Source organism: Wolffia australiana, chromosome 10 (assembly GCF_029677425.1).
Source record: "Wolffia australiana isolate 7733 chromosome 10, ASM2967742v1".
NCBI classification, from domain to species: domain Eukaryota; kingdom Viridiplantae; phylum Streptophyta; class Magnoliopsida; order Alismatales; family Araceae; genus Wolffia; species Wolffia australiana.
The window spans coordinates 2,232,337-2,364,734 of record NC_135844.1 but is presented as its reverse complement, the minus strand read 5'-3'; the positions used below and the strand labels follow the sequence as shown (position 1 = coordinate 2,364,734).

At 39.3% G+C, this 132,398-nt stretch overlaps 6 protein-coding genes and 1 long non-coding RNA gene across 23 annotated transcripts; 2 read left to right on the top strand and 5 right to left on the bottom strand.

Annotated features, from left to right (window-relative positions):
- Nucleotides 1-29,499: 29,499 nt before the first annotated feature.
- Nucleotides 29,500-36,894, bottom strand: LOC144708889 (Protein kinase superfamily protein). Of its 5 annotated transcripts, none has more exons than XM_078582338.1 (20): nucleotides 36,164-36,894; nucleotides 35,407-35,661; nucleotides 34,729-34,853; nucleotides 34,599-34,643; nucleotides 34,442-34,523; nucleotides 34,307-34,375; nucleotides 34,041-34,211; nucleotides 33,900-33,965; nucleotides 33,736-33,804; nucleotides 33,527-33,661; nucleotides 33,156-33,226; nucleotides 32,255-32,398; nucleotides 32,059-32,171; nucleotides 31,885-31,988; nucleotides 31,359-31,400; nucleotides 31,205-31,291; nucleotides 31,072-31,120; nucleotides 30,925-30,971; nucleotides 29,748-29,809; nucleotides 29,500-29,672 (listed from the first exon to the last, which is right to left on the bottom strand). In XM_078582338.1, the coding sequence occupies exons 1-20, from the start codon at nucleotides 36,320-36,322 to the stop codon at nucleotides 29,618-29,620; spliced, it is 1,950 nt and encodes a 649-aa protein (XP_078438464.1). In that variant the 5' UTR covers nucleotides 36,323-36,894; the 3' UTR covers nucleotides 29,500-29,617. The 5 variants fall into 5 exon arrangements, with proteins under 5 accessions (XP_078438464.1, XP_078438465.1, XP_078438466.1 ...); XM_078582339.1 differs by having other exon boundaries at nucleotides 31,918-31,988; XM_078582340.1 differs by lacking the exon at nucleotides 31,359-31,400.
- A 3,309-nt stretch (nucleotides 36,895-40,203) lies between these two features.
- LOC144708731 (putative clathrin assembly protein At5g35200) lies at nucleotides 40,204-45,956 on the bottom strand. 10 transcript variants are annotated; one of them, XM_078582160.1, is made up of 19 exons: nucleotides 45,023-45,956; nucleotides 44,812-44,916; nucleotides 44,358-44,490; nucleotides 44,068-44,149; nucleotides 43,862-43,993; nucleotides 43,690-43,759; nucleotides 43,494-43,591; nucleotides 42,870-43,011; nucleotides 42,702-42,802; nucleotides 42,364-42,450; nucleotides 41,925-41,975; nucleotides 41,786-41,851; nucleotides 41,649-41,714; nucleotides 41,488-41,568; nucleotides 41,321-41,398; nucleotides 41,117-41,221; nucleotides 40,979-41,054; nucleotides 40,783-40,874; nucleotides 40,204-40,686 (listed from the first exon to the last, which is right to left on the bottom strand). In XM_078582160.1, the coding sequence occupies exons 5-19, from the start codon at nucleotides 43,964-43,966 to the stop codon at nucleotides 40,450-40,452; spliced, it is 1,455 nt and encodes a 484-aa protein (XP_078438286.1). In that variant the 5' UTR covers nucleotides 43,967-43,993; nucleotides 44,068-44,149; nucleotides 44,358-44,490; nucleotides 44,812-44,916; nucleotides 45,023-45,956; the 3' UTR covers nucleotides 40,204-40,449. The 10 variants fall into 10 exon arrangements, with proteins under 10 accessions (XP_078438286.1, XP_078438290.1, XP_078438287.1 ...); XM_078582164.1 differs by having other exon boundaries at nucleotides 43,862-43,981; XM_078582161.1 differs by lacking the exon at nucleotides 44,068-44,149 and having other exon boundaries at nucleotides 43,862-43,981.
- Nucleotides 45,957-55,074: 9,118 nt separating this feature from the next.
- On the top strand, nucleotides 55,075-57,703 carry LOC144708812 (cytochrome c oxidase subunit 6b-2). The gene is made up of 4 exons (XM_078582250.1): nucleotides 55,075-55,168; nucleotides 56,080-56,168; nucleotides 56,263-56,344; nucleotides 57,516-57,703. The coding sequence occupies exons 1-4, from the start codon at nucleotides 55,160-55,162 to the stop codon at nucleotides 57,567-57,569; spliced, it is 234 nt and encodes a 77-aa protein (XP_078438376.1). The 5' UTR covers nucleotides 55,075-55,159; the 3' UTR covers nucleotides 57,570-57,703.
- A 1,714-nt stretch (nucleotides 57,704-59,417) lies between these two features.
- LOC144708202 (WAT1-related protein At4g30420-like) lies at nucleotides 59,418-67,572 on the bottom strand. 2 transcript variants are annotated; one of them, XM_078581414.1, is made up of 8 exons: nucleotides 67,433-67,572; nucleotides 67,290-67,340; nucleotides 65,327-65,391; nucleotides 65,144-65,260; nucleotides 61,453-61,660; nucleotides 60,610-60,768; nucleotides 59,782-59,933; nucleotides 59,418-59,681 (listed from the first exon to the last, which is right to left on the bottom strand). In XM_078581414.1, the coding sequence occupies exons 1-8, from the start codon at nucleotides 67,481-67,483 to the stop codon at nucleotides 59,477-59,479; spliced, it is 1,008 nt and encodes a 335-aa protein (XP_078437540.1). In that variant the 5' UTR covers nucleotides 67,484-67,572; the 3' UTR covers nucleotides 59,418-59,476. The 2 variants fall into 2 exon arrangements, with proteins under 2 accessions (XP_078437540.1, XP_078437539.1); XM_078581413.1 differs by having other exon boundaries at nucleotides 65,327-65,386; nucleotides 67,290-67,483.
- Nucleotides 67,573-74,410: 6,838 nt separating this feature from the next.
- On the bottom strand, nucleotides 74,411-76,305 carry LOC144708923 (uncharacterized). 2 transcript variants are annotated; one of them, XR_013582899.1, is made up of 2 exons: nucleotides 74,919-76,305; nucleotides 74,411-74,615 (listed from the first exon to the last, which is right to left on the bottom strand). It is a non-coding gene; the product is annotated as an uncharacterized LOC144708923 (long non-coding RNA). The 2 variants fall into 2 exon arrangements; XR_013582898.1 differs by having other exon boundaries at nucleotides 74,411-74,602.
- Nucleotides 76,306-78,023: 1,718 nt separating this feature from the next.
- On the top strand, nucleotides 78,024-85,546 carry PGR7 (proton gradient regulation 7). Of its 2 annotated transcripts, XR_013582766.1 has the most exons (6): nucleotides 78,024-78,532; nucleotides 81,407-81,487; nucleotides 82,302-82,406; nucleotides 82,808-82,957; nucleotides 84,784-85,068; nucleotides 85,330-85,546. XR_013582766.1 is itself a non-coding variant. In XM_078581568.1 (5 exons), the coding sequence occupies exons 1-5, from the start codon at nucleotides 78,164-78,166 to the stop codon at nucleotides 85,015-85,017; spliced, it is 939 nt and encodes a 312-aa protein (XP_078437694.1). In that variant the 5' UTR covers nucleotides 78,025-78,163; the 3' UTR covers nucleotides 85,018-85,251. The 2 variants fall into 2 exon arrangements, 1 of the variants encoding a protein (XP_078437694.1); XM_078581568.1 differs by lacking the exon at nucleotides 85,330-85,546 and having other exon boundaries at nucleotides 78,025-78,532; nucleotides 84,784-85,251.
- A 278-nt stretch (nucleotides 85,547-85,824) lies between these two features.
- LOC144708777 (RING-H2 finger protein ATL56-like) lies at nucleotides 85,825-86,315 on the bottom strand. The gene is made up of 2 exons (XM_078582213.1): nucleotides 86,051-86,315; nucleotides 85,825-85,937 (listed from the first exon to the last, which is right to left on the bottom strand). Exons 1-2 carry the CDS (start codon nucleotides 86,313-86,315, stop codon nucleotides 85,825-85,827), a joined length of 378 nt encoding a protein of 125 aa, XP_078438339.1.
- Nucleotides 86,316-132,398: the final 46,083 nt, after the last annotated feature.

The following is a 132,398-nucleotide window of genomic DNA, read 5'->3' as shown; positions in this document are numbered from 1 at the left end:
TCTATCTATATAAATCCATACATCTACCTATCTATATGTATGTCTATGTGTATGTATCTCTCTCTATATATGTATCTATCTATATCAATCCATACATCTACCTATCTATATGTATGTCTATGTGTATGTATCTCTCTCTATATATGTATCTATCTATATCAATCCATACATCTACCTATCTATATGTATGTCTATGTGTATGTATCTCTCTCTATATGTATCTATCTATATAAATCCAAACACCACCTATCTCTATGTACGTCTGTGTATGTATCTCTCTCTCTCTCTTGCTCTCTTGCTATCTATGTATCTATATATACAAATCCATACATCTACATATCTATATGTACGTCTATGTGTACGCATCTCTCTCTCTCTCTCGTTATCTATATATCTATCTATATAAATCCATACATCTACCTATCTATATGTATGTCTTTGTGTACATATCTCTCTCTATATCTATGTATCTACCTATATAAATCCATACATCTACCTATCTATGTGTATGTCTATGTGTACGCATATCTCTCTCTATTTATGTATCTATCTATATAAATCCATACATCTATCAATCATGTATATATATATCCATCTATCAGGTCTATACATGTCTATGTTTCTACACGTTTATATGTCTACCTTTATGTCTGTTTATCTATATATTCATCTATCCATATATCAATCTATATGTATGTATGTCTACGTTTCTGTCTATCCATATATCCATCTATCGACCAATATGTCTTATGCCTACATTTTGTCTATCTCTGTTTCTATTTATATATCTATCCATATGTTTTGCTTTCTACTTATCAATTTTTCTACTTATTCCGTAATCAGCTATAAGACTGCTAACGAAACAATTCAAAATGGATTGACTATATGGACAAAATATTATAGAAAAAACAAAATGATCTTGTCGATAAGATAACCACAATCAGAAGAAATACAAAAATCATAAAAGACAATAAAAAAAAGCCATTTGTTCCTATATTAGTGTTAGCCCTAGTGAGATAAATTCAGTCTACACATTGACAATTTCATAATCATATTTGATCAATAATCAAAATAAAGTTCATGATTAATGTGAAAAAACTATTGTTTTGTCATAGACTTAATTAGATATATATCCCACGCCTAATCAAGATAGGATATTTATACATGAATCATATATTTGTTCATTTCAACCTATACAACTATAAGTCCTTGCGGATATAAGACAACTACATGCACGCCTATCATTAGGTGTCTAGTTTGTGTTATTTTCCCAGGCCTCTCAGATTCTTTATCCAACCAACATATTATTACATTAATTAAAAAGACTCTTGTGACATACACTGTAGCAGAGCAAAAAGAGAATATTTAAAGTCACTAATGAACTATATCATCTACATAGAATATAATTGAAATAAAATGGTAGTATGGAATGTGAAATAATTTTAAAGGATTTTGTGAATATCCATGAAAGCTGAGCTCCTATAGGTGAAAGGTAAGTTTATAGTAGTAAATGCCACTTGTCTTCCAACCATCCCCAAGGCTTGAAAATGTGGAATCAAAATTAAAACATTAAGGGTTTTTAAAACCGGGTGGTTTATGCATAAATATTGATTGAGTTAGGCCATCATAAATATTGTCATTACATAAATACATTTTCTGAAGTGTCTAATTATAAAAAATACAAGAGATAAAATAAAATGAATGGTATCGTTTTTAATTACAGATTGAAGATATCATGAAAGTCAGTGCGTGGAGTTCAACTATGGCCTTGGGCAACAAGGAAAACATTTAGTGGTATAATAGGCTTCTCATTTTCCTTGGTCCAATACACCCATTTTGAGCTGAACACATTCTGCGATAGGGATTGAGGGGCGAGTTTATGTGTCAACTTGCTGAAATCCACATTATCATTTTTGATTGCTTTGATAATATGCAGGTGACAGAAATAACATGATAAAATATGACACAAGAAGATAAAGCTAATATCATGATAATTGCGTTAATGATTACATAAACTTTATATAAATTTAAGTATCAAAGTATTGAATTTATTATGTTATTATAGAATACTTGAAATATTTCTGAATTTTATTTAAACATGTTTTTATGCATATTTTGGGCAATCGAATGTGCATGTCAACTCAAATGAGCTGCTTAGGACTTGGGGGGAGAGAGAAGAGGAGTCAAACAATTGGGATTTGCCCATTTTTATGTTTGATATCTTGAGATCCAACCATTCAAATGACCTAGAATTTTCTAGGTAATATTGCCTTTTCATCCTCTTTCCATCCATAGAGTTGGACTGAAAAAGAGAGGTCAAGAAAAAAGGGGGGACTTCAAACTTGCCGTAACATTTTTCTAACATTTTTTGGAGTGATATGGTGAGTTTTTTCTTCCATTTTTCTCTTCTTTTCTGTTTCCAAAATGCCAGGCATGGGCAGAATATTCCTGCTCAAGGAGAGAGAATCGAGGGAGAGCATCATTGCAGTATTAGAGTGCACATAAAAAAAAAATTAGGGTAGCTACTCAAGCCCAATATATTAGCGTCCCATTGGCTGTTCATGTTCATTTTTCACCCTTGATAATCTTGACACCAAGTGAGGGGAAAGATCAAGAAGGCCTAGAACTTCCCCCCCCCCCCTCTTTGTCTCTTTTGAAGATTAAGCTTTAAGGGTATTTTAGTAAAATACGTTAATATGTGTTTTGATGAATGTTCAAAGTAGGGAAGGTCATGCGGTGCAGTGCAAAAATATGTACCGAGTGAGCAAATTTTTGCACGCTCAAAATGGCCTGTGCGGCGTGCGGTGCGCTTTTGTGCAGAAAAGCACACCGCACAGTGCACTAAATCGCACATAGCGCAGTTTTTTTTAGATTTTTTTAATTTTTTAAAATTGTAGTATTTTATTACTTAATTTTTGAAATTCATTTGTAATTTTTAAAAGAAAAAACATTAAACGTTTCTTAATATAAGTGTTAAAATTCATTAAAAATGTAGTAAATTCTTGTTTTTTCCTGAAGATCGTGTGAGACAAAAAAATGGTACCCGTTAAATTCATAATATAATCATGTAAAATCATTTAAAGTGTAGGAAATTCTTGTTGTTTTCTTGAAGATCATTTCTAATTTCTGAAACAATAAAACAGTACCCTTTAAATTCATAATATAATTGTGAAAAATTGTTAATAATGTAGTAAATTCTTAGATTTTTTAGACATCATTTTTTAATTAATTTTGAGAATCATTTCTAAGGCAAAAAATAATAAAACATGAACCGTTAAAATCATAACATAATAGGCCGTAGCCGTCTAATTATAAGAAAGTTTTTATCTTCATCATCATCATCTAATTGTAAGAAAGTTTTTATCTTCTTCTTCTTCTTATTCTTCTTATTCTTCTTATTCTTCTTCTTCTTCTTCTTCTGGTTCTTCTTCTTCTTCTTCTTCTTCTTCTTCTTCTTCTTCTTCTTCTTCCTCTTCTTCTTCTTCTCCTCCTGCTTCATTTCTAAGACAAAGAATAATGTAAATTAACGGTTTAATTCACGATAGCGGTTGTTAAATTTCTTGAAAAATGGCTCTCAAAATATTGCTCTCAAACCCAAAATCATCCACAGTTAAGCAAAGACCCAAAATCAGGATTGCCATGTTCATCAGGGACTTGAGAAAAGACGACATTAAAAGCCTTCTATTGCTGCAGCAATGGCACTTCTTCGCGCTGCTGCATTTCCCATCCGTAATATAGCATCATAAAGACATTATGTCATTTCTAACACGACCATGACCTCTCTGTTTTCAACGACTGGAAGGTGCCTAAATTTACCTGAAACCAAAGAGTTCTAAGAATAAAAGAGTGAAGATGGAGGCGATGAAGATGAAGAGATGGTTACCAAATAGATCAAGAGTTGAAGATGGAGAAATGGAAAACGAGAGTATGGATACATAAAAAGCTGTAGAGAGATGGATAACTAAAGAGATCAAGAGATGAAAATGAAGAGAGAGAGATGAGGCAATGAAAAAATCGGAGTATGGATACATATAAAGCTGCAGAGAGAAAGGTAACCAGATAGATAAGGTGATGAAGATGAAGAGATGGTTACCAAATAGATCAAGAGTTGAAGATGGAGAGATGGAAAACCAGAGTATGGATACATAAAAAGCCGTAGAAAGATGGATAACTAAAGAGATCAAGAGATGAAAATGAAGAGAGAGAGATAAGGGTGATGGAAAACTTGGGTAGGATACGTAGAAAGCTGTAGAGAGATAGATAACCAAAGAGATAATGGCGATCGAAAACCAGGGTACGATACATAGAAAGCTGTAGAGAGATAGATAACCAAAGAGATAAGGGAGATGAAAAACTGGGGTAGGATACATGGTAAGCCCTAGAGAGATAGATAACAGATAAGGGAGATGAAAGATTGGGGTATGATGCATAAAGCTGTACATATATTTTTGTTTTTGAAGAAACAAAAGCTGTAAAGATATATATAACCAAAGAGATGAGGGCGATGAAATGAATGCCATAAGAAGATATTGAGTCAACGTGGATGTGATTGTTCGGTTTGCTTTGTCCAAATTTTGTTCTCAGCCGTAGGTGATATTCTGAGAAAAACTGATTTCAGGGACGTCGTCTGGTCGACACCGAATATGATGGTTCGGTGCCGATAAGGGATGATGGTATGGAACGTCCGACGGGTAACCCTAACAGGTCGATGTAACTAAGATGCGCAAAATAAGTGCCCTACATGCCGTATGTGCAGGCTCTGACTTGAGGGGAAGCGTCGAGCTCCAAGCTTGGATGGGGTCACCGAGTGACAGCAACGGTGGCCTCTCGAACCTCATCAGAGCGACGAAGGCGTCTACGATTGAACAGATTCTATCTATAGAGCTCGCACGTAATGGACGTACTCGTCCGTACCGGTAAGACACTCAAATGTTGTAGTTTTCTCTCAAAACCACTCTCACCTACCTAGCCCGAACGTGGTGGAGTCAAGACAAAAATTTACTGCAAGCGATAATTAAACGACCGATGGGAGAGGACGACGTACCTTGTCGGCGTGGCTTGTGGTGTAGAATTCGTTGACAGTCTCTAGCGGTTGGAGTGGGTGTGGCGGAGAGGAGCCGGAGAGCTTATGGCGGCTCACTTGGCGATGAGTTGTTGGAGCACTGATAAAGGCCGGAGGGGGGAGATCGAGATGCAAGGATTTGCTGGATGCGCGGCCATCCCCAAGTGGACAAGTCCTCGAGGGGAGGGGCCAGCTGGATAGGTTCCGAGTAGGGACTGCAATGTCGATAGACGCCCCTAGACAGGGGGGGCGTGGTGCGAGTACTCCCACACAAAGCGGTTATGCTCCCACGACTCAACGGATAGTCGGTTGTTCCTCAAGGTGGTATCTCAAGGGCGCTTGTTGAGGCCTCAATTCCATGAGATCCCGATTCGTCCTGTAAGGTGGATTGACGGCGATGGCACCGGAGTTCACGCCTGTAGGAGACGCTGAAATATTGGGTGTCCTCAAAGAGGCGGAGGTTGTCCAGCCAACCTGCAACGCCGTTGACCCCGTCAGGGGAGTGTAGGCCTCTCTTGTTCAGGCAGAAGTGGTGAGGGCGGCGCTCATCCAAAGCCACTAGCAAGGGCGAAGTAACCCACGTTAGATGCTGGGCGGCCAACCCAAAACACCCGAATTGGAGTGGGCGGGACCGAACGGCGGTGGAGCCTTCTCTCGGGGAATTACCGCGCCTGGATTTGAGAGAATTGAGAGTTGAAAATTTGCCCAAGGGTTAGGACTGATGGCGTAGGGGAAAAAGGAACCCCAAACGCTGCTCAATTTAGGTGCAGGTGGCGCCAACACGACGGAACCAACCAAGAATGGCAAACCCCACAGAAATCGTCGCCGATCGCATGCGATGGCAAACGGATTTGGAGCGTGCTTTCCTGTGGCGATGGTGGAGATTCTGGGGTGAGTCATGTTTTTGGGAGGGAAATTTACTTTCCTTCCTAGTGCGTTCTCTCTCTCGACGATCCACGATCACTTCTGCAATCTCGTCTCCCCCTTCTGCCTTGTTCGATTTCCTCAAAGGGGGCGAGACCAAGAAACTCACGACACACATTCTTCCTTAAAATTTCCTGGTCTCCATAGTCTAGGGCGCCCTCTCTTCCCTTATAAAGGGGAGAGGTCAATGGGCCCCCAAATTGGGGGGGAAGAAAAGGGTCCATTAAGGGGGCCCTTATATCATGGGCCCCCTCATTACAAGGTAAAAGGGGATAAAATAAAACAAAATAAAACAAGAAAAAAAAAATGACAAGACAAGGGGCAATGAAGGGAATCCAAAAGACTAAGGATCCCTTCACTTTGACGGTGAAAACACGAACACGGCGCACATTGCCATGCTAAGAAAATGGGACAAACGCGAAGAAAACATGAGACTCGACTAGGAAAACAACGAAAATCAAATGGGATAATCGAGCATTTCTTTCACCCAGTCCTCGACAACGATGGCGGGTGGCTTGGACGACGTCGTTGACGATCCTTGATGGCGTGCGCCATCATAAACTGTTAAAGGAATATAAAAAAATTAAGGAGAATAAGAAGAAGAAGAAGAAGAGGAAGAAGAGGAGAAAGAAGAAGAAGATGATGATGATGATGAGGATGATGATGAAGATAAAGAGGAAAAAGAAGTAGAAAACGAACATGAAAAGGATGAAAATGAGTTAGACTACTGGCCATTACAATAATAATGTATTCACCTCTGTACCTCTTGCCCAAGTCGCTCGAACCCAAAGTCAAGAGCCTGAAAGATTATAACGGTAACACAAAAAAAACAATTCATCGTTATGATGGGGAAAAAAAACAAAAATCAAGTACCTGAAAGATTATAACAGTAACACAAAAAAAATCAATTCATCATTATGATGGGAAACAAAAAAATCAAAAGTCGACCAGGTTCATTAAGAACTATGATTAACCGGCTTCTCGGTTGAAAATATTAACCTATTTCCAATTAACAAAAAAAATAAAAAAAGAATTATTCCAAAATAAAAAAATTTCCAAGCATTCATCTCCGTTGAATGCTTAATTGCTAACGCTGCAAAAGAGTGAAAGATAACAATAGAATTTTGAACGAGTTAATGCGAGAAGTCCATCACTCTTCACGTTAAAGACGAAAGACTCTCATATTCAATGAATTCAAATTGATACACGACATTCGAATCGAACTTATCAATGTTGCTTTGAATAAGAAGAAGACAAATAAAAACCTAAAGGGTGACCAATAAGGATGAACATGATAAATAAAAACATTCTTTCTTGTTATCAGTACTCATCTAGATGGAGAACAACAAGAATAAGAAGATAAATAATAAGGGATATGATAATATGAACAAAATAATTTTCTGTGATCATGATGCTATCCGTGATGAAGAAAACTATGATACTAACGGGGAAGCAGCAGAGAGGAGAGGACTCAGAGGAACGGGGCAGCAATGGGCAGATGGCTCAAAACTCAGAAGGGGGAGTGCGGGCTTGCAACAGAGTTAGAAGGGGGCAGCAGCAGAGAGGAGAGGACTTAGAGGAGTGGGGCAGCAGGCATATGACTCAGAACTTAGAAGGGGGAGTGTGGGCTTGCGGCGGGTTGGGGGGGGGGGGGGGGGACCTAAGAAAAATCCCACAATCGCACAGAATCGCACCGCATCAACTCGTGCGCGGTGTGCAGTGCAGTGTGTGAATATTGTGTGCGGTGTGATGTGAAAAATTCACACCGCACCGCACCAGGTAGGAAAGACTTAGTGTAGGGTGGGATAAATCAGACCACAATGCACACGATCAAATTCAAAGATTTAAGTCCGGTGTAAATATTGATGGTAGAGCCCCTTTCCTTGTTCGAGTGCGGGAGTACTGTCTTACAACCACCGTGGTAAAAACAAAGCAACAATTTCAATAAATCGAATGGTCAGTTGTTAGAAGATTCAAAGGCCTAATCAAGTAATTTCTAGAAGATTCAAAAGCCAAATCAGATAATCTGACGGCGGTGGAAAAATAATCGAGGAACACTGGATGAAGAACACCGACACCAAAGTGGATAGAATTTACCTCGGCACTAGAGCAGTGCGTCGTGGCGGTGCGGATAATTCTCGACGTGTCGCGGATCCAACTATAGGTCAGTTGGCAGGGGGTCAAGGGGGGAGTCGCCCCTTTGGGGGGTTCGGGGCAGCGCCCCAAAACCTAAATGTTAAACGAGGCATGATGTTGCAGGACGTAGGATCTGAAGCCTTGGATGATGAATTCAGGGGCCGCGTAGGCGGGCGACTGCGCGTCGGGACCGCGTGGTTGGGTTGTTCTGCGCGGTGACTGCGTGGGCAGGCAGCTGCATGTGGCAGCCACGTCGGTGGGTGGTTGCGCGCGGCGGATGTGTGGGCGGGCGACCACGTGGACAGGCCGCTCTGCGTGCGGCCGGCACGGGCTGGCAGTTGTGCGCGCAGCCAGCGCGGGGTGCACGTGAGCGCGGCAGGCATGGGCACTTGATAGTGCACACAAGCGTAGGAGGACAGATGGCCTTCTCTCGATGGCGATGGCGACAACAAGAGACAGCGGTGGCGACTCAGACGAGAGACGGCTAGGGCAACTTCCTTTTAGAAGAAGAAACTTAAATTCCAAAAGAAATTCACCAAGTTTTCCTTACAACATTGGCCTATGTATAGGCCTTGGAGGAAAGAGAAAATAAGATAACTGTTAATTAAAAATTCTAATAATATATGATGTTGGCCACGTAGCAACGTGTCATGCCAACAGACGGTTCTGAAGTTGGCATTGGCAACGTGTCATGACACTGGACGTCTCTTGTGAAAATGGAGGCATATCCTGTACTGGTGCATTGTCGCGGTCGCCATCAAAACTGAACCGCTCGCACGATTGTGATCTTCCCTAGTTCAAAAGTAATACACGCCTTATTAAGGGTTATGATCAAACACAATAGGTCCTATATTAACTAGTTGACTGATTGTAAGTGAAGACCAAATAGTGCCCTAGTTATATCAAAATGCAACTTATTTTGACAATATTGTGGACAAGTCAAATCATGGATTTCAGACGTATTTTCTATGGCATGAAGATAGAAATATTCTCTAAGACTGTTCAAGTATTTGTTGAATTTAATCTTATTTGATTCGTTTAATAACTTTGTCCAATTCCTAATTATTACCTTTTGGGAATTTAAGGCTGTATTTCTCGCTTATCTATAAATATTAGTTACATGAATATATTACTATCCAATCATTATATCTCGAGTAATATGACGTTGTAAACATACCTGAAATTTCCAGATTATTTTAAAGCTAAAATCATTGGCATAATGGCATGTTTTTACTCTTAACACTTGAAAGGTATTTTGAACCTATCACAAAATAGTAAATATAAAAATTAAGCTAAAAGGATTACTCTTTCATATTTTACTCACAATCAATAATCGATACATATGACTGTTGGAGTCTTGATAAATTACCAGAATGCTCTTTCATATTTCTAAGTCCATATATACAGTTCTGAGCCCTAATTCCAAACTCTCGTTCCACTTGCTCTCTAAAAATTGGAATCCAAAAGCTTGAGATATTTTTCACATCGTAAAGTAATTTTAAAATAATTTTTGCTATTTATTCAAGAGGATATTTATTGATAACATCAATCCGAGTCCATATAACTTGGAATCATGCTTTTTGGGGCTGATTGATTCAAGATTGAAAGGAATGAAAGCTGGCCCTCAAAATTTTGCATGTCCTCAACTTTGTGATAAGTTTGACATCTTTAACATTGGTTTTACATTGATTTTGATATTTTACTCATGAATAGTTAGCATTTATAAAAATCCATAGAACTTGGAATTTCATCGTTTAGTTATGGGGATTTGTATTTGGATGTAGAGGAATCATATGGTTGACTTAGAATGTAGAAATATTGATCTCTAGAGATTTATCCGATCAATTTTGAATATTGTTTCTGAGGGAATTTTTTTTTTTAATCATGTTAATAAACCATTAAACTTAGAGTTGTCTCATTTGGTTCAGGAATGAATAAGATATTTTAGTTTTAAGGATCAAAGGTCAAACACAAGTCAATGAATTTCATCCAAACATAATATATGGAGGGGAGAAGGACTTGCAGAAAGAACGACTACAAACAGGGATGTATTGATATAGGGAAGTTATAATTATATTTGTAATTTTTTATCTATGAACTAATAAATTTCTGATCTAAAAAATTTTCATGTTGAAATACATGAAACTAGGCCTTGTCTTGAATTCCAAAGGAGTTATTACACACCATTCTGTCTTAAAGAGAAGTAAATATTTTTCAGAAAAATATTTTTCTTGCTAGATCTCTGTAGTCAGTGAGGATAATGCTTTGGGAGACATAGAAAAAAGTCTTTGGGTGTCAATTTGAAGTAGGTCAAGAAATGTCATTCGGTGGAAGACTTTGGAAGTTGAGGATGATAGAGCATAATCAAATTTTTCCTTTTAATTTTTATCCTTGTTCAATCCTATTTCTAAGTGATTTTTTTGGGGGGCACTCACTCAAACACGGTTAGGGCACATCATCACCTTGAGAAAGATGCCCCTGAACAGCATTAAGGATAAGCATGAGCTATCTAAAAAAAAAATTGTGTCTCCCATTTACTCTGCCTCATTTCCTAGATAGAAAAATCCTAGGTCACTTAAGATGAAAAATATAATATAGTTTGACAACCTAATTCACCCCCCGCCCCCAAGATTATTCCTTAGCAACTAAAACTAACAGTGCGTTTGCTGAAGATTAATTCATCAATTTTTATACGTCTGCTATATATCCTATGTGCCGAATTACATTTATGTAAATTTAAGCGTGAAATTTTTCATTGTATTACATGTTTATGTCAAAGGATTGATTATCAGAGCTAATTTGGCTAAAATTATATCAAATTGGATTGATATAGAAGTCAGAAAAGATTAAATTATAATAAAAATCATGAGGACCTTTAAATAGTTTAGTTTAAGTGGCTAAGGTATGACCTGAGTGGGGTTGAATTCAATTCTTTCAATTTTATCCATTCTTATCTAGTCTATTAAGTGAAATATAGTGTACATATATAAGGCATGAGATAGAGGATAGTGTGGACTAAAATTATTTTTACACAGCATAGGCTGGTCCTTAATGTTGTTTGGGGATACCAAGAAAATAAAATTGTTGGTAAAGCCCTACTGCCCTGGACACCTAAAGTCTCCCTCAAAGAGACAATGTTTGACCTCCTTTAACTAGGCCCTCAAAGCCTTGTCTTCTTAAGCACCCCAGGTCTTCGTCTTTTTCATCCCCATTTCCTACTAGTATCCAATTATATTATGTGTACAGAGTTAATCAAACACTCACCTAAATGCATATAAATTATATGTATTTAGTCATATTTACAGCATTGTCATTCACTTTATACATCATGACTTAGAAAACCAATAATTGCATTTCCTCCATGAATTTAACAGAAAAAATTTCCTTAAGTTTATGGGATATCTGAAATAATTATCTTCAAAATATTTGAAATATTAAGTTTATTCAGCTAAATTTAAGCTTTTATGAAATAATCTATTAATTTAGAGAAAAATATATAAAGCAGGCGGGTAAGTCTATGTTAACCATTATGTTTTACTGGCCAAATGGTGTATGATTAACATAAATAATTGACTAGTGACGTGAGACTTGGTTACTAACTTTTCATAAATATATTGGGGGTCAACTTTATGATTTGTCTTGCCGACCAGATGATCAAATATAACATGTATGCATGCACATGAAAGTAGTCATCAAATGCATGTGTGAGTTACAAAGTTCGAAACATATGAATCTGGTTATCTTTATATGCATAATTCTGGATATCAATAAACATGTGTGAACAAATGTAAATCCATTGGTTGAGGTTTGACTTGTCATAATCCACTTTGAAAATATTTCAAAACACATACTTAGGCATTTTACTAAAATACACTAAACATTGATCCTCAAAATAAATGCACAAACATAAATTATTACTAAGGCAGTTAATTAATTAAATGTGATGTGAATATTACCTTTAAAAATACCAAAAAACAAAAAATTAAAATAATATTCTAAAAATATAAATAATTTTATGTCCTAGCATGGACATAATCATTATACTGATAAGAAACATAGAATTTATTATAATACACAGAATGTTATTTATGATTATACCAATGCTCCACATCATATTTAAAAAGAAAGGTATAGGTCAAATATGGCATCTTTGATATATAAACGCAATTTTGAGAATGCAGTAGCAAAAAGTTTGAGAGCACAATCATTTGATTTTGGCTAATGCATCACCTCCAAGGATTGGATGAGAAGGAAAAAAATTTACATTCTAGGTGTGGATGACAAAGAAAACCTTCATCAACTGAAAGAAAGGAAGGAATATAATTTTTAAGATATGTAATAGTGAGGAAATAATCTCCCCAAAGATAATGAGAAACACCCATATTTTCAGATATTACATTCTAAAAGAATGCTTTTTGACTCAAATATGAATTTTCACATATTTTTGACAATATTCATGAATATATACTTTCCCAATAAAATATATTTATTTATACTACTTAATCTTTATTTATAATTTTATATGAAGATATTTACACACTAATTTATATGGTTAATGAGTATATTAAATTAGTTATCTAAGCGTTATTGAGCCTAAAAATGACTAATTATATTTTGGAATAATGTTATGAAAATTTTGGTTTTTAAGTATTTTTGGGGTTTTTCTGATATATATTATAAAGGAACATATGTTTGAGTCAAATACAATTTTTGATGTATTATTGACATTATATTCATTGATAAATTTGAAGTCACAAAATATATTTCTTTATATTTATTGGCCTTAATGTTAATATTATATTATGATATTTACATGCTTACTATGATGACATTAAGTAATTATATATGAATGTTATAAAGTTAAAAAAGATTGAATATATTTTTAAAATAAGGTTTTGCATTTTTAAGATTGTATGATTTTTTTGGGGATTCTTATGTATTTTTTGCGTTACATTCATGAATATAAAGTTTTCTAAGCCATAAAATATTTAATTAAATTTTTGGCCTTATATTAATTTTATATGACTTTATTAGTGCATTTTTGGGTTAATCATTGATCCCGCCATGTGGCACAATCTCAAGAGTCACAAATGGTGAATCATTATTTTACACAATGACTGACTCACTAATCATTGCTAAAAGTGCAATTAAGGCATCTCAAATCGGGATGCAATCATGACGAATGATTGGTAATTATTTTCCTTAAGAAAAGTCAACAACGACGATGCTCCCACATGTCCTGGGAAGCGTGGCCCTTTGCGTACACATTGCACACACGTGTATGTCCCACACATGTGTACGCGTGGTGGGCTTGTGTACGCATGGGGGGCTTGTGTACGCGTCTGCCTATGTGACCAATATTTATTGGTGCTTGATGAAAAATGTGTGGACATAGCACGCGCTGACACATTGTCGTGTTCCACACACATTTTCATCATTATTATAATTTATAATGTACTATTAGGCTTGTCTTTTCTCTTTTTCATATTGGAGCAAAATGACACTTGTAGCCATTCATCAATAGAGGATGACATGAGATGATTGTATCCAGTCATTGCATTTGATGTCAAATTAATGACAAAACCCTACAAGTGACATGGTGGTGATGATGAGGACGAAGATAGATAAATCTTTAGTTTAAATCAACAACTAGGAATCCTCCAACTGCATGACTTAACGTCTGACAATCCAAAAGGCCAATCAATTTGAAATTTTGAGGCAGCTTTGTCTTTATCTCTTCTGTCCATTTACATGCTTCAATCTATAAAGTGATCACTAGGTCTTTATAACATATTTGAACTCGCTTCTTCCTAAAAAGGATGATTGGAAGAGAGTGAGGTTTTTGAAGGTCCATCAAGGCTTCTTGGCGTCTTGAATGTTTGAAAAACATCAATAGAGAAGTGGGGAGACTGATCTGCATTATAAAATGATGGAAATATATATGGGCGGCAAGCCAATCACACATTCCACATCTCATTCCATGTTCATTAATACAACATGCACTAAAATGAATATGTTCAAGATGGGATCGTCCAACCTCAGTATAAGAGGTGACAGCTCAAGGAAGACGATGTGATGAAGTCCTTGGCCAAGGTAGTGAAATATTGGAGAAAAGTTCTCCGATGATTTCTAAATGCATTAGTACTAACTCAGATGATCGATTAAGGTTTGACAGCTGACCATGCACTAAGTTGCCCAAGGAGTATTAAGTGGATCAGGGATTATACATGCACAATTTTTGATGACGCATAGGTTCCATCAGTGACTTGATACACGCTCCTTTGTATCTTCTAGAGCACGAGGTGTACCTTGGCATCGTCATGAATTTCTTGATGTACCTGAACTAAGACCATTTAGAATCTCATGATTAGATACTCGTTGGCCATAGTCAAAGTACAACCGTCGGTACACAAGACGTCTTTGGTGTCCTAGGTCTAAGGACCACTTATACAACTGTGACGTGAATCGACCTGATTGACAGTTCGATATAATACCATTCAGGGATTCATATGGATCAATTCAGTGAACTCTTTCCGCTAAAGAGCACCCACTATCTATTCTTAGTGTCTCCACACTAATGGCTACGGAACCGGCCATACTCATCATATGAGTGAGGCTAGATAGTGTTATTCTATCCCGATACTTCGATGTCCCTCTCATGTATCCTTTGAATAGGAATGTTTAGAACATATGCTTAAAGACTAGTGTTCTCTATATTACGATCTCATCATAATTCACTAAGTTCGATCGTGTATTCATGGACTTCATTATAAGCATCACACATGCACTATAATGAATATGTTGTATTAATGATCATTCATGACATTGGCCTTGTATAAAGGGACGCGGTTGCCCATCTTAGGTACTTAGTGACAAGCTTCTGAGCATCGACACAACGACGACAACAATATGTAAAGTCATGAAGAGACATGCAAAAGAATCACAACCAACTCCCATTAGACTACCAACGAAGTGGAACAATACACATGACATGTTGCATGCCGCGTTGGAGAAGCAAGAAGTCATCAATTTTATGGCATTACAGATCTTCTTGATAGCAGATAAGGACATGAAACTCTCATGTGAAGAGGGGGAAATGTTGGCAGACTTCCGTGACATTCTAGGGCCATTTTATAGGATGACAAACTATGTTAGTGGCTCAATGATAGTGAGAGTCGTGGAGTCATTCGCATCTTGAAGGCATGATGTGACATATCGATACAATCTTGCTCAAGTTTGATATCTCTGCAATATTTATAATGTGAAGAAAGATGACCATTGCTCAAGTTCAGTCTATCCATAAAGCTTGTGAGAGCATGAAGCATAAGATGTTGAAATATGAAAAGATTATTTTGAAGAATCGTGTGACAACAACATCAGCCATTCTTGACCCTTTCAACAAGGGAGCATCACTTGATCCTAGTGGCATTCTGGATGCATTGGCATTTGTCCGCTGACTTATGCCCTACATGGTGATCAAGACATAACTGGTAACGACCCCGAGGATGATGACTGGCTCACAGAACTCATCGACGGTGTAGCGCCATCTAGGGAGAAGGAACGATGAGTACCAACTCCAACTGAGAAATCGCAGACGTATCTCCAATCAACGGAGAGGAAGGACACGCAGACAACAGTGGGATGGTGGGCCAGTAGTTAGACGCACGAACCTACCAGCGAATTTCTGCCCTTGTGCAAGAGTTTCTCTCAGTATGCGCTACTAGTGGCCCAGTAGAATGTTTATTCTCCGTAGGACGTGGAATTGTCACTTTCAAGCGGGCACATCTAACTACTGAAAGCATCGAGCTCCTGGTCACAGTCAAGTCTTGGTTAGATGCCGAGAATGATCAACTGTGTGATGGAGATAGTGTGAATGACTCTTCTGATGATGAAGACTAGTGTAAGTTATTATTCTTCATTTACTTCTTTCGGTCCAATCTTCTAAGGTGATTGTATTGGACATTTTTTTTGCAACTGTGGTAATCGTCATCAAAGAAGCTGTTAGTTCCATTCTTCTAGCCTGATCGATGTCTTTTGTCCAGATTCAAGAACATGTACCTTTTTTTTTAGAACTAAGTCACAATCCTCTTTGAGTACTGGACCGGCATATTGATATTAATTGTTTACGTTAATGTTTCAATATCTGGGTTCCACTCCCCATAACGGGCCACAAGTCAGAGATATTTAATTTCTGCTGTTTTGTAATTTTCTATTCATGCTTTCTCTCCTTTTACTCAATGTTTCTGTGACTTTTGGTAAGGGTTGATGAATGTGATAATATCAAATAAGGTTTCAATATGTTGGTGAACTAAGATTTTTCTCATGTTGGCACGTGTTTGAAAACATATGAGGAGTCAGCGGGTCTGCCCAACACCTTGTTTTCATTGTTACAAGTCAGACAAATTTAATTTCTGATGTTTTATAAGTTTCTATTCAATCTTTCTCTCTTTTTATTGAATGTTCATGTGACTTTTTGGTCCCTAGCTTCATTGCCCTTTGCTGCCGGTGCCTTATGGAAGAGTACTTCTAGGCGTACATGTGTCGGGTGCATGATATTCAGATTGGTTTATCTCTGTATAATTGGATTTCAAAGTAGATGCCATTGGAGGGGCCAAAACATTTTATGGGATATGTCACGTGTGTCCGAATCATTTAAAAAACCTTTTGCAAAAAACGTCACATATAAAAGTTGTTCATGATTCTTAGGTCGCTTTATCTACTTTCAAATCGTGAAATGCGTACTCGGCTAAACGTATTCTTTTATGCACTTGGAAATTAGTCACTCTCACCGTGTGTATATAACTTCATAATAAATATTTCAAACCATATATGTCTACACATACATATTTGTTCTCATATATTATTATGTACAAAATGTGATTGAAGTTAAGCGGCTAACAAAATAGTTTCTCAACAAATGGTAAGTTAGTCAGTCATACAATAATCGTAACTAAACAATGGCTTTAAGGCACTTGTATGTTAATAGAAAAATAGTTGGAGTAGGGTTTTGATAAAAAGAACAAACACTAATAATTGATTATGAAAAAGAGATATTGAAAGTTTGAGTCAGGAGAATAACACTTTAAGAAATCACAACAATAAAAATTATAGCAAACCTCCGACAGCAAATTAATTACATCCACAAAATTTAGTCAATAAATTAATTATTGAAATGTATTAAAACAAACATTACTAAATCCTTACTTTTTCGTTTAGAAATTAATAATTAAATTAATTTTATTCATAATTTTCCGTCAATAAACTATTTTGTAAAATGTATTTTAAATAACATCCTTAATTTTTCCGTTAAGAAAGTAATTATTAAACTAATTATATTCATAATTTTTTGATAATAAACTAATTATTAAATTGCATTAAAAACTACGTCACTAAATCCTTAATTCCTCCGTCAAGAAATTAATTATATTCACAATTTTATGTCAATAAATTAATTACTATAATGTATTTTAAAAATGTCACTAAAATCCTTAATTTTTTTGTCAAGAAATTAATTATTATATTCATAATTTTACGTTCAATAAAATAATTATTAAATTGTTAAAGTAAAATCTTACTAAATCCTTAATTTTACGTCAAGAAATTAATTATTTAATTAATTATATTCAAAATTTTATGTCACTAAATTAATTATAATCAATTATTAAAAACAGTCACTAAATCCATAATTTTTCCACCAATAATTTATTTATTAAATTAGTTATATTCAGAATTCTCTGCCAATAAATATATTATTAAAATGTATTAAATAAATGTCATGGCCATCATCCATGACGGCTGTTTAATCACGTCACCTGTCCAGGGCACCCCATCACCCGTCACCGTCACCAACCTTGAAAACGGTCACCGTTACCGTCACATCATCCATCACGTTTTCGTCACGGTGACATGTGATGTGACTGATGACAAGTGTTGGTCCCAAGACTCAACCCGTTGATTAGGTTAAGTTGATCCAACGTTAATTAATCTATACGATGATATAGTTAATTAATGTGGAAGGCTAATAAATATTATTGGGCCACTAGAGTGGTTAACTAGACTGATACATGGGCCTAGAGGGTCACACACAAATGGTCTTTTGGATCTCAGAAGATATACTTAAGTTTTGGGGGTTTTTATGGAAAATACCCACTTTGTATAAATAGGGAAAGGCCCTGAACGAAATTCACCCAAGCCAAGATCGTTCATGGATCTTTCCCCTTCTTCTCCCTTCTTCCCACACCCCCTCTCCGTCCTTGATCACATGCCGAGGAGATTCAACGGGGCTCATTAAGAGAAGGAGGAAATCCGACATGCCGAGGACGGCGTAGATACGTCTAGAGGTTGCACACTTGAGCAGCTCGACTCGTCTCACATTGAGATCCAAGAAATCTGGATGCAATCCGTGCACAGGTTCTTCAATTCAATGTTTTTATGATGTCATTCGATTTCACTAAAGTCTTCCGTTGTGAATCATTTTCAAATTTTCATCCAGATCTACGCCTCTAGAACCCAACAGAAAATTGCCTTGATTTTAATGGGGCACAAGTATCTAAGGTTATTCTTCAACTCATTGCTTTGGTCGATCCATATGAACACATTCTTTCATATCATTCCAATATCATCACCCATACTCTCCCATCATCTCCATTCCATCATCTTCTAAACGAATCCAATAAATTATTAAACCCAAAAAATCCACTCCATCATCTTCTCCTCCACATCATTTATTGGTATATACTATCTCTTCCTACTATCACCTTATCCCCCCACATCATCCTTACGCCCTTTTCTCCATTACTCTCATTTGCTTTATCTACATCTTCCCTCTTATTCTCCCTCATTACATCCTAGTTAAATGCTTAGTACCTCTCCTCTCATCTTGACATTTCCATCACATTACTACCTCCTACCCTATACATATCCCTTCTCATCCTACCCAAATCACTATCTAGAGATTGTTAAATCTCAAAGATTTGTTCCTTGTGGAAACAACCCGTCCTCATCCAGTAGCTAGGAATTATGATGCGTGCATTGGTTTATAATTTGTATTGACTAGAGTCAAAATCAACACTGAAATAATTTTTAACATAAATTTCTAAAGATAGGACGTGTAACTAACATGGTTAAGGTCAATAAGAAAAGTGGGTAAAGAGGAATCATGTACCTGACATAATGATAATCACATTACATATTGATTTCATTACATATATTGCATGTCACATTTTTTCTTCTACATTGATTTCATGTATTTTAGGTATTTTCGAAAGAAGTTCTATTTTTGTAAATTTTATGGTTTTTGAACATAACTTTATTACACTAATTTAGGTTTAACTTTACATTAAAGTAGCATAGGGTTTTATTATATATTTGGATTATATTTTTCCCTTTTCTATATTTTTGTTGATTTTTTTGACATTATATCCTTAAATAAAATAATTTTATAATTTAGAGCATTTTTTGAATTTATTTATTTTTTAAAAGAATTTTTGACTTCCTAAAATTTTATGCCACCTTAGAAGTCCACCAAAAGGGTCAAGGAAGAGAGAGAGAAAATTTGACATTTGAGAATGATTCAACTCAAAATCTCGATATCTAACGATCTTGAAGGAATTTTCAGCTGAAATTCTCCGTGTAGCTGTCTCTATCCCCTCTATCCATACATATCATGGTGGCGTGGACGCCAGCGCATCGACACCGGACATGCCGCCACCATCAACCAAAGTCAACGTCTCCGCTACAGACACACCACCACAGTCAACCGAAGTCAACACCCCCACCATGGACATGCCGCAACCGTCATTGGACAAATTCAACATACCGGCGTTACGCACGTCTCCATGCACGCCCGCTCCTTCGCGCATCATGACACGTCGCCAACGGCAGATCAACAACTGCCCCTTGGCGTGACATGAAGCACGCCCTCGTCTTTAATTTTTTGTCATTAAGTTCTGTTTTCTTTTTCCTCCAAGGCCTATATGTATAGGCCATTGTTTGAAGAAACAGGGAGGCAGTGATTATTCAAGAATCGAGTTTTTGTTTAACTCTTCTTGGAGGACTGCCCAGCCTCCTTGTCCCTCCTTCAACCCTAGCACCGCCCTCCCCGTCGTTGTCGCCGCCGCATTGCGACGCCGACCTTCCCCCTCTCTTCCCCTCCCACTCTCTCTCTCTCTATCTCTCTCTCTCTCTCTCTCTCTCTCTTCCTCGTCCTCCCAGGGCTGCCGCCCAGGCCACCTAGGGAGGCCGCCCAAGACCGCCCAAGGCAGCTGCCCTAGGCTGCCCAGGGTGACCCGCCCTAGGCCGCCCAAGGCCGCTACCCAGGCCACCTAGGGCAGCCCGCCCTAGGCTGCCTAAGGCGCCACCCCAGGTCGCCCAGGGCAGCCCGCCCTAGGCCGCCCAAGGCCGCCACCCAGGGCCACCCAAGGAAGCCACCCTAGGCCGCCCAGGGATGCCGCTCAAGGCCGCCCAAGGCAGCCACCCCGTACAATGCCCAGAATGCCCAGTCTTCTCGTCCAGTGGGCCGCTCAACGCCCGGATTTGCCTAGACTTGTCTCAATCAGAATTCCCCGCAGCCTCGTCATGCACTACGGTGCCAAGGTACGCCTGAACTCTTTGGTGTCGAAGTGTTCTCCCTCTAGTATCCCACGAGAAGTCTCCACCGCCATCAGATTTGTTTTGATTGGGATTTTCCTACAATTCTCTTCGAGAGTTTCTATCGTGACGTGAATTCGGGGATTGATTTTGGTGCTTCGGCATCGTCGCGGTGGATGAAGACAGTACTCCCGCCCTCGACGAGGATCGGAGCTGCACCACCAGTATTTCATCGGTTTTAAACTCCGAATTCGACCATGTGGATTTCTGTGGTCTCTTTTATCCTTCGTTCACCCAATCCATCCATTGTCTTCCATCTGTCCTTATCATTTCTCCATCCCTCCAGTCATCCATTTCCTAGTCGTCCTAGGAATTTTCAGCTGAAATTCTCCACGTAGCTGTCTCTATCCCCTCTATCCATACATATCATCTGATATGCAAATACATTTTCTGAAAATGGCACCTTAGATTTGTTCCTACTTACGACTAAAAGGCTGATTTGCTACTTTAAAATCTTGTTTGGGTCTGTTCTTGCATTTTGAGAGCCCATGATTGAAGAGTGATGTCTTGATCAACACTCGTGAATAAAAAGTGCCTCAGCATGTTGGGCACATGGCGAGGTTAGCATGATCTTTTTGTTTTTAAAGTCATGTCTTCATCCTTTCTTGGGTATTTTTTGCAGATTGAATAGGTCTTTACCATCACTTACACCACCATAAACTCCGCCCCTCATCAAATGTGTATCCATCTCCATCTCTGTTGCCACCCCTGATGATAAATGATCCATTGCTTGTTGTTGGGTACCACCACCATCTCTTCCAATATACCGGAAGGTCAAACTCATCCACCTTCACCATAAACCATAGCACAGTGCTGCCAAATCTCTGACTAAGGAATTTTACTAGACTTAATTAGGACTATCTCTAGAAATTCCTGAAAATTCCCAAAATTATTTTATATTTCTTTATAAATTTTGTTAATTAGGATAAATAGAATTCTTTCCTCCAAGAAATTTTTTGAATTAACTTTCATTAGTTTTGTTTCATTAAATTAGATTTTATTTCTATAATAAATATATATAAAAAATCTATGTTAAAGTTCACCAATTCAAGACTTTCTCCATGTGGATTCAAAAATTACTTGCTTGGTGCTTTTAAGAATCATTATAAATATTTTGTATTATTTATGAGCCTTAAAAAAATATTTAACACCAATTTCTAGTTCATCACACATAGGTGGAACCCTCCAATGTATGATTAAAACTAAGGCAAGAAGTTAGCAACACAGATACCTAAGGGTGAATTTGAGTCTAGAACCATCGAGTTTGATAATGATGTATCGTTCTCAAAATATTGCCTCCTAACATAATTTCCACATTAAATCATAATTGCAAGCAATTAATATGAATGTTTAAGGTTAGTAGTATTTCACATGGGGATTGAGTATGAATACCGATACCCGCAATCCAATCACACATTCCACATCTTGTTGAATACTCATCAAGTAAATCATATTTATTATAATTTACATGAGATGCTTATATTCAGGTTAAAGGATATGTGCAATGATATCTTATTGATGATTGTATAATACTACATTGATTACACATCTTTGGACACACATCTGAAACATTCCTTATCATAACATTTTGGAGAAGTAAATTGAGATATCCAGGTAGAAAGAATATCACTATCTGATCCCACTCATATAATGGGTGTAATTGATCCCCTAACTATAAGGATGTAAATGCCAGAGGAGAGATAACAAGACTCATTAAGAAAAGACTCACCAAAATGTATATGTAAGAAATCATGTAAAGTTTTATATATAACTATCAATCACACAAAATTTTCATAGTTTTAAATGTGGTCCTTTTTGACTTGAATCACGAAAGACAAATTGTTGATGAAAATTTGTCTTTTGAATATGAAATACGATATGCTAATAATGAGATTCTAAGTATTCTCATCTTCATCCATTGACTTTCGTCATGTTTTCAAAATACTAGTGGGAGTGCTATTATTTTCATACTCCTTTATTCTATTCATTGAGAATGATGTAGGAATGTTATCCTCTATTAAAGGAATAATTCTCAAGACCTAGATAAAGAACTTTGGGAATACAATATAGACATAGATAGAGTATGTTAAAACTTTCCAAATCCATGTACATATACATCATCATCAAAAGGGTTTGGGATGAATAACTTCAAGAGAGTTATTAATTTAATGAAACTTGGAGTTCAGATTTAAGATGATCATTCATCAAATCTTCCGAACAAGAGAGAAATGATGGAAAAAATAAATATACCTTGGCTATCATATCCATCATATACATAATGCTATTTACAATGCCTGATGTGGCATTTTTTCTAATTGTTATAAGCATAGTTCAGAATAGCCTAGGAACAAAACACTATATAGCCACAAAATGCATCCTTAAGTAGCTAAGAATGAGAAATGATTTATTTCTAATTTATGGAGAAGAGAAAATAAAGATTAAGGGTTACACTAAATCAAATCTTAAATCAGACCATGGCGGTAGTAAATATACATTTAAATTTCTGCTCGATTGAAAACAATACTATTTTCTTGGAAGGTTCCACTACATGATTAAAAAATCTGCGCAAACTACTAAAATTGATGCCACTACGTATATAATAGGAAGGAATAAATTCATCATTTACATTGGCATTATTCCTTTGATCTCAGAACATATTTCATTGTTGTTGACAATAATGGTGCCATTGTGCATGTAAAAGAGTTGTGGTATCATCAGAAGGTAAATAAACTTTTAAGACACTCGATTAGAGAGACTATATGATGCAAGAGTCCCATTGACTAACTATATAGCAGATCCATAGCTGAAGCCCTTGGCTTAGCCCATATGAGCATCGCTAAAAAGCAAGAGGCTAATTCATGTGCAATGTTTATAGTTGAAGTCCATGAATACATGCAATAAATTGGTGACTTATGATGTTATCAGAATTCAAAGATCAATAGTCCTTGAACATGTGTTAAGTTTTCCTATTCAAGGGTAATTTATAATGATAGAAAAAATCTAGAAAGAATGACATTCTCTATTCAGGCTCATATGATTAGTATAACTGATCCCATAAACATTAGTGTAGACACATTTAAGGATAGACAATGGGTACTCTATGAAGAAAGATTTTATTGAATATATCCATATAAATTCCTGAATGGTATTCTACATTGTGTCAATCAGGTCAATTCGTATCGTGGTTGTGTAAGTGGTCCTTAGAATTGAGACACCAAACCTATCTTTGTGGATGTGTGGTTGTCTTTTGTCAATGACCTAGAGTTTCTAACAATGATGTTAGTTTAAGTGGCTAAGGAGTAACCTAACGGGGGGGGATGAATTAGGTTTTAACTATATTTCTTTTTCTTCTTAATTTTTCTATCTAGGAAATGAGGTACAGGTAATGGGAGAAAAAATTATTTTTTTAAAGAAACTTAGACTAATCCTTAATGCTGTTTGAGGGTCTAGGACAAGGTGATGATGTTCCCTAACCATGTTTGTGTGATTAATTTGCTAACTCATTGATAATAATTAGTAAACGTAATTATGACTTCCTCACAATCAATACCTCTTTGTTTGTGGCGACTGTTTCCTCTAGTCCTCTTCTCCTCGACATTCCTCTTTGGATATGAATTGTTGATCTACATTTGACCTTTGGTGCTTAAAACTAAGATATATTTTTAATTCCTCCACTCAATGGTATGATTCAAACTCAAATGAATTTGTAACTTGATTAGAAACAACTTTTATCTCATACACAATGTTTAAAATCAAATTGCATTGATCTCTAGAGGTTAATCTTTCCATTTTTTTAGTCAGCCATCAATTTCTTGGCATCCAATTTCAAAACCCTTTAACGTTTTCAAAATTCAACCCACAGATGAGACCCAAAGTTATATAAATTTTTATGAATGTTAATAACTAGTTATAAGTTGAAAAAAAAATCTCAAAATCAACCATAAACATACATAAAATATATCAAACTTATCACAAGTGTAGATCACGTGCAAAATTCAGAGGCTAGATCAATTTTCCTTGAATTTTGAATCACCTTGCACCAAAAAACATGATTCCAAATCCTTTGAACTTGGATGGATGCTAGAAACAAATATCCTCTTGAAGAATGCAGAAGAAGCGAGTGAAAGACTTCTCTAGTTTTTGGATGGAAACTTTTAAAGAGCAAGAGAAAGGAGAGTTTGAAATTAGGGCTCAGAATTTTATATATGTACTTAGAAGTCTGAAAGAGCATACTGTTAATTTGTCTAGATTCCAACAGTCATATGTATTGATTATTGATTGTGAGTACAATATGAAAGAGTAACCCTCTTAATGTTAAACTTTTATATTTATTATTTTTCCACAAGTTCAAAACAACTCTCAAGTGTTAAGAGTAAAACCTAGTTTTAGTGCCAACAACTCATCAATAAAAAATCTGGAAAATTCAGCTATGTTTACTACATCATTTTGGTCAAGATATCACCATTGGATAGAAATATCTTCTTGTCTTTACTCTTCATTAAATCATCAATAATTTCAGCATTAAATACCCAAAAGTAATGATCAGGGATTTGAAGAAGTCATTAAAACAACCAAATGAGGTCAAATCCACACAAATACTTGAATAGTGTTTTATAATATGTTTACCTTCATGTTATATAAATTTCAAGTCCTAAATCAATGATTTGGCTTGTTCACCATATGGTCAAACTTAATAGTTTTTTAATATAACTAAGGATACTATTTGGTCTTTAGTTACAGCAAGTCAACTATTTGATTGAGGACCTATTGTGCTTAATTAAAACTTCTATTAAGTAATTCATTACTATGAACATTCATCAAGACACACATTAAAACATTTTATTAAAATGCTCTTTAGGCTTAATGTTCACATGAGATTGCAAACCACCTACCTCGCTTGCAACAAAAAGTCTTATTGATAAGGTGAATCATTGATTAATTAAAATATATGTTATTGAATTAATTGGTAAGCTTGTGAAATATAAGTAATCCGACCATTGATGCTATTTAATAGACTGAGTGATAGCACTACAATGTCACATGAATAAGATTTGTGAATGTTGGTGGATATAATCTATGTTTGGGAAATTTAATTACATAATGCCAGTGACAGATGATTTTATGAAATTTCCCAGAGAATCCAAATAGCGGGGCCACCATGCAATGATACCCATGCCAACATTTTGAATGTCTTTCTCTTTCTCATCTTGCACTTCCCAAATGTTTCATTTTGTGAGGCTACATAGAGAGGGAATCGTATTTCTAACAATAAATTTCAGGGAAATAAGAGGATCCAGTATCCTGAAAATTAAATGGATATGTATAGATGTCAAGCAATTGAATGGCTAGAATACTTTTATCCTAGAAATCAATAAAATCACAAATTCTGTACGTGTAAAGGTGATGAGTTCATTTCTATCAATGCTTTGGTTTTCATATGCGCATTAAATTTTATACTCTGATGCTCAATTGATTTTGTATTGAGTGAAGAAAAGCCAAAAAATCCCATCAGTCCAAAGGGTCCTCTGACCGTGGGTACTTTTCATGATTTTGAAGAAATTATTTCATGTTCTAGACCCAAGACAATCAACTCTAGAAAAGGAGAAGTTAGTGTAGGTCATCCACACTAAATATAAAAATGGAAAATAAATGGCTAACATAAGGAAATATTTTTATTTCTAAGTATTTTCTGTTAATTTTAAAATTCTTTCTAATGTTTTTTCATTATAAGATATTTAGATTTTAAAATTTTTATATAATATTTAAATTTATTTATTCGTTTCTAGTCAATTAATTTTAATATATAAATTTACCGTAAAATGGAAATTTGTAATTAGATTTAATTTAAAATTTAATGAGAGCATTATTAAGATAAGTTGCCATAAATATTATTATATAGATCAAATTAATAATTCAAATTTAAAATTTTTATTTTATATCTTATTTCTGTATATAATAATAATAAACTCAAAATATTGTGGATAAAATTATTGTAATTATTTGGTGAAATTAAATAGTAAATGGATAATACAAAGAAGATAAATATGTACAAAGTTATAACTATAATTTAAAAGTTAGTAAGATGTTTAGATGTATATCTAAGAAAGAAGGGTAAAATAATTTATAACTATAATTTTAAAATAATTATCAATAGTTAACTAAGATAATAGGTACTATACTGGGTTCTAAAAAGTTATATATTTCAATCCATTTAATTATCATGATTTTACTAAAGTATTTCATGAATTAAATTAAAAAATGTAGAGGCTGTGGATGCTTAGAAAATGCACAAGAATAAATATTTAAAGATAATACAGTAAACGGGATATACCTTTTCCTAAGAAAAAAATTCAGGAAATTAATATATATTTCTGAATTTCTTAAATCAAATCCTCAGATGGGAGGAAATGTAGACATTTTTTATGCTCCCAAAATTACGCTCAAATGACATATATATATATATATATGCATATACATCAAAAATAAAAATATGATTCAAACCAAGTATTTTAAAATATAATATTAAAGTAGAAATAATTATAACTCTGCTCAAAAAAGATTTTAATTAAAGTAGAAATAAGTATCCAAATTAATTTGTAGTTAAAGTGGCTAAGGCATGACTTAATTATTGATATATATATATAATTAGGTTCTTTAAATTTTATTCATTCTAATCTGGTCAAGTATTGGACATGGCCTATCTCTAAAGGGGATGAGATAGAGGATAGGGTAGACAGTTATTTTTACACAGCTTAGCCTAATCCTTAATGTTACGCGCGGATATCCAGGCCAGTGTATTGATGAGAGCCCTAACAAAGTTTGTGTGATGCCCCTAAGAAAAAAATTTGGAAATAAGGATACCAAGAATATAAAAAAATGGTGAAGCTCTATCATTCTCGACATTGACAGTTTCCCACAAAGCGGCAATGCTTGAACTCCTTTGACTCGGCCGACTTAATTTATATATATTTAGTTAATCAAACACTCACATATATGCATATAATTATAACCAGAAATATTTTTTAGGATGCTCAATACAAAATAATCACTGAATCTTTTTCAATGGAAAATAGTTTAATTATTCAATAAATTATAAAAAATGGTTCAGTATATTTCACTTTTACCTCTCTCCTGATTCTCGTTTTCTCTTCAACTGTCTCTACATCATCTTTTTACGCTGATGTAGATTTAATTTTTCTCAAGATGAAATTTACCACTTGTTGAAGATGTGTGGAAATCAAAATCCTTCATTTGAAATTTGGCCGTACCACTTTTTCAATGAGTCTTCCGCTTGCATGATAATTTTAAAATACTACACCAAAAATTAGAATAAGTTATCCTCATGGTCATGAGAACCTGAGAATAATCGAAAGTTTCATTCATTATGAATCATTGCGTGAATCTCCCCTAAATCATCTTAGAAGTTGGCTATTTATTTTTCTCTAAGATTTCATAATGTTCTCCTTTATTTCCCTGTAAATTCTTCAATCGTGCATGAAATGGAATAACTATAAAGGATATCATCTTGAATTAACGTTAGGAATAGATTTCATTTTCAGTTAAAAGTAGCAAACCATTCCAGGTAATCAGAAATAACATGCTAATTTTGATTTGAATTTCGTGTATTTTATGTTTTTATTTTTGTTGAAATGATCATAAATGCATGTTATTAAGGATTAAAATGATTAGTGACATTTTCAGAACAAAGTTTAGAATTTTCTCTATACTATGTTTGCCAGAGGCACGATGCAGCTCTTCCAGGATAAGTTAGTATTGTTGTTAAGCTTATGAGAACAGCCACTACAACTTGTACATGCGGTGTAAAGAGAGAGCGGATTAGGGAGAGGATTATATGGAGAGAAGAGAGCGGAATATATGGAGAGAGAAGAGAGACAAGAGAGCGGAACAGAAAGAGAGAACGGAATATATTTAGAGAGAGAAACGAGAGCTACATATATAGAGAGAGAAAAGAGAGCGGAATATATAGAGAGAGAACAGAGAGGGGAGCATATAGAGGGAGAAGAGGGGGGAACATGTACAGAGAGAGGAGAGGAGGAACATATATAGATTATAGAGAGAAAAGAGAGGGGAACACGTAGAGACAGAAGAGAGAGGGAAACAGAAAGAGGAGAGAGCGGAATATATAGAGAGAGAAGAGGGGGGAACATATAGAGAGAGGAGAGAGAGCGGAATATAAGGCGAGAGAAGAGAGGAGGAACATATAGAGAGAGGAGAGAGGACGGAATATAAAGGGAGAGAAGAGAGGGGGAACATATAGAGAGAGGAGAGAGAGAGGAATATAAAGACTAAAGAGAGAGAAAAGGGGAGCGTATAGAGAGAGAAGAGAGAGGGGAACATAAAGAGAGAGAGGAGAGAGCGGAGTAGCGGACTATATAGAGAGAGAAGATAGAGCGGGCCATATAGAGAGAGAAGAGAGAGTGGAGTGGAGAGATGAGAGAGCGGACTAGATAGAGAGAGAGAAGAGAGCAGAATAGAGAAGGAGAGAGAAGAGAGCGGAATAGAGAGAGAAGACAGCGGAATATACATATCTAGATAGAAGAGAACGGAATATAGAGAGAGAGAGGACCAGAGAAGAGAGAGAAGAGAACGGACTACAGAGAGAGAGGAGGCCAGAGAAGAGAGAAAAGAAAGCGGAATAGAGAGAGAGAGGACCAGAGAAGAGAAAAAAGAGAGGAAAGAGGGATATAAATACGGAGAAGAGAGAGGGAGAGAGCAAAGAGATATTTATATATATATGTTGAGAGAGAGACACAGAATAGAATAACAGAGAGAGAGTTACACTCTCACTCAGAGAGTCCAAGGCGTCTCAAGCAGTGTCCTCTTTCCTTACCTTGAGTCCCTCGTCCTCAGCCGTTGTAGCTCCTCCTGCGCCCAATGCAGCCTGCCCAAATACACCCAAAACCTTGTTCACCGCCGCCGCTACCAATACCAACAACAAGATTATCCTCTCCCTCACCTCGACTGCAGCTCGCTGATCTCCACCTCCAGCTGCTTCTCCCTCTCCTGCCCCCCCTCCGCCTGCCAACCCCCCCCCCAAACATTATATATACATTGATATTTGAACATGTATTATCTCTAGATTAATCTACGGGAAAATATTTAGATGCATATAAGTGGAAGCATAAAAGAGATATGTATACATATATATATATCTCTATATATATTTATATATATCGGGAAATATATGGACAGATTGATGGAGACATAGATAGATTCAGAAGTAGATGGCGACATAGAGATAGATTCAGATATAGATGTAGACATAAATAGGTTCAGAAATAGATGGAGACACAGAGATAGATCCAGAAATAGGTGGAGACATAGAGATAGATTCAGAAGTAGATGGAGACATAGAGATAGATTCAGAAGTAGATGGAGACATAGAGATAGATTTAGAAGTAGATGGAGACATAGAGATAGATTCAGAAGTAGATGGAGACACAGAGAGATTTAGAAGTAGATGGAGACATTGAGATAGATTCAGAAGTAGATGGAGACATAGAGATAGATTTAGAAGTAGATGGAGACATTGAGATAGATTCAGAAGTAGATGGAGACATAGAGATAGATTCAGATATAGATGGACACATAGATGGATACATAGATTCAGAAATAGATGGACACATAGATAGATTCAGAAATAAATGGACACATAAATTCAGAAGTAGATGGAGACACAGAGATAGATTCAGATATCGATGGAGACATGGATAGATTGAGAAGTAGATGGAAACATATGTAGATTCAGAAGTAAATGGGGACATAGATAGATTCAGAAGTAGATGGATCTATAAATAAATTTATAGACATGTATAGGAAACTCTGAAGTTAAGCGTGATGTGGTGGGAGCAATTCAGGATGGTTGACCACATGAGAAGTTCATTTATACCACTTCACATGTAAAAATTCTGGGCTAGAATAAAGATCTTTGTCGAACCCAGAAAAGCTTCAAAAACATAGACAGACAGAAGATAGATATAGATTGAGAGATAGAGACGTAGATAGATTGAATAGATGTATCGTTCGAAAGATAGATAGGAAAAGAGACAGAAGAAAGATAGATTCAAAGAAAGAGACAAAAGTAGGAGTAAAGATTGGATATGTAAATTTTTTTAAAAGAATTTCATACTCACCAGGGTTCGCTCTGCCACGTCGGGAAAATTCGCAGGGCGGCCCGAACCTGCCGGTACACGTCAGAAGAAAGCATCAAACCTTCATCGAGCTGAAAACGCGAAGCCATAATTATAAAGTCTGTATAGATCAGATTGTGTTGTGCGCACTTGATACACCGCCGGGGTTCAAGAGCTTCATCATGCCTAGTATATGGTCCTGCCGCAATTAAAAAACAGGAAAAAAAGAAGAAAAAGGTAAAATTATGGGGAATAATAGGATAAAATAGGCTGGCCAACGTACTCTCTGAGCGACGTTGGTCTGCAGAATCGAGGCCAGATGTCGGTTAAGCGGGCATCCGGCTTCACTACCCTCCGGCGTTTGTGGGACCTGCCATATGGCAACAAAGATTAGGCAGGTCAACGTGAGATAAGTCAACGGGACAATGGGGTCAAACCTGCCCGGTTTGACTCTTCTGGAGAAGCAGCGACGTCAAGGCCTGAAGATTCATCGGCTCTATCATGATTAAGATCGGACGGTCGAAATGGAAGACAGAAGGGGAATGACGGTTGACGACAGACAGGACGGGACTGAATGGCAGCCCGTCCAGTCTTCCATTAGGCCGTCCACATTTCATCTCAACTGTCATCCATCCACTTTTAGTCATCGTCACCATTCTGTCATCAGTCCCGTTCAGTCATTCATCCAAGATGATGTCGCTGCCGTCCCCTCGATTATCCAGCTGATCACCTGACCACCTCTCTCTTACCCTATCACTCTCTCCCTTTATTTTAATTCTATCCCTCTGCCAATTCTCTCTCTTCACCTCATCGGTCATAGTCCATCATCTCGGACCCATGACTGATGACTAATGAGGGAAATGTCTTCGTCCTGCCATCCAGCCATCGACGATGACAGATGATGATCCATCATCCGTCCTCTGCTACTAAAGGCGAGACCGTGATGGGTAGAGATTGAATTACCCTGTCGTTCGCATCTAGATTCTGTGACGTCACCTTGAATCTGCCTCTCTGGTGGACCACTGGGCACTTTGACTTTTCGTCCGCCACTTCTTCACCATTCGATGCTGATATGAAACAGTCAACACAGATGAAGTCAGTAAGCGGTCAATGGTTGACTAAAAAGTCAACGATGACCTGGCAGCTTGGTCCCTCTCGGCGTCAGCTCAGACGTGCTTCTGAAGCTCCACCCTGGGTGACTCAAACCGTTGAGTGGGCCAACCCTGGAGCTTTGACTTTGCTGGTTTGACCTGAAAATTTCCAAGAAATATTAAAATTTTGAGAATTTTTAAGTTCCATAAGGTCGCATTATTTTTTTGAAAAATATTCCGACCCTTCTTTTTTGTGTTCACGGATCGGATGCTTTTCATGAGCTTCAGATTCGCTTGTTTCGTTTAAAATTTTGCCTGATTGGCTCGTGTGATCTATCTTTATGTTTCCAGCCAAGTATCCATCGTCTGTTCCAATTGTTTTCTCCCTGATGAATAATAAACGGATATTTATCCGACTAAGAATAACAGGATGACGTAAGCTGTACAATTTAAGGATTTATAATCAGAGTTCTTGAAATGACAGAAGGGAAATTATGAAAATCTAATCACAATAATTAAAGACCTGTTATATAATCTCAACCTTTGTCTACTTACGTATTAATGCGAGTACCTTATGAATGTATATTTTTACCTTATTTGGGCGTACACTTTAGAAAATAGACCTTGGACTAATTTATAAATTATTGAGGGCGATCCGATTTTGAACAATTAAAAACGCCAATAGATACACTTTCTAATCTTGATTATCTCAATATTGGACGACCGGTATATGAATGCCAGTGCCGTTAAAATACCAGACCTTATGAAAGGTACTTTTACCTGAATAGGGCAGGCATTGCGGAGAATAAACGTAATGTAAAAAGTCTAAAAAAGAAATGAGAAAAAAAATTCCCATCATGAAAATAAAAGTGCCCCAACTAAGATTTTTTTTCTTCCGAGTATTTCACCAAACTTTGTCTTCATGCATATTAATGAAAGTGCCGAGGTAAAAATATACTGCGAGAGGTATTCATGCCTGATTTGAGGAAAAATTGATTATAATTCATGAATAACAGAAGCAGTCGGAAAAATCAAACAATAAAATCTCACCATAATATAAAAAGGCTTACGGACATTTTTATCATTTGTATATCAACTTTTGTCCAACTCCATATTAATTCAAGTACCGAAAATATAAAATACCTCGAGACAGGCGCGGGTTCCCCTCGAATTGACAACGAGGGAGACTTTCCGAGGGTAATCTCGCCATTTCCCTGAGATCCAACCGTTTATTTTCATTTCACAACTTAAGAAAACATCCGCTCTGGAAGAAAATGCCGAATGAGGCTCCTGAACGGATGACAAACGGAACGGGACTGGATCTAACCCGTCCCCAGTCATCCGTCAAGAACCTGGAACATGAACGGAACGAAACCACTGACCGACGTTCGTTCCGTCATCAAACGCCGTTCAACTGGTGAAGTTTTAAACAGAAAGCACGGTGAAGGATGACGGAACGAAAGCCTGTTAAGCTCCGTTCCGTTCGTTCAGACCGTCATCCGTTGTCCACTCACCTCTTTCAAAGAGAAACTCGGCGAAGGAGAGATTCGGGGGGGCGAACTGTTCTCATGAACGGTCTCAAGTTCAAACAAGGAATTGGACGACGAGGATGCTTCTTTCCCCCCCATCATCTCATCCGCATTTCCGATCTACATGAAATAAACCCCAAATATTACAATAGTATAAAAAAAAAGTATATTATAGGATATAACAATGATCATACCAGAGCAGCCTGAGCCTTTATGTCGTCAATGTTAAAGCTCCACCCGCTGATTCCTCTCTTGTACTCGTTCTAAAACATCCCCCACCCCCCAAAAAAAAGAAATTAATTGTTAATATCTTTAATTCTGTAATTTAAAAAATAAAAGAGAGAGGTTGAAGACTAGCCTGTGACAGCTCCTCTCTTTCTCCGTAGGGCATTTTCTTCTGGGCAAGCATCTCTTCCTCTTTCGTCTGTGACAATAATTAATATTTTTTTGTTTGATGATTAAATCGCAAGAATATTCATTCTCAAGAACATTTTTTCACCTTCAATGCGCGTATGCGGTCGCCCAGCGGAGGCAAATGGTCTAGAAGTGTACGGCGAATATAGTCGTTGGATTTAGCTTGCCTGAAGAACGAGTGTTTCAGCAATTTATTCGCGGACGGTCTTTTCTTTGGGTCTTTCAGCAAACAAATGGCTACCATTTGCTTAAAAGCCTAAACAAAACAATAATAATTCGTCAAGTTCCTTTCAAATAATAATAATAAAATAATGCGTCAGGATAGTAATATTTGAGTTAGCATCGAATTACCCTGGAAAACTTCTTGTCCGTCTCGTAGTTAAGGCTTGGCGGTTCACTCTGCAATGTCATGAGTAATACCTGGCAGAAGCTAAAATTATGGTTTTACTTAAATCTTATGGTTTTAATTATAATTTTATGAATTACCTTCATCGGAGGAAATTTAGAAAAGGGAGCGTGGCCGTGAGCAAGCTCGAGGGCAGTTATACCAAAAGACCATATATCGGCCCTGGAGGACAATAAAAGAAAGTAATGGGGGCTAAAACTAAAAGTCGGCTAACAGAGCAAACTCTCGTGAACTTACTTGAAATCATAACCGCGCCGCTGCTCCAAAATCTCGGGCGCCATCCTGATTGAAAGCAATGAGGACATAAAGATAAAATAAAAGTGATTTGGGTTAATAAATTTATTTGTGATTTTTTCTTAATATTAACCAGCATGGTGTGCCGACAAATGTGTTCCTTTCCCGCTGCCTGTCGCCGGAATCATAAACAGAAGCAGATACGCCGAAGTCACCTAACTTAACCCCGCCGCGTCCATCTAATAAAATATTTCCAGCCTAGAGGAGAAGAAAAATATTTTATAAATTTAATTTTCGATCCAAAATTTCTATTTTCAAGGTATTTTCGGGAGTTCATATGGAGAAAACTCGAAGAAATACCAATGGACGTTCTCGAATATCTAGACTGAAAACGTCGAACAATATTTATATATACTTCCTGTTCAAAGATATTCGGACAAAACTTAAATAAATAACTTTTTAAACCGCAATTTTACGTTTCAGAGGTACTTTGAATTTCTTGAATTATAATGCCTAGCTACATCTAAAAATACTTCCTTTTCGACAACCGTTTTCACATTTCAAATGTGATTTCGGAGTGTAATCGATCGACAATTTCATGAATACCTTCGGATAAAAAATCCAATGTCAGTTGAGAAAGTATGCCATCAAATCCAAAAAAATTTAACTCTTAGGTAATAATTTAATATCAAATTCTCGAGACTACCGACGAGAAAATGAAATGATGGACAAATTTTCCAAATTTCTCGAGTGATGAAAAAGTGAACCCAGGAACAGAAAAAAATTAAAGAAGAACCAGTTCAGAACTTGCCTTGACATCTCGATGGATATGACCATGTTCGTGAAGATATGCCAGTCCTTTTAATGTTTCGCGTAAGAAAGTCGCGATGACTACCTCTTCAAAACCATCTTGATAAGCTGACTTTATGATGTGAAGACAAGAACCACCGGCCATGTATGGCATGACTATCCACAGATTATGACCATTAACGAAGGAACAGTGAGCACTGAGAATATTTGGGTGATCGATCAGAGTCAGCGTTTGGGCTTCCTTGGAGATATTACTCTGCATAAATTGAACAGTGAATAAAAAGAAAATAGAGAAGAGATAAGGATGCAACGATGAAGATTAATATAAAAAAATTTGGTCACTTTATCAAACTCAGCGTCAAAAAGATGTACAGGTTCTGAATTTCTTGTTTTTCTGAATAAATTATGAAAATATGTCTAGACAATGCGCAAAAGATGATCTTCAGTTGGATAACTAACAGAAGAAAACTTCTAACTAAAGGAGAGCTATTGGCCAGTGAACATTGCCTGAGTAGTACCTCTAGAAAGAAAATTTTCGATCAGGAGTGATTAAAGAATCAGAAGCGACAGAAATAAGAAAACTCCAACACGTATTTCTATAGAAAAAAATACAGTAATTCACATAAAGCAGAAAAATTCGCCAGTTAACATTGCATTGAGGAATATTCCGAGAAATAAAGATTCTACTTCCAGTCATTGCCGAAACGGTTAAAATCGCAATCCTTCTGTATCTATAAAGGAAGATCAAGTAAACATACCAAATCGCTATTCTGTCTCTCAAAATCGATGATCTTGATGGCCACAATCTCCGCAAACGGAACACATCGAGCCTTGTAAACGCAGGCGCTGACTCCTTGTCCAACTTCCTCGCACAGCTCATAATCCTCCGCGCGGATCGGATACTTTCTCCTTTCCATTGCGCCACCAAACCACAAGCCTCTGCAAAACCTAATGCTCCAACACAATAATCAAATCACGCCACGAAGAAAGAATTCTACAAAATTTTCCGTCGCAACACGATAAGATCGCGATCATCCGCGGCCGTTCTTGCTTTCTCGTGATCAGGAAGTTCAAGAGAGAGAGAGAGAGACAGACCTTGAGAGAATCACGCCCGCTCTTTCCGATCTTCTCCGTCGATTTCTCGTGATCAAGCGCAAACCTGAGAAATAGAAAGATAGATCTAGAGAGAGATAGAGAGAGTAGGCCGAAGGTGCCGGGTCTCCTCTCTCCTCGGTTTTCGCCAGCTCTCTCTCTCTCTCTCTCTCTCTCTCTCTCTCTCTCTCTCTCTCTCTTCTTTCCTGTTCGGCGTCGTCTGTTATGAAGCTTTCGATTCAAAATCGACGTTTATATATAGAGATAGAGAGAGATAGGCACAGGGAGAGCGGGAGAAAATAGAGAGAGAAAGAGACAGAGAGAGACGACGTAACGAACGTAGCGACGATAGGCAGTTACGCAGACGTACTTCCCTTGACGCGTCAGAACGCCGATATTCGAATTTCCCGCCAAAAGTAAGTTCATGCATAGGCAGAGAGTGACAAGAATACGCCAAAAACTTATAGGGATTAAAACTTTTTAATATTTTCCATATGGGATTAAACCATTTTCTCCCCATTGGCTTGCCAGCAAGGCGCAAAAACTTGAGCCAAAGTGTGTGAATTTCTGACTGCACCAAACCCTCTGGGCGGTGTGTGGTGTAGTTGTGTAGCGGGTTGTGCGATGTGTATAGTGCAGGGATGCGGACGGGACAGTTATTTCGCCCCGAGACGAACGGATGCGACGGATTTCGTCCACTCGGACAAAAAAACCGTCCCGTCCGGAGGTCTCGGACAAAAAAACCATCCCATCTGCGTCCCTGCACTGATTCCGGATGTCAGACGAGACGACCTTCATCGCGTCCCCTCCATCATCCGCGTCCCGGAACTATACTAGTGCAGGGACACCGACGGGATGGTTTTTTCATCCCAGGACAAAAAAATCGTCCCGTCCGTGTCCCTGCACTGATTCCGGACGTTGGACGGGACGATGTTCGTCCCATCCCGTCCATTGTCCACGTCCCAGACGATCCGGAAGTATAGCGATGGGTGGTTTGAAAATTCGCACTGTGCTTGTATCCACTGAGAAATCGAACTTTGCACGATTAAGTCCATCTCTAGATAATGATGTCCATTATCAACATCTGATGTCGATAATGAAATTGGTGTCTAGGGGTGAATTAAGAACTGCGAGAGAAACAGAATAATGAACAGAGAGATGATAAGATAGAGATTAGCAATGACATTACGTATATGTTATACATATAAGAGAGAGTTGGAGGAATGAAAAAGAATCACCTGGAATTGCACAAGTGCTCTGCCCATTTGTATGGAGCGGATGCTTTATGGGCTGCGCGAAGTGTGGTTTGAAATGTCTAATCGTACCACTAACTAACTGCACAACTACGTCCAAAGGTGATTTCAGAACTTAACCATTGAAATAACTCCAAGAAATCCCACCACAAACTTATAGAATATCTTGAGTAGAATGTGCAATAATGATTTAAAAAATACATTTCCTTTCTAGAGATAGGTGGAGTTTGTGCTTTCAGCTAACAGTTAGAATATATATGAGTTAAAAAATATAAGACACAAATATTGGTATTCCAAGAGACCTAAGGGCCACATAGCGTTAGGAAGTTATTATGAAAATAAAGAATTACGCATCACAGGAAAATTATTATACATAGAAGTGAAATTTGTAATGTAAACTAATTTAATCCTAAAAATTAATTTTTAAAATGTCAAATTATAATTTCCAACCTTATCATGACAAAGCGAGTTAGGATATTTTCAAACTAATAACTTTTTGCTTCATCTATCCTAGCAACATTGTTTCTTGGATTTCTTTAAGAAAATTATTTTATTAATCATACATTAAAATATAAAATTGTTTTTTGAATACTATCAAGTTCAAATATTAACTTATCTTTGCATTTTTTTTATAAACCCAAAATGGATACTTTCCAATTTATAAACTCTTTTTATGGCAAAGCAAGTTGGGATACTTTTAAAATTATAAAAAATTAAAGCTTCTATCACATCAACATTGTTTCTTGGTTTACTTCAAGCTAATATTCCTAAATTATAAAATAAAATATAAAATCATGTCTCGAATAATACTTTGTGTACTTCTTAAGATCTCTATCCCAAGAAATTTTTTTATATAGATCATTATTACTTTATGACTTAAATTTTTGAATTTATGAACATAGAAATTTAACTCCAAGTTTTGGTTTACTTATATTCATAAATATGAATTGTATACTCAGTATGACAAGTTCATTATGTAGAATAATATTCGGTTACTTTAAAATTTTATATTTTAGTACCTCTCTCTCGGAAACATTTGTTACTTAATTTATTTTAACCCTGTGAGTAGAGAATCCAAATTAATTAATTTTGACTCCAAGTTATATGTTTCTTATTATCTCTCTCAAGTAAAAATAATATTTAAGGTGACATGCTGCCCAATATTTTCTAGGAATTTCTTCAATTCTCAGGATCTGTTAAAAATTTTTGGTTGATTTTAAAGGGCATTTATATTTTTAAAATGATAGTTTATTCTGAAAATGGTGATTCCAAGTCAATATTTCCAGTTTGTCTTCACCCATTCGATAGTTGTCTGATAACTGATATCTGGCTGAAATCAAGAGGATTTCAGATGGGGGTATTGGATATCAGATGGATATTGAATATTTGTCAGATACCGGATATCAGGATGGATGTGAAAGATTCAGTAGTGTGGTGGATTCTAATATCCTAATATCAGATATTGAAATCTGTACTGAAAATTGGTATAACGAAATTGATAGCTGAGATCTTGATATCAGTTTATTTTCATAAAGGATCATTGTCCCATTTGGAAGAAAATTAAAGAAAAAATATTATAAATAATTCCAAACAAATGTTTGGTGTAAAAACAGCTGCGCTTTAGAAAACATATGTACAATAGAGCTGGCTTAGAGTTTGCTAAATCCAACACCTTTTGGGCTGGGTCAAGCAAATTAATTAGCTGTTGAATTTCATCAATGCTATCCCTACAAATTCAACTTGTATATCTAAACTGAACATTGATTCTCTAACTTGCCAATGATTAATACTATTCATAGAAAGAAGAAATGCATGTCCATTCTTAATTATGTATTTGTATGCTCCATTTTTAGATGAAAATTTGTTTAAATTATATTTCAATTTATAAGTAGGATATCCGAAAAAGATAATCTGATTTAGTCATTCAACCTCTGAGACGAAGATGGATGCTGATATCAGGATGGAGAATGATATCAGGTATCAGCACTAAATCAATTTGTATCCAATCCAATATCATCATCCAAGAGCCATATATCAGTAAAACCAGATATTTGCTTCCTCTTTTCCAATATCTGGTACAGCTTCTGCCCTGATATCATCATCCAATATCGGGCCGGGACAAGCAAACACTAGCAACTGCCTATCGGCTCTGGAAATCAGTCAACAATCAACATGTTTGAGCTCGACATTCAGCGAAATAATTTTCTTTCTTGAAAATGAAGTATTTTGCAAAGTGCAGACAGAGGACAGAGGCAAAATCTATCACTATAAGGCACCAGGAAGGATATAAACTTTAATAAGAGCTGCATCCAAGGGGTTTGTGGAGGCAAAATCTATCATTAGTGTACTCCTAAGGGATTTGTGGAGTCAAATACTTTGATGAAAGCTGCATCCACCATTAAAGAGCATTTGTTAGCACTACAAGTCAAAGAAAAAGTTGGCAATGTTTGACGTTGCAATCAATGAAAGAATTTTCTTCTTTTAAAAATTAATGTATTTTCCATAATTTGGGCATTGACCAGGAAATCAATCAGAATCTGGTTAAATAATTTGGGCATTGACCAGGAGATCGAGCCACACAACTCCAAAGAATTTTATGGAGTCAATTACCATCACTTCTTCTGCCTCCACTCCCATCGCTGCGGCCAGTTTATCTTTAGCAAAGACATCAGCTTCCTCCTAAAGACCCGTTAACGACACTAGAAGCTTCCATTTCTTTGTGTTATGGACCCAATCGGATCTCCGAACGGGTTTGAGAGGTCAACAACCGCTGCCGTTGCCGCCGCTGCCACTGTCAGTTTGTCTCCAGCAAGTTCATCAACTGCCGTCAAAGACCCTTCAACAGCATGGGACGACTCCATCTCCTTGAACACGGAGCTCTCACAAGGACTTGTCGTCATTTCTGTCGTTTCTGAACTGTCACCACTGTCCGGAGACTGGAAAGGTCATAAGCTCATGGAATATTAAAATCATGTTTCATAATCTGTCCGGTTTTAAGTTAAGGAATTGGGGTTTGAAAAATTCAGGATCACCATTTTTCTTTCCATGGGAACCAGCTCCAGCTTCCAGTCTTCATCGCCTGTTGCAGGTTCTTGGATCACTGTGCTTCTGTTTGGAGGATTTCCTAGAAAGTAATTTTCCGTGAAATTATTTGAACCTTTTGCAGAAAATTACTCTAATTTTGGTGTATTACATTAACTGAATGACTTGAAATGTAGATGGTATTACCAGCCGCAGAGAAATAAAGAGATGAGAAGTTTCTGCCATCAAATTCAGCAGCACCCCAGTCGATATCATCTAATCCCTGAAAAAAGCAGAGATTAGATGGTGATATGATCTAATCAAAAGCATAATTAAACTCCATACCAGAAGATCAACTGTTTCTAGGTCAGGGACCGACACAGGCCGTGCTTTGTTGTCATTGACCTTCTTGAGCTCATGTCTGGGAAAACTTTCTTCCCTATCACCCCCCTTCGAGGAAAAAAATAGTTTTTTCTACTTAATCAGCATCTAAATTTTAATTGTTTTACAAAAATTGAGAATAATGAATTTCCGTAAGAAAATTTCGACCTCATTAAAAGGGGATGGCATTGATCTGGGGGCTTCTTTGACGTACTCTTCCATCGCTGCTACAAATGATTCGGGTGGCTAAACATGCAGAGAGATGTGTGGTGATTAGATCAAACACTGGGAACAAATATGGCTAAATTTAAATAGTTATTTAATTATGACACCACCTGTTTAACCCTTATGATTTTTTCTGATTTCCATAGATTCAGACCATTACAGAATTCATAAAAATCGGACAGTCTCCCAGCCTGCAAAGGTTCAAATGCAATAAGAATGATCTAATAAACATCAAACACACATAAATGTCAATAATTAATGTTCATGATACCTGTTGACCAGCCTTTCGATAAATTTCAAGAGCTCTAACGGCGTCATGAGGCTGCATGTCAAAAAACTGCAAATATCCAATTTCACTTTATTGTTAAAGCTAAGTTAAATATGCTACAATATGCTATTTTTACCTACCCTGTTGACCATGAGGATAGTTGCACTATCAATAGCAGCATATAGTTTTACACACTCACTTCCAACCTGAAAAGGTGAAGATCACGAGTAAAAAAAAAATAGAAAATGGTAAAATTGGGTCGAGACAGTCTCCACTTACAATGGAAAAAGCATATTGGATCACGCTGTTAAACTTAGCTGCTCCATCTGGCTGAAAAGTAAAGAACTAACTGATATTCTTCACACAGCAAGTCTCACGAAAAGAAAGATATAGAAATATGAAAAATATAGGAAAAAAAATATAATTTATATTTAACCCCAAGGGGCTTCCCGATTAAGGTTAGATATGCTGGCAATGATTATATATTTTTTCGGTCAAATAGATTTTAAAATTTGCAGAAAAATGACTAAATGGCCAAAAATGACTAAGCCACTTCAGGATGGACATCACATCCAATTCAATTTCTTGTCTGGTGTTCCTTAAGGAAGTGCAACACATTTAAAGGGAAACTACCCTAAAATTAAAATGACCCAAATACCCCTAAGCTGGGTCAGAGAAAGTGATGAATCATTAGTTTAGTCAAAAGAGTTGCATATACCTGGCACTCCAGAAGCCGGAAAAGAAGCTGCTGAAAGGCAGCTAAATGCTCCAGGAGATCACCAGTTTTAAGCTCACCCATCCTGTTCTGGAATCAAAACGATACCAAATGTAGAATTCCAAACATTCTGTAATGAGTTTCCAATGACTAGAAAGTTATAAATGTGTAGAAAAAAATTCATCTATTTTCATGTGAGGAACCCACAATGATGAAGTCTGAGGTGATGAGTCCCAACCTTTCTTTCAAAGTTTCTCAATTAATGGAAAGTTATCAAATAAATGAAAAAATTATAAATATATCATGTCATCTTAGATGACGATCAACAGATTGGCACTTACGCATTCTTCTGTCTCAACATCATATGTGATGACCCGAAAGCATTCAAGCCGTTCTTCCAAGTACAGTGCATAAGTACGAATCCAAGCAGAGTATTCCCAGGCTAATAAAAAGGGGGAGTTAGAAACATATATTATTTTTTAAGGAGGGAGGGATATGAAGAAAATTACCATTTGGGCTGGAATCATCCCTAAAATGGGACAGATTTAGCACATGTCCTCTGTTGCTGATGTAGCCGATGAGCTCCCCTCTGAATGCAGGATCAGCTTCTCTCAAAGCACGGTGTATGGCAATCAATATTTTCAAGGCAACCTAATTAGATTGAGTGGCATAAATTTCGGATATTGAAAAGTAAAGTATAAAAGTAAAAATAGCATGCAAAACTCAATTTTTTTATATAAGAATGGCACAGTGACTATTATCACCAAATTCTACCATTATCACTGAAATTATTCAGAAACTTAGGTAACGTACATTTTCGTGCCAAAAATACCTGTCCTTCAGTTTTGCGATTATTATAGAAATTTTACATTATTATTGTAGCAGTTAAAATATCTGAGAAAAAAACGATAAGAATGGTTTTCAGCGCTATGAGAATATGTCTGGCATATTCCATTTGAATATAATTCAGGGTAAACGCACCACTGAAATCTAAGGTAATAAATAGGCAGGAAATGGGTTCTTGCTTCTGATGGACAAGAACCTAAAAGAAATCATGGAAAATCTTAAATCTAAAAACCCAGAAATAAATGGATAAATAAAAATGTATCATAACTGGGAGTATAAAAACCTACTGCCCAGTTATGAGTCTTTCCGAGACGTCTAGCGAGTGAACTAATGCAATATTGAATGTCGGCCTGAGATCTTGAAGCTGAAACAGCGCTAAAAATTGCTGTCAAAATAACATCAAACACTTGGTCAGCCACATAATGTCGCACGAGAAAAAATATGATCACAAGAAGAAAATAGAAAAAAGTAGCCAAGTCTCACTACGGATATGCTTCTCCTTCGATATCTTCTCCTCATGGTTTGTGGCCTTGACAATAGCGATGTCAACATCCTTGAAAGAAAAAATTAAGAGTTGTTTTTCAGATTAAAATAAAGTTTTAAAGAATGATCTTTGAGAGAGAGATTTAAGCACAACATTAGATAGAGTGTGAACCTTGTATTCACTGTTCACTTTGGCCAATCCTACTTTTGTAGAATCTTTAAGAGTTCCAAGAGCTTTTCTCAAGCTTTGTTGGGTGCTACCACTGCCTGACATCATTTTCCTCAATCTTTCCTATGACAACATCTGTATTTATTTCAGGATTTATCGTCTCCCAGTGGCGAAAAAACAAGAATATTTTTTTCTGGGTAAAATAGTACTTTCTCCCGAAACGCTCATCTTTCTTCATATTCATCCCTCATAGAGAAGCAGGTAGAAATACAGAATTTTTACCGGGTACATCTGGTTGGTGATCAAAACATAAATCGCTTTTAAACGTCCTTTTAAACATTTTTTTCTGGATAAAAACATGTTATTCATCTAATTTCAAACTGAAATAATGAAATACAGATTTCACAATTAGGACATGTAGCCATGAGCATTCAGAAGGTGGGAGAAAAGAGAGTAATTATTGGAAAATAACTAAAAATAATAACATCAAATAACTCACAAGAGGGGGCACTGCACATTCAAGGCCGACAACAATTGGAATGAACAACTAATCTTCGTCGAACTGATTATATCTACCACACGCTTTTGGAATTCTCAACTATTTCTAAACGCGAGCTTTATGGTGAGGACGCCTGCGACAAGAAGAAAAAAAAATTGTAAGTTTTTCTCACTAAAATAGCACTTGTTTATCTCAGAACGCCATCTTTCATCAGATTCATCGATCACAGAGGGGCAGGTACGAACATGCTTAAATCATTATTGTCGGTAAACACTCAAAACAATCTGGTGGGTGATCTAAACTTTTATCATATTAACATGTTTTTTAACATTTGATTCATAAAATATTGAAATGGCGATTTCAAAACGGAATAATATAAAATAAATCATGAAGTTGGAAAAAAAAGAGTCGTTATCAAAAAACTAATATCAAATAAATCACAGGTGGGTAATACCGGAAATTCAAGGCCGAAGACAATGGGAATGAACCAATCTCCAGCCAACTGATAATATTTACCACTCGCACGTCGAATTCTCAATTCGCTCAGGAACTGTTAAAACTAAGCAGAAAGAAGCAATCTTGAGGGAATTAGCATTCATCTGGGGGAAGGATCGTTGAAAACCAACGAGATCATGGTTTGAAGAGAATGCCATGCGTGATTGAACCTCCTTCTCCTGAATCTGTTCTCCGATGCTCCCCATCGCTCGCGTATCTCCTCGCCATCCCTTCTCCGCTTTCATCGGAAGATCCCCGAGAAGAGACCATGACGAACGTAAGGGAAAGAGAGAATGGAGAAACATAGCGAAAGAGAGAGGAGAGAGAAAGAGCGAGAAGAGGAGAGACAGAGAGAAAGAGAGAGGAGAGAGAAAGAAAGAGGAACGAAGAGAGGGGAGAGAAGAGAGAAAAAAGAGATGAGGAGAGATAGAGAGAGAGAGAGAGGAACGAAGAGAGAAGAGGAGAGAGAGAGAGGAGAGAGAAAAGGAGAGACAGAGAGAAAAAGAGAGGAGAGAGAAAGAGGAGAAACAGAGAGAAAGAGAGAGGAGAGAATGAGGAGAAACAGAGAGAAAGAGAGAGGAGAGAGAGGAGAGAGAAGAGGAGAGACAGAGAGAAAGAGAGAGGAGAGAGGAGAGAAAGAAGTAGATAGAGGAGAGAGAAAGAGAGAGAAGTGAAGAGATAGAGAGAAATAGAGAGGAGAGAGAAAGAGAAATAAGTGGAGAGACAGAGGGAAATTGAGAGAGAGGAGAGAGAGAAGAGGAGAGAAAGAGAGATAAGTGGAGAGACAGAGAAATAGAGAACAGAGAGGAGAGAGAGAGAAGAGGAGAGATAAAGAGGGATAAGTGGAGACTAGAGAGACGGAGAAATAGAGAGGAGAGAGGAGAGAGAGAAGAGGAGAGAAAGAGAGATAAGTGGAGAGACAGAGAAATAAAGAGCAGAGAGCAGAGAGAGAGAGAGAGAAGAGGAGAGATAGAGAGAAATAGAGACGAGAAAGAAATAGAGAGGAGAGAGAAAGAGATAACGGCGAGAGAAAGAGATAGAGGAGAGAGGGGAGAGAAAGAGATAACGGCGAGAGAAAGAGATAGAGGGGAGACCGGAGAGAAAGAGATAGAGGAGAGAGAAAGAGAGAGAGGAGAGAGAGAGAGAGGAATTCTCCTCAAATAAAAGGTATTTTTGTCAATTACTTAAGGGATAAATGGCAATTAGTCATCTATTCCACCCCTTACTCTCATTAGGCACCCTTCTTGACCTTGGAATGGACAGCAGAATGAAAGACTTCATGCCTCTTGTCACATCCCATTCCACTCTTTCCTAGGTGCAAGTGATTAACACTAGCTTTTAAATCATCCTTGGTCTATTCTGTTCTGTCTCGTCTAGTCTGTGTTTGGGTGTTGGTGATTTACTCTAGGTTTACAACCACCCTGGGTATGTTTCGAATTTTGTTCTGCCATTGGATCTCTTTTCCGTTCCGTTATTGGGTTCTGGTGATATACACTAGGTTTACAACCCTGTTTGGTCTACTCTGTTCGGTCTCATCCGTTCTGTGTTTGGATGTTGGTGATTTACTCTAGGTTTACAACCATCCTGGGTATGTTTCGTATTTTGTTCTGCCATTGGATCTCTTTTCCGTTCCGTTACTGGGTGCTGGTGATTTACACTAGGTTTACAACCGTGTTTGGTGTATTCTGTTATCCTTTATGTCATTGGTTCTGTCATCTGTTTTTTATTTGGTTCCTTCATCCGTTCCCTCATTGGGTGCTGGTGATTTACAATAGGTTTATAATCATCTCCTGTCTGTTTTCTCTTCTTTTTTTTTAAAGCTCTTGATATATGTACTGTCTTAGCCCTCAGATTAAAATGGAAGGAAACTGGAGACTATGGTGGATGTCTGACGAGTGCGCAGCAAATTGCCATTACATCCTGTCCTATTTGTCATCTGTCCCTGAGCATTAGACACATATCATTTGCTTCTTGTGTTTCCTTGGGCGCTAATGAAACCAAAAAACTTTAACCTCTTTTTCAATCCACGAGTCAGCGCAAGTCTCTCCCGAGAAAATGACATCGATGCTGATTTTTTCCACATGGAAGACAGAAGTGATAAACTACAGTAAAATATTCAGATGAGGTCTGAAAAATAAAGCTAAAGAAATATCCCAATTCTCTTGGATGATTATCATATCCGTGAAATCTGGTACATGTTCACCATTTTTAGCAATGGTTGACTATACATTCAAAGAACTAGGAAAAAAAATGGTAGGGAAGGCAATGACATCAATAAAAGGTTCAGCTATTCTGGAGACATTTTTCAGGGCTTCATGAAGATGTTCTGACTGTGGCATTCATTACCCAACAGGATTATCAGAAACATATGTCACACCGAAATGACTGAAAGATACCAAATACATACTATTTTAGTTTGGTTTAATTATCTAACAATTTAGTATAATCCTAAGTGTATATTTTTCTTGATCTTGATATATGACCAATCAAGGTAGTTTATGATATTTTATTGTAGGAAATTGGTAATTTTTTTATGACATCATAATTTAATGTGGTTAAAAATTTGAAAATAGTTTAGGTTTTGTAAACTTGTTCAATTGTATTTTTTTTCTCCCCTCTTTACTAGTGTCAACATTATTTTTTCTCTTTCATATCCCAATAACTGGAATGCAACATTCTGTTAAGTATATCATTTATTGGTACATATTTAAATTTAATTAATTCTAATTATTTATACATACCCATAACATCTGTGGGCCTACCTTATTCTGATTCTTACATAGGAGATGTCAGGACCTGTATATTATAAAATATATAGTGCTTTCAGAGGGCATGAAATGACAATATTTATCCTTCATATCCACAAAATATTGAACCTAATCAGTTTGAACAAGACAGATGTGAGACAAAATGCATACTTGAAGTAAATGTATACTTTAAAGGATGACTCATAATAGGTGTTGAATTTCATTAGAAGGGGTTTGTCAAATATTAAAGACTAAGAACTATACTCAAATTTCCTCTGATTGTGTTTTCATAGAAACTTTGTGCTTCAATGCCTGAAGACCTCTATAAAATGACCAGCTGTCCATGAATGCAGTTTTGCTTATGCCAAATCGTGTCCCACTATTGTATATTCTACATGTCTAGAACACCTCACTATTCCAAACAATAAAGAAATAAATTATTTAAAAGTGAATTTTATGAAGTAATCACCCAAGATCTCCATGCTAATGAAGACATTCGACTTTTAACAATATGCTCAGTAGTCCAAACCTTTATGTTTTGTTAAAATTTAGTACTTAAAGCTTATGAATCTCAGTATTGATCTAATCATTGCACCAATCAAAATGACAAGGGGAATGCTCGAACCTTTAATTTAGTTCAAGTTGGTACCATAAATTAGTATCTACTAAAATAATTTTTATTAAATCATTAAATATACGGTAGTTGATTTTTTAAAAAACATTTAAACATTGAAGTTTTTGAGACATAATGTTTAGTTTCAATTATTTAAAACAGAGAGGGGTCCAATACCCATAATGATCAGGGTGTGTCTTGGGTCATGCCTATTTTGTGTTCACAATGCTTTCTTTTCCATTTACTTTGTAAATAATTGGTATCATTTGTATGACGATGAATGTGTGACGCTCATCTTAGAACACGGCCCAAATGAAATTGTATACTGCGTTCATATTTAGTATAATTATTATCTTAAATGATAAACGTATGTCATGATATTTTTATTTAATATTTGAGCAATAGCAATGCTTTCTCATCGTTTAAAATGTCATTCTAAATTTATGAATGAATGAGTGCCCAAGTTGCACGTGTGTACAAAGAAAGGGATAGTAATAAATATTTCGGACGTTCTGAGTTATACATCTTAATAGTTCTTGATATGGTGTTACTCTTCGTGTTATAAATATATCATTTGAACGTAATTTACAGGATTTTGTTTATGTATACCAATTGTAAGTTAGGAAAAATATATCATTTACAAAGTGAAAAACAGAATGATTAATACTTGGGCAATACCATCAGAGGCGCAAATATCATATAGCATGAATAAGAACATCATATCAGGAACTATTGAGTGAGATACTTACGGACTGAGTTTGAATCTAACTTAAGAAGTTGATTTATTATCATTGTAACAGGTTTTATATTCAAATCAATAGCAGTAATTTTCATATAAGTTGACTTTACATTGTAGGTCGTATTGCAGGATATTTGAACGAATTTCCTAGGTTCATCCGTGTATACCGCTAAACCTGATTATTATCATCAAAATAATTGTAAGGGCCTGACATGATGAAAATTGGTAAGATTGGAGACATGAGAGATTTGAGCATTTGGAGATACAGTAAATAAAACAATAACTCAAGGGTAAAAAAAAAAGGTACTCTCTGGAAGATGGTACGCCCAAAAGGATTAAAGAATTGGCAAAAGATAAACATTATTTTAGGGACATTCATGCATACATGAACACATTTTATGCGAGTGAATAATTCATCGCTTCTAAGTTCTCCTGCCCCTTGTTGGGAACCAATTACTTCTTCAAGTTCAACATACAACTGCATTATATTATTATGTATTGATGAGATGTGAGAGAGCCTCCTCCTAAACTTAACTACCAATACTAGGAGTTTATAGCAAGAGTATCTCTGAAATAATGAATCAGTCTCTCAAAAAAGTCATTGGTCTTCAAAGTTCATCTCTCGAATGAAGCTAAAAAATGGAACTGTTAACTTGTATTTCCCTAATGAACGATGGTATGCACTATTTTAGATTACGAGCTATGACATGAATACCAATAAAGAGATTCAATTAAGACAAAAACTGTGGGGTTTAATTAATATGTAGAGGTCAAGCCAATCCGAATCAAAGAAGATAACGTTATCTCCTCTTGCCTAAATATTTCCTTCACAGTTTCCATTGTTCCCAAGACTGAAGATTTCTTAGACTCACTAACTCATTATAGACTTTGGTAGAAGGCTTGCCATGGACTCAGATATATGTTATTAACACAATGATTTATTTGCTATTAAATCTACATTTTATGTTCTCAAATTTAGTCACCCATGATAATTATGCTGAAGAAGGTCCTTACTATCACCACATGGACCACATTTAAATAACTAGGGGACAAAAAGATAGTCGAATGTTTGCTCTGTAGATGAGTGAAACCCTTCATGTGCTCTTTCCCAAAAGCTTCCAAAAAGAATCCATGGCCCCTACACCTTTTTTTTCCCCACTTACAGTGTAAGGATTCCCCCTAAGTCTAGACCCAATCATCACCAACACCACTTACAAAGCATACCATTCACTCTCAACCACTACCTTCGTCCTCCCAAACCCTAATTCTCCCAACCTGGCACCAATTTAGACTGCAAGAGAGCCCATAAATAGCCCAGCTTCCCCTTCACTCTACCTTATCTTCTGCTGCCAGCAAATCAGAAATGACCCATCTTAAGTCTTCTTTCTTCCTTTTCCTCTTCATTCTCTTTTCTTCTTCCATGGTGGAGAGCAGGGTTGCTAGAAAGGATCTGGGTCTGGGCCTTGGTCTGGGTCTTGGTCTGGGTCTGGGCTCAGCCTCTGGTTCAGCGTCTGGCTCAGCCTCTGGTTCAGCGTCTGGCTCAGCTTCTGGCTCATACGCTGGTTCAAATGGTGGTTCAAGTGCAGGTTCTTTTGCCGGGTCTGGTGGAGGTGGTGGCTATGGAGAGGGCTGTGGCCGAGGCAATTGAACCGGGCCTTTTGCTTGGATTATCGCTCTTAAGCTACGTTAATGTCATTGCATGAAATACTAGTATGAATAATGAGCCGGGAATAAGGTTGAGGTAAAGTTGTAATAGTTTTAATTCTCCTCAGTCGAAGTGGGTTTTCGTTTTGTGTCATGTGTCAACGTGGTTGAAGGAAACTCTGTTACTTTCGGTGGTAGAGGAAGGGAGAAAGTAAGAGAAAGGAAAAGGAGAGTGGAAATTTTAGAGCGATTTACTGGAGGAAGACGGAGAAAGAGAAGGGTGAAAAAGATGCGAAGATGGTCGATAGGGATAAATACCGAGAGTGAGAGGTAGACTAGAGAGAAAAAGGTAGAGAGGGAGAGAGATAAAGAGAGAGAGATAGAGGGAGAGAGAAGAGAGAGATAGAGAGAAGAGAGAGAGAGGGAGAGAGAGAGAGGGAGAAAGAGACAGAGAAGAGAGATAGAGAGAGAGGAGAGAGAGGGAGGGAGAGAGAGAGAGAGAATGAGACAGAGAAGAGAGATAGAGAGAAGAGAGAGGGAGAGAGGGAGAGAGAATGCGACAGAGAAGAGAGATAGAGAGAGAAGAGAGGTAGAGAGAGAGAAGAGAGAGAGGAAGGGAGAGAGAAAGAGAGAGAGAAGAGAGGTAGACAGAGAGAAGAGAGAGAAGAGATAGAGAGGGAGGGAGAGAGAAAGAGAGAGAGAGAAGAGAGGTAGACAGAGGAGAGGGATAGAGAGGGAGAGAGAGAAGAGAGGTAGACAGAGAGAAGAGAGAGGAGAGAGATAGAGAGGGAGAGAGAGAGAGAAGAGAGAGAGAGGAGAGAGTAGAGAAAAAAGAAATAGAGATAGAGATGATCGAGAGATAGAAAGAAGGTCATAAAGATGGAAAGAGGTTGATAAAATGAGAGAGAAAGGATGGTGATGCGGGAAACAAAGAGAAAGATGGGTCCAATGCATCTTATCCGGATCATGAATAATCTGAGCATAGAATGTTAAGGACTTATAAGCACTATGATTTTTCTGGAAGGTAAAGTTGTTTTGGTTGACGTCTGGGAATGACTTTCCAAAGGAATGGGTTTATGTATCAAATGTATTCAGAATTAATAGATGAAGTGTTTAGGACTTAGTGACTATATACTATATCTTTATAAGAATCTATAGAATAGGATGGGAGATACGTGACTACCAAATGCTTTGGATAAACTCAGAGTCATCCTTTGGCCTTGTGTACAAGAGGGAAATACAAATGAAAAGCCAATGTGACCATGATTAATCAATGTAAGATCATCTCCTAACCTCGTTCAGCAAGATTTCCACATCTAAGAAAAGTTCATCTCATTATTTTTTTCAGCCTCCACTGTTATACGTGGAAGCTCCTAGCCTGATGAAAGGTCAAATAAGGCTTTCCTCATGTAATATTACCAAATTAGATAAAATTTACATTAATCGAAACATTTTTTGTATAGTATACTCTATTAAGTTTTATCTGAAATATTATCATAGTTTTTCCAATAAAAAATTCATCTTTTAAAATATGTTATAATACTGTTACAGAGTTATTTATGATATTGAGATTAAATAGCTTGTTTCATTAGTTTGTAAATGTAATGTACACACCTATTGGCTTAGATGCAAACACATTTAAGAAGATGCTTCACCACAATCAATATTTGTCATCATTGAAATCATTATAAGCACCACTATGAATCTCCATGTATTATATACATTGATGGATTTATGTGGCCTATACGCGAATCACACTTTTATATATATATTATGTTAACTGAAATAAATTCTTATTCAATATTATGTGAATAGAGAATGAATCCTTGATTCTTCCTCCTCCCTTGGTTGCCTTGTGAAAGATGATCACGATGGGAGCAAATGCTTGAAGGCATTCTCTATCTTTCTTGGGAGATCTTGCTTGCAGAAAGAGTGCTTGAGAAGAGACCTTTCAATTTCAAAATTAGGGCAAAAAAGAAAGGGATTTTTTTCCTTAAGTGAGTGTAGGTGGCAGCATTAAATACACACAACTTTTGAATTAAAGTGAGAAGTCTTACCTTTGCTGCCCATTTCTTTCTCTTACCATTACAACTCCATGGAAGGGTATTTTGGGACTTCTAGAGAACCTCTGACCTCTATAAAATTACACCACATGGTCCAGGTAAATAAGAAAATAAATATTATAAAATAAAGACTAGGTTGCATAGTCAACTGTTAGCTTGTAGATGTTTGATCTAATGTGCACGACCTACATTCTTGTATACTTTTTAGGAAAATATGAAAAAAAAATATAGAAATCTTGTTTTATTTTTCACAAGTTTCATGTTGAAAAATTCTATTTATGGTTGACTCGAAAATGAGATGCATAAATTAAATGATATTTGATCTACCTCAACATAGTTATTGACCTCATAGTGACGTAGGACGACTACGGGGTAGGCGAGGAAGGGCAGAACGAAAGGATGTACAGGCTAAGGGTAGGATGGGTGTGTGAGGGATAAAACAATCCACAGAAATTCACGACCAGATTCGGATTTAAAACCGATGAAAATCTGGTGGTGCAGCTCCGACCCTTTCGAGGGCGGGAGTACTGTCTTCCCCCACCGCAACGATGCCTAAGCACTGAAATCAATACCCGAATTTGCGTCGCGAGGAAACACTCGAGAAAGAGGGAGAAGAAGTAGAAAATTCAAACCAAATCTAATTCTGACGGCGGTGGAAACTTCTCGAGAAAACACTGAACGAGGAACACTTCGACACCAAAGAGTTCAGGCGTACCTCGGCACCGTAGTGCGTGAAGAGGTTGCGGGAAATTCTGATCGTGACGGAGCTGGGCGAATCCGGGCGTTGATTAGCCCATTGGACGAGGACGATGCTGGGCGTTCCGGGCGTTGAATGGCCCTGGTTGAGTGCAGATGTCGTGGTCGCAGAGTCAAGCGTGGGCGAACACCCGCGCGCGCGAAGCGCGCGAAGGGTGCGCGGAGCAGCACGCGTAGGCGCTGAGCGCGCGGAGCCCTGGTGCGCGCGCAGAGTGCGCGGAGTGCGGCGGAGCACACCCGGAGCACGCACGGCCCAAAACGTCGGATGGCGTCGACCACGACCGTCGGCCTGGGACGCTCTGGGCGACGGCTTAGGATGTGCGTTGGGCGGCCCTGGTAGGGGTTGCCCTGGGCGGCCTTGGGCGGCCCTGCCGGGGGCGGCCCTGGGCGGACCTGATCGGCCTGGCTGGGGTGGCCCCTGGGCGGCCAAGGAGGGTGGCCACGGGGCGGCCTGGGGCGGCCCTGGCGGGGCGGTCCTGGGCGGGCTTGGCGGTCTGGCTGGGGCAGCCCCTGGGCGGCCAAGGGGGCGGCCTAGGGTGCCCTTGGGTGGCCTGAGAGGGCGGCCCTTGGGCGACCTGGATGGGCGGCTCCTGGTCGGCCTGGGAGTGCGGCCAAGGGGTGGTCACGGGGGCGGCCTTGAGTGCCCAAGGACGGCGGCCTGGTAGGGAAACCACAGGGGAGGTCTGGGGCGACCCCTGAGGGCGAGAACGAGAGAGAGAGAGGGAAATGGAAGAGAGGGAAGAGGGAGAAAGAAATGAAAGAGAGGGAAGAGGCGGTGACCGGCGACGCGACGACGGCGGCGGCGGCGGCGGTGACGACAGCGGAGGATAGGATTTGACGGTAGAGGATAAGGGAGGCTAGGCAATCCTCCAAGAAGAGTTAAACAAAAACTCGATTCTTGAATTATGATTGCCTAAGAGTTTCTTGAAAATAATTGCCTTTATATAGGCCTTGGAGGAAAGAGAAATTGACGAGAAAGTAAAGACGAGAAAATAAAGACGTGCGCGGTGTCACGCCAAAGGGCAGTTGTGGATCTGCCTTTGGCGTCGTGTCATGACGCGCGTAGAGGCGTGCGCGGGTGGAGACGTGCAAGTTGGCGGTTGTGGCGTGTCGGCTTTAGGGTTGACTCTGGTTGACCGTGGAAAGTTGACTTCGGTTGATTCCGGTTGACCGTGGTCCAAAGCATGCGTGTTGACTCCGGTTGACCGTGGTGACGCGTTCGTTGATGAGATTTTGGCGTCCTCGCCATCACATAGATTGTTTCATAAACTAGAAGTATTGAACATCTTATAAAGACAAGAAACACAAAGATTTTCCCTTTGGAGACTTTGAAATCCAGGAGATAAGGCCTGCATATGTGTGATGATGACTATTCTTTAATATCTTGGAATTTGTCATATCATAAAGTATTTGACATATAAGAAAGTATTTAACATATCATAAATAAAATAAACATAAATATTTTCCTTTTGGAGGCTTGAAATCTAGGAAATGAGGCTGGCATTTGTCAATAATGATGATGAATGTTCCCTAAATAATTAAATTCCTGTTGATATTGGCTTCATACTCTGTTGGGGGGTTGGGCTGGACTTAGTAGAATTTCATTTATTTTTAATTGGGCTTATGATCCAGCCCAAAAACTGGTGGGCCGAAAATTCACCATAAATACGAAATTTTGACTAGCTTACAAAGCGCAAAAGCCGTTCGTAGAATTTCTACGCGATCGAGGGGCCGGCGACCTGCGAATGGCGGAGGTAAGAACAAATCTCTCGTTTGAATTAGTCCCCTTTGATTGAGTTTCTCGGCGTTTTCTCGTGATTTGGCTGGGATTTTTCTGGTTTTCTTGTAATCAGATACCTCGATCGACGTCTCTTTTTTGTCCGATTTCTGTCATTACGTTTGAGGAGCTCTTACGGCTCTGGGCCCGCCCTCTGGAATTTCTGCGGAATATGTATGCATCATGTATTAAATCTTACCCCTTTTTTCATGGGTCGATGAAATTGATTGCTTTCGTTTATTTAAAAATATTTCTTCTTGATTCTTCAAAAAAAAAGTTCATTTTGAAAATCATTGCCCGATGAAAGACTTTTCTTGTTCGTTTAGCCGCCTGATAGGAGCGTGATTGTGTTATGATGGAAGGATTTATCTTGAATTTGGGCATTACATGACTGCTTGCAAAATGGCGGGCAGTCGTCTTATTGTTGGTACGCTTTATGCGTGTCTTGTTTCGATGTTGATCATGGTTTAGTCGTTCTTTGGGTGTATACTGTGCCATTAGCTTGGGCTAATCTTCGAAAATTGCATCTTTATTATGCTACTGTTTTCATATTTAAGGCTCTTCGGTCCGCTTTTGGTTTTTTAATTTTTTAAAAAATAAAGCATGAATTAAGTTTTCGTTTGGTATATACCGTGCTAGAATCTTGGGATAATCATAAGAACTCACATCGTTGTCCTGCTAAGCGAGGATTCACTTAAAATAATTGATCAAGTTTATAACTTAAAATAATTGATCTTTCCCTCCTATAAGTTCATTTTTTTAAATTTAAATCAAGGGAGCGCAAATACTGGTGTTTCACATGGAATTACTTATGCTTTTGCTTTTCAATTTGACAGTAATTATTTATTCCGAAAAATTCCTTACATTTTCTTATTGATCTCTTAACAGATTGAGATAAAAACTGCTCCGGCTGATTTCCGGTTCCCTACTACGAATCAAACAAGGCACTGCTTCACTCGCTATGTCGAGTATCACAGGTTCGTACTTCTTCTGTTATTTAACGAAAAAATATTGTCTCTTCTGATTACGTTTTTCCATATCGTGGGATATTTATTCCAACTGTTGCTGCAGATGCCTGCAATCCAAGGGAGAAGAATCCAATGAATGTGAAAAATTTGCCAGATTCTATAGATCTCTCTGCCCTGGGGAGTGGGTGAGTCCTCGGTTATATTTTAAAATAAATTTCTGTTCTATTAGGAGAACTTATATTTATCCTCCTTTCTGTCGTTTCTCCATCCATATCTATTTTATCATTTGACTTACAGTATGTTGGATGATTCAAGGAGTTACTTATTTTCGTGTCTTGAATGATCTATCTGCCAGTCGAGACAAATGGCATGGTTGGAAAAAAGTTAAATTTCCTTTTATTTTCGTTCTCTTCTAGTTCAGTAGTTAATTTACAGTTATGGTCTTGTGACAGTTGCAATGTATCAAGTCGATCATTTCCATTTCACAAAATTGACATATCACATGAGGGAAATCATAGCTTAATTCGAATCAGGTTCCTTCAATGGCATTCTGTTCGATGTAAAAATTGTTGTCGTCTCTTACTAACGTTATATGTCTTATATAAATAACCTATCTGGATAAGCTTTTTGTACAAGGTAAACTGCCCTGCAAAAATCTGTGTCGTCGTGAGGACCCCAAGGTCCAATAAGACCCATTAATCATGTGATTAGGGGTATAAGAAAGGGATACAGTTAGGGTAATGAGGTGGGGGAATGCTCTGGCAGAAAAGGGCCAATTCGGCTGGGTAGAGAGAGACCCTTGATAAGAAGCATGTTCTTGTTCTGAACCCAGTGTTTTCGTCTGGATTTTGGAATAGTTTACCCTATTTATGGGTTACCATTATTCTGGGAAGTTCTTAGAGAACCTAGTTGTGAATAAGTTTATGGTTAATGGTTTCAGTTATCTTACTTGTTCCTACGGTTCACTTTGTTGAGCCATGTGACACACCAAATCGATATCAAGTCCTTCAAATAGAATCTTGGAGAGGATTTCTTGAATGGGTAATTCCAAATGAAAGAAAACTGAGCCAAATTCCAAGTTTGCAATGCTGTAAGTTGTTTATGTGTTCAAGAACAAGAAGATAGGATATGGATGGAGATTGATTCCTGGATCAATCTAATCCCCTCTGGCCATGGTTGTCTGGCTGTTCCACCCTCCGGCCGCTCCCACCAATCATGTTCTTGAAAAAAGACTCGATGGTACCCCTTGTTTGTAATTCTAGGATATATCAATAGCTCTTGTTTGTAATTGTAGGATATGTGCTATTCACAAAGCATTTTTAAGTTATTCACGGCTTTTTCTTATTGTCCTTGCAGGTTGACAAATGGAATGAGCAGAGGGAGAATGGGACGTTTTCAGGTCCCCTTTAAACTCTGATCTGCTGAGCTAAAAATCTTTGTGGTGTCTTTGAAGGTAAGAAAACTTCATCCTTCTCTGGATTCCTGCTTTGTAATAAATTTATATTCTTGGACCTCGTTATCAACTGTTGATGTTTTTGCTTTCATTCTTACTGGTTTAGCCCCTGGTCTGTTTTGCCACAGTGAATGAGCTTTCATCTCTACTGCATTCTATACTTGAACCGTAGTTTTGAAACCGTCATGACAAAAATATTAGTATTTTGGGTCTGAATCAGTTGGTCTCATGTTGTAATTTGACACTGGTTTCTTGAGAGTTGACCCGACAATATTTCTCATATGCTGGGTATGTCATTTGATCTTCATGAAGATCATCAATTCGAGATAATTTACCCTTAATCTCTTTTCAACAGGAGACCTGATTAACATACATTAGAAACTTTTCACCGATTGCCTGTTGTCCCAAATGATGATTAAACAACACAATTTTAAAATCAAGTCAGATTCCATAAGGCCATAATCAGGTTGTGAAGACATGCATTCCTGGCTTATTATATCATAGATATGACGTAGTCTAGTGCTGAGAAGAAAATATGCGATCAGACAAAGATTAAGGGAGGATGTTGTTAATAATCGTTGTTCATTAATATTTCGAAATTTTACTCTCTTCCCATGCGCAGAAAAATTTGAAAATTTTGGAAGGGAATTCAAACGTAAATAGAAATCTCAAAACGGTACATTTATTATCTCCCTGCATTTAAGGAGTTGGTATTTGATGTTATTGCATATGAACAGCCTAGCTATGCTAAATTTGTAGTTGAAAATCTGATTATTTTTGTGAACTTTGAGTGGTGCTTAGTGAGCTCGACGAGGAAAGACGTAAACGAACAACATATTTGACGCAGAAAGCTTGTTTAAAATAAAGCTGTGATCATTTCCTGACGTAAATGTCGAGATTTTAGGCGGGCGGAGTTTAAACTTTCTATCAATAGTCAAATTGTAATGCGCATATGCAAATATTTGTACTTTTTGTACTTTTACATCAAATCTTTGTACTTTTTATGGTGGGTCAAACATGGCTGGACTTTGTTTCAAAATAAGTTACGCAATGATATCTTTCGTTTTTGAAATATTTTGAATTAGAATCCTAGAATTCAATGAAATAAAGTCTTGGTCCATTTTTGCATAATTATGCATCATTATTCGTTATATAATTTTGAGCTAAAACTTTCCAACTTTATTCAAATTATTTGTCAAAAATTTAATATTTTGGTTCCCTAATTTTATTTCAATGACTAAAATTTCTGATGTAGAAATTTATTTTCAGTGATAAAAAATATATGATTTCTTCTAACTGAATTGCATCAACTGAGTGGTTGACATGATTACACAACTCTGTTGTAATTCTTTTTGCGCATTTTCTGATAATTACTTTACAATAAAATAAATTGTGTGCAAGGGAATAGATTGAAATAAGAAGATAATACTTTGCTACTTCTTTATCATCCTATGGCCAAGTATGAACCCATAAACCTTCTGTTGACGAAGCACCAATAGAAATCTGTGTTTCCGACTGAATTGTGTATTAGATTAATTATTTATTTATTGATACTACTTGTGTTTGCATTGATTTCCTTGTAGAATAGCGATAACATGTATTGTTTTCATTAAACTATTGAAATAAATTTATTGATGCATGAATTCTTGATTTATTTAGTAAACTTTTATTTATTAATTTTATTAAATTACCATTTAAAAAATATTTAGTAAATTTGATAATTACCTTGAATGCATAAATTAGCTTTAGTTATCCATTTCATCATTTATTTCTTATTATGTATTGAGATTGGTAAGACTATGAGATTTCTTAAAATGCTATTCCCATTCTCTTTGATAACATTTAACTCTTAAGGATCAATGGGTCAGTTCTTCTCAATATCATGATCTAAACCCTCACCCAGTAAGGGTTCATTCAGGTCCATTTTAATCCTCTGAATACCAGTTGTCAAGTCTTGCCCATTGCACACAGCCTCTTCAACCCTCTCCTGCTCTATTGTTCTTGACTCAACTGCTTTGCCCCATAGCACAGTGTAGAGTCCTCCCATGACAATTGTTGCGCCGATTAGACTGGTAACATAGAATCATCTCAAACAAGATCATCAATAATTTTTATCATTTTTTCCTAAAAAAAATAGATTTTTTTTCATTTTAAGAAAGTTGAGCTTACCTTCCTAAGTGTAGCTCCTCATGGAGGAAGATACTTGACATGATGGTAGTGATAACAGTGCACAAAGGTGCAAACATCGATGTGAATAACGCTCCTTGTTTCAAAATACACCATGCTTGTATAGTATTACTCATTCCAGAGCCCAAAACCCCCTGCAGTAATTAAGTTTGAGAGACTTGGTAAATATTGGTCAACTCTCCCCATCTCCATCTCTCTCTCTCTACCCATCCTTCTCTATCCACTCTGTCCATGATTCTTTGTCCACTCTGGTCTAGTCAACTAGAGTGAGATCTAAGTGATTAAAAAACTGTGTAGTGGTGTACATTTTTTTTTTTAATCCAAAAAAGTTTGAGCTGAATAAAGAAGACTAGGAGTTGAGGCTGAAATTTATTGAAATTATCAAAAAAATTAGTTAGTTGACCATATTCTACAAGGCGGTAGTTTTGAAGATTAATATAATTTATCTATCTCTACTGCTACCAGACCCCAAAACTTATTGCAGTCATACAGTTTAAGCCAATTTTGTTTTCAAGTATGAATAAAAATACATGATTATATGCAACAAAATGGTCCTTTTTGATTTTTTTTGGCATATTTAACTGATGATCAAGATGTTTTGTTTATTACTACTGCTACCGGAGTCTGGGTCACAACAACCATAAGTTTGAGCTTAATACGCTAGACAATGAGTATAGAAGACTAAAACTTCTTCAAGTATCAACATAACTAGGAGACAAAATGCTTCAAATAATATGCATATTTTGTTGGTGATAAAGATGATTCATATGTTTCTACTGCCACCTATGTATAACTCATCTTTTTACTTACCGTGAAGAGGCAGCATATGATTTGAGTTGAAGAATTTAATCTCCATACACTTTTATCAGTCTCCATGGCAAGAGTGAGTGCAGAGGACTGCAAGAAGGCAAAGAAACATATCCATGCTGACCACGGAAGAGGTTGGAAGCTTGTCCTGCTAATGAAGACCTAATAGGGTTTGCTATCAGATAAATGTAGGTTTATATGATAGCTAAAAAAGGTAAAATCCAATGCAGATCCTGAAGTAAATTTAAGGATATTCTTGCCTTGCATTCTCAAGGATGAATCGATTAATTAAAAAAAGATAGTTTGATCTTGAGGGGTAGTCTTTTGAGTAACCATGTATGAACTTTTAAACTCATAAGAGCACTGGGGGCTCTCAGAAAAGCTCAGCCTTACTGGTGACCCAAGAACTGGCCCCTACTTATGTGCAGTAGGATAAAATTAGCTTTGTTTATTCTATCCTAAGATATCCCATCTTTTTATTTTGATATACTTAACCTCTAAATATTCATTAATCACCACACATAATTGAAATGTCTAAATCAAATAATAAATTAATTGGGATTTACATGATACCTCATCATGTATAACAATACACATCATTTTTTGTTAAGGAGATTGCAAAGTAAATGAAATCCCATATTAACTTAATTGAATCACTTTGTTGGGATTTTAACAAAAAGCTTATAATAAAAATAACGCAGGATATTATCATTAAGGAAATCACATACTAAATTAATTGAATCCCTTAACTTGGATTTATATCATACTATTGTTATATAAATTAATATAGTGATAAATTATTATTCATTAGTCAAATTTAAACTTAACAAAGTCCACTATCCATACCTGTAGGATGAGCCACATTGACCAGCAGCAGATACTCCCAAAGAGGAAAAGACAGCCCAGATACCAGTCTTCTCTGCTGGTGTAAGTGTTTCCTAATTTGACCTCTGGGCCTCTGTAGAAGGCCATGCAGCCTGCACCAACAACACATACCCCTGTTCCCGCTACTTTTGCTAGGCCTCTCGTGTCTCGAAGACTCGCTTTCTCTAGCCTGGTTCATGGGCAAGGTAAGGTGTGAGGTCAAATATAGATTTATAGATAGATAAATAGATAATATACATATTTGAGATATTTTTATACTTTGTTGCTATCCCATTTGTTGAAATATTTTAGATAGATTTAAGTATGTACTATAAATTTCATAGAGATATATTTCCTGTCTAAAGAAATAACATAAAAAGGATATTGTTACCCTTTATGATAAGATCTTCATGTAATTCATGATTTTTATTTATTCCAGAATATATACTTGATTTAGTGTTTCAGATAGATAGAGGTGTATAGAAAGAAAGGAAGAGATCGATGGAAAGATAGAAAACTACATGCATAACTTTAGATAGATAGAGAAATAATGGTTGATGGGGAGAAAGATGGAGAAAGAAACACAGAAAGAGATTGAGAGAGATGGAGAGAGAGATAAATAAATTTTGATAGGGAGAGAGAGATAGAGAGAGATAAATAAATGTTGACAGGGAGAGAGAGATGAAAAAATGTTGACAGGGAGAGAGAGATAGAGAAAGAAAGACAGAAAGAGATAGAGAGAAATGAAAAATGTTGATAAGGAGAGAGAGAGAGAGAGAAAGACAGAAAGAGATAGAGAGAGATGAAAAATGTTGATAGGGAGAGAGAGATAGAGAAAGACAGACAGAAAGAGATAGAGAGAAATAAATAAAGGTTGATAGAGAGAGAATTCTTCATGATAGAGAGGAAATCGGGTAGCCTTTGTCTGTTTCTGCTAAGTCGACAAACGATATGTGGCGATGTGCCCGAGTTCGTCGTTTTCGTCTACGTATCTTGCCTTGGCATTGAGAAATCTATGTATATCGGTAGTTACAGCGTGCAATATATTTCTATTTCACTGATAGGATAATGAAAATCAAGGGAAGAAAAAAACAAAACAAATTGATAGAGAAAGAGGGTCAGGCTGAGATGGAGAGTGGAAGATAAAGAAAGAGAAAGACATGGCGATAGAGATAGGGAGTGGAAAATAAAGAAAGAGAAAGACCTGGGTAGAGAGTGGAAGATAAAGAAAGAGAAAGACATGGGTAGAGAGTGTGCGTGTAAGAGAGAGATTGGTGTGTGAGAGAGAGAGAGAGATAGGGGTGTGTCTAAGAGCGAGAGAGAGAGGAGAGAGATAGGGGTGTGTCTAAGAGCGAGAGAGAGAGGAGAGAGATAGGGGTCTGTATGAGAGAGAGAGAGACAGGAGAGAGAGAGATAGGTGTGTGTGTGAGAGAGAGGGAAAGAGATAGGTGTGTGTGTGAGAGAGAGGGAAAGAGATAGGTGTGTGTGAGAGAGAGAGGGAGGAGAGAGAGAGAGAGGAGAGTGTGTGTGTAAGAGAGATTGGGGTGTGTGTATGAAAGAGAGAGAGAGATAGGTGTGTGTCTGTGTGTGAGAGAGAGAGAGATAGGTGTGTACGGGAGAGAGAGAGAGAGGAGAGTGTGTGTGAGAGAAAAATTGGGGTGTGTTGTATGTAAGAGAGAGAGAGGTAGGTGTGTGTCTGTGTGTGAGAGAGAGAGATAGGGGTGTGTCTAACAGCGAAAGAGACGAGAGAGAGATAGGTGTGTGTATGAGAGAGAGGAGAGAGAGAGATAGGGATGTGTGTCTGTGAGAGAGAGAGATAGGGATGTGTGTGAGAGAGAGAGAGAGAGAGGGGTGTGTCTAACAGCGAAAGAGACGAGAGAGAGATAGGTGTGTGTATGAGAGAGAGGAGAGAGAGAGAGATAGGTGTGAGAGAGAGAGGGAGAGAGATAGGTGTGTGTGTGTGAAAGAGAGAGAGGGGGAGAGAGAGAGAGGTGTGTGAGAGAGAGAGAGAGAGGAAAGTGTGTGTGAGAGGGAGAGAGAGGAGTGTGTGTGTGTGAGTGAGAGAGAGAGGAGAGTGTGTGAGAGAGAGATAGATGTGTGCGTGAGAGAGATTGGGGTGTGTGTATGTGAGAGAGATAAGTGTGTGTCTGTGTGAGAGAGAGAGTGGAGTGTGTGAGAGAGAGAGAGAGATAGTTGTGTGTCTGTGTGTGAGAGAGAGGGGTGTTAGAGAGAGAGATAGGTGTGTATCTGTGTGTGTGAGAGAGAGATAGGTGTGTGTCTGTGTGTGAGAGAGAGGGGTGTTAGAGAGAGAGATAGGTGTGTATCTGTGTGAGAGAGAGAAAGGGGTGTGTGTGAGAGAGAGAGGGAGAGAGAGAGGTGTCTATGAGAGAGAGAGATAGGTGTGTCTGTGAGAGAGAGAGAGAAAGGGGTGTGTATGTGTGTGTGAGAGAGAGGGGGGAGAGAAAGAGGGGAGAGGGAGAGAGAGGGAGGAGAGAGAGGAAAGAGGGGAGAGGGGGGAGAGAGAGAGAAAGAGAAAGAGAGAGAGAGAGAGACGGGAGAGGGGAGAGGGGGAGAGAGAGAGAAAGAGAGAAAGAGGGGAGAGGGAGAGAGAGGGAGGAGAGAGAGGAGAGGGAGAGGAGAGAGAGAGAAAGAGAGAAAGAGAGAGAGAGAGAGACGGGAGAGGGGAGAGGGGGGGAGAGAGAAAGAGAGAAAGAGAGAGAGGGGGGGGAGAGAGAGGGGAGAGGGGAGAGAGAGAGAAAGAGAGACGGGAGAGGGGAGAGGGGAGAGAGAAAGACAGAGAGAGAAAGAGAGAAAGAGAGAGAGAGAGAGAGACGGGAGAGGGGAGAGGGGGGAGAGAGAAAGACAGAGAGAGAAAGAGAGAAAGAGAGAAAGAGAGAGAGAGGGAGGAGAGAGACGGGAGAGGGGAGAGGGGAGAGAGGAGAGAGAGAAAGAGAGAAAGAGAGAGAAAGGGAGGAGAGAGACGGGAGAGGGGAGAGGGGGAAAGAGAAAGACAGAGAGAGAAAGAGAGAAAGAGAAAGAGAGAGAGAGAGGGAGGAGAGAGACGGGAGAGGGGAGAGGGGAGAGAGGAGAGAGAGAAAGAGAGAAAGAGAGAGAGAAAGGGAGGAGAGAGACGGGAGGGGGGAGAGGGAGAGAGAGAGAAAGACAGAGAGAGAAAGAGAGAGAGAGAGGGAGGAGAGAGACGGGAGAGGGGAGAGGGGAGAGAGAGAGAAAGAGAGAGAGAGAAAGAGAGAAAGAGAGAGAGAGGGAGGAGAGAGACGGGAGAGGGGAGAGAGAGATAGAGAAAGACAGAGAGAGAAAGAGAGAAAGAGAAAGAGAGAGAGGGAGAGAGAGAACGAGAGAGAGAGGGAGAGAGAGGGTGAGAGAGAGAAAGAGAGAGGGAGAGAGAGAAAGAGCGAGGGAGAGAGAGAAAGAGAGAGGGAGAGAGAGGGAAAGAGAGAGGGAGAGAGAAAGAGCGAGGGAGAGAGAAAGAGCGAGGGAGAGAGAGAGGGAGAGAGAAAGAGAGAGGGAGAGAGAGAAAGAGAGAGGGATAGAGAGAGAAAGAGAGCGGGAGAGAGAGAAAGAGAGAGAGGGAGGGAGAGAAAGAGAGAGAGAGAGGGAGAGAGAGAGAGAGAAATAGAGAGAGAGAGAGAGAGAAAGAGAGAGAAAGAATCACCCAAGAAGAGCTGCAAAAAGAAATGTAACGGCAGGCACCAAGTTAGACATGGCTGTGGCCAAGGAGGCAGATCCCAGGCGTAGTCCGAAGAAAGAGAGCCCCTGATTTATGGTCACTCTGAAATCCCCACAACTCCGTTAAATTAACAAGGAAGATAAGGGCTTCCTGCAATGGTTTGCTTACCCGAGGAACGACGCCAAGAATATCAACCAGAAGTTTTCCATTCCCAAATTAGCGTTTCTTCTGCACTTTGAACAGTGGGATAGACAGATAAATTAAAAAATATAGTGTGAGAGAGAGAAAGAAAGAAATTTAGAGAGATAGAGAGAGAGAGATAGACAGCGACAAAAAAGGCAGAAAATGGGAATGAGAGACAGAGTGGGTGAGAGGGAAACAGAGGGAGAGTGAGAAAAAGAGATAGATAGAGAATGGGAGAGATAGTGAGATCAAATAGATAGAGAGACAACGAGTGAGAGAGAGTGAGAAAAAAGAGATAGAGACAATGGGAGAGAGAGTGAGAAAAAAGAGAGAGAGAGAGAGACAATGGAAGATACAGAGAGAGAGCGAATCGAAAAGAGAGAAAGCGAGATAGAGAGAATGGGGGCGAGACTGAGAGAGAGAGAACTGAAGAGAGAGAAAGAGAGATTGAGAGAATGGGAGAGAGACAGAGAGACAGAACGAGAGCGCATTGAAGTGAGAGAAAGAGAGATTGAGAGAATGGGAGAGAGACAGAGAGAGAGCGAAATGAAGGGAGAGAAAGAGAGAGAGAGAGAGAGCGAATTGAAGAGAGAGAAAGAGAGATTGAGAAAATGGGAGAAAGACAGATAAAGAACGAATTGAAGAGACAGAAAGAGAGAATGACTGTAAGGCAGAGAGCGAGCCGAAGATAGAAATAGAGATAGAGAGTAGGGGAGAGAGAGAGAGAAAGAGAAAAAATGAAAGAAAAATAGAACGATGTAGAGAGACAATGGGATAGAGAGATATAGAGAGAAAGAGAGGAAAGAGACACATAGAATGAGATAGATAGAGAGATATATAGAGAAAAAGAGAGGAAAGAGAAACGCAGAGAATGAGAGGAAGAGATATAGATTGAGATAGAGAGAGAGATATATAGAGAAAAGAGAGGAAAGAGAAACGCAGAGAATGAGAGGAAGAGATATAGATTGAGATAGAGAGAGATATATATAGAGAAAAAGAGAGGAAAGAGAGACACAGAGAATGAGAGAAAGAGATATAGCTTGAGATAGAGAGAGAGGGATATCGAGAAAAAGAGAGGAAAGAGAGACACAGAGAATGAGAGGAAGAGATATAGATTGAGATAGAGAGAGATATATAGATAAAAAGAGATGAAAGGAGACACAGAGAATGAGAGGAAGAGATATAGATTGAGATAGAGAGTGAGAGATATAGAGAAAAAAAGAGGAACGAGAGACACAGAGAATGAGAGGAAGAGATATAGATTGAGATTGAGAGTGAGAGATATAGAGAAAAAGAGAGGAAAGAGAGACACAGAGAATGAGAGGAAGAGATATAGATTGAGATAGAGAGAGATATAGAGAAAAAGAGAGGAAAGAGAGACACAGATAATGAGAGAGAGAGAGAGAGATAAAGGGAGAGAGGAGAGAGAGATAGAGGCAGAGAGAGAGATAGAGGGAGATAGAGAGAGAGAGAGAGAGATAACGGGAGAGAGGAGAGAGAGAGAGAGGGAGATAGAGGGAGAGAGAGAGAGAGATAAAGGGAGAGAGGAGAGAGAGATAGAGGCAGAGAGAGAGATAGACGGAGATAGAGGGAGAGAGAGAGAGATAAAGGGAGAGAGGAGAGAGAGATAGAGGCAGAGAGAGAGATAGAGGGAGATAGAGGGAGAGAGAGAGATAGAGGCAGAGAGAGAGATAGAGGGAGATAGAGGGAGAGTGAGAGAGAGAGATATAAAGGGAGAGATGAGAGAGAGATAGAGGCAGAGAGAGAGAGAGAGAGGGAGATAGAGGGAGAGAGAGAGAGAGAGATAAAGGGAGAGAGAGGAGAGAGAGATAGAGAGAGATAGAGGGAGAGAGAGAGAGAGAGGGAGAGAGAGAGAGAGAGAGAGAGAGAGAGAGAGAGAGAGAGAGAGAGAGAGAGAGCGAGCGAGAGAGAGAGAGGGAGAGACTACCCGTGGTGGACATAGGCAAGAGGAGCCAATGTAATCGTAGCGATGCCTTGCCTGTACGATAAGTAAACGAGGGGGCTCATCCCCTGAGACAAGGCAGCCTTGCCAAGAAGATTGACCACAGCATAGATAAACTGCAAACCCACCATTGCCAGCGTAGGAATATGCTTCTTCAAGAACCCTACTCTCATGCTCATCGTAAAACAGTTAACCTCTGAAGTTTAATACCAAGGTCTAAACGAATTTAACGACCTTTGGGAGAGAGACAGAGGTGAGTGGATAGAGAGAGAGAGAGAGAGAGAGAGAGAGAGAGAGAGAGAGAGAGAGAAACAGACAGAGAGATAAGAGAGAGGGGGACAAGGACAGATGGAAAGGAAGACACACAGATATATATATATATTTGTAGAGAGAGAGAGGGGCGGGGGAGGGATAGAAGGACAAATAAACAGAGAGATAGATAGAGAGAGGGAGGGAGAGGCAGATAGAGGGATAGAGGGATAGATGGATAGATATAGAGAGGGAGGGAGAAAGTGAAATAGAGAGAGGCAAACAAACAGAGAGAGGATGGGAGAGGCAGACAGAGGGATAGATTGATAGATACAAAGAGGGAGTGAGAGGTAGAGAGAGATAAATTGATGGATAGATAGAGAAATAGAGAAACAGAGAGAAGTACGGAGAGAGAGAGAGAGAGAGGAGGGAGAGGCAGACAGAGGGATAGAATGATAGATAAAGAGAGGGAGGGAGAGGCCGAGAGAGATAACTTGATAGATAGAAAGATAGAGAGATAGAGGTAGGGAGAGTGAGATATAGAACGACAGAGAGAGAGAGAGAGGAAGGGAGGGAGAGAGAGATTGATAGATAAAGAGAGGGAGGAAGACACAGAGAGAGAGAGACTGATAGATAAAGAGAGGGAGGGAGACGCAGAGAGAGAGAGAGATAAATTGATAGATGATATATAGATAGATAGATTGATAGAGAGAGGTAAGGAGAGAGAGACACAGAGAGATAGAGAGAGATAGAGGGAGAGAGACAGAGAGAGATAGAGGGAGAGAGATCGAGAGAGATAGAGAGAGAGAGAGGGAGAGAGAGAGCGAGAGAGATAGAGAGAGATAGAGGGAGAGAGAGAGCGAGAGAGATAGAGAGAGATAGAGGGAGAGAGAGAGCGAGAGAGATAGAGGGAGAGAGATGGAGAGAGATAAATAGATAGATAAAGAGAGAGAGGTAAGGAGAGAGAGAGAGAGAGAGAGAGAGAGAGAGAGAGAACGTAGCCTCGGTGTTCTAAAGGGGAGTGGATGAGTAAGCTCGAATAAGAGGAAACCGCGGGCTTTTGTAAATAGTCCGGCGGCTTGTCTCTGTGGACCACCCTTGTGCAAGCGATAAGCTTCAATCTCGGATGACGGGATGACGGACGGCCATTATCGCCCTTTGACGGGACGGGACAAAACGGGATTTCCAGGCAGTCGTCCGTTATAGGGTTGGACGCACCTGATAACGGAACGGACACACTGTAAACTACGCTATTAAAGCGTAGTTTGATAGCGCAACGGGTGTCAGGGTTCCGTCCCGTTCCGTTGTTAAAAGAATACAGGATGACGGACTGGGTCACGTCCCGTTTCGTTCGTATCCGTTCAGAAGAGATGATTTATACCTGATCTCTATTGTTTTCTTTTTGCCCTTGTCTTGGCGCTTTCAATCATAGAGTCATTGCCCCTCTTATCTGGTCATCTGTCCTTTCCCTTGGTTGCATGAACCAATTATCTTGATAAACATATAATATTGCTGGTTGAACTTTGAGGGAGTGTTGGGGTAAAAATTTCATGATTTCAACATGGTTGTTTTTGAGTTGAGAACATCCAATTGTCAAACATATGGAGTTATTGCTGACATGCAGTGATATCATCCAGTTTCAAGCAACAAGACTTTTACTTGGATTTTGTTAAGATACAGGCATGTGGACATCTTGAAATACTCTTAAACAGGTATGTACCACATGGCTGTATGCCAATGGATAAGCCAGAATCTAGAAGGATAGATGTGTGGTCAACTTACCTCCGAGGTACGCTGTCGTATGGGAATCCTTTGTGCCTCATTGTGGAGGCTTGTGTGGACAGGCATGTTGGTTTGTGCATACAGAAGTACTAGGAGAAAGAAACAAACTCCCTTGGGATAGGACTGAGAAATAATCCAAACCTGGATAGAAATGTTGATGTATAAGCCCAAGTAGAAACAATCATCTGGATCTTTAATATGATTTTATTCTCCCACCCGAAGGAAATATTCTACTATGTGCATATAGAAGGGTAAACCTTTTGGAGGAGAGTGAAATATGGAGATAGCATCTAATCTCTTTGGACAGATTCAGGATATCCTCTAATCCTAGTAGTGACAGTCTTCTTTTCCATAGCCTCCACCACCTCCTAAAATCATAGTCTAGCCTACTGAAACCATAACTCTATTAATGTAGGCAATACAAAAAAATGTACACTTACTTTGTTTTCTGATAAGGTTGATTTCCCAATGGTTTGCTATGTTCAACTCATAAAAGAAAAGCAAAAAAAAAGGTTACAGAAATGAAATATTTTTAATTTTATTATTATTAATATTTTTAGAATTTTGAATTTTTTCTAAAAAACTATTTTCATATTTTTAAATAATTTCTCTAAAACTTAATGGAAATATTTAATACTGTTAGATAAATAGATATTTATATTATTGATTTTCTCAATATTTTTTAAATCGGTATTTGATAAAGTTAATAAATGATTAATATAAATAACAAAATAGTCATAAGTGTTGATATTTATAATAAGGGGTAGGAACTAATATGAATATGCCAGTGATCAATAATATAACACGCATAGATTTACAAAATGTTGATGGAAGATATATTCATGTTTAAAAAATTGATCAGAATTTAACAATACTAACCAGTGGAGGTGTTGTTTATAATAATACAAATAGTTAAATATGATTAGGTCCATCATTTCTTACTGACCTTAAATAAATGGCTTACTCAAACCAATGCCATTGATTATTTTTCTGGTTTGCGGTTTATACTGAAAGGAAACAAAATTTAACTAAGCTTTTAAATCATGATTTGACAGTATTGGTTTTACCGAAGTATAAGTATCTGTTTTGTTTTTTCAAGTAAACGGATACTGAGACTGATACCATATCCCTAAGTATGACATATAGAAGATTGAGATAATAGTACTGTTCAAATGGATAATATAAACTGATAATATTGAGATTATTAATGATATAAATTATTACCCTTAAGATAAGCCCCAATTTAGTTCTCAGCCGACATTCAAATGGGAATTATGTCTGTTGATACAATGCGTACATCTGTTGGCACAAAGCAATGTGGTTGGGACGATAAGCAAACTCAATACCGAGAAAGTACCTCGATGTCGAAAGATCACGAGTCACAAAATGTTGGTGGAGGTAGGCCTTGGTTGCAGCGATGCCTGCTTCATCACTCCTAATGAGGATAATACCATCAACATATACTGCCTGCACAACATATCCCATAGGAATTTGCTTCCGCATAACGGTGGGATCCGACACAGTGGAGACGAAGCCGTAAGAAAATAAAAGGTTAGAGAACTGGTGAAACCAAGCGCGAGGACTTTGTTTAAGACCATAGATGGCCTTCTGCAGTCGGTACACCGCAGAAGACTCCCCCTGAGTAACATACCCAAGTCGGTACACTTGTTCCACAAGATCACCATAGAGGAAGGCATTGGAGACATCAAGTTGTGGAGAGACCATGCTTGATTGAGAGCGACCGATAAGAGGACATGGATGGAGCTGAGCTAGGCCACGAGAGAGAAGGTCTCAGCGTAGTCGAGCCCATACACTTGGGAGAAACCCCAAGCGACGAGACGCGCCTTATACTATGCAACAGAGCCATCAGGATTGTACTTAAGGGAGTAACCACATTAGTGTCCAATGGTCGAGGCACCAGCTGTCAGGTGTCCCATTGAAGAAATGCGAAGTATTCTGCATACATAGTCGCCTTCCACTCCAGTACCTGCAAAGCTTCAGAAATACGACTTGGGAATTGACCCAGTTATTACGGAGAGTGCAAAGGCACGATATAAGGGCGATAGATGGGCAGAGGAGACATGATGACCAATAGGATGTTGGGTACATTGGCAGGTCCCTTTTCGGAGAGCGATTTGAAGGTCAAGGTCAGTGAGTGGACAAGCAGGTGAGGATGAGGCAGGGGTGGAAGAGATGGGTCCCGCGTATCGTCAAGAGCCTCAGTATCATCGTTGCGTTTGGAGAGTGGTGGAGTGGAGTTATCTCCAGTAGAGTCCATCGGATGATCCGAGGAAGAGGACTTTGGTGCGGATGAAGGTACAATAGGAGTAAGCAAGGGGCCCTAAGTATTTGGAGTAGCAGCAGAGATGGGAGTAGGAACCAGGGGTGACAGTGTGAAATAAGGAATATCCTCATGGAATGTAACGTCTGCAGACATAATGTAGCCTCGCGTAGAAGGAAACACACGCGGTACCCCTCCTAAGTTCGGGAATACCCCACAAAGACCCCCTTGAGAGCACGAGGAGCCAACTTCGATAATCCCGGAGTATGATATTGTACAAATGTAGTGCAACCAAAAGCTTGTGGAGGTAATGGAAATACTATAGGATTAGGTCAAAGTCGTTGGACAGGAATAGCACCACTGAGTGCGCACGGAGGGCATACAATTAGCCAGGAACGTGGCAGTAAGGACAACATCAGACCACATATAGATAGGAACAACACCATATCCTGCACAGAATTCTTGTAGATTGTGTTGAAAAAATTCAAGGGCATTGTCCGTTCATAGTACCTTTGGGGCAGTATTATACTGCGTGATGACCTCCATAACAAACTGTTGGACCATGTCAAGAACTTGGCTCCGATACTCCAATACATCAAGTGTAGTCATCCACAAAAATAATATATGATAACACCCTAAATCCGGTCTTTATTTCAAGAAAATTAACACAATTTTATGCATTTAACGAGATTAAAATGGGATTTTTATCATATATTTACATGTAATTAATGTTCCAAGTGATTTCTGATTTTCCCTAATTTTCTGTTAATTTTATGAACTTTTGAGATTTATTTAAGCTTGAAATAATTATTTTTAAATGAAAATGGTAGGTTTAAAATTTAATGTTGAGGTTAATTAGTGTGGGGATGAATTATTGAATTTCATAGAATTTTATAGAATTTTCTGGAATTTTCTAGGATTTTTTAGGAATTTATTGGATTTTTCTGGGTTTTATTTGAGGAAGAAATAAATTTTTAAAGAGGAAAAAGATATATTTATAAGGATAAAATGAGTGTTAAAGATTCTCCAACTTCGAGGGGCTTTTCGTAGATACGTGTTGCAATTATACCCCTAAAAACAGCTCTCAGTCATTTCGGCAGGGGCATAGATACAATTATGTAAAAGTTGCAGGGATTTAATTGAAAATTGTCATGGTATTTTTTGTGATTTTAGGAAAAATTCAGAGGAGTGAAAGCAAAGAAGGGCACACACACTAATAATTGTGGGCGGTGTCCAACGGCAATTTCACGTTTTAAAAAGGATGTCTGTGAAAAATGTCCAGGCGATTTTTTCGGGCGTCGACGTGGCCTCATCTTAGTCGTCAGATGAGAATCCAAGAGCGCTTGGTGATGGCGACCACAGGGTGGTAAGTTCACCGCCCTTGCCGCACATACAAAGCGCACGCACGGGCGGTAACGTAGCATGTTTTTATTCATCGACTCTGTGGAAAACGCATGTAATATGCATTTTAAATTTATACAACCAGTTTTTTTGATATTTTTCCTTTGTTTTTATTTTCGCTAGGGGGTACGTGGCGCTCAGCGATCAAAACCAAAAAAAGGAATTCAAAATGCATCCGCCAATGAGAAAGCGACGCATCATTGTGTGTTTAAAAAGAAAATTAATAAATAAATAGATTTAAATCCAACGGCTAAAATTGGTTTAAATTCATTTATTCATAACTTTTGATCCTGAAGTCCGATTGAGATGATTTTTTTATGGATTAGCTCGTCTTGACCTCCTCTTTAATCTGTATGTTTGATCATTCATATCAAGCCTACATTGATAGATAAAATTTAATTACTAAATGGGGGTAAAATGGTAATTTTTACCATGTAACTTAAGTATAAAAGCTGAATTTCGAGAGGGGGAGCTCATTCTGGATGGTGCTCTATCACAGCTGCAAGACAGAGGAGCTCTAGGTTGGATCAACCTATTTGGTACCTTTTTTCTTCTTTGTATTTGAACTTAGTGTATTTTGGATGATGTTTTAGTTAAATTTCTTCTTCGTTCTTCTTGATCTTGGTCTGAACTTCAAAATCACTAGGCTTGAGCAAAATGTACAAGCCCTTACTGAGATTGAGAGTAGAGATTGAGAGATTTACGTAACTATTCCAAGTGCACATTGAAAAAACTATAAAAAAAATCTTCATTTTCGAGGAGATTAAAATTCCCTTTTTATTATCTAATAGTGTAGTTATTTCTGAATTATCAAACCTACAAAACCAACCAAACCAAATCAAAATTTCCCTCTCAACCTCTCTAATTGACTCCCTTGACCCTTCTCTTTGGATCAAAGAAGCCAATCTAGAGCCCCTTATTTCTTCTATTCCTCTCATCTCTTCTACCCCCGTTTCTAACTTCTTTGTCTAATTAGGTTGTCTTGATCTTCATTGAAGATCAAATTAACTCTAATTAAGGTTGAATTACTCAAGCAAAGCATCAAATTGGATTCCTTACTAGCTTCCCTGGGACGAAACATTTACTTATCACTACATATCTTAAGTAGGAGTTTATAAATTTTTATTGTATAAGCCAAAATTGACAACGACAAGGGATTAAATTTGGTAAATTTGACCCTTATTTTTGGCTGTAGGTCTAGCTACATCGAGTGTATTCATCCACAAAAACAGTATAATAACGTCCTCCAGAATGCGAGAGATGTTGTGCAAGTCCCCATATGTCACAATGCACCAGATCAAATGGGAGAGATGATTATATGCCCACACTTGCAGGATATGATGATCAATGATGTTTCCCTAATTCACTTGATTCACATTTGAAATCACACACATTTATCCATGGTAAAGCTTCCTTAAGTTTTGAAAAACTTGGATGTCCCAAACAATAGTGCCACAAAAAAGAGGAATGAGAGGAACACTGTGAAGCTGAAAGTGAAAATAAAGTGCATAGTCCGGCTGATGGCGTATCTGGCATGAGCTCGTAGATTCTACGTCCGTTCTCACGCCCAGTCAATTCCTCTGCCCTGTACGAAGATCCTGGAAGATGTAATGATAAGGGTAGAAGAAGACACCGCAGTTAAGAGCCTTGGTAATGGCACTGATGGAGAGGAGATTGGTGGGAAAGCCAGGGACATGAAGGACATTATGAATGGTTAAGGAAGATGTGGCCCGGGTGACTCCCGATCCTTTGACAGGACATGGACGCCCATCAGCTATATGGACGGTAGGGATTGAGGTATCAGGATGGTAGGAACTCAGGATAGAGGGGGTACCCGTTGAGGGCCGAAGCCCTTGAGTCAATTACCCAAGTAATATTAGAAGCTGAGAGGGCGGACATACCTGGAGTGGACGAATTCTCTCCGGCATATGAAGCTAGGCTGGTTGATGCAGTCGCTAGAGTGTGCAATGCGGAAGCGCATGAAGCTTGACGATATGCATGCTCTGCCGGAGACACTGCTATCTGATAACCCACAACGGTAGAGGCAGCAGATGGATTCATTGATGGCATGGAGGAAGCTGATGTGCTCGATGCAGCAGATGTAGACCTGCCCCCATAGGTAGCTAGTCCCCATGATGGCTTCCCAAACTCCTTCCAATATTTTTCAGCCGGATGCGACATCTTCCCACAATACTTGCAGGGAGGGAAGGCATTTCAGGGTTTTCTCGAGGCGGTTTCTCTGCCGGAAGATTTTGGGGGACCTCCGGACATAGCTAGAGCAGACACATCTGCAGATGAGGGTGCAGGTAGGATCAACACACTATCATGCACCCGAAGGGCGCCAGAGAAGATTTCCTCTATGGGCATCACCCGGGATCCATCAAGTACTTGTCTGCGAATCACGTTCGCAAGCTCTGGTCTCATCCCACCTAGGAAGGCGCCAGCCCGAAGCTCATCTCTCTACCGCGTCAGTGTGTCAGGATCCATCGATGGGGATTGATATACTGCGATATCTGTGATGATGGATTCCATTGCACCGTAATAGTCTTGGAGGGATCGAGAACCTTGTTTGCATGCAAACAAATCCTCATATAGCCGTACAATCCTGCTGACATTGCTTTTGTTAGCATACATCGTCGCTAGCCGCTGCCAGAGTACACGAGCCATTAGAGTTCTATTGATTGGTTGCATGATTTTGTTGTCTACAATCTGACACAACCACATACATACTGCCAACTCGAGATAGCTCCACTCAGCATATGAAGGGTCTCGGCCAGTGGGGGATCAGTCATATGTTGTAGAGGACGATGAGCATTCAGGAATTCCATGAATGCAGTGGGCCTGGCACTTTAATTCGTCCCGTCAAACATGTATGCAGGACGAGTGAGGGCTGTCATAATCGAATGACGCGGATGAGAAGCTCTGAGAGGGGCCGCCATACTGCCCGAGCTTGTCTGATCGATAGGAGCATTAGTCTTGTTATCAGCCATAGAGATGACTTTTGACGTTTATAAGAATGCCATGAGGGTGACTACCAATGAGGAGGATGAAGTCGCCACTGAGAGGAAGAGAGATAGGACTGCCCCTTGGAGAGATCACCGCCGATGAAATGAAGGTACGAACGAGATAGAGAGATTGCCGCTGTCAGATACGATCACCACCGGCTAGAGAAGATCGCCACCATCTCTTTGATCCGCTCTGATACCATGTAGAAGCAAGGATCGATGATGGCGAGGAGGAGAGAGCGATCGGGAGAGAGAGGTAGGCAGCGACTAGAAAAATTAGGGCATTTACCCCTCTCGACGTGACTTAGAGATAAAAGAGAAAAGTAGAGAGGAGAGAAAAATGGGCTACACGTGAGCCCAATAAGAGAGAAGAAAGAAGGGAGAATGAGGGCCATTCCAACACAGAGAGAGAGAGAGAGAGAGAGAGAGGAAGAGAAAAGAGGGAGAAGGAAGAGAGAGGGGGAGAGATAGAGAGGGAGGGCGAGAGACAGAGAGAGGAAGAGAAAAGAGGGAGAAGGAGAGAAAGGGAGAGAGAGAGACAGAGAGAGAGAGAGATAGGGAGGGAGAGGGAGGAGACATAGAGAGATAGAGAGGAGAGAGAGGCAGAAAGATGCAGATATATACATATATATAGAGGTGAGAGAGAATTACATCTCCCAAGAGATGTAGTAATACCAAGGGGGAGAGCAGCACAAAGAGAGAGAGATGAAGGTATAGAGAGAAATAAAAGAGAGAGAGAGTGATAGAGAGAGAAAGAGAGAGATAGAATGAAAGAGAGAGAGATAGAAAGAAAGAGCGAGACAAAGAGATAGAGAGATAATGCCAGAGAGAGATAGAAAGAAAGAGCGAGATAGAGAGATAGAGAGATAGAAAGAAAGAAAGAAAGAGAGAGATAGAGAGATAGAGAGATAATGCCAGAGAGAGATAGAAAGAAAGAAAGAGAGATATAGAGAGATAGAGAGATAGAGAGATAATGCCAGAGAGTGATAGAAAGAAAGAAAGAGAGATAGAGCCAGAAAGATAGAAAGAGAGAGATAGAGAGAGAGAGATAGAAAGAAAGAGAGAGATAGAGAGATAGAAAGAAATATAGAAAGAGAGAGAAAGGTAGAGAGATATAGAGAGAAAGAAAGAAAGACAGAGAGATAGAGAGAAAGATAGAAAGAGAGAGACAGAGAGAAAGAAAGAGAGAGAATGAGAGAGAAAGATAGAACGAAAGAGAGAGATAGAGAGAATAGAGAGAGCAATATCGAAAGGGAGAAAGATAGAGAGAGACAGATAGAAAGAAAGAGAGATAGAGAGAATAGAGAGAGAATGCGAGAGAAAGATACAAAGAGAGAGAGACAGGACGAGAGAGATAGACTGATACAGAAAGAAAGAACCATAAAGAGAGAGAGAGAGAGAGATACAAAGAGAGAGTGAGACAGGACGAGAGAGATAGACTGATACAGAAAGAAAGAACCATAAAGAGAGAGAGAGAGAGAGATACAAAGAGAGAGTGAGACAGGACGAGAGAGATACAGAAAGAAAGAACCATAAAGAGAGAGAGAGAGAGAGAGAGAGAGAGAGAGAGAGAGAGAGAGAGAGATACAAAGAGAGAGTGAGACAGGACGAGAGAGATACAGAAAGAAAGAACCATAAAGAGAGAGAGAGAGAGAGAGAGAGATACAAAGAGAGAGAGAGAGACAGGACGAGAGAGATACAGAGACAGATACAGAAAGAAAGAAACATAAAGAGAGAGAGAGAGAGAGAGAGAGAGAGAGAGATACAAAGAGAGAGAGAGAGACAGGACGAGAGAGATACAGAGACTGATACAGAAAGAAAGAACCATAAAGAGAGAGAGAGAGAGAGAGAGAGAGAGATACAAAGAGAGAGAGAGAGACAGGACGAGAGAGATACAGAGACTGATACAGAAAGAAAGAACCATAAAGAGAGAGAGAGAGAGAGAGAGATACAAAGAGAGAGAGACAGGACGAGAGAGATACAGAGACTAATACAGACAGAAAGAGCCATAGAGAGAGAGAGAGATAGAGAGCGAGACAGGAAGAGAGAGAGAGCTAGAGAGAGAAAGAGGATTACATCTCCAGAAGAGAGAAACCAGCAGCAACAAAGGGTGGGGGAGAGAGCAGCCTGCACTCAACACCATGCCCTCCTCCTCCTCCTCCTCCTGCGCTCTCCTCCTCCCCACCTTCAAACCCTCCCCTGCTCTCCTCCCCCGCTATAAATTCTCCCCTCCCCCCCGCCTTTCCCGCCTTCCTCGCCCCGTCTCCGCCCTCTCCTCCGCCCTCTCCGCCGTTCCCGCCGTCGCCGCCAAGCCCTCCTTCGCCGAGGTCGCCCGCACGCTCGTCGAGCTCTCCTCCGCCGGCACGCTCTCCGCCGTCGGCCCCGACGGCTGGCCCCTCGCCGTCGGCGCTCGCTTCGTCGCCGACGCCGACGGCTCCCCCGCCGTCTGCCTCAAGAATTTCGCCTCCTCCAGCTTCTCCGTCGGCTCCCGATCCAGCTTCCACGTCCAGGTTGTTGCTATACTGAATTGATCTGATTTTGTTTTATGTTCAAACAATTTCTCTCGGTGGAGTTTATGTTAAAAAATTCAAAGTTTTTTTTTTTGGGATTGACAATCAAACTCCTCCGTATTCTTTCAATATTCGCTTAATTCAAGAATAATTCGATCCAATCTTGTTTTGAAATATTGCCGATCCAGATTCCACGTCCAGGTAGTTGCTATACTGAATTGATCTGATTTTTTTTAGCTCTGCTGCTGTTTTATGTTCAAAGAATAGTCTCGGTTGAGTTTCTGTTAAAAAATTCAAATTTTGTTTTTTTGGGATTAACAATCCATAGTCGGTTAGTCGACATTAGTCGAGATTTCAGCGATTAGTCGAGATTTCTCCCGGTTGTGTTTCTTTTCAAAGAATTAAAGATGTTTTCCTGCATATTGGTTCAATCTTCGCTTAATTCACGAATAATTTGCTCCAATCTTGATCCCAAATACTGCCGATCCAGCTTCCACGGCCAGTTACTTAGTGCTGAATTGATCTGATTTTTTTCGCGCTGCTGCTGTTTTATGCTTTGTACGCCAGTAATAGTTTCTGTTCAAGGAATCAGAGATGTTTTTTTGGGATTAACAATCTAGTTCCTGCATATTCTTTCAATCTTCGCTCTTTTCAAGAATAATTCGATCCAACCTTGATTTGAAATACTCCCGATCCAGCTTCCGTGTCCAGGTAATTAGTGCTGAATTACGCAGATTTGTTTAGCTCTGCTGTTGTTTTCTGCTTAATATGCCAGTAATTAATGGAGATTTCTCTCGGTAGAGTTTCGAGTGAAAGAATCAAATTTATTTTTTGGGATTAACAATCAAATGCCTGCTTATTTGTTCGATCTGGGCATTGTTCAAGAATAGTTCGATTCAATCTTGATTTGAACTATTGCCGAATCCCGATCCAGCTACTACGTCCAGGTAATTAGTACTTAAGTACCGTGTTTTTTAGGACTGTTGCAGTTTTATGCGCTCTTTACCGGGCATTAGTTGAGATTTCGCCCGATCCAGCTTCTCGGTCAAGTTTCTATTCATGAAGTCAAAATAGTTTTTTTGAGATGAAAATCAAGAATTTTTCGATCCAATAATGATGTCAAATATTATCGATCCAGCTTCCACGTCCAGTTAATTTGTACTAAATTGTTCATATTTAGCTCTGCTGCATTTCTATGCTTAGTATACCAGTAATTAATGGAGATTTCTCTCTGTTAAGTTTCTATTCAAGGAATGAAAGAAGTTTCATTGGGATAACAATCAGGTTTCGACATATTCTTTCAATATGCGTTTTTCTCAAGACTAATGTGACGCAATAATTCGATTCAACTGTGATTCAAATACTCTTTGTTGAAATACAACATCCCGCATAAATATAAAAAGTAGCGCCCTTGCCATTAGCTATAGCTTTTAGTGCGGCTGGTAACCGCTTGTATCAAACACTCCTGATTCAATCTTGATTTCAAATACTATACCTTCAATGGCGATTTTTGCAAAAAGGTGAAATAAATTCCGCCCAATAGTTTTGAATCAATCGTTTCTCTCTTTCAAATTTTATCCCTTTACTTTGGAGTTATTCACGCAAATACCAAATTATGAGTCTTTTCAGTACTATTCTTATTCATATTCAACGAAAGAAAGAAATATGAAAATAAAGATGGAGAGAAATTTAGAACTACTTGTTTTAAAAATTATGCTCCTTCAGTTTGGAGTTTTTCACGTCTAGGTTTGTTTTTCCTCCTCTTTCTTTCTTTTTTTCTTGTCGAAATTTAGCTATGAGACTTGTTTAGGACTCCTACAGTCATTATTTCTAGAACAGTAATTAGTGGGATTCTCCCTGAGTCGAGTTTTTGTTTTACGGATCAGTTAGGATGAAAACGTTTATGTAATAATAATCTACAAAAAATTGATAGAATTAAATTGCGTACAATGGGTTTAACACATCATTTCGAATCACTCGTTCTTTCCAGTTCTGCACCGTTTGTTCCTTGTTTTTCAAGAACAACCAAAATTAAGAGTCTTTTTTAGAACTCATGTACTCTTATTGTTGAATTCAAGTGCTTACCAACTGCGCAAAAAGATATAGCTAATAGCAAGGGTGCTTCTTTTCATCATTAATCAGGATATTGTTCTTCTAGAATCATTGTTCCAAAAAAAAATTGTTCTTCTAGAATCGTAATTAGTGGAAATTCCTCGGTCAAATTTTTTTTCAGCTGAACAAAATTTTTTTTGTGGGATGACAATCTAAAAGGGCTAATAGCACAAACACGATATTTCATATCAATCATTCTACGTCTTCAGTTTGGATTCTTTCTCGAATCAAGCATCTCGAATCATGTAATATTTGGAATCATATTGTTAGTCGGAATCCTGGATTTTTGAGTAATTTCTTTTCGTGAGGGTAAGACGTTATTACAGAATCAAGCAATTTTAAATCCTGGCTCTTTGAAAATGAAAGTTATAATCTCGAACCGTTTATTTTTGAATTCGAAAGATATTCAGATTCATCAATGTGTAAGTTATCAATTATTTGAAATTCTTTCTCTTCGAAAATCAAAGATATAATCCAGAACCGTGCATTTTGAACGAGGAATAGTTGAATTTGGAAAGATATTGAGATTCTTCAAGGCAAAATCAATTTATTATTTCAAACCGTGGATCTTTGATTTTCTTTTCATCAGAATGAGACATAAATTAACGAACCGAGCAGTTTTAATCGTGGATCTTCGAAAATCAAGCATAAGATTTTTAGCTGTGCATTTCAAGTACAAAATCTTCAATTGAGATGTAATCATACTGTTTTTTCAATTGAATTGCTATCGTCATCTCTGATGATCCTCAATTTCATGAACAGCTGGAGCAGAGCGGGCTAAGAACTCCTCAGTGCACAGTTTTGGGGACGCTCGACAAACCAGAGCCTGGACTTCTCGTCAATGTACTGTTTCTGTTCTTGCACGGTTCATAGTCGGCGATCAATCAAAGATTCAATCGATCATAAATTTCCATCCAATAACGATCAGACCTGATCAATTGATCAAATTTTTGACAGAGCAGAGTTTCGATTGATTCAGATTATCAGTCTCAATTGATCTAAACTTTGATCCAGCCAGAGTTTAGAATCATCAAAATTATCAGTCACATTGATGGAAATTTTGATCGCATAGTATCAATTGATCAAGATTATCAGTCGCGATTGATTGATCACGAATGATTCATCTCACCGATGAATCTTATGGATCGATTGATCTGGCAGGATCATATCGATCAATCATGATTGGCCTGATCAAGCAGAAAGTACATTCTCAATTTTTTTGAAAGGAAAAAAGAAGATTACCCGAGATCGGTAATCAACCTGATACTACAATAAATTAAAGAAGAGTTACGAGGACCAAACTGGTCGTCTCGTAATGTTCGTATTCTTCCAAACCAGCATGAAATAAAACTCTCCACTTTTTGAACGATGCCGTCCATCAAAGATGATAAGGACTTATATCCTCTCATCTGTCTAATTTTGCATCTCAAAGTGGAAATCATTTGGCTTGCCACGTGGCGACACCCTATTGGCCCGATCAGCACATTCGATTGACCTCCGATTCGGTCGAATCAGTCATATTGGCTGGTCACCGAATGGCGCTACCTATTGGTCGGATCAATCTCGACACGGCCCACCAATCAATCAGTTAGAGTGGTTTTCTGTTCTTGGTGTTCTTCAAATTATCTGACAGTATTATGCTTGTTGATTCTCTCAGGACCTTCAGAGAAAATGGGAGAGGAGATTCGGGGAGCACCTCGAGGAAAGGTTCTTGTATATGATCTCCGTCGATCGTGTCCTTTGCCTGGCTGATTTCGACGAGGTGCGCATTTGTTCTTCATTTCATATCATTTCGATTGAATTCGGTGAATTTTAAGAATTAGTATGCATCAGATTAATTTTAAGTGTTTGAAAGATTCTAAAGAATTTGAAGCAACAATTTCCCCAGGAACATCGTTGCAGTCGAATTTGATGAGTTATTTATCAGGACTTATTTTTATTCATCTCCATCAAATTTGAAAAGTTTGAACAGTATGAAAAAGATTTTTGGAGAACAATTCATCAGATTAATATCATTTCCAATGAATCTGAAGAACAGTATGAAGAAATTTTTAGAGCCCTTTTTGGGGAGCCAAAGAAAACAGATTATATTACTGAACAGCGAAATTAATTCTCGACTTGAGGATGGATTCAATCGGTGTTCATATCGTTAATTGGTTGCAGGACGGAAGTTTGGTGGACTCAACGGACTACGGGAACGCGGAGCCGGATCCGCTCCGGAGCTTTGCGGAGAGAATCGTAGAGGAGATGAACAGCAAACATTCCGAGGATGTTCTAAGACTCTCTCTCGCCCATATCCATACCGATTTCCAGGTAATGATTTAATTACAAACATTACATATCAAGCAGTACGAATCGATTTTCAATTGAATGCAAGAGTTTTTCGAATTCAAAGATTTTGAAAGTTTTGGAGGACTTTGTTGTGACGTGGTGATTTAGTTTTCAAAAATCGCTTTGGTCTGGCTTGAACTCGAAAGAGTAAAAATAATTATTCATTCGATTGATTTCATTTCGTTCTACGTTGAAGAGTTTGAAAGATTTTGAGGAACTTTACGAATAAAATTGTCTAGGTCGAATTTGCGAGTTTGAATTAAATTTTCAAACAAGCATTCCGAGGATATTCTGAGGATGTACTATTGTGATCTTTTAATGTGACGAGTTCGAAAGATATTGAAGAATTATTCATCCGATCGAAATCGTTTCCATGGAATTAGAAGCTTTTGAAGGATTTTGAAGCATTATCCATCAGATTAATATCATCTTGGCCGAATCTAAAAACTTTCAAACATTCTGCATGCAATATCAACTGATTAAGGTCTAATTCGAAACTTCTCGAAGAAATTATTCATTCGTTTGAGATTGCTTCGATCGAATTCGAAGAATTTGACAAAATTAACGGAATTCGAAGAACGATTCATCAGATTGATATCTTCACCTACCTCGAATTTGAAGATTTTGAACGTTTTAGAAGAATTTTGTTTCGAAGGTGATACCTTATTTTTTCCAAATTTTACTTTCATTTGGATCGAATTCGTACTTTCATTTCGCAGAACGATTCATGGGATTGATATCACCTTGCTCGAATCTGAAGAATTTGAAAGTTTGAGAAGAATTTACATAATTTGCGTCGAATTCAAACATATTCAGACCATACTCGAAAGATTTCAAAGTAGCTACTCATCCTTTTGATATCGTTTCGATAGAATTTTAAGGATTCGAAAAAATTAGAGGAATTCGAAGAACGATTCATCAGATCAATATAACCTCGCTCGAATTTGAAGATTTCAAACTTTGAGAAGAATTTTCATAATTTGCATCAAATCTAAACATATTCGAAAGATTTCAAAGCAGCTACTCATCCTTTTCATATCGTTTTAATCGAATTTGAAGGATTTGAAGAAATGGGAGGAATTCAAAGAACGGTCCATCAGTTTGAAATCACGTCGCTCGAATTTGAAGATTTCGAAAGTTTGAGACGAATTTTCATAGCTTGCATCAAATTCAAACATATTCGAAAGATTTCAAAGCAGCTACTCATCCTTTTAATATCGTTTTGATCGAATTTGAAGAATTCGAACTAATTAGAGGAATTCGAAGAACGATTCATCAGATTTATATCACCTCGCTCGAATTTGAAGATTTTGAAATGTCGAGTGGAATTTTCATAATTTCCATCAAATTCGAACATATTCAGACCATATTCCAAAGATTCCACTATCGTTTCGATCGAAATAGTTATCACCTCGCTCGAATTCAAAGATTTTGAAAGTTTGAGTGGAATTTTCATGATTTTCTTCGAATTCGAACATATTCAGACCATATCTTTGCAATATCGTTTCGTTCGAAATAGAAGGATTCGAATTAATTAGAGGAATTCAAAGAACGATTCATCAGATTGATATCACCTCGCTCGACTTTGAAGATTTTGAAAGCTTGAGATGAATTTTCATAATTTGCATCGAATTCAAACACATTCGAAATATTTCAAAGAATTTACTCATCCTTTTGATATCGTTTCAATCGAATTAAAAGGATTGGAAAGAACAATTCATCAGATTGATATCACCTCGCTCGAAGTTGAAGCGTTTGATCTACGAGGAAATCAAAAAACTGCCTGAAATTGAAAAATACAATGGCAGGTGGTGGACGCGAAGATGATCTGGGTGGACCGGCTAGGGTTTGATCTGTATTTATACTCGGAGAAGGAGATCTTCGAGGCTCGGATTCCCTTTCCGAGAGAGATCACCGACGAGAAGGGCGTCAAGTCGACCTTCAATTGCATGTCTCATCGGGCCTGGGAAGTGGAGAAGAACTACGCCCTTCCCGAATCGGAGAAGGTCGGGATCCTGAAGAAGGTCGGATCTTCCGCGTAGGAGTTTGGATCGGGATTTTTGAATAGTTTATCTTCTCCGGCAGTGATTGAGGTAAGTCGTGTATGTAGATCGATGATTTTAGTTTTTCCGATTTGATGAGAGAAGCTACATGATCTAGAGTTTAAGATTTTTTTGAATCGTTTAGTTTTCTTGAGCGGAAATTCAGAAGAACGGAAAGGTTCAATTCTCCCAAACTGAATTTGATTTTGAATTGATCATTTTCTGCATTAGAAATGGGACGAGTTTCTACATCGATTGCGAGAGAAGAGAGGAGAGAAACAAACTTTTAGAATCATTCATCTTCTGTTTCAGGAATCGGAAGAACAATCTAAATCTACTGCAAGAAAAGGTTAGGTTAGGTGCAAGGATCTAAGAAGAAATGAAGACATAGAGGAAGACGAGGAGGGTAACAAGTTGATCTAGTTCGGGCAGAAATCCTTCCAGTTGAGAAGAAATTCTCGGAACTGAGATCGATTTCGTGTGAAATATTATCTTCTGCATCAGAAATCGGAAGAAAAGCTGAAATCTACAGCAAGGAATTGTTAGGTTTAAGGACGATCCGCTGGCGTTTGAAGCGATCTACGGAGAAACGAAGACCTAGAGGAAGACGAGGAGAGGAACAACTTGATCTAGTTCGAGCGGAAATCCTATCAGTTGAGAACAAAATTCTCGGAACTGAGACGGATTACGTATGCAATATTCATCTTCTGCATCAGAAATCGGAAGAAAAATCTAAATCTACTGAAAAAAAGTTAGGTACAAGGCCGATCTGCTGGCGTTCAAAGCGATCTACGGAGAAATGAAGACCTAGAGGAAGCCGAGGAGAGGAACAACTCGATATAGTTCGAGCGGAAATCCTGCCAATTTCAGAAGCAATTCTCCGATCTGAGGCTGATTTCGTGTGAAATATTCATCTTCTGCTTCAGAAATCGGAAGAAAAATCTAAATCTAATACAAGAAAAGGCTAGATACAAGGACGATCCGCAGGCGTTCGAAGCGATCTACGAGGAGAGGAGAGGAACAACAGCATGACCTGGTTCTTCGCGCAGGCCAGTCCGACAAACCGGACAAAGCGGCGCCACAACGAGCCACCGATCAACGCAGGCCCGGTGAAACGAGTGCCCGCACCTCGGCAGCGCGCGGCACCGATCCCCTTCCCGGAAGCTCTCCAAGCAAACAGCGCAATCTCCCGCGCGCGATCCCCCTTTTATAGAGAATCGCGAGGTCGGCAGCCGCTTCATCTCCCTCCAGATCGCTCCACGCCCTCGCCCGCGCCTCGCCGGCGAGCTTCCCGCCATGAGAAGATGAACAACCACCACCGCCGCGATCCCCGCGAAGAGGAAGAAGAAGAAGACCGCCGCCGCTGTCACCGCCGCCTGCACTGCGACGACGACGAGCAATCTCTTCTTCTTCTTCTCCGTCGCCGCAGGCGATGGCGGCGGCGATCTTCGTCGCTCCGGCGCTGCTCCGTCGCTCATCGGTGGCGGAAGAAAATTGAAAAATGATGGAAGATGACAGCGGAAGAAGAATTTATAGGAGAGGAGGCGATGCGGTCTGCTGCTCCGCCGGCGGAGCTTAAGAGAACGTGAGTCGATCGGATCGGCGGCGGAAAGTAAAAGAACGTGAGCCGATCGGATGGGCGGCGGAAAGTAAAAGAACGTGAGTCGATCGGATCGGCGGCAGAAAGGAGAATTTATAGCAGCTTAAAAGAACGTGAGTCGATCCGATCGGATCGGATCGATCGGGTTGACCGCCGGTTTTGAGAAACCTTGGGGCAGTTTCAGGGTGCTTGAAGTACTGTGGGCAGGTGGAGAATATACCTATGAAGAGAATAAACCTTTTTAAGTAAATTACTTTTTTTTTTGGTAGGGAATTTGGGGTTGTGCGTGACGAGCCAGAGCGATTGTGTGGTGCTGAGCCTGCCCGACTAAAGTGTTTCCTGGTCCGGCCCTCGTAGATGAGTCAAGTTAGTTCTCTGTTTGAACCCGATACTATGCCTTTTTTTCTAAATAAAGATAGGGGGGATCACACAAAGTTAGTGAATCTCTCGAAAAGATCTAATTCATGCTAGGTCAACTTGACCCCCTGTCCTCCTATTTATGAGGTTAACCTCGATGATGTAGGGAGGTTAGTCTGGTTGGATTTTGATGCCATGACCCATGACTAAGGATCAGAAAATAATCACCAAGTAGAATAAAACAAAATATAATGAACTGCTCAAATGAAATCAAAACATGTTGATTGAATCACCTCATATGGAATTAATGCTGCTCTCTTTTCTGGTTCCTTGAACGAGTTGTCACGAGTCACACAAATGTCTGACTTCTAAGTATATCCCCATAGTCTTCGACTTATTGAATGCCATTATCTTCACATTATTTGTGTAGTATTTTTTTGTTATGGAGATTCATATTCTTATATACTTAAATGAACTTTCATGAAATCCTCATACGTTATGTTTGTCCCTCAATTTCGCATTAACCATATGTGTGACCGTTTAGGCTCAAGCACTAGTCTAGTCAATAACCCCATAAGCCTAATAAATCTTTGTTGATTGCCTACTGTTTAACTATACCTAATTATTTTTGATAGATTGAACCTAACCAAAAGGTTGAGTTGCTAACACTTGAGGTGTTAAGCTACACCACATACTCTAAAAGGTACAATGAAGTTCATCTGGTCTTTCGTTGAACCTTTATGTCATCAGTTGATATGTACCTATAAATCCATGTGATACTCCTAAAAAAATTTGGGATAAGGTTAACTGCCAAATTCTAATCGATCATCCTAATTCGGGCCAACCATGAAGAAATCATTGGAGAGCTCTTCATCTGATCTTTGCAAATGACATAATTTTATCGTCTTCTTTGGGCAAGTCTCCTCATTATTTTAGGTTACGGCTACTAAGCTAATATTCTATAATCCCTTGAGAAAGTCTGAAAATTAAAAGCCAAATAAAATCATCCATCTACAATTTCTTAGGTATCTCAAGTCCAAGTGTCACTTACACAATAGTGACACGGCATATCCTAGTTGGATGTAGACACGGGTGTTATGTTCTGTTCATTTAAAACGAACGAAAAATTCACACAAAAGAACCACATAGAACCCTCTTCATTGTTCTGTTCTCTTTTTGTGCGAAAATTAGAACAGATGTTCGAACAATTCACACAATCCGAACAAAATTTGAACAAAATTCGCACATGTCGTAAAATTTGCACAAATTCGCACAATCTGAACAAAATTCGCACAATTAGAACAATTCGCACAATCCGAACAAAATTCACACAAAGCGAAGAAAATTCACACAACGCATCAAAATTTGCACAATTATTAAAATCCGTACAAATTGCTACAAAATTTCACTGAATTTGGATAATTCACACTAATTCTCTAGGGAAAATGTTTATAGTATTTTTTTTGTTACTAAGAGTGGATGTTGAGTAACATTAACATTAAGTAACTAATATTAGTAATTCAAATGATCCTAATAACAAGTTTTTAATGGGCATGTATCATCTATGTGATAATATTATGGTTGGCATATGTTCATGACTTCATGTTTATGAATCCCTGCTATCAAGTATCAATTGTTGGGTATCCTGATGAGATTGACTAAAAATTTAAAATTGACTTGTTGACGAAGCATAGAATCAGAGCCTTGATCCTTGCACTTTGGTTAAAGGCCAATTGAATAAAAATGAAAATGTTTCATAAATCCTCTTCCAATTATTTAGTGATGTCTATTCTCAAGGACTTCCATGATCATATATACTGTTGTTGGATTTGAATAATTTTCATTTATGTGTTATTTAGGCATACTGTATTTTAGCATAAAGAAACACATGCAGTCACATGCGAGGTGGCACTACAAGACCACGTGTAATGCATAAACATATTTTAAATAACCACCATTATATATCGTACAAAAAATTATCCCCAAGAGGGCTAAAGTAAAATTCATGTATTAGAAAATGTAATAATCTAATACATAGTAAAATTCCTAGAATGTGAGTTCTTATTTAAAAAATCATAATTAATTCTCCATTAAGGTAAGTGAGGCCATCCCAAAAGGGCTAAAGAATCTAATGCAGATGCCCCATCGCTGGCTGTAACCCAGAATAATCTGGATGCTGGAGGCAATGATCATCAATCCTTGAATCCCCTCATCGTCTGTGAAAATCTCTGAAAATGGGATCCAAAAATTAAAATGAGGCGGACAATAAGAAGGATCAATGAGCAGATGAAGGAAACAAACCATAAGAAAGATTAAAAAATGGGGTATGAAATCTTAAAGACCTGATGAAGTAGGTAGCTTTCAAAGGCACATATAGAGTTTGAATTTTCATTTTAAATGAGATTTTTTGTGCTGTTTCTGGCACATTTTTATTCTGAAAGCATGAGCAATTAGCCTATAAAAATGGCTCTGTCCCGAGATCTATGACACTTAAATAAAAGGCACTGACCTCCTAATCTCAGTTCATCCCACCACAAACCAAATCCTTTGCGCCGAAGAGCGACCATCAATATTTCCACGGAGGAAGAAACTACAAATTAGAGAAAATCAGATTCATAAGATTGAATGTAAAAATCAAGCCACACTTGATTGCCTGGAGATTAAAGTCAGAAAAGACTTGAAAAGAACCAATCCGTTGATCGTTCTTGATTAATGAACCGATACAATAGTGTTGCTCCCATTTAAGGTATTTAATTGAGAGAGAAACTCTTGTAAGACCAACCAAATTGAAGTTTTTCCCGAGAAATTAACGTCAAATCAGTGTATTTAAAAATGATGAGACGAAAGATCACAGTCATTGAACATGAGTAAAATCCAGTGAAAAAAAGAATAGGAAACATCGAAAAGAAAGAATTTTTTCATTGTCGAGAAAGAATACAATTCAGTGAAAAGATTGAATAATAATCACCAGAATCAGTCAGCGGAATCCCTCTCGATCAAATCATCTATAATGAATAAGAAAAGAGTGAAAAAATATTGACTCAGAATCATCGACAATGAGCAAAAATTAAATAAAATACAAGAACTAGAATCAATGTTAATCATTTAGCAACACTCAATCTCAGGAAAAAAAAGCAAGAATCAAAATCCTTGATAATGTAACAATGAAACCAACCAAAAAGAAAAAAAATCATAATTTGTTTCATTCTTCCTGAAGTGTTTGAAGATTTTTGAACTCGAAGTTGCTAGGTATTTTGTCAAATCCTGACGAGTGCAAGGTCACATGTCATCCTTGCTGGAATCCACACGTGACCATCTGAAATCAATAAAACATATTTTTTAAAAAATATAGACATAATAGCTGAACATAGTTGGGAATCCATAAAACTCCTTACCATAGTTGGGAGCCGATCTAATTACTGAGAACAATGTAAAATTCATTAAAATAAAACAATACATCATGAAGCATGAGAGCAAATCTAAGTGAATTTCTGAACATACGGACAGAATGCTAGATAGATAAATTGATAGGATGTCAACAGATAGAAATAAAAATGGATGTTAGAATGATTGATAGGTAGAACACAAGATATTGAATATGATTGATTTCTGGTTCTGAACCTTTTAGTTAGCCAAAAAATCTCCTTACCGGATTGCAACGTTGTGCGAGATGGTTGCTCTTTACGTGACTTCAACCTCCATGATCGACCTTCCGCATATTCATCGTCTTCTTCTATCATTCTTCCACTGCCCCATCTACCGGGTTAGGATTGTCACCGTTGCTAACCAAAAAGCATCAGTAGAAAAGGAGAAGAGATATGAGGGTCACGGCCCATTTCAAATTCAAAAAATACAGATCCAAATCTGTGAGAAAGATGAGTGAACAATCATCCAAGACACAGTAATGATAGAGTAGTCTTGACTGGATGGAGGATTTGTAGAGGTAGATACATTTCTATCTATATTTCCATTTATTTATCTATCTACCTCTGCATCAATCTATTTATCTATCTACCTTTCCACATTTTTACCTATATATCCATCCCTGTATTGCCCATCTTGGGTATTCTTTCCTCGCCCGGAGATTTTTGTTTTCTTAGTTATTTGATTTCATTACCGGAGCTTGATCTTCGTTCTTGTTTTCTGATAGATGGTGTGATGGAGGACCATCCCAACACCAGCACAGAACGAGGACGACAACCTTTTCGAGCAGCCCGAGCTGACGCCCATGACAAATCCTTCAAGTACCCGGCTTGACGACACAAGTTATAATTTTCTATGATTGTAATTTTCTTTTGTTGTTGACGTACCTATTGTATGCCGGGTCACGTCTTGCGTTCGAACCGCTCTTTTCGTTGCACTGAGGGAACCGTTCATCACGAGACGGTTACCCCTCCTGAGAGAGCAATTGAGCATGTCGTCCTCCCTATAAATGTCAACATGCTCAAGAAGGGTTTTCTTATGATGATGGACAATTGAATAAGTTGGAGTTTAGAATTTCTTGAGTTGCATCTTCCTTGTTGCTAGTTTTCCGTCTGCTCCTGATGAGGCGAGAGGAATGCGAAGTACCATCGACGAAGTTCGTTGAAGATCGTATCACCACATCGCCGGATCTTCGCCGGCCATTCAAGAAACCAAATTCTTGATTGGTTACGTCCAAGCATACTCAAGAACCCCCGTCCAAGGTCTTCCTTGGGACGTTCTTGGGAACGCTCGTGTGTCATCGGGTCTCCCCACGAGGCCCTCGATCGCTCCTTGGTGCACGCGCTGCCGACGGCCGCCGCTCGTCCGCGCATACACCGTGCGGTCGCCACGCCTCTCACGGCCGCCGCCCGATCAAGTCTCTGCCGCCATCAACGCCGCAAGCCTTCTCGCGCACCCGTGCCTACGCCACGTACCACGCTCTGCCACCGCCCGATCAGACTCTGCCACCAACACGCAGCGCACCCTTACGTGCGCTCGTGCGTTCACCGCTCAACCCTGCCTCCAGCGACGCTGCACAGCCGCGCGCCTACAGCCGACGGCCTCGTTTGCTCTCGACTGTGTACCGCCGGTGAACGTCGTGTGCCGCTGCACGCCGACCGTGACGATTCGGGCCATCTATGTCAGTCAGCCTTGCTGCATACCATTTAGTCCAAATCAGGTTCTGCTGAATCCCTTCGTCTTTAAGAATTGATTTCAGATTTGGAATCCGTACCTCCGAGAGATTTTCTTCGTCGTTTCACATCCCTTGCTGTGAGTAGGGTTCCTTGTTGGTAGTTACTAGTCGATTACTCGAGGGACTGGACGATATTGGGTAATAAAATTACCCCTCATGTCATAGCATCTAATTGGTTCGAAGGGACGTTGAGGAGTCATTGTGACTCTATCAAACATCGTCAACTTATCCGATCGTCTAACTCGTCAGCAGGTTCACGTACTCGTCATTGAATTCTCAAAATTTGCATCTCATCACCTGTGAAGTTCATATAGTCGTTAGTTTTGTGATTGTAGTACGAGCCGTTCGATCCCGGCTAGTCTCGTATTACATCATGGTAACGAGAGAGCTTCCTTGAGGAAGAACAGCTCAAGTAACTGTGAATGCCAAGAAACTGAGAGAGTTATTGTTGATTTTCTCTGTTATGAAGATCCATGGGTTGAGGCGAGCCGCATGGTTGAGTTGGAGCGGCAAAATTCAAAATGGGTTTCAAGCAAAATGGATGAACTACATGAAATCGTCGCCGAGCTCGGCCTCCTCGTTCTTGACGCGCTTCTCCAAGAAGTAGTCTCGCTCATAAAACCTGCAACTTCAGTTCGTCTTGCGTCTTTCCAAGCTCTGGCTTGAAGAAGACGAACTGAAGTTTCTGTACTCGCGAAGAGAGTGATAGATTGATTAGAGGTTATCGATTCCTGTGCTCAGCATTTAATGAAACAGAGCAGAAAAAATTCAAACTTCATTCCAAGGAAAATGAAGGAACTCCTCTATTCTCAACAACATATCTATATGTCTATCTTTTTTTCTGGGTTCGTTGAAGATATTCACTTGGTCCGGAATGTCTTCAAGAAGAAAAAGGGTAAAAATTCCAGAATCCGCCGTTTGAGTGATGGTTTGCTCGTCTTCAACAGCAAAGAAGGATTCGAAATAGAGATGAACAACACTAGTAAGAATCTGTTTAGTGGAGAAGGAAGACAACGTACTCTCGAGCTTTGATCTTAAGAGTCGACATCGCGAGGCCGGGCTTGGTGATGCACAAAGAAGAACCAGTCGACATAGTAGAGCAAGCAGCCAAGCCCCGCCTTAAACCTCTCTCTCTCTCTTCTCTCTCTCTCCCCTCGGAGGGAGTAGGGAGAGGGAAAAAATCGAGTGGATTTTTTAAAAAACATGTCTAATTTTTTTTAGCAATTTGCATAATCTGAACCGTTCACAGGTCTGTGCCATGTTCTGTGTGAATTCATTTTTATTCTGTTCGGATAACCAAACAGAAAGAACAATTCGCATAAAATTGCACAAAGAGAACAGAACACCCATGTCTAGTTGGATGTTAGGTATATAACAATCCAAAAACTTATTCAGATTAGTCTAATGCTCTTTCCCTAAAGAGCACTCGATATATCTCCTTCGCGTCTTCACACAAATGTTTATGGGCTCAAATAATCTCATCCTATTATCATGAGGAGATCGGATGATATATCCATATACTTTGATGTCACTGTCAAATATCCTATGAATAAGAATATTTAACATATATTTTTAGAGATAAGTGATTTTTGTAGTATGATATCATCATAATTCCCGTATCATTACGCTTGTCATATAACAAGTAGGGCTAATAAATTAAAAGTGTTGCACCTGCTTAAGTTGGTCTAATAAATGCATAGATCAAGTTGTCTGAACACAAAACAAGTGTCCAAATATACGTAAATTTATTCTATTTATCATGCATTCCAAATTATCTAATTTGTATCCTAGTGAGGATCATTAGAGCGCCTTGCCCAAAATTTTCTAATTAGTATCCAAGTGAGTCTTGTTACTTTTTGGCCAAGCTTGATGCCTTGCCCAAAATTTGTCACTTAATATGGGGATTTTCTTGACATATAGCTTGGCCAGAACTTTGTCTATCTACCATTTTTATTTTGTAAATTCTCGAGGGCAAGTGTTTTTTGAGTTAATATTATTTTTGACTTCCCGCTTCATAAAAATATGTAACATATGTATCCTTAGGTTCACATAAAAATTTGCTGCATATAGCAGGGAAGAGAAGAAAAGATGACTTCCTTATTTAGGCCACATGTCACTATAAAGAGAAATAAACTTCAAAATGTTCCAACATATTGCATATCATAACGCTATTATATCTCAAAGTTTCTCATATGAAAATTTCACCTATATTCATACTCATTTGTTTATATCATAACATATTTTAATATAATTTCCGTCACATTATCAATCTTACTCATCTATCCCGATAATGCAACATTTTCATTTTCTCAAAACTCATGTTTATTGATTTCATAACTTAATAATAACAGAAAATAAATTTACATTTTTATTGATTAATTACGTAGAAATTTACTTTAAATATATAAATGAAATAACATCAATAAATATATCATGAATTAGCACCATATTTTCCAACATGCTATCTTTATGCAAAGGTCCATAAAAATGAACTAATTTACATAGGATAAAATAGAGTTTCCAATCAGTTTTTACGAAGTTGATATAACTTTGCACTCCTGTAGCTCTATCATCTTCATCATAGTAAACATATTTTATGTGATAACACATTGCAATAGTTTTGTATTGATAAATTAAATCTTATCTATGTTGGGTTCTATAGGCCTTGATATGAATGAAGACGAGGATTCCACACAGCGGAAGACATGCAATGGAATTGAAAAACATCAATAAAGTCATTGAAACGTATCCATGATTTCTTGGATCCTAGAGTGAGACAAGTCGAGCTGCTCAAGTGTGTAGTCTCTAGATGTATCCATTCGGTCCTTGGCATGTTGAATCTCCTCCTCTTGACGAGCCCCATTCTACCTCCATCATCGTCATTATCTCATTCTGATTTCATCGGTCATGGGGAAGAGTCATGGGAAGAAAGGGAGAAGAACAGGAAGGCCCCTCAACAATTCTTGATGAATTTTGTTTAGGGATTTCCCCTATTTATACTAAGTGGGTGTTTTTCTTTAAACCCCCAAAAGTATATCTTGCAATATCCAATGGCTATTTGTGTGTGACCCTCTAGGCCCTATATCAGTATAATTAACGACTCAAGCAGCCCAATAACATTTATTAGCCTTCTAAATTATTTAAATAAATCATCATATAGATTAATTAGTATCCGATCAGTTTAACCCAGTTGATAGATCGAGTCTTCAACACGTGAGGTGCCAAGCTACACCTCATGCTCTAGAACTTACAAAGCAGTGTGTGTCAACTCACTCATGGAACCTATTCGTCATCGGCTACCATGTACGTATAATCCCTCGTCCACTTGACGCTCCTTGGATGACTTAGGGTATGGTCAACTATCAAACCCTATTTGGTAATCTGAGTTAGTATTGATGCATTTGAAAATCATTTGAGAACTCTTCTCTAATATTTCACTACCTTGGTAATGCCGGACATCGTCAAGGACGTTGTTAGGTCGGTACCAAGATGATGCTCTAATACCTAGATGATGTCGAACATCGTTAGTGATGTCATCTAGCGGATAATTCCCTAACGGGAATGTAACTACGTAATGCGAATGAATCAAGGTGGATGTACGTGCAGGCCTTGACTCGTGGAGACTCACCGAGCTCCAAGCTCTGGGGTGGGCGACCGGTGATAGTGATAGTGACCTCTTGATCCTTGTCGGAGAGATGACGGTGACTATGACATTGAACATAATAATTCTGTTGATGCTCGCACGTAACGAACGAACTCGACCCGTACCAGGGAATTCACTCGAGACATAGTTTCACAATATAATCTCTCACCTAAACTAACCAGAGCGCGGTGGAGTGCAGCCAAAAATATACTGAAGGATGTAATATAACTGATGATCAAGAGGAACGATGTACCTGGTCGGTGGCGGCGTTCGTCGTCGACGTCTTCGTTAGTGCACGGGGTAGTGCAGGCAGGTGCGGCGAGGACGTGGCAGAGACGAGCACATTGTAGCTCAATTGCCAGCTGTGGTGCAATGCTGGAGCTGTGGTCGGAGATCGGAGGTGAGGACGAGTTGGAAGAGACGTACAACAGTGAAGCAGCTCAAGCAATCAGCCAGGTTCGGCGCACCGACCTTAAGACAGGTCGGCACGAGCAGAGTGAGGAGATAGATGCGAGCGGCGGGTGGTGACACCACGACAAAGGTGAATCAGGGCAACGATGGTGGTTACGAGGTGGCTTGACGACTCGGAGGGGGTTGCGAATGCAGCGGCTTGTAGGGGCACACGGTCGATCAGTTGGTGCGTGAGAGACTGGTCGAGACCGGCGCTACAGGACACAACGTGGGTAGGGGTAACAGTGACTCGTGCTTGCGCAAGCGTGGGGACTGGCCAAAATTCCCATGGGCGGCGTGTATGCCCACGAGTGGATCAGAAACGCTGGAGTGGCTGGGCGATGCTCGCTATCACGCAAGGTAGAACGTGCAACTCGCGAGGCGGCGGGTAGCGCACTTGGGCATGGCTGGGAGAACCAAAATGACCCAATCTGTGGTGCCATTGAGCAAGGCGTGGTTCACAATCAGGTAAGGGTGGCGTCGGGTCCTGCCAGCGGGGCACTCTTGGGCATAGCCAAGCGAACCAAAAGGATCCAGTTCGTGGCACCTTTGGAGGAGGCAATGTTCACAGCCACGCATGGGCGGTGTCAGGTCTTGCCAGCGGGGCACTCAGGGGCATAGTCGAGTGAACCAAATTGATCCAGCCTTTGGCGTCGTTGGACAAGGCGAGGACCACAACCATGCAAGGACAACATCGGGTCTTGCCAACATGACACCGACCAGACGATCTGATGTAGGACGGGTGTCTAAGACGTCGTCCCATTGTCACCGAGTATGATGGCTCGGTGGTGATAAAAGATAACGTAGCGGGGGACAGCGGTGTCATCGCCCGACGGCTAGCCTATCGGCTATGTAACTACGATGCGGGATGAGGGTCCTACATGTCATACATGTAGGCTCCGACTTGAGGGCAGGCGCCGAGCTCCTTGCTCGGACGGGTCGCCGATTGACGGTGACGGCGGTCTCTCGAATCTCGTCGGAGCGACGACCAACTACAGCCGAACAAAATCAATCCGTAGGGCTCGCACGTAATGGATGTACTCGTTCGTACAGGTAAGCCACTCACTAAACTAGTTATCTCTCGTTAGTCCTCTCTCACCTACCTAGCCCAAGCGCGGAGGAGATGGGATGAAAGAAATACTGCAAGGAATAACTAAACAAGCGACGGAGAGGACGGCGTACCTCGTCGACGTGGCTCGTAATGCAAGGCTTTGTCTTCGTCGATGGCGTGTTGGAGTGCGTGGAGTGGGGGGACGTCGGAAGAGACTCGGCGGCTCCACGTGCAGCGATAGGTGCCGGAGCTTGTTGTAAAGGTCGGTCGTAGAGGACTCGGTCGTAAGGGGTCGTTCCGAGCGGCCCGTCGGTGTTGCACTTGGGATGCGGCGAAACGTCTTGGAGCGACGGTTGCAGACGACAGCGGGCATCTAAGACGATCTGAGCGAGCGTGCTGACGTCGCGGGAGTGGATGGAGAGCCTGTGCAGGCAGCGGCAACTTCAGGCGGTCAGCGCGCGGGTGTGGCGCGCGGAGCGGTGCGGCTGGTGGTGAGGCGCAGTTGCGGGTGATGGGGGTCAGCGGCGGCGGCGCGGGGATTGGCGTGCGGCGAGGCGCGCGGCGTGGCGCTTCAGCGCGAGCGAGAGCGCTTGGCGCGGCGGTGCGGGCAAAAGCGCGCGGCGCGAGAGGCGCGGCGAGGCGCATGGCACGGCGCAAGTAGCGCGAGCGAGAGCGCGCAGCGCGAGCGGCATGACGCGGCGGCGAGGGCGCAGCCAGGCGATGACCGCGCGCGGTGCAAGGCGCGACGTGCAAGGCGCGACGTGGTGGCGGCGGTCACGCGCGCGAGGCACGGGCGGCGCGGCCGAGGGCGCGCGGCGTGGGCAGCGCGGCGGACAGCGGCCGCGGTCGGCGGCGGCGTGGCGGTGGCCATGCGGACGGGCTGCATGGCGGCGAGTCGCAGTGGACGCGGCGGCGCGGGCATGACCGCTCGGGCGTGGCGGTCTGAGCAGCGGCGGCGGCGGGCGATCCTTCTTCCTCCCTTCTTCTTCTTCCCCTCTTCTTCCTTCTCTTTCTGTTCTTCTCAAACGAGGAAGGAGACCAACTGTTTGACAAAATGCCTCAATGGAAAAACTGGTCTAAAGCATTAGGGCGCCCACCTTTCCCTTATAGGGGGGGAAAGATGGGCCCCTAATGGGCCAAATGGGATCCCTTTGGGGAGCCCTTATAAATGGGCTCCCCCATTACAAAACAAAAGAAGAAAAACATATAAAAAAGGGAAAATAAGGGGGAAATAAAGAAGAAGAAAGAGGAAGAAGCAAAAGGGGGGGATTAAAGAGAGAGACCCATCCATCTAGATGGCAAAACAACGAACGGACGAACGCGACGAAACACGATGAAAACGAGATGGACAAAAAGAAAAAAGACAAAACATAGGTGGGAGGGAGACGAGAAAACAGGAAGATAACTGAGCGACTTCACCCGGTCGTCGGCGTCAATGGCGTGCGGCACGGATGACGCCGATGACAACCTTTGATGGCGTACGCCATCATGATCAAGCGTCGAGTGAGTCTATCAATGGCCGCTAATGCCCTTGGTAATGACATGAGCCCGGTGCCAAGCGGCACGTGGTCTCAGAATCACTATGGCATCAGTGTAGTCTATCGCGCCATGTGTTGACTGAAAATGCAAACGAAAAGACAGAACGAGCCTTCGACAAAAGGTCTTAGCTGTGCAAGGTTCAGTGCATGGCACGTCGGACGGTCGTTAGAGATAGGGCGGTGCTGTAGTGATTGTCAACATTGAGCAGGCGAGTTCTCCTTCCTCCCCAGGTTCTTCTTCCCCTTTTCCTATCTTCTTCCTTCCTCTCCTCTCTTCTTTCTCCTCCCTCTCCTCTCTTCTTCCTTCGTGAGACCTAGGTATAAAGAACTTTCCAAAATAGCAAAATATCTCGTCTAAGGGGGGCTAGGGCTTCATCGTGCCTCTTATATAGGGGCACGATGGCCCTTGCTAAGGGCAGAGGAGCCCTTAGTAAGGGCACTAGTACCCTTAATGACACGAACACGACAAAACAAAACACGATGTGACACATGGATACAGACACGACAAAAACAAACATACGACCATGATAAAAATGATGAATAAACGAGCACGTGCTGATGAAAATCAAAACCTTCGAATGCACGGATGTGCTTTCATCTGGGGTATTAAACCGGGTGTCTTCACTGTCACCTTGGCGTGCCAATCGGGCAGGACGCAAAATGGTGGGCAGTCAACGACGATGATGGTGGCCCCAATGACGTCTCCGATGGAGCGAGCTGGCACGCTCCATCACTTGGCCAAGGACTTCATTGCATCGTCTTCCTTGAGCTGTCACCTTTTATATCAAGGTTGGACGATCTCATCTTGACAACTCAATCGTCGTCGTAAACTTCTTGATGCACACGAACTAAGACTCCCACGATTATGATCCCATGATTAGGGACACGTAGGTCATAGTCAAAGTACAATTGTCTGTCCACAAGACATCTTTGGTGTCTTAGGTCTAAGGGCCACTTACATAACCGTGTCGTGAATCAACCTGATCAAAAGTTCAGTATAATACCATTTAGGGATTCGTACGGACCAGTTCAGTAAAATCTTTCTACAAAAGAGTACCCATTATCTATCCTTAGTGTCTCCACACTAATGGCTACGGGGGCGACCATACTCATCATATGAGTGAGGCTAGATAGTGTTATTCTATCCCGATACTTTGATGTCCTTCTCGTGTACCCTTCGAATAGGAATATTTAGAACACATGCTTAAAGATTAGGGATCTCCGTATTATGATCTCATCATAATTCACTAAGTTTGATCATATATTATGGGACTAATTAATGAACACACAATGAGATGTGGAATGTGTGATTGGCTTGAAGGTCACATATATTTCCATCAGTCTATATATTACTTACCACTAAAGTTATTATGTTTTAAAAAATTATGATCTTCAATAACTTAATCATAAATACATCACTATATTCCCCTATATATACTGATGCAATAATTTAATCAGTATGATTTTAAACCAAAATCATTCAAATGAGATATAATTTAAATGTTGGGTTCTATAGCTTTGATTCACTACTTGATATCATTTAACATAGCAAAAGATGTAAAATCAATGCTTAATTCATCTAATAACCATTACATTATCACATCACCTTGTAATAACCATTTGCTCCTTGGAAGAGATTCTTGATAATCTCAAATTTAGGGGTTTTAATTTATCGATGGTAATTGAGTTTATTCAATAAAAATATTTTTAACCGTACTTACTTGGGAATATTTAGCTAGTGATGAGCACGGATCATCTCCACAGGGAATGATGATTAACGATTTAATTTTCTTACTATTGTAATTAACGACATGAGAAAAGATAAAGACAATAGCAGACTAGGTGAGATAGTGTTATCGAGTGATGTGTTGTGTATAGCTATAATTCAACTTAAATTAACAAGAAAAGAGGAAGTGAACATAGAATTAGTTGAAGCGATATGTGGATGAGATAGAGAACAAGAAGGATACGATAGTGATTGAATGTAGGATTGGTGTGATGGAAAAGATATAGACGAGATAAGGAGAATGTAAGGGAGGGGAATGATAGTGAAAAAGGGTTATTGAAAAATCTAATTAAGCCAACAAATGCTGAGAAAGAGCAGCATATGGCGAAGATGCTTATCTTAGATCCTTATGGTCCACTAGGATCACGACGATTTGCGAGTGCCGGTAAGCTCCCTCTCTTCTCTAATGCTTCTTCCCACAAGCCCAGGACACACAGAACACACTTGATGGATCTCAAAACTCGCTATCTTTCAATCAGCCCACACAAGTAGGAAGCAAGTTCAAGATGAATTTCACAGTGATCCACGCCACTATTTATAGATCAGAAGGTATGGATGGAAATAGGGGGACGGGGGCACAAAGCATTTTTAAATCTTAGCGTAATCTTAGACGGGGGCACACTAGTGGTAGGAGTGAGTTAAGAAGAAAAGAAATGGTAACACAGGGGCACCTGGATCTAGCAAGAATGGGCACCTAAAATGTGGCCACGTGTAATTAAATTACAAGGGCAAATTTCATGCCCTTGTAATTTAATATATAGATCCACCAACATCCTTCGATTTTTTTGTGTGGGAGATCCTTTGCTTGTATATTGGTCTACTTTATAACTTTAATGGCCTAATAATACTTATTGGCAAACTTTAATTAATCAATGATCAATTTAACACAATCAATAGGTTATGTTTCCTACATGTCCTCTGGCAGATATGTAATAGTAAATAAATTCTCTCAAGGAACCTTTACCATTACTGGTTATCGTGTATGTATAATTCTTCAACTATGCAAGACTCCTAAATAACTTATGGTATGGTTAAATGGCACACCCTAATCCTTCATTTTGTAATGTGAATCATTGAAGAATGTCTTCTCCAATATCTTGACTACCATAGCTAATGATTTAATACTTCTTCTCCCTTGATTCCATATCCTCTTATACCAGGGCCAAACTAGCTCATCTTAATAATGCAATCATCTTTATGACCTCTTACTATATCCTAGATAATATTTATTTGAATCTATTAATTAGGGGCTCATACCTCATAGTCATAACATATTTATCCATTCACAAGATTTTATTGGTGTCTTAGGTCTAAGGACCACGTATATGACTGTGACATCAATAAACTTGATTTATGTTTAGATATAATGTCATTCATGGATTCATTGTGATCAATTTAATGAACCCGTTTCCTGAAGAGAAACTGTCCATTTTCATTGTATCCATACTAATGTCTATAAGATCAGCCATAATTATTAAAAACATTATATAAAATAGTGATATTTTTTATATTGATTGATGCCCATCTTGAGTATCCTTTTAATATAAATATTTAGAAGATATGTTATTTTGACTGGCTAAGAGATGACCTAACGAGGGAGAAGAATTAGGTCCTTTAAATTTTATTCACTCTAATGTACTAATCTATATGAAATGCATTCTACCAATTTATAGAATGAGGTAGAGGATATGGAAAACTCATTTTATTTGTGTATATAAATTAGGATAGTCCTTAGTGTTGTCCTCGGTTATCTAGCCTAAGGTGAAGATAAGCTATAACCAAGATGGTATGAATGCCCCCGAAGTAAACCACTTGTAAATTAGGCCTAGTGAGGATGCCTAGGAAAAAAAAATGTTGGTGAAGTGCTATCATCCTGGAGCCCCAAAACTTTCCATGAAGTGATGATGCGTGACCTCCATTGACTTGGACCCCAAAGCATTCTTTTACTCAGCCCCAAAAACCTTTCACCTAGTTGTCTCCAAAGTCTACTAGGACACAATTAAAATTTAATATTTAGTTAATCCAAATAATAAGAAATATGCAGATAATCTCAACAAAATATATTTTCAAGGATATTCAATAAGAAATAATCACTGAAGATATTTCAATTGAAAATAATTTTAATATTTTATTTTCCTTGATTCTTGATTCTGTTATCTCTGTCTAATCTTTTTTGTTGATGTAGATTTAAGCTTCCTCAAGATCAAGTTCACCACCACTTGAAGATATGTGGTAATTAAGATTCTACATTTACAATCTGGTTGGATCTTCTGGATGTATCATCCTCTTCATTGTAACTTTCAAAATAATGCACCAAAACTATATATGAAATACCCATGTAATTAGAATATCTTAAATAGTTAGAAAGATTTAATTTCAGGATTATTGTTTGAATAATTTTAAATTAGTCATGAAATGTCTATTTTTAAATAAGATTTTATAATTTTATTTAAAATTTATGATTTTTTTGAGTTTTTAGTAAATAAAACATTTGCTAATCATTGCTAGTGATGAGCCATAGGAAGTGGTGAAAGTTGAAATTTGCGGTGGAATATAACTTTTGTTACAGGTGGGATGTTTGTACATGGTTGGTAGCACTCAAAAGTATAGAATCTAGCATATAAATGGAAATGATAACCTGTAAAAAAATTCAAAGAAAATCAAGGTGAAAATATGGAAGACCTCACAAACCTATCAGTCAACTACACTAATGAGAGTTTTATACTTGCCTTCTCAATCCTCACCCATCCTATCTGCTAATATTGATTGATCACTTTTGGAACATATGGGTAGACCAATGCGTATTTTGGAGCTGAATCACTCCTTACCAACAATAGTTGGGAAAAATTCAAGGATGGGATACATCATGGGTAAGGGCACACAATGATGGGAACACCCAAGACTCTAGGTTAGCTAAAATACTTTTGAGGGCCATAATTTGTTGCAGTAAATATATGCCTAGAAAGCCAATCCCACATTCCATATTGTGTTCCATGTTCATTAATAAAATGTATTCATTATAAGGGCATGTGTGATGCTTATAATAAAGTGCATGAATACATGATCCAAATTCATGAATTATGATGAGCTTATAATGTGAAGATCAATAATATTTAATTATAAGTCTTAAATATTCATATCCAAAAGATACTCAAAATGGACATCAAAGTATCCAAATAGGATAGCACCATCTAATTTTGTGAACTCATTTAGGTTCCTCCACTTCTTCTGCAATCTCCCTTTGACTCAGCTCTATTTATGATGCAATCTAGATGACAAAATGAAAATGTACATGGAAAGTTGAATGTACATGGAGAACATTCAACATGTCAAGGATCGCGTTGGTACATTGAGAGGCTACACACTTGAGCAGTTTGATATGTCTCACTCGAGGATCCAAGAGACTACTAATCGGATCCATGCCCAGGTGATCTGATCATCTTTTCATATGTGTCCTTTGAATTTTTTTATCAGTCTTGAGATGAAAAAATAAATTTAATTCCATCCAAATCAAGGTGTTAGAACCCATAATTTTCTCCATGTACAACCTTGATTCATGTCCTCTCACCATCTCAACTTAATGACCAACTCTCAGTTCTGATTTTTCATGATTGTTCATAAATAGGACTGTTTGACTTGATCTTGGGCATTCCCCTATAGTCGTAGGCTGCTTTTCTCCTTGGCGTTTACTTACAAATTCAACTATTTAATTGAACCAATGTCTTGGATTTGTAAAAATCTCAATTAATGTGGCAATTCATTCACTTGCACAAAGTAGTCAAGAGGGGTAAATAAAATGAACCACTGTTTAGTAAATAACTAATTATTTTCCTATTTTAACCAGAAATCATGATTTATATCATTTCACAATCCCATGTGGAGAAAAATTCAACAGTGATAACACAATATTAGGACTAATTTGATGTTTTTTCAGATGTTTTACATCCCTCAAGTAAGAGTCTTGCGTCATTACCAAAGGGGAGTGTGAGATGATAAGTTATAATTTCTTTAGTAATTCTAAACAAATCTCTATGTGATCATTCTATAGGGGGATCTTATAAGGGGTTCTCCAAAAGAACAAAAAAACATTGGTGCTATTGATAACATGCATTTTTAGTAGTTTAACCTGACCATAATTACATGTTTATTTGCATTAAATTAATTATATGCGCATGTAATCAAGCTTAAAATGATTAAATTTATTTTTGGAATGATATTCTGAAATTTATGCATTTTTATGTCTTTTTAGGGATTTTTCTGACATCAAATTCAGAGAGACTATAACTTTTGAGTTAGAATATATATTTCTTGGAATTTTAGACATTCAATTCGTAAATATATGATTTTCCTAAGTTGAAGTAGATATTCATTTATATTTTTGCAATGCCACTTGTCACCGTTCAATTAGTCTCACGACAACCAGCCACAATTAAGAGTAATGATTGGTGACAGCCAATCATTCACCAAAACTTTTATGGCATCACAATTAGCAATGCCATAATAGAATTTAATGATAGCCAAATTTCTTTTTACTTTTTCTGGCACGGGGTGATTGGCCCAATAAGAAAAACAACACATTTTTTGCAATAAATGTTGTGCGAAGATTGACAAGCGAGGATTAAAAATTAATTTTCTTGTTGACATGTCAGAAATGACTACGGTGCTGACGTGTCAAGCGACACATGGAGCCATGTTTACAAGTGGTGCGCATGTGTCATTTTGTGATTTGTCGTGTGAGAAAACACAATGAAGTAGCGCGTGCTGATGCATCCCCATGTAACACATGCTTTAATCATTTATTTATTTTATACCTTTTTTGTCTTTTTCCAAGGTGACACATGGTGCGGCAAGAGGCGTTTATCAGGTATGAAGTGGAAGATTCTCAACCTATGATGAGATAGAACCCTAACCAAATGATGGGATTGCACTGATGATAATGAGGAGAGAGAAATATTTTGATTAAATCAATGGCTATGAATCGTCAGATTTCCAAGGTTGATATCTAACACCAGATCTAGGATTGAGCTGAAATTTTAAGGATAGCTTCGTCTTTATGCCCTATATCCATCCATATGGTTGGATCTATAAATTGAGCCCCCATCATTTTAAAGCTCACTTCATCTTAGAGAGGCAGATTCAAATAAAGTGAAGTTTTGAGGTACATCAAGGATGTCTTGGTGTCTCTAGTGCTTGTTCCCAGCGGAATGTAGGGATCTAAGGTTAGCATCTTTCCTTACACAGCGTCCTCTTCAATAAACTTGGGCAGTTCAAGTATCATCTCTATCCATCACCTCTATTTATTAATAAGTCCAATTTGAAGGTTTTAATGTCATTATTTTAATTCATACTTAACCACTAAAAATATTTATGAAAATTTATGAAAATTTGAATATTTATGAAAATTTCCACTTAAATACTCTATATTAATATTGGGCAAGGGGTCGATTCACAGAAAAGCAGAAATTTAATTTCCGAATTTTTCTTAAGCTTAAATGAATAAAATGACTAAAAATGAAAGATACAATTGTTGTAATCGTTCTGAAATTTTAGTTTATTTATATACTTTTCTATGAGTTAAATTGAAGCAGAATACAAGGTAAAACACTAAAAATATTTTACTCTAATTTTCCTAATTTTAATTGACAACAGAAATAGAAAAAACTATTTTAAATTTTCTGGAATTTAATTTACACCAAAAACCACTAGAAATATTAAAAATGAGATTTAGAGATTTTTATAATTTTTAGATGTTCAAGTCACTAGAAGGTTATTATTCAATTTTAGGAATTATTTCTGATTTCTTAGAAATTTTAAGTGCGTAAAATATTTTTTTTCTAAGTTATCCTATTTTTTTCCTTATTTTTATAATTTTTAAATACATAAAATGAGGAAAATAACTGCTCCAGCAATGGCCGACAGAGGCAACGGTGGACACCGTGGAGACGACATAGCGGTGGCGGAGGAGGCGGTTTGGGCCTAGTGAAGGGGCTGGCTATTGGGTCAGCCCAATTGGGCTCGGCTCAATAGTTTCAAGACTTAGCCCATTTGGCTGTCCTGAGCAGGGGCCTCTTTTGCCCGACAGTGCATGCCCTGTGGGGAGGGTGCCCTTACGGCCCCGTGCAACACACACCACCGTACCTAATTTTTGATAGTTGGAAATCGATTTTTTGGGATTTGAAATATTAAATGACGTGGAATCTAGGGAGAGACAGGGAGAGATTTTAGAGAGAGAAATAAATGGCTTTAGAGAGAGAAAAGTCAAAATTAGGAGATAGAGAGAGAGTGAACAAATGGTGTAGACAGAGTTTAAGATGGAATTTGAAGGTGTAAATGAAGGAGATTTTTTATGAAACATTGAGGGGATGAACTAGGGATATGGATGAAGGTTGAGAGAGATAAAAGAGTCATTTATAGAGATAGAAAGTAGGAAAAATAAGTGTTTAGAGTGAGAAAGTGATGGATTTTAATGGTACATGGAGGGATAATGATGGGAAAGTGTAAGTCTAGGTTTCTAAAACATCAATGCAAGTGGGTGAGCCCTCAATGCTTCCTCTCAAGTTTAGATCCTTATATTTCACCAGGATAAGGATTTTCAATGCAAACAAGAGACGAGATTGAATGAAAACTTCAGGAAGCTTACATTAAGCAGGTTGAACAACCTGGGTTCTGAAATATGCTTTGTCCTTCTGACTAGCCACTTGCTAGAGCACATCCAGGATAAGGGGAAATGAGGGAGAAAGGTGTATTTATACATTGGAAGAATTACTAAAATACCCCTTTGGGCATTGTCTATTCTCTTTTCTTATCATTTTTGCCTCTTTTTCTCCATGGGTGATGAACTTCCCTTGTAATCATCAACTTCTTTCATTTGAAGGATTCTGGGAGACCAATGGGCAGGTCAGGTAGTGGCTCATCTTCCTCATATTTCTCTTTTGAAGGTCCACAATTCCACCTGATCCTTTCAAACTCTTTTGTAAAATCACTATGGTCCCAAAAATTCTCCAATTCTCTAAGAATTGTATCTTCTAATTCCTGTGAATTTCTCCACATTTGGAACTATAAAATAATCATCAGTAATCAAAATGCTCGACTTCAGAGAAGTCAATGAAGTTAATGAAAAATATCCATAATGTGCAAAATTGGAATTTCTAGCTAATGCATAAATCTTTGGCTACTTCAAGTAATAACATGATAAATTCTAAATTAATAATACGATAAAATATCTAAAATGTATGGAAATATACATGCATTTATCATGTTATCATCTATCACCATCACTCATCCACCGCCATTCTCCTCCATCAGCATCCACTAACATCCACTACACCGTTATGATCTCGTCACCTATCTCTCTTTTTGTATAAGAAAACATACATCACTCACTCCCATTTTAATCATCATTATAACTCATTCTCACTATCCATATCTCATTCTCATCTCTACATCCTCATATGTTATAAACCCTAACACCTAAAACCCTGATCAGCCACTTCTCATTATTCATTCAACCCTAATTTCATTTAATGCCACCCATTCACTACCACGTATGCTATACATTACTCTTCTCATCTTGTCGAATTTACCCAAAATAGTTCCTTTCCTAACTTCCATTCCTCGTGGAGACAAACCTTACTCTTCATGAGCTAACTAAATATTATTCATGAACTCAATTTCATAGTGATACAATTTTACCCTAATTTTGATTTTATAACCTATGAGATCATATTGCTAAATACCCCACGTAGGCAAAAATAATCAAATTGATTTTCTATTAAATATTAGGGATAAGTCCTCTCGAACAGAATCCTTGGTTAGGAAAATGAAAATATCGATGAAGCCAGTGTGTTACATCGCCTTTTTTAAAAAATATGAAGGATAACTATTTTTCCATTAGGGATAAGTCATTCTCTCAAATAGAAGCATCAATGATGGGAGTGAATACGCCAATGAAAACAATGTGCCGCAATACCTCTACAGGAAAGGAATTCAACTTGTTCATGAAAACATAAAATATTTAATACATTTCTCTAAGAAAATATTCCTATTAAGAAACCTTAAGTTTTTAAATCGTTTTTTAATGTTATCTTATCGCATTTGTTACACTATTGATATGGTGCACATTTTCTATAATTCTAATGAAAGTAATTCCTGATTTGTATGGAAGACCTAAAGTGCACATATATCATTAATGCTTTTGCAAGGCTTGTTTCAATGATAAAACTTCAGGAAGAAGTCTGCTGACAAACCACCAGGACATGGTTACCTTTCCCTTTTTATCAAAAGATGCCACTTAACCACTATAGTTAGTATGGCCTTGCGGTCCAAATTTGATGAGTCCCTAGATATTGATGGAAATATATATGGCCATAACCCAATCACACATTCCATATATTGTCCTATGTTCATTTATAGGATGTATATATTATGGTAAACCATGTGGTGCTTCTTATAAAGTCCATCAATCCACAATCAAACTTACTGAATTATGAAGAGATCGCAATATGGAGATCATTATCTAAGTGTGGGGTCTAAACATTTCCATTTCACGGATACTCAAGAAGGACATTGAAGTATCCAGCTAGAATATCATTATCTAACCTCAGTCATATGATGATTATGGCAAGTCCCTAAGCCATTAGTGTGGAGACACTAAGGATAGATAGTGGGTGCTCTTTAGTGGAAAGAGTTCTTTGAAATGATCTCTATGTATCTGTGAATTGTATTATATCAAACTGTCAATCAGGTTGATTCGTGTTATGATTGTGTGTGGTCTTTAAATTTCAGACCCCAAAGACATCTAGTGGATAAAAATTTGTACTTTGACTAGTTCCTAATCATTTAGACTGTAAATAATATTAGTTTGGGCCTATCAAAAAGGTCACAAAGAAAATTTAGTGGTCAAGAGGAGATCTTTCGCCCTCGCTATAAGAAGAGACAGCTTAGGGAAGATGATGCAATGAAGTCCTTAGCAAACTAGTGAAATATCAAAGAGGATTTCTGTGATCATTTCTAAATAGATCAATGCTGACTCGAATGCCTGATTAGGGTTTGACAGTTCACCATACCCTAAGTCATTCTAGGGGCATTGAAGATCATGAATTTAACCGTCAAAGAAACTTTTACATGGCTTGATTGATGTATGATTCAGTTCATTCAAGTGAGTTTGAACGATTGATTTCATCATCGTTAAGTTTCAGTTCCAGCCTCCTCCTCCATAGTCGAACACCTTGCTGGTGACCTTGATCCATGCCTTGAAGAGGATGGATTTCAGCCTAGAATGAGGCAAAAATACCTGCCGACCCCTCCTCTTCCATGATGGATTGCTTTCATGGTTCCCAAAAACTCAATTAAGGGGATTGGGGTCCCTCCGCATCGTCTAATCATCCGTAAGTGTGGCGATTGGCTTGGACGGGACCACATGACCCCTTACATTGAATAGAAAAGAGAGAGTGTGTGGCCCATCAGATCAAGCACAATGATGGCTGTCCAATGGACACAACACATCATATGTGCAGTCACGATTGAAGAAAGAGAGAATTAGTAAAAGGCTTAAAAGATGCAACTGCCCCCTATGGGTGTGTGTGTTGATGTGCATGCATGATATCTACAACATCTCTTCCACATTTGAAATGGGCAGCACATCCCTGATCTCACAGCGCATGCTATATGCACAACGCACACCATATAGTCGAATCGCCTCAACGTTGTCCTCTCACAGCCCTACATAGCCCTTGTCACTTAAGAAATCGAGTGGATACAGTCAAACAAATCCAACAATTACCAATTTACCCTCACAATCGACACTCTTCACTCCACCACATCACCTACACAAGAAAAGAAGGGGTATTAGTCCCACATCTAGAAAACTAAGAGAGAACCACATTGTCTCGGGTTGGGCCTACATGGTGCCTACCATGTGGCAACAAAAATACATTTTTTCTTTTTTCTTTATTTTTGAAAAAATTATCCAAAATTTCATTAAATAAAGACCTGAAAAAAATGAGAAAAATCCTTAAAAACTTGTCTTTAGCGTTGGATTTTTGCCCAATTTCACGGGCATATATCCCTATTGAGGCTCTGAAATGGAAAATTTCCCCCAATTCATACATCTTCAGAGGCCTTTAAAATAGGTTGTCCCAGATTTCAATCAAGATTCATACAAGGATTTGAAATCATTGCCAAGTTAAGCACCCTGGTCTAGAAATGCTTACATTGTGATGTAACACGAAGGACACTTGGATCAAACGACTCGTGTTACTTTTGGGTTTTAAAGGCCTATATCTAGATGAAGAAATCAAAACAATCTGAAGCAGAAGACTTAAACGAAATCAGACGACATCATTAGAATCATTGAATGAATTACTTATGTACGGCTTGCATCCATGATTTCTTGGGTCCCAAAGTGAGACAAGTCAAGCTGCTCAGGTGTGCAGCCTCTACATGTATCCATTCGGTCCTCTGCATGTTGGATCTCCTCCTTCTCTTGACAAGCCTTGTTCAAACTCCGTAGAAGTCGTTACAATATCGCATCAAGATTGTAAGGGGAAGGCCCTTGAACTATTCTGCCCTTGAACTATTCGTTCAAGGCTTTCTCTTATTTATACTAAGTGGGTATTTTTCATAAAACCCCCACAACTTAAGTATATCTTTTAACATTCAAAAGACCATTTGCATGTGACCTCTAGGCCCATGGATTAGTCTAGTTAACAACTCGAGCAGCCCAATAACCTTTATAGTCCTTCCAAATTAAATAATTATAACATTGTATATATTAGTTAATGTTGGATTGATTTAACCCAATTAATAGGATGACTCTCCAACATGTGGGGTGCCAAGCTACACCTTGTGTTCCAGAATATACAAAGAAGTGTGTATCGACTCATTCATGGAACCAGTTTACCATCAGTTACACTATATGTATAGTCCCTCATCCACTTGACGCTCTTAGGATGACTTAGGGTATGGTCAACTGTCAAACTCTAATCGGTCATCCGAGTTGGTAGTGATGCGTATGGAAATCGTCGAAGAACTTTTCTCTATTATTTCACTACCTTGGCCAAGGAATTCATCCCATCATCTTCCTTGAGTTGTCACCTCTTATACACAGAGTGGAAAATCCCATTATAACCACTCAATCATCTTCATGAATTTCTTGATGCACCCAAACTAAGATTATTTAGAATTCCATGATTAGGAATATGTAAGTCACAGTCAAAGTACACCAGTCCATTAGATGTCTTTGGTGTCTCAGCTCTAAGGACCACTTACAAAACCGTAAAATGAATCAACCTGATTGAGAGTTTGGTATAATACCATTCAGGTCATACGGATCAATTTCGTGAACTCTTTCCACTAAATAGTACCCACTATCTATATTTAGTGTTTGTACACTAATGGCTACAAGACCGGCCATACTTATCATATGAGTGAGGCTAGATAGTGCTATTCTATCTGGATTCTTCGCTGTCCCACTCAAGTATCCTTCAAATATGAATATTTAGAACATATGCTTAAAGACTATAAATCTCCATATTATGATCTCATCATAATTCACTGAGTTCGATCATGTATTCATGGACTTGATCATAGGTATCACATGTGCACTACAATGAATATGTTCTGTCTATGAACATGGAACGAGATATGGAATGTATGATTGGCTTATCGATCGCATATATTTCCATTAGTTACACCACAGGGAGGGTGGGAAGTCATGTTAGGAAACATAGATGAACAATGCGGGTAAAATCCTAATGATAATACGATAATGAAATCGATGAGAAGTATAACACCCAATGTGGATAGAGGGCGGCAACCACTAAGTCCCGGTAAGTAGGACTTGGGTATGCCACTGCACTCATGATGACTTGGACGACGATTTGAAGGCCGACGGAGCAACCACGGCTACTACCACTAGAGCGTGCACCTTGAACGGGCCAACAAGTGGAGTACCAATAGAAACCTAACCCATTGAACATTATTCCTATCTATCACTACCTTAACTTTGGCGGTGGGAAAACGTTTGGGGCACTAAAAGAAAAACTATAATGCTGAAAAGATAATTATGAGTGTACTTGTGAGACCTGAATTTTGGACAGTCATGGTGGTGGTGATGAGAACCAACGTGGGTCCCATCAATGAGGGTGGTGAGGCGTCGAGGTGAGCGAAGGGGCCGATATACAGCAGTGAGACAATCTTGGTGCAAGCAATTGCACAAGTGGTGGCCTCACCAATAGCAGTGGGGCGCGGGATGATGCATGACTCAGTGGCAATGGCAGCTGAGAGGTGTAGGTAGGCGCAATTAGGGAGTGGGTAGGCGTGGTGGCGGGGAAGACGCAGTGATGAGGTGGCGGCATGACACCAAAGATGAGGGGCAGCACCGAGCACTAGCGAGCGGCAGCAGTATGCATTGACGAGCGGCGGTGGCGGGCGCTAGAGACATTGGTGCAGGGGGCCGACATCACGTGGACAAAGACGGTGCGTAGCGGGCGAGGAAAACCCGATGGCGAACCCGTAGGTGGTGTGATATGGAGGCACGCATGTCATAGAGAGCCACTTTTGGGGGGTTGTGGCATTCCGAGGCAGCGGCAGCAGAGGGCCGATGGGAGTGCAAGACGGCAGATTGAAGGCAGCGCATGCGGCCGGGGGTGTGGGGATGGCGCGGACGGTCGTAAGGGAGGCGCGGGGCGGTGCGCTGGTGGCCGCAGGGCAGCACAGTGGTGGCTGTGGGGTGGCACACAATATTCCTACGATAGCGGTGTAGCCTTCCTATTGGGGCTTGTGGCGGCAACCGATGCACCAATGATGGTGGCGGTAGCTCCAGTGAAGGTGGTGCTTTAATGATGGGAGCTCTTGCGAAGGCGATGGCTTTCGATGAACCAACTTCCTCTCTCGAAGAGATGTCAAAGAGGGGCAGTTTTGTAAGTAAACAAACCCGAGAAAGCTTAAAAAAACACCCAAGTTTAAAAAAGAACAAGTAAGGGTCACATTTTGTTAGCCATTTATTCTCTCCCTTTTGATGGGTACCCCTCCTCCTCTTATAGGAGGTAAATATGGGCCTTCCCCCTTAGAAATAAAGGGGAAAAGGCCCAAATAAAGGGTCCTAGTGGCCCCTAATATGAGAGAGGCCTGCAAACAGGCCCATACAAGGGCTCACACACACACACAAACATGTAAGTCCATAGAGAGGCCCAAACACATGCGAAAAAACACACACAAACTCATATGTGGCCCACATACAAGGTCTACAAAGCAGGGAAAATTAAATGAAAGATAACATTAAACATTCGGGGCCCGTTGACTTCGTGGAGTACTTTGAAGGCCGGATATCGCACATCAGCCCTTGCTCAACGAACTGGTTGAGACCAGGTATTCGAAGCTAGATGGTCCCCCATCACCTTGCCTTGCGTACGATGACCATTTGTTGTGAATTCTCATCACCTGGCTTTTGCTCATCATAGAATTCATAATACATGATAACGTGTATCAAATGCGTGTACATTAGGAGTTTAAATTGGTTTTAAATGCCAATAATACATGTCATGGTAGCATGTTATGAAGCATCAAGGGGAGAAGGGACTATATGTACACTGTAATAGATGACAAATAGATTCCATGAGTGAGTCAATACAAACTCCTTTGTATCTTTTAGAGCACAAGGTGTAGCTTGGCCTCCCACCAGGTGGAGACTCAACCTATCGATTGGGCTAAATCGACTGAAAATAATGAATCTATTTGATGATACATTTAATTAATTTGGAAGGCCAATAAAGATTATTGGGTTGCTAGAGTTGCTAAATAGACTAATACTTGGGCCTAGAGGGTAACACTGAACTAGTCTTTTGGGCATCAGATGATATACTTAAATTTTGGAGATTTTTATAAATACCCACTTAGCATAAATAGGAGAAGGCCCTGAACGAATTTCATCTAGGCCTAAATTGTTCACAGTCCTTCCTCTTCTTCCCCCTTGATGTATCACAAATCATGCTTGCAAATCAACATTTTTTAATGGTTTATGAAGTCATATAATGAAATGAACATGCATTTTTATGTTAAATTCCATTTTTATGCAAATATACATTCATTATCTAAAATGTCCTATTTTTAATGAGTTTTTGCATTACTAAAAAAATATTGTGAAACTCATTGATATAGTGGAAAAAAGAAGAAGAAGACAATATATAGAAAAAATCAATATGTCTAGAAAATGAAAATAAAGAAAATAATAATAATAAAAAAGGGGCTCCTAAGAGCCACCAAGGTGCACAGCCAAGGCCACACTGCAGGCGCCATCTACAACCACAGCCAAGGCCGAAGCCACAAGTGACACCCGTAGGTGCAGCCAAGGCCGGCCCCTTAAAGCGGCTCCAAGATAACAACAGCCCACGCCCAAGCTAAGTCCATGTTCATTTCAATTCATTTCCATATTTGTTTCGGAGTTTATATACCATTTGCAATTTCTAAAAAAGTCAATATGGGATTGATAGGAATAGATGTTCTATAAAACTATGGGCCGACCAGGTAAATAAAAGAACAAATAAGCCCACCGGCGGCCGTTATGAAAATCATAAAGTAGCATACGTGTGGGCTTTGCACGGCCCAGGCCCAAGCCCAAATCAAAACAGGCTTTTCATAAGCCAAGCAATATAATCTTAATTGTTCATCTTCTTTAAGAAGATTGAACGGTCAAGATCAGTTCATATAATTGTTTTCTTTTCAGGCGACAACTCAGCGCAGAGCACTAACGTGGCCAAATCAGGCGCCGACACGTGGATTTTTGAAGCTGATGAGGATGCTGCTGACTGAGAGAGGACCATCGAACTCAAAGGGGTCCACGGCTACGATTTAATCGTAGTCGTTGAATTCCGAACGCTTGACATATCATCTAGTATAAGAAAGTATTGAGGAATCATCCTCAATCCATTTTTTGAAATTGAAATAATTCAATTTCCAGCCAAAAGATAAAAATCTCGTTTAGGCACTTTAACAAACACTTTCATGCAAATCCTTTAAAACTATCTTTTAAAAACCATTTTAAATATTTTCAACCCAATTAAAATTCATAAAAATATACGATAAAATCAAGGAAGTTATACTTCCTATCATACATAGTTCATAGATAAAAATAACAAAAAATCGATTTTGTTTTTCATAAAAATGCCATATAAATCCATTTCTTCTCATAGGCATTCTATCAAACACCTTTCCTTCACGAATTGACTCTCAAAATTCTCCTATCAATCGACTTCTAAAAAGTCCGCAGAAATTTCCTAAAATCACTAATCTATCTCCACTGTCTATATATAAAATAATAGCTTCAAATAAAATCTACAGGGGGGATTATCTTTATAAAAAATTAAATATTCATCATTCATAAAATTTCCTATTAGTATTATCCTTTTAAAATCCTTCCTCTCTACCCCCAGCCCCCGTCCCAGCCCCCCGGCTCATTAGTTGATTTTACCTCTAAGAGCCAATCCCTGTGGATCTTACTCTCACTTATACATTTCTGAGTAAGTTTACATATTAAAATTTTCATTTGATTGAAGCAAAAATCATAACAATGACAGAAATTTAACACACCCTATTTTCGCTTTGTCACCCCTTATCCCCGTAGCTCCTCTCCATTATTGATGTGACTGAACAATGTAATAACAGCAACAAAGCATGAATGAAGCTGGTCATTGTGAAGTAGGAGATTTGTCATGACATGGACCGCATGGATACATCTAGAGACTGCACAGATGAGTAGTTGGATGTGACTCAATGAAGGATCCAAGAAATCTTACATGCCATTCGTGCCCAGGTGGATTTGTTCATGTTCTTAATAATGTCATTATGAATATGTATTGAGTCTTCCAATATTAATCATCCTAAGTTTTCATCCAGATCAAGGCCCAAAACCCAACAATTGTGTTAGAAAGTATAGTATTTTCTAAAACTACTTGATTAGTCAGGATGCAAGGAAGGTGCAAAAGTATTCAACTCTCACCGGTTACACATTTTATTGGATTTGTGTGTTTTGATGAAACTCAATAAGCCGTTATATTTGAGACTTTTAATGGCAATATATCTATATGCAAAGCCTCTTGTAGGTTCACATTCAAAGTGTCTTTAATAACATGTGATTTAAATATTATAATCCATGATTATTCAGTTTCTTCAAAGGAATCATTTTTTACATATAATCACATTTTTATGAAATATTTACAAATAATACGTGATTGACTCATACACTTATTTTTCCCCAAATTGAAGTAGACTTGATAATGATTAAGTTAATGGAATTTCACGAGAAAGGACTTATATTGTGAAAATTATGAAATTTGGATTTCAGAGTAATTTCTAGAATTTTTGTATATTTTTCTTAGCCGTTTGCATGGATAAAATCACCAAAAATGGCCCATTATCATCAGGGTAATGTGGCACGTGGATGTACACGTGGCACTAGTTGGGATGCCTGATCACATTCCATGAGATAAACAGTGCAATTTAACGTTACTCTTTAAGCTCAACAACTCATACCTGGAAATTTGGCATGATTTCCTCATGTTTTTCTTCAACTCCACCTGACGCCCTCATTTGATCTGATCATCCCAATTTCATCTGATGGCCATAATCACACACACATTTATGAAGTTGATCGGATGACCAAAATCATACACAATCTTGATCAAATGCGCCATTCAACTACCACGTGATGCATAGTGGAATCCGAGACATTTTGAGGATTAGTTACACACATCAACGACCAGAAACTGATCAAGCAGATAGAAGACAAAATCACTGGCAAGAAACACTTGAATTTGAAACATCCATAGCTTTTCATCCTGAAGTATGTATGGAGGATTTGTTGTGGATACATGATTCTTCATCCTCTCTACAAAAACTGCAACCAATTTTATAGAAAGGTTTGAAATTTTGGTGTTTTCACATTTTTATTTGGTACTTATCTCATTAGCCAGCCTTGTGAAATGATTGCTTTGGAATCATTTTTTCAGTGGAGTCCTCTTTAAGACTGAGTTTATTTCCTTTATTTTTTTATCCTCATGCTTAATGCAAAATCCCGATTCCGGGAAAAATAGATTGGCTCATAAAATATTGATGGATGACGAGAACATCAAAATTGTAGAGGTTTGATTGCAAAGCTTTTAGAATTAGGACTTCAATTTTTCTTTATTGATTTGAACCTTGTATCTAGCTGAATTCAGGTTTTCACCTTTAGGTAGTGAATATTTTGATCCACAAAAGCGTTTTGATATTGATGTTCATCGCATGTTTCAGTACATTTTCATCGTATTGTTTACTCCATCCATCTTCTTATATTTACAGTAACAGTCATAAGGAAAAATTATTTTAGATCTACTTACCATTCCTCTTGATGGTTCAACCCCTCTCTTCTAAATTTGGTGTGCAAGTCTGATTTGATGAAATGAAAATTTTAAACACTTGAAAATAAATTTACCAGTCTTGTGCTTTCACGTTGTACTGTTCAGTTGTGGTCACTTATGTACGTCAACCACTCAAACTTGTGCCCTTAGTGCCTCAAACATGGTAGGCATATTCCTGAATTTTTTTTCACTATTATAGGTATAATTTAATATTCCTAAGTAAAGAACTATATTTTCCATGTGAAATTTAGATATATATATATATATCCATAATAGTGGACTCTCATAAAAAAAAAATTCATTGTAAAAATAATAGACATTAAGTTGATAGCCCCGAGACTTTTAAACCTTTTAACTTTGGCACTCAGAAAATTTGATAGTTGAACATTGAAATTAATAGGTTGAGGTAGAAGCTATGGTTTAATATAACTATGTTGCATCCATAAAATAATGAAGATTATCAATTACAAACTATATTAGGATAAACAACAAATTCTCAGGTTGAATCACAGTTTTAATTGTCCCAACCATGTTGAGGTTGCACATCTTGATTGACAAAATGACATTTTTCACCCTCAAAGTTTATGTACCAGACTTGAAATAATGAAAATTACAAACTCAGATGCTGTGACCACAATATGGTATTATTTATATGGGTGGATGGTTAAGATACGTAGCCAAATGGATGGGTTATGTTAAGAGTCAAATGATCTTAAATTAGTATGGTGTTATCATTAGATTCTGATAAAGAGATTCCACTTCATTCTTTGATCAAGTCATGTTATTATACTTTAGTGTCGGTGGTTAGTAGGTGGGGTGGCTACGAGGGCTCTTACTGTGGGAGATCAAAGGGGGGAAATAAGTGGTGGTGGCTCTTAATGGAGTGTGTGATGATCTTGTGGGAGAGGTTCTAGTAATGGATGAAATATAATTAAAGGCATCTATTATTTTATAATGCCATGTAAAATATTTAGGGTGAGGAAATAGAATCACGGGTGGTATGTTGGGTGTTGCCTCATGATTCATATTCATCTGATTCAATCTCTAAATTTGCATTAACTAATGAATAGTTGGGTACTTTATCATATTTCTGATCAGCTTCTTTCTTTGCCAAGTAATAGATTGAGGGTTGAGGCTGTTTTAAGGCTAGTATGGATAATGACTATTTGGAGGCAATTAAGATTTTGTTGAGATGGAGCTACTGTAGAATCGCCAGATTCAAACAGTTCTGCGACTACTGTTGCAAAGTAAGTTCACAGCCCTATACTGCATTTTGAGTCTCTATATTGTATTCGTTGTAGAATATGGAGGGGAAGAAATTTAGGTAGCTTCCAGTTATTTTTGATTTCTAAATTTTCTCAATAGAGTAAAATGTGTATAGAATTAAGGTATTTTTTCATAGGCTACTTGCTGGAAGATTTTCTCCTTCACCCCACCATTCACTTGGCTCACGTTATGCAGACGTTTCATCAAGTAAAAATCTACACATGCTTTCATATCCAGGGTATTTGAAATTTTTTTATCGCTTTTCAAGATATAAATTTTCCAAATTTTCATACAATGCTGCATTGCATTCTATGTGAAGAGCTGAGCTCGTAGAACTCAAAACCCTGCCATACCCAGAGTTGAGGGAAATTGTACAAAAATGTTTAGACATTTAAGATGCCCAGAGATAAGTGTCCATTTGATTTATGACATACTATAATGAATACGCTATAGATGCTCCTGTCCATTTGATTTATGACATATATTTTTTTAATTACCATATTTTTAATATTCAAGACTTCATTCACTCAGTAGAATGTATATTTGCTTCTTGTGAAACCTGTAAAATGCACACTCATCTTATTTTTTGCTCATATTGAGCATCTGTATTCTATAGTTTTTTGTTATTGTAGTACATATTTTGAGTCCTCATTCTGAAAGCGCATTGTAGTATACAGATATCTACATCAACCTTCAATAAATTAGGATTCAAACATTGTATAAAATTAACTAAAAAGTATATAAATGTTAGATAAGTAAGATATCAGATGAAGTAAGATCAATAATCATAATGCAAGTATAGATATACATAGGGCTGATATATGGGCTTATAGGGTCACACACATAAAATATATGGATGTCGGTGGATAGACTTTAAGTTACAAGTACTTTATGAAAAATCCAGCATACATATAAATTAGGGAGGCATGCATTATATGTGTCCATGCTAGCCAGATATGGAACTGAATTGAGCACCTTGGTCTTCCAATATACTACCTATGTTGCACAATTGCATGCAATGACACTTGACATTGGTGTATTCATAGGGCATGAACAAAGATGTGGTTTTTCTTCCTAGGGCCAATTTCTTCTTTACCAGAACATTATACATTTCATGTTAATTACGAAACGGGACATTATCCTACTTCTGCTTATCCCCCATTCCTTGAACGGGGTTTTTACTCGTTACTCTTGAATGTGAGAATTTTACATGTTTTCCCAGTAATCGGTCATAATTCAATTATGTCCGAAACAGGGGGCGTAACCGGTTCAACCAAAGCCATATTTTATATCTATAGCTTCTTGGATATACCTTAATTTCCTCATTTATACCTTATTCTTCTATGTCTTATGTTTTTATCTAATTGTAGGCCCAGTCACCATATTTACAAATAGCTTTATTTATCACCGTTACATCATAGAAGCAAAAACACTAGCAACATAAGTAAATTAACATTAAAAATAAATTATAAATCGAATTAATATACTAGGAAACAAAAATATAAAAAGCAGAAGAAATTGAAGAATAAGTATAAAAAACAAAAAAATAAATCAGAACGAAAATTAAAATCAATGTTAAAATACAAATGCACACACACATATATATATATATATATATATATATGCATATATATAAATAGATATATAATCTAAATATAAAAAACTCATATAAAACTTATTAGAATTAATATACTATGAAACAAAAATATAAAAAGCAGAAGAAATTGAAGAATAAGTATAAAAAACAAAAGAATAAATCAGAACGAAAATTAAAATCAATGTTAAAATACAAATGCACATACATATATATATATGCAGATATATATAAATAGATATATAATCTAAATATAAAAAACTCATATAAAACTTATTAGAATTAATATACTAGGAACCAAAAATATAAAAAGCAGAAGAAATTGAAGAATAAGTATAAAAAACAAAAGAATTAATCAGAACGAAAACTAAAATCAATGTTAAAATACAAATGCACATACGTATATATATATATATATATATATATAATCTAAATATAAAAAACTCATATAAAACTTATTAGAAAACTTATTATATACAATAAAAACCAGAAGCATAAAAATATTTTATATTTAAAAGTAAAGTAAATATAACTAAAATATAAATGGGGAATAAAATAAAATTAGAAATAAGAAGAGAAATAAAAATATAATTAAAAAAAGGAAAATACAAATGTAAATAGAAATAGAATTACGAGTGGAAAGAGATAGATATAAATAATACAAATTCAAATACAAATAGAGATAGATATGGAGAAAAATAATAGATAGTATAAATAAAAACAGAAACACAAATAGAAAAATAAAAATACAAATAGAAGTAGAAACATACAAGAAAAATGAAATAAAACATAAATATAACTAAGATTAGAAATAGAAATATAATTTCAATCATAATTAAGAAAAATGATTGCATAAATAGCTAAAATCAAATTTCAATTAGACTTATCATTCTCGATGGAAATATAAATATAAATATAAATATAAATATAAATATAAATATAAATATAAATAGAAACTTTACGACAAAGAGAAGTATATAAAAAAATATAAATACAAGTATTAACTAAAATATAAATAGAAATAAAAACATAAAGTTTCATATATTTTCATCTAAATGTAAGTACTAATAAGCTATCTAAACAAATATTTGAAATATGACAGAAATTAATATATATAGAAATATCGGTATCAATATGTATACAAATATACTACTAGATTTTTATATGAATAGATGTAGGTATAGAAATCAATATATATATAGGTTTGGGTATAGATATAGATATATAAAGGTATAGATATCTGTGTAGGCTATATATATATAGATAGATAGATATAGATACAGATATAGATATAGATATAGATATAGATATAGATATAGATATAGATGTTGATATAGATAGAGATATAGATATAGATGTAGATATAGATATAAAGATATAGATATATAGATATATAGATGTATATATATATATATAGATATTCATACACATATAGCTATATATATATATATAGATATAGGATATAGATATAGATATACATAAACATATAGATATATCTATATCTATATGTATGTATATATATATGGATATACATATGCATAAGGATATAGATATACATATAGAGATACATATAGATATAGATATACATACCCACAATGATATAGATATACATATATAGATACATATAGATATGGATACATATACACATATAGATATAGATATACTGACACATAATGATATTGATATACATATAGATATACATATAAAAATACATATAGATATACAGACACATAATGATACAGATATACATATAGATATAGATATGCATAGAGTAATAGATATACAAATAGATATAGATATACATAATAGAGATACATATAGATATACATATAGATATAGACATAGAAATTGACAGATATGTAAAAAATACAAAAATAAACAGACATGTAAAAATTTATAGGAATGAAAAAAATAAACAGAACTAAAAATAGCTATACACAAGTGTATAAGTATGAATAAATAAATAACTCCTACATAATGAATAATAAATAAATATAAAACAGAAAAGAAACGTTGAAATAAAAGGCATAATTCGCCCTGAGATTTTGGGCTTCCAAATCTTATGCCTGGCTTGATGGGGAAATAGCAACAGTTTTTGACAAAGAAATTCTTCTCGTTGTGTCAATTTTCTTTTAAGTCCCTAATCTTCAAATAAAGACTTAAGGCTTCCGTCAAAATCTAACATTCATTCGGGACTGAGGATTCCATTATTCAGCAGGCGACAACAAGCATGCTCTTGCCGTCCCTCGGTAACGCCCAAACAGCGGCCGTTCCTTTAAATGCCATTACTGGACGAACCAAGAAGAACCAGGGAAGTGAATATCCTCATAATTTGGCTTGCACTGATCATCTCTACACTCTCTCTTTAATGTGGGTTGGCCGCATCTCTTTCCCTGCCATGAACAGTAATCCATAGTGATAGAGACCCCCAAAACGTTCTACTTCTACGCCCAATCGTCGAAGCTGAAGAACCAGTTCGCATTGAAAATTTCTTTCCAAATCTCTAATTTTGAAACTCAGTCTCTCCGTTCACTTAGCATAAATTCACCTGTTGAATAATATTCCTGAATGATCGATGAAGATACTCTGTTAGAGGAGAGCGAGTGTTTAATTGTGTTTCTACTAGTTGATAACTTGATTTACTTTTAGTTTTTACTCCTAGATTTGAGAAACCCTTTAATTTCCGATAGTATACCTTTAATGACAGAAGGGTTGTGGAGTAAAGGAGGCGGCAGCCTCTTGCCTGCCTTTCTCCGACCATCATGAAGACGATAAAGACCTGGTGGTCAAATGATGACATCTACCTAATAAACACTAATAAAGCCTATTTTATTGTTTTAGAAGGATATTGACTGGTATTAAGCATCGTGTCAACGGATAGTGACGACGAAGGTTACCGTCTGAAGGAACCTGTCGTCATCTGATCACCATCGATTTCGTTTTTGCTTGCTTCAGGCTAATATTAAGTGCAGTAAAATACCATCTTCTTGAAATAAAACATTCAGTCTGCATTAGGTTCTAGAGGTTTTTATCTAATTACTTAAGAGCCGAACGAGGTTTAGGTTTGCCCATCGTTTTTGGCATGATAAGGCTCTTGAATCAGTTTAGTTTTATTGACTCCATTCAAAAGTTACATGAACTCTTCTAAAAAAACTGGGCCGGTTGCCGGCTTAGCTGATCATTCGTCTGCATAATGAGAAATAATGAACAGAAATGTCAGACACATGAATTAATCGATTTCATACATATTTATAGTTACTTTAATGCCCATGATACATTTATACACACCTCTTAGCTCTAAATCCATTGACGGCAAATAGATCCAGATGGACTTCAAATGATCTCCCCTTGAATCAACCAACTTTAAAGAACTATCTTCAAATTTGTAAGTTTTACGATTTTAAATGTGTTAATAGTCTGTGGTGAACTTAAATTGATGGGGGGTCTATACATTACTCTTATTTGCATTGTAGATATTTACGTAATTCAGAATAATTATTTTAGATGGGGCTCCGCGTGATTTTTGAAGGCACTTCTCAGCTTCCACTAGATCAAGGATAGAGCAACACATTCCTAACAAGGATAGATCATCCTAGAAGTGTCAACTTGTCTTTGTGTCTCTGCAATTAAAGAAGTATCATTGCAATGAATTTTCTTTAAATTTTACACGAATTGTGTGTAAATGTGTTTGAAGTTTTATTTTCCTCAGGATTTTTCAAAATTTTAATACATTAGGTGATGTGAGAATAATATGTTTCTTAACAATATCTCAGCTACTATCTGAAACTCGCCCATAAAACTGTAGTTGTATATTTTGTATCTAGTTGTTCTCTTTGAAAGCCAAGGCAGCCCATTGAGGAGCCAGAAATTTGGATCCTTTGCGGATCCATCTCTACCAATAATAATAAACGGACATGTATTCTATACTCATTTAGAGGTTGGGCCGTCAGAATTCAATCTTAGATAAATAAATTGAAGACATTTATAATAGATGGCAATGAGTAAAACATAGATATGAAAAAAGATAGGTGTGCATGATTTAATCTAAATATAGCCATTATAAGGTATTATAAAGGCTAGGATTAAACCACACAATGTTTCCAATATCTTGTTGATGATCTTAGCTTAATTGAACACAAAAGTATGTATCCAGCCAATCTTTAGAGTCCACCAAGAGTATAGGGGGTGATAGTAATAAAAACCCACACACTGATTGGAGCAAAAAACCTCCTTGAATGGGATTATCAGTTCTCACAATAGATGTCCAAATCAACAAGTACAGAAAGGAGAAAAGAGAACAAGTTCACCAAGGGACTAACCAACAATAAAATACATATGTGGTATCACCTCCTCACAAAATCCTCTTTGCAAGATACTATGTTGTCCCTAAATTTTCCACAATTCTCCAATTAGCTTAACTTCAACCCTCCAAGTTTTTTCACAAGGATGCCCACAAAGATGCACACTAGGGCTCAAAGGATGCTCCAGAATTCTCCATGTTAGTGAGAGGACTCTCCTATTGGGTCATGTTCTATAAACCCACTAGGCTCCCTCACTTATCACTAACTCATATTCTCTCCTCTCTCTCTCCTAGGGTATATATACCCCTCCTCATGTACATTCTAGTTAAGGATTTCATTTCCTCTCCTTCCTCCAAGCCCTAGCATGGAGTTCAACATGGTATCAGAGCCAAGCTCTTGATCCCCATCTCTAGCCCTAAGCCTGTGTGCGGGCTTCTTCTTCTTCTTCTTCTTCTTCTTCTTCTTCTTCTTCTTCTTCTTCTTCTTCACCATCACCCTCTCAATCTTCTCCTTGCTCGCACGCAAGAAGCGCCGCCGCCCGCAAGCAGCCGCCCGCGAGCAGCCGCCCGCAAGCAGCCGCCCGCAAGCAGCCGCCCGCGAGCACCGCCCGCGAGCAGCGCCCGCGAGCAGCGCCGCAGACCGCTTCGCCCGCGAGCAGCGCCGCGAGCAGCGCCGCGAGCAGCGCCGCGAGCAGCGCCCGAGCAGCGCCGCACGGAGCGCCGCCGCAAGCCGCGCCGCAGCAGCCGCCGCAGCAGCCGCCCGCGAGCAGCGCCGCGAGCGCCCGCGACGAGCGCCGCCGCAAGCGCCGCCGCGCAGCAGCGCCCGCGAGCAGCCGCCGCAGCAGCCGCCGCAGCCGCCCGCGAGCAGCGCCGCGAGCAGCGCCCGACGGACGCTTCGCCGCAAGCCGCCCGCAAGTAGCCGCCCGCGAGCAGCGCGCGAGCAGCGCAGCCGCCCGCAAGCAGCCGCCCGCGAGCACCGCCCGCGAGCAGCGCCCGCGAGCAGCGCCCGCACGGACCGCTCGCCCGCAAGCAACCGTCTTCGGACCGTGTTCGGTTCTTCGTTCGCTGCCGCTGCTGCTGTTTGCAGTCATGTCGACTACCTCCAGCATGGGCAGTGATCCGTCTGCATCCACCGCCCCGACGTCAACCCAAGCAGATTTCACCGCGGCTGACTTTGCCCGGGAACTCCCGTCGCCGAAAATCGGTGCTCCTCTCCCTCCGGCTCCGGATAACTGCCGTCTCAGTGCTCCGAACTTGATGTCGTGGCTGAAGTTCGTCGAGTACACTCTGCGCGGCCGTCTGCTCCAGAAACATCTCACCTGCCAGCCCCTTCCCGTCACGGACCCGCATTTCCCGGCCTGGAGTGCCGAGCAGTACTTCGTCCACTCCTGGCTCTTGACTCACACTCTCTCTCGGGAGGTCTATGACAAGTTCCTCCACCTGACGACTCGCTGGGAGATCTGGGAGCACGCTGTCGCTCTGCGGGCATGATGCTGATGACTGGAAGATCTTTACTTTGGCCGAAAGGCGAGTGTACTCCGACATGGCACCATGTCCATTATGGACTATAGCCTTGCCCACCAAGCCCCGTGGCGCGAGGTGGACTATTACATGCCGGTGGGGATCCGAATTGCGTCGACCGCGCCATGCTCTCAAGCTCCGCTACATGTCATTTCTCGACAAGCTGAATCCGGAATATGCGGATGTCGGCGTCGGGCTCTTCACTCCCGGACTCCTCTTCCGGACTTGATGGTCTGGTTAAGGAGTTGACGGAGGTTGAAAGCAGCCTTCGCCGCCAACGCGTCCGCTGCTGGACCTGCCTGCCGAGTCCCCGGCGAGAGTGCTGCCCTCTGTCGCCCTCACGGAGCAACCTCCCTTGCTGCCCAAGCCTTCGCCGGGCTCGGGCACCGGTGGTTTGCTCCTCTGCGTAAGCCGAATCATCTTGAGGCCCGGTGCATCAAGAAATTTTTGGACAGTACCGGGATCCGGAGGTCGCCTCGTCGTCATCAGCTCCCGCCGCTGCCTCGCCGGTCCCGCAGCCGAGCCCATCTTGCCTGTGCACCGGCCCTGTCGCCCTCTAGCTCCAGTCATCCAGCCATGACTAATGACCAGCTGACTGCGAACTTGTCCGTCTCAGGCTCGGCTGGCTGCCAGAGACCGGGTCTTCTTCGCAGCCTACCGTGGCTCACTTCAGTGATTTGGTGCGTTCTTCCTTCCCAAGTCAGATCAGTGGTATTGTGGACACTCGGCCCTCCAAGCTCCGCCGTTTGGATACCACCTGGGTGCTTGATACGGGGCCACAGAGCATATGACCCGTTCAACCACGGTTTCTGTCCTCTGAGCGGCACCTTGGTGGTCGAGCTGTCCACACGGCGTGGGGACGACCGCGTGACTGGTATCGGGTCGATCCATGTGGATGGCCTTGGTATCATTCACAACGCGTCCTTCATGTTCCGTCCCTTCAGACCTTACTTATGTCACCGCGGCGACTCGTCGATGCGGTCCATTGCTCGTTACACATTCAGTCTGATGGGATCTTTTTGGTGACAAGGTGGGGAAGACTTTGCGAATTAGGCGCTCGGATGGCCTACGCTGTTGGACGAGAGGCGGTCGGGAACCCGGTGCAGCGGTGCTTGTTGTGATCGAGGACCAACGCGGCGGCTTCTACTCACTCACCAGCTTTCGGGCATCCGTCTTTCCATGTTTTGAAAAGACTTTTCCGACATTGTGTACTGGCTTGACCTCTCTCTGTTGTTTGTGATGCATGCAAACTGGCGAAGCATCGCCGGGCCTCCTTCCTCCGTCGACTTCTCACGGTGATGTTCCCTTATATCGCATTCATAGCGATGTATGGGGTCCGTCGCGACAGGCCAGCCTGAAGGGACACGGTGGTTCTTGATCTTTGTTGATGAGGCCACCCGTTACACGTGGACCTACTTGTTGCCGTCCAAGAGCGCCGTCTCCTCGACTGTTCAAGCCTTCTGCACCATGCTTCAGACTCAGTTTGGCCGGACTATTCAGCGGTTCCGGTCCGACAATGCGCGGACTCGTCAACCAGGAATTGACCTGCGTATTTCACCGCCCATGGGATTCTCCACGAGGCGTCTTGCGTGGCGACGCCCGAGCAGAATGGCCTTGCCGAGCGGCGTATTGGGTATGTCACGTCCGACTGCCCGCACTCTCTGCTGGACTACCACGCCCGTGGACTTATTGGGGAAGCCGTTCGGCGAGTACTCATCTCATCAACCGGCTGCCCACCCGACCCTCGATTCAGCCCTCCGCTTGACCGGTTGTCGGCTGCCTTTCCCGCCGCGCAGCTCGCACTCACCTTCTTCCCGCGTCTTTGGCTGCACGGCATATGTTCATGACACGACGCCTCCCCGCCGGCTGGATGCCCGGGCGCTCAAATGCGTCTTTGTTGGCTACTCTTCGCCAGAAAGGGTATAAATGCTTTCATCCCTCTTCTCGCCGGTTTCGTCTCTGCCAATGTCACCTTCTCTGAATTTCAACCCTTCTTCTCTCCCACATCTCCTCCGGCCCCTCCCTTGGAGCCGGATCTGGTTCTCGAGCCCGCTGCTCCCTTTCTCCCACCGTCGTCTCTCCTCCCACGATGCGTTCCATCCTCCTCTTCTTCTCCTCCACCGGTCGGCCTTCCGTCCTCTCCCATTGCTCCTACTCCATTATCGTCCTCCCCCGAGTCCTCGCCTCCTGCGTCCGCTCCCTCCCCGTCTGCTGAGTCCTCGCCTTCCTCTCTTCCTCCAGCCATTTTCGAGTCGTCTTCTTCTCCGCTGACGATGACTCCTGACTTGCCTATCGCTGCGTAAAGGGGTCCGCCAGTGCACCCGCACTCCCTTTACCCCTCTCTCACTATCGCTCCTTCGCCAGGTTGAGTACTCCCTACCGCCTGTTTTGACCCGCATCGACTCTGCCTTCGTTCCACGCCGCTAACCGATGCTATCGCTTGTCCTCATTGGAAAGCGGCGATGGATGAGGAGATGCGCGCCTTGCTCAAACCACACACGTGGGATGTGGTTCCTCTCCCACCCGGGAAGACGGCCGTCTCTTGCAAGCGGGTTCACACCCCAAGCACAACGCCGATGGCTCCCTGGAACGCTGCAAATCGCGGCTCGTGGCTCGTGGCTTCACTCAGTCCCTACGGCGTCGACTACTTGACGTTTTCTCGTCGCGAAGATGGACACCGTCCGCCTCCTCTGGCGCTGGCCGCTCATCATGAGTGGTTGATTCGGTTCGGCGTTAAGAACGCCTTCCTTCATGGCGATCTTACCGAGGAGGTCTACATGCATCATCCTCCGGGCTACCCTCTCGGGCCTCGGGACCGTCTGCCGATCGCGGAAGTCCTTGTATGGACTGAAGCAGTCACCGAAATGTGGTTCGCCGCTTCAGCTCCGTCATGCGCGCGAAGGGTACACCTAGAGCAATGGGAAGCCACTCTTCTTCCGTCACGGCCCGGCCGGGTCGCTATCCTGGTCGTTTATGTGGGCGACATCCTGATCACCGGGTCGACATCGCCGAAGCTTCACGCCTCGCCGCTCCTTGCCCGCGAGTTCAAGATCAAGGCCCTTGGTCAGCTCCGGTACTTCTTGGGGCTCGAGGTGGCCTACTCGGCTCGTGGTATCTTCATCAGCCAGCAGAAATATCACGGTGGACCTGCTGACTTTGACGGGTATGACCGACTGTGCTCTGTGAAGACCCCATCGACCCCAACGTCAAGTTGGCGCCGGGGTGACTCTCCGCCGGTCAGCACCCATCAATATCAGCAGTTGGTGGAAACTTCTCTATCGACCCACACGCGTCCGACATCAGCTATGCAGTTAGCCTTCTCGGTCAGTTCATGCATGCTCCGCATGAGATTCATCGTCAGGCCGCTCACCGGGTGCTCGCGTACTGAAGGGCTGTCCCGGAAGGGTTTACTCTTCCCCGGAGCTCGAGCCGACTGTAAAGGTATATACAGACGCTGACTATGCAGGCTCGTGTGGACTACCGGTCTACCACCGGTCTTTGCATCTTGCCTTCGGGGGCCTTGTGAGCTGGAAAAGCAGCAAGCAGGATCGTGTCTCCGTTCGAGTGCAGAGGCGGAATACCGGGCACTTGCGGATGGGGCCTCACGAGGCTCGGTGGATTCACGGGTGCTCCGCGAACCGGCGTCGAGTACACCCGTCCGATCCACTTTTATTGTGACAACAAATCGGCTATTGCCTTGGCTCAAAATCCGGGCCAGACGGGTCGCATCAAGCACATGGAGATCAACCGCTACTTCTTCAAGGAGCGGATGGACGAGGGATTGTTCGACTTGTCTTTCGTGCCGTCATCCGACCAGGCGGCCGATGTTCTCACGAAGGGATTATCAAATCCTCTCCTTGTTCGTGCTACCTCCAAGCTTGGCATGGATGACATCCATACCTCGCTTGCGGGGGGCTGTTAGTGAGAGGACTCTCCTATTGGGTCATGTTCTATAAACCCACTAGGCTCCCTCACTTATCACTAACTCATATTCTCTCCTCTCTCTCTCCTAGGGTATATATACCCCTCCTCATGTACATTCTAGTTAAGGATTTCATTTCCTCTCCTTCCTCCAAGCCCTAGCATGGAGTTCAACACTCCAAGATGAGGCAGGCACCTCAATTAATACATACCCTTGGAGCCTTCTACAAAACCCCCTCTCCGGAAGATTTCTTCACCTTTCAAGGACACCTAGAAAGGCCCATAAGCTTCTAGCAGGACTCATACGATTCTAGAAGAATCTAGGAGGTTCTTGATGGAAATATATGTGGCCGGCAAGCCAATCACACATTCCGCATCTCGTTCCATATTCATTAATGGAACATATTCATTATAGTGCACGTGTGATGCGTATAATGAAGTCCATGAATACATGATCGAACTTAGTGAATTACGATGAGATCGTAATACGGAGATCACTAGTCTTTTAAGCATGTGTTCTAAACATTCCTATTCAAAGGATACGCGAGAAGGACATCGAAGTATCCGGATAGAATAGCACTATCTAGCCTCACTCATATGATGAGTATGGCCGGTCATGTAGCCATTAGTGTGGCGACACTAAGGATAGATAGTGGGTGCTCTTTAGTGGAAAGAGTTCACTGAATTTATCCGTATGAATCCCTGAATGATATTATACCGAACTGTCAATCAGGTTGATTCACGTCACGGTTGTGTAAGTGGTCCTTAGACCTGAGACACCAAAGACGTCTTGTGGACGGACGGTTGTACTTTGGCTATGGCCAACGAGTCTCTAATCATGGGATTCTAAACAGTCTTAGTTCGGGTGCATCAAGAAGTACACGAAGGCAATTGAGTGGTCAAGATGGGATCGTCCACCCTCGGTATAAGAGGTGACAGCTCAAGGAAGATGATGGGATGAAGTCCTTGGCCAAGGCAGTGAAATATCAGAGAAGAGTTCTCCGATGATTTTCGAATGCATCAGTACTAACTCGGATGATCGATTAGGGTTTGACAGTTGACCATACCCTAAGTCGTCCAAGGAGCGTCAAGTGGATGAGGGATTATACATACACGGTAACTGATGATGAACACGTTCCATGAGTGAGTCGATACACACTCCTTTGTATCTTCTAGGACACGAGGTGTAGCTTGGCACCCCACGTGTCGGAGTCTCGACCTATCAATTGGGTTAAATCGATCCGACATTAGTTAATCTATATGATGATATAGTTAATTAATTTGGAAGGCCAATAAAGGTTATTGGGCCATTGGAGTCGTTAACTAGACTGATACATGGGCCTAGAGGGTCACACGCAAATGGTCTTTTGGACGTTGGAAGATATACTTAAGTTTTGGGAGTTTTTATGAAAAATACCCACTTAGTATAAATAAGGGAAGGCCCTGAACCAAATTCACCGAGGCCAGAATTGTTCAAGGGCCTTTCCCCTTCTTCTCCACTCTCCCCACACCCCCTCTCCATCCCTGATGTGATCGGGACGACGTAACGACGCAGACGGAGAAAGAACGGAGCTCGTCAATGAGAAGGAGGAGATCCGACGTGCCGAGGACCGCGTGGATACGTCTAGAGGCTGCATACTTGAGCAGCTCGACTCCGGGATCGAAGAAATCACGAATCAGATTCGTGCAAAGGGACATTGTTTAATGTTTTTGTCGATGTCGTTCGATTCGCACAAAAGACTTCCGCTGCGCATCACTTTGATTTGTTCATCTAGATCTAGGCCTCTAGAACCCAACAGTTCT

Bases quoted from the DNA above. Each gene is read 5' to 3' on its own strand.
- LOC144708889 (XM_078582338.1), bottom strand. From the start codon at position 36,322: ATGGAAAGGAGAAAGTATCCGATCCGCGCGGAGGATTATGAGCTGTGC. The intron at 31,989-32,058 runs GTCATCGTTGAC...GTTTCATATCAG, and splicing joins GAGAGGGACCAAGCTGCCAG to CATCGAATGGTGAAGAAGTG. The intron at 31,292-31,358 runs GTTTGACCCCAT...GCCATATGGCAG, and splicing joins AGAAGAGTCAAACCGGGCAG to GTCCCACAAACGCCGGAGGG.
- LOC144708731 (XM_078582160.1), bottom strand. From the start codon at position 43,966: ATGATGTCAGGCAGTGGTAGCACCCAACAAAGCTTGAGAAAAGCTCTT. The intron at 41,976-42,363 runs GTATATGCAACT...TTTACTTTTCAG, and splicing joins TCCGGCTTCTGGAGTGCCAG to CCAGATGGAGCAGCTAAGTT. The intron at 41,715-41,785 runs GTAGGTAAAAAT...GGATATTTGCAG, and splicing joins CTATCCTCATGGTCAACAGG to TTTTTTGACATGCAGCCTCA.
- LOC144708812 (XM_078582250.1), top strand. The intron at 56,169-56,262 runs GTTCGTACTTCT...CTGTTGCTGCAG, and splicing joins CGCTATGTCGAGTATCACAG to ATGCCTGCAATCCAAGGGAG. The intron at 56,345-57,515 runs GTGAGTCCTCGG...TTGTCCTTGCAG, and splicing joins CTCTCTGCCCTGGGGAGTGG to GTTGACAAATGGAATGAGCA.
- LOC144708202 (XM_078581413.1), bottom strand. From the start codon at position 67,483: ATGAGCATGAGAGTAGGGTTCTTGAAGAAGCATATTCCTACGCTGGCA. The intron at 60,769-61,452 runs GTATGGATAGTG...AAACCCTATTAG, and splicing joins CAATGTGGCTCATCCTACAG to GTCTTCATTAGCAGGACAAG. The intron at 59,934-60,609 runs GTAAGTAAAAAG...TAATTACTGCAG, and splicing joins TCATATGCTGCCTCTTCACG to GGGGTTTTGGGCTCTGGAAT.
- PGR7 (XM_078581568.1), top strand. From the start codon at position 78,164: ATGCCCTCCTCCTCCTCCTCCTCCTGCGCTCTCCTCCTCCCCACCTTC. The intron at 78,533-81,406 runs GTTGTTGCTATA...TTTCATGAACAG, and splicing joins GATCCAGCTTCCACGTCCAG to CTGGAGCAGAGCGGGCTAAG. The intron at 82,407-82,807 runs GTGCGCATTTGT...AATTGGTTGCAG, and splicing joins GCCTGGCTGATTTCGACGAG to GACGGAAGTTTGGTGGACTC.
- LOC144708777 (XM_078582213.1), bottom strand. From the start codon at position 86,315: ATGGCGGGAAGCTCGCCGGCGAGGCGCGGGCGAGGGCGTGGAGCGATC. The intron at 85,938-86,050 runs GTCATGCTGTTG...CGATTTCTGAAG, and splicing joins TGGCCTGCGCGAAGAACCAG to CAGAAGATGAATATTTCACA.